This window comes from Rhinolophus ferrumequinum, chromosome 22 (assembly GCF_004115265.2).
Source record: "Rhinolophus ferrumequinum isolate MPI-CBG mRhiFer1 chromosome 22, mRhiFer1_v1.p, whole genome shotgun sequence".
Taxonomy (NCBI): Eukaryota; Metazoa; Chordata; class Mammalia; order Chiroptera; family Rhinolophidae; genus Rhinolophus; species Rhinolophus ferrumequinum.
In genome coordinates this window covers 50,563,683-50,685,578 of record NC_046305.1, presented here as the reverse complement: position 1 = coordinate 50,685,578, position 121,896 = coordinate 50,563,683, and the positions used below count along the sequence as shown (strand labels likewise).

The 121,896-nt window shown below is 43.0% G+C and overlaps 8 protein-coding genes across 19 annotated transcripts in view; 2 read left to right on the top strand and 6 right to left on the bottom strand.

The window, feature by feature from the left end:
• Window positions 1-485: 485 nt before the first annotated feature.
• On the bottom strand, window positions 486-18,181 carry PRPF3 (pre-mRNA processing factor 3). 3 transcript variants are annotated; one of them, XM_033093497.1, is made up of 17 exons: window positions 18,049-18,167; window positions 15,119-15,308; window positions 14,315-14,445; window positions 12,987-13,082; window positions 12,216-12,362; window positions 10,767-10,850; window positions 10,323-10,543; window positions 9,347-9,653; window positions 8,518-8,684; window positions 7,714-7,793; window positions 6,429-6,572; window positions 5,631-5,730; window positions 5,345-5,458; window positions 4,189-4,307; window positions 3,846-3,929; window positions 2,720-2,781; window positions 486-871 (listed from the first exon to the last, which is right to left on the bottom strand). In XM_033093497.1, exons 5-17 carry the CDS (start codon window positions 12,231-12,233, stop codon window positions 725-727), a joined length of 1,647 nt encoding a protein of 548 aa, XP_032949388.1. In that variant the 5' UTR covers window positions 12,234-12,362; window positions 12,987-13,082; window positions 14,315-14,445; window positions 15,119-15,308; window positions 18,049-18,167; the 3' UTR covers window positions 486-724. The 3 variants fall into 3 exon arrangements, with proteins under 3 accessions (XP_032949388.1, XP_032949386.1, XP_032949387.1); XM_033093495.1 differs by lacking the exon at window positions 12,987-13,082 and having other exon boundaries at window positions 515-871; window positions 18,049-18,181; XM_033093496.1 differs by lacking the exons at window positions 12,987-13,082; window positions 18,049-18,167 and adding an exon at window positions 17,925-18,004 and having other exon boundaries at window positions 515-871.
• A 1,538-nt stretch (window positions 18,182-19,719) lies between these two features.
• On the bottom strand, window positions 19,720-29,908 carry MRPS21 (mitochondrial ribosomal protein S21). Of its 2 annotated transcripts, none has more exons than XM_033092001.1 (3): window positions 29,776-29,908; window positions 29,187-29,301; window positions 19,720-20,478 (listed from the first exon to the last, which is right to left on the bottom strand). In XM_033092001.1, the coding sequence occupies exons 2-3, from the start codon at window positions 29,267-29,269 to the stop codon at window positions 20,298-20,300; spliced, it is 264 nt and encodes an 87-aa protein (XP_032947892.1). In that variant the 5' UTR covers window positions 29,270-29,301; window positions 29,776-29,908; the 3' UTR covers window positions 19,720-20,297. The 2 variants fall into 2 exon arrangements, with proteins under 2 accessions (XP_032947892.1, XP_032947893.1); XM_033092002.1 differs by lacking the exon at window positions 29,776-29,908 and adding an exon at window positions 29,637-29,775.
• A 4,111-nt stretch (window positions 29,909-34,019) lies between these two features.
• CIART (circadian associated repressor of transcription) lies at window positions 34,020-37,675 on the bottom strand. Of its 4 annotated transcripts, none has more exons than XM_033093370.1 (6): window positions 37,549-37,675; window positions 36,605-37,029; window positions 36,354-36,429; window positions 35,984-36,062; window positions 35,751-35,862; window positions 34,020-34,653 (listed from the first exon to the last, which is right to left on the bottom strand). In XM_033093370.1, exons 2-6 carry the CDS (start codon window positions 36,968-36,970, stop codon window positions 34,129-34,131), a joined length of 1,158 nt encoding a protein of 385 aa, XP_032949261.1. In that variant the 5' UTR covers window positions 36,971-37,029; window positions 37,549-37,675; the 3' UTR covers window positions 34,020-34,128. The 4 variants fall into 4 exon arrangements, with proteins under 4 accessions (XP_032949261.1, XP_032949262.1, XP_032949263.1 ...); XM_033093371.1 differs by having other exon boundaries at window positions 37,529-37,632; XM_033093372.1 differs by having other exon boundaries at window positions 36,605-36,776; window positions 37,549-37,632.
• Window positions 37,676-39,200: 1,525 nt separating this feature from the next.
• Window positions 39,201-45,978, bottom strand: C22H1orf54 (chromosome 22 C1orf54 homolog). 3 transcript variants are annotated; one of them, XM_033093382.1, is made up of 8 exons: window positions 45,878-45,978; window positions 45,598-45,737; window positions 45,401-45,465; window positions 43,375-43,458; window positions 42,812-42,870; window positions 42,287-42,415; window positions 39,969-40,067; window positions 39,201-39,287 (listed from the first exon to the last, which is right to left on the bottom strand). In XM_033093382.1, the coding sequence occupies exons 3-7, from the start codon at window positions 45,444-45,446 to the stop codon at window positions 39,972-39,974; spliced, it is 414 nt and encodes a 137-aa protein (XP_032949273.1). In that variant the 5' UTR covers window positions 45,447-45,465; window positions 45,598-45,737; window positions 45,878-45,978; the 3' UTR covers window positions 39,201-39,287; window positions 39,969-39,971. The 3 variants fall into 3 exon arrangements, with proteins under 3 accessions (XP_032949273.1, XP_032949272.1, XP_032949271.1); XM_033093381.1 differs by having other exon boundaries at window positions 39,969-40,070; window positions 45,594-45,737; window positions 45,878-45,975; XM_033093380.1 differs by having other exon boundaries at window positions 39,969-40,070; window positions 45,878-45,974.
• A 1,767-nt stretch (window positions 45,979-47,745) lies between these two features.
• APH1A (aph-1 homolog A, gamma-secretase subunit) lies at window positions 47,746-51,355 on the top strand. The gene is made up of 7 exons (XM_033093379.1): window positions 47,746-48,084; window positions 48,640-48,810; window positions 48,971-49,044; window positions 49,282-49,404; window positions 49,553-49,680; window positions 50,084-50,207; window positions 50,534-51,355. Exons 1-7 carry the CDS (start codon window positions 47,972-47,974, stop codon window positions 50,596-50,598), a joined length of 798 nt encoding a protein of 265 aa, XP_032949270.1. The 5' UTR covers window positions 47,746-47,971; the 3' UTR covers window positions 50,599-51,355.
• A 324-nt stretch (window positions 51,356-51,679) lies between these two features.
• Window positions 51,680-58,020, bottom strand: CA14 (carbonic anhydrase 14). Its single transcript, XM_033093374.1, has 11 exons — window positions 57,591-58,020; window positions 55,619-55,639; window positions 54,369-54,548; window positions 53,844-53,986; window positions 53,529-53,624; window positions 53,293-53,359; window positions 52,948-53,105; window positions 52,731-52,851; window positions 52,470-52,490; window positions 52,273-52,357; window positions 51,680-52,149 (listed from the first exon to the last, which is right to left on the bottom strand). Exons 1-11 carry the CDS (start codon window positions 57,643-57,645, stop codon window positions 52,086-52,088), a joined length of 1,011 nt encoding a protein of 336 aa, XP_032949265.1. The 5' UTR covers window positions 57,646-58,020; the 3' UTR covers window positions 51,680-52,085.
• Window positions 57,566-85,457, top strand: ANP32E (acidic nuclear phosphoprotein 32 family member E). 4 transcript variants are annotated; one of them, XM_033093377.1, is made up of 8 exons: window positions 57,566-57,666; window positions 76,484-76,633; window positions 77,532-77,654; window positions 78,448-78,613; window positions 79,703-79,881; window positions 83,802-83,859; window positions 84,050-84,052; window positions 84,563-85,457. In XM_033093377.1, the coding sequence occupies exons 2-8, from the start codon at window positions 76,574-76,576 to the stop codon at window positions 84,631-84,633; spliced, it is 660 nt and encodes a 219-aa protein (XP_032949268.1). In that variant the 5' UTR covers window positions 57,566-57,666; window positions 76,484-76,573; the 3' UTR covers window positions 84,634-85,457. The 4 variants fall into 4 exon arrangements, with proteins under 4 accessions (XP_032949268.1, XP_032949266.1, XP_032949267.1 ...); XM_033093375.1 differs by lacking the exon at window positions 57,566-57,666 and adding an exon at window positions 73,306-73,724; XM_033093378.1 differs by lacking the exon at window positions 57,566-57,666 and adding an exon at window positions 75,455-75,598.
• Window positions 85,458-121,195: 35,738 nt separating this feature from the next.
• The window catches only part of PLEKHO1 (pleckstrin homology domain containing O1), an 8,825-nt gene continuing 8,124 nt past the window's right edge, over window positions 121,196-121,896 (bottom strand). The window contains exon 6 of the mRNA XM_033093829.1: window positions 121,196-121,896. This exon is cut by the window's right edge and continues 284 nt beyond it. Coding sequence (XP_032949720.1) covers window positions 121,479-121,896 — 418 coding nt within the window. The 3' untranslated portion in view covers window positions 121,196-121,478.

Sequence of the window (121,896 nt, the reverse complement as noted above, 5' to 3'; positions counted from 1 at the left end):
CTGCCTTTTAGAAAAGGATTGGTTTTTAAATTAGTAGAGGAAATAAACTAAATTCTCGAATTCTAATCCACTTACAAACTGACCCATAGCATCCTGCTTGGCTGTTCCATGTCCATTTCACTCACAACACATTCTCATATACGCACCCGTTTAAGGAATTCACTTCCTGTTAGGACTTCTTAGCCAAGACCAGAGGTAATCTGTCTACCTTGTGCCTCTATCGTTAGAAAGCTGGGAGACGGACGCTCGTGTGTTCCTCCCTACCTTACCCACGAACACCTCTTTTTGTCTCTCTGCTCCAGGAAAACAGTATTATTTATCACTCTCGCTCCAAGATGAGGTCAGAAACTCCCATTAGACCTCAAAAACACATATTCATCCTTCCATCCATTCATATATACATAAATATCAATGCCAAAAGTTTCTTTTTCCACAGCAATTGCTAGAAGTCTGGAGAAAAGATCACCTGAAGACCCAAACTCCACTACCTAGGAGTGAAAAATAGCATACCAGCTTTAAAAATAACTCTTTAATCATATGCACATAAGGGGACTAAAGGGCAGCACCAGGCTGACAGGGGCAGGGAGCAAGGTGATCTCCCTCTGTGCCCATGTCGGCCTGGCACAGTCCCGCGATCACACACACAGGTGGGGCTGGGCTGGGAAGCAGAGTAAGGTGGGGGGCTGAGAGACACAGGCGGGGGAGGCAGGGGCTTGCAGTAGTCTCAGTCGGTGGTCTCCAACACAGATTCACTCAGCGCAAGGTCCCAGTAGTGTTCAGCCCCGTGCTTTTTGAAATGCTCCCGAGCCATGTTCTCTGTAGGGCACTGTTTGAACTTCATATCTCCAAAGCTCCGGTCTTTGGCTGTACCCTGGGAAGGAGACAAAATGTGTAATAAAAACCCTGCAATTTCTAGTTTAAATCCGATATATTCTTTTAAAAAAATCTAATAACATTTGTGTAGCAATGTGCCTAACTGAACGTGATTTTTATGGTAAAAGCAATTCTGACCTCCATCCACCTCCTTGGATATGTGCCCGAGTTTTCATGAATTTATGCATAAGGGTTTCAGTTTTGTTGACTGAATGGAGGATGAGGAGTTCTGTGCTCTGGTGGAAGCGCAAGTCAGGAAGGACCACGGAGGGTGAGATGGAATGCACTTGTCTCCCACCAGGCCTCAAGGACTAGATTTGGGTCTTTCAGGAGAAAGGAGTTAGAAGACTCTTTTCACAAGCCTTCGTGAAACCCTGTGTACAAGGAGGCTTTGGGGCCCAGGGGCAAAGAACATCACCAGGTCAAGAGGGAGAGGGAAATGGGAGCCAGGGCGAGTCCCTGCAGAGAACTACAAGAGAAAAGATACTGCGTAGAGCCTCATTTTCCCCAAAGGCACCAGCAGCAACGACACTCATGAAATGTTACCTCGAGAGGCTTTCAGGGATCAGATTCTAATAAGGAGGCTAGAGCAGAACTTGGCTTGTTTCTAAACCTGAGATATATAGTTCATGAGGACTCTCAGAGATAAATGGAAGAGAATTTGGAAGAGATAAAGAGGCTAGGATATTAAATAGGCAGGTGGGGACTTATAAGACAGAAAGATAGATACTACGGTTATTATGACCTAATTTGTATACACAAATTAGAGAAGTCTGGGATAACACAGAGGATACATGAAAAACAGTTAGTAGCAATTACCTATAAAGAGTGGTCTTAAAGAATCAGGGAATCGTAAGGGGACTATTTCAGTAAGTGCTTTTCTTTATTAGAATTTATTTTACTAAGCATCCACTACTTTTGTATTAACTTACTACTTTTATAATAAAGTAGTAGTTACTAAACACGAGCACATGTTAAAAATAGAAGACACACATGAACTCAATATAGAAGAAAATAAAAACAATAAACACAAAAGTAGAAAATATTTACAATGTATAAAGTCCATTTTGGAGTGGGAATAAAAAGATTACTGCAACACATCAGGATAAGGATATCCTGAGCAACTTTTAATGCTTCCTGGAAAAACGGGGCATTTTATACTTCAAAAAAGATGAATGATCCTTAGTTCACATTTTGGCCTGAACAAGCATATTCATTTCATTTATTCATTATTTATTCTTTCTTTCTTCAGAACTAATACTGGTTCACTAAGATTTCAGGGATGAAAGAACTGCATAATAATAAAAATGTTTCATTTGTAGAGTGATTGATTTAGCCATGATTTACAAAGCACTATTACATAATAATCTAACTAGGTTCTAAAAAACAAAACCCCGACAATAGGGAGGGAAAATTATACCCACATTTTATAGACAAAGCAACAGTATTTGATGTTAAGTGTCTTGCTAGTTGCACAGCTAGCAAGTGGTAATGCCCAGACTCCAAACTTTATATTCTTAAATCTAGTACTTCTCTCACTATACCCAAAGAAAAATCCCACAATTCATTTCCCTCTTTCCAAGTCCCCATATCCATGACTAGGTACGAATAAATAACCAAGTCAAGAATTTGTAATCTTGCCACCAGTTTTCCATACTCTTTTCTAGATGGCATATACTACATAGTCATCAATTTAACTAACATCGAAGGAGGAAGAATTTGCTGCCAAATATTTAACAACGCATTCTGAAAAGAAACACGAATTACTTAAGAGATTAGTCATTGTTTAGTTTTACCATTCCATTAGCTAATGTTCTGCTTCAGTGTTTAACAAAGGATCACCTACCTCCCAGACTAGTACACATTTGTTGGTTTTCTTCACAGCTTCCTCGTCAGATTCCTCATCATCTGGAAAAGACAATATAGCTAAATCTTGCTCTAGACTTAGACTAGGGACCAAAATTTAGGTTCTAAACAGTATTCAAGTCTATCTAAATTCTTTTAAATATTATCACCCGTTACTATGTATTGGGATCAAATGTCGTTATTCTTTGTTTACCCCGAATTAGACTGGAAGATTCAAACAGGCCAGGATCTTAATTCAACGAATATTTATTTATCGAGTACCTACTAAGTCAAGAGCTGTGCCAAGTACTGGGAGTAAGTAGATAAATAAAGACAAGCACTCAACAGTAACAGCTTGTCCTAAACACATTGGGGGCCAGGCTTCAGATGCCAACATGCTAAGAGTTCAGCGTCAAGGAGCTTTTAGTCTACTGGCAGGTATACCAAATGAAAATACCTTTGGAACACTTGCAAAACAAAATATAGGTCAATTATAATAGGAAATATATTTTAAGTAAGGACAAAAAATATAACAGTACCAAAGTTAGGTAAAATTAAGAAAAACAAGGCTCTCTGCACATGTTAATGCTAACCCAGGTCGTCAAAGAAGGGAAGAATGAATATTGAAGGGAGAATGATAGGCAGGAGAATGTCAAATATATACATATATGTATGTATGTATGTGTGTGTGTATAAAAATAAAGCTGGGCAAAAGAATGAAAAGTATATTTTCTTAAAGCAGAGAGATTTTGTTGATCTAAAAAATTTTTTTGCCTTCAACCCTTTAAAAACTTTTATCAAAAAATAATACAGACAATGCACACGAGTGCATAGCGTGCCGAATTTTCACAAAATACACTCATGTGATCAGTATCCAGATGTGGGGCAGACAGGGAAAGCAGCTGGTAGGAAGACCTTAAAGGACAGGCAGCAGAATGACTAACACGCATGCACATGATCATGTAATAAATACTGTATGAACGTCTAGCATGCTCATAGTCCAAATGGGTCTTTCTGAACTTCCTGAACATTATCCACTGTTAGCAAGAGTGTCAGAGGGAGGGAATGGGTGCATAGATAGAGTACCACCCCTACCACCCACTTAATCCCCTCTAACCCCCATTCACCATCTCCCTTTGTGTTAGATGTCTGTTCATCCCACTTTATCCGATGCAGCATAAGACGCTTAAATTTCTTCTGGGACTTGGGGCCTGGAAACAGAAAAGGAGAATTTGCCAGAGTTGTGGAAGATGATGGGGCAGACAGAACCTCTGAGCTCACTCAATGCTCAGACCTGAATGTGATCGTTGAAGCAATCCTAGGCACCACATCTGAGGTCCTTGTACTCCGATGACATGGAAACAGAGGCCCAGGATATGATCCCCCAGTAGAGTTCTAAAACACTGCCTTTCTCCTCTCTCCGCACCGCGCTCACCGCCTGGGGCCAGGCACCCCCGTGTGCTCACTCACCCCCTTCCACTACCACCACGTTGACGTCCTTGTGCAGGACCACCACCCCCGTCAGGTACAGCTGCCCAGCATTGGCCTCGATCTTGAACTTCTTGGCTGGGTTGCTCAAATTTCGAACTCTGGAGAAGGGAAAGTTGAGTTATGGCTTTCATTTGAGCATCAGTAGCTGCCTGAGTGGAATGGCAAATAAAGAGATGGATCCAAAATGGTTTTCTCTCTAAAAAACAAAGACCTTTGGAGTAATGCTGAAAAGGTACAACGGATAAGTCTAGAAGTATTTCCAGTGCCTTATACTTCCTCAAAGTCTAGCATGGTACACCTTCCAACAAACAGCAGGTAATCAAACTTTACTCAAGAATGAAGGAGAAGTATTTACTATCATCCAAAAAAAGTATCAGCTAATTGTTCTCGACAGTATAAAGATCAACAAATTCTGTGCCCTCTAGATGCTTATAATGTAGTCACAATGATATGCACAAAGAATTTCTAGAAAGATACATGAAAAAAATGTTAGTAGCAATTACCCATAGGGAGTGGTCCTAAGGGATCAGAGAATAAGAAAGGGACTTTTTCAGTAAGGGCCCTTCTGTACTGTGAGAATTTTTTTATTTTAATAAGCATTCCCTACTGTTATAAATGCACCACTTTTACAACAAAGAACTAGCTACTAAACATGAGACATTTAAAAAACTGGAAGATACACACTGTACTCAACATAAAAGAATAAAATAAAAACATTCAACCAACACAAAGGTAGAAAATATTTACAATGTGTAAGGTCCATTTTGGAGTGGGAATAAAAGAATTACTGCAATACATCTGGATGAGGATATAGTTACTGAAGAAAGAAACTTTTAATGCCTCCTGCAGAAATAGGATATTTTATGCTTCAAAAAGGATGAATGATCCTTCGTTCACATTTTGGCCTGAACAAGTATATTCATTCATTCATTCTGCAGAACTAGTACTGGTTCACTAAGAAGACCTCAGAGATAGAAAAGTCTTTAACCCTCGCCATTACTGACTCCTGATTCACACTAGGATCATTTAAAGAGAGTAGGGGTGGATGCTTTGAGACCGTAGCGATTCTGCCTCAAGCACTTGGTAAATGTTTTAGTATTTCTAAGGGAAAGATTGGCCCAGTTTGGACACCTACCTATATACAGATATGTGTACCCCCTGTGAAATGTCTTCTTTAAGCTTTTTAATTTTCTTGACCTTTCTCTGTTCTGCTGTAAGTTTTCGGGCAGCGTTGGCCTCTTCATGCGCTCTGTCGTGACAGGAAGGACATCCACAAGTGAGAAAGGCATTGAAGATCAGAAGCAGGGCTGAGGGAAAGAGAGAGCAACGGAGGACTCTCCCCTCCCTCCAAACATGGATCCCCCAGAAGAGTTTGGGAAAGATACTTGTCCTGGGTTTCCACCCAATCCCTTGGCACTTACTTCTGTCTTTTTGCCATCTGAGCTCTGACATGGGCTTCTACCTTCGTGGGGTCTTGAACAGCTTCTGTTCCTAATACTCGCATCAAATTAGAAATTCTCACTGCAGTGGAGAGAGGACAGAAATCAATCTCCTAAATTGCTTCTCCAGGTGGAATAATCTGCCATCTCTTCTTTACCAATTCATATTGTTTACCAATTTCAAATCTCTACTCAAAACTCATTTCTCCCGAAAACTCCCACCTTGAAAAGCCCATACAATTAACTCAGCATTTGCAGAAGTTCACAAAATTAATCTAAATAGTTAGTATGCCATTTATTTACATTGCTTAAAAATGTACGAAAGACATTAAATTTATGAAAGAACTTAATTTCTTTGGTATTTTCACTCTGATAACAGTATTTAGTGAAAGATCCTATAACAGTGCTCACTAAAAATATTAACAATAATGGAAATTATAGGAGTGAGGTTTTTTAAACTGTATTTTCACTTTTGAAATATTAAGAATTATGTACGTAACAACTCTATGCAAACATTGCAAATGCTATCTTCATGAATTTCAAGGCCATTATTCCTCCAGGAAAATCAGAGTGTTATATAATTAAAATCAAGCCCCAATGACCTCAACAATGAATACGATGACCTGTCTTAATTAAGATAGAAAATTTAGGAAAGGAAGAAAAGTACCAAAGAATGACTCTGAGAACCAGAAAGCACCCGAATATAAAAGAATGCTGAAGTTCCTCTCAAATTACAGAGATAAACTTGCCACCCCTCATCCCCAGCTCTAAGATACGTACCTTTGGGTTCTGGAGGAGGCATCAGGCCCAGCCTGACTTTTTCTTGTAGTTCCTTTTGTGCTTCCCTCCTTGTTTGCCTTCGAAGTTTCTTCTGTTCCTTCTTGGTAAGATATACCCCCAGAGTAACTGGTGTGTCATTGTCGACTGTCAATCAGAGAAATTGAATGTACCAAAGCAGTAAGTGTATTACAGGGACATAGGTGACTACCAGTTACATTAATAGGACCTTTAGTTTAATGGTTTTGGTTATTTTTAGGTTGTGATAGTGACAGTGAGGTTGTATTTTTAAATAGCATTTTTATCTTTCATGCGTAGTGTTCTAAATTATTATGTGCTTGAGGATTTTGAGTAGGTGGGGGTTATCTAGAATCCCACTCGGATCTCACCTCCAGAACCTCAATGTTTCTATGGAATACAATTTGAAAATCACCAGTCAAGATGATGAAATTTATCATTTTAGAGTCATAGGGATTGGGAAAAATCATCTGGACCCCCAAAACAGGTTTATGAAATGTTAAACACAAACAACCAACCCCCAATTCTTCTAATGATTCACACCAACCCCCAATTCTTCTAACGATAATAGCTAAATAGACTGATTAAGTAAAGTTCATTATTATGGCTTACGTTAGCTCAAGGTCTCGACCTATTTTTCTGAACTTACTGGACAAGCAGCAAGCAAATTTACTAACTGAGGTATTATCTCCTCTGTTTATCCCAAATCCGACGAAAGCATTAGTCTTTTATGATCCATATAACTCTTGAAAAAGGCCTTACAGTTAGTATTTTCTCTATATATGAGGAACTTCTGTGTTCTATGTGATTTACCCAAGGGATTCAGCTAGTTAAGAACAGCCACACTAAAACATCTCTCTTTCGAATGAGTCAACAGACTTTTGCTACAAAAATGACAGAGAGAGAGAAGGCTGAAGACAAAGCAGATCCAAGGGCAGTTTAGAGCTGGTGTACAAGACTGAAGCTGGGAGTCAACACTACAGCAAAAGCCCAGCTAGTGACATACATCAGGGAGGCCCTCTTCAGATTAGGCTTCACAGCTCTAGAGCTGCACTGTCCAATACTGTCACTAGCTCTATGTACCATTTAAACTTTAATTAAAATCTAATGAAATTAAAAATTCAGTCCCTCGGTTGTATTAATGCTCAGTAGTCACCTGTGGACAGTGGCTACTGTACGGACAGCACAGATAGAGGACATGTCCATTATCACATAACGTTCTGATGGAAACTACTTTTCTAGAGCCTTGACTGAGTAATGTATACGTTACCTGGGGGGTTGAGCTGGGCTGGATGTTCAACAAGATTTGTGATTCCAAAATAATCTTCTCTCTTGGGATTTTGCTCTGTACTAAAATTGGAGGAAGAAAGGAAAACAGGATATGTGGGTAGAGATGATTCCAAGAGAGGGAATCTCAGAAACACAATGAAAAAAAAATCTCTCCGTAAGGCATTCTAGCACTTCTGAGTGTTTGCATATCTGTAATGTGTAATTACATTACATAGAATTTTCAAGATGAGAAAACTGGGACCCACTAAGGCTGGATGCGTTCTCCACACAACTTACTCTCAACCTTTTTTACTCTAATACCTCTGATGGATACTACATTCTCTCATTAGTAACAGTAACTCCTTTGGACAGTGGTTGACAAAGGAGGAGAGGCTGAGACACAGTCTCCTAAAGTCACGTGGAATGAGGAAGCAGGTACGGTTAAAGCTCTCCAAGTGTTTTTTATACGCTTTGTTCACCATTCTCTCCCTCAGCAACTAAGAGTCCTTGCTCTGTTCTAGAAATCGATCTTTACGAAATGTAAACATCTATTATTAGTAGCAAAAGAATGTAATTAAGAACCACAAATAACAATGTCAAACAAAGGCAAACCATTTACAGATCTGCGCTCTTAGGTTACTTGTGCCCATTCCTCCTCCATTAACCCGCACACGTATTCTTCACAAGTGTACGAGCCTGTGTATGCTTACCTATTTCCCTTGGATTTTAACATTTTACTTGATGCATGAGCACCATCTCTCCCAGTAACTCTAGCTTATCAAAAGGAACTAACTAACACACTCACAGGTCAAAGCCATTGGGGATGATGTAAGAGTCCCACCACTCAATTTCAGGGATATCGCCCTCCTTTAACTCCTTCTTAGGAGCAATGAGGGCCAGCCTAGTTGAAGTGTGAATGCCTGTTTTTCGAGCTGCCTGTGAGATCTCTGCCTGCAGCTTCTCCAGTTGAGCCTAAAGACAATATAAACCAAGACAGGAAGATAAGTTGGAGTCACAGAAATCATGGAAGTTGTAGAATCCCAACTTTTAAAATACTCCCTTACTGAACTCCTCACGAGTTCATCATTTCTGAAAGCTTAGGAAAAAGAGCCACTCTGTTTTATTCTATCCTTTAGTTAATTCACATACATCTCAGGCTCATCACTACCCTTTCACCCCACAGTGTACGTGCCTGCAGCAAATATGCAGAAACTGAATTTTATAAAAACCTCATTCTGACATGATGAAAACGAGAAAGTCAGTCATTGAATACACAGTAAATTCAACTCGCCAGGTGTGTGGATTGTCTAGAGCACATTTTAACACCAGGGCAGCTTTCTTCAGTCACCCAGGGGGTTCTGAATTGCTTCCCTCCATTGTCAGCTGGTTGTGGAGAATTTTCAAACTCAATTTTGTTTCCAACTAAGTAGAATGTAATTAAGAAGACAAATCAGCTAAAAATCAAGTATTCCAGGGATACAGTATTTTAAAAATTATCCCCTGCTTTGCCATTTATTTATCTAATTGCCTAAAACACAGAGAATTGAGTTGACAGTAGTTTAGGATTCTATTCAATTTTCTTTGTCACCTTCCTAACTTCTTCGAAGTTCCAGATTATATTCTAAGCCAGATACCTTTGTCCGTAATCGTTGGGCAATCTTTTCAAATTTGCCCTTGTCATGGAATTTAAAAGTGCGTCTCTGGCGCTGCGAAGGGGCAATCGAGACTCGGGGGTCAAAAAAGGTATTGGACTCCATGTCCTCTGATGGCTTTTCTTTAAGCTGTTGCTTGAATTGTTCCCTCTTCACAGCACGAATATTGGCCTTCAGAGTAGGCATGCGGTGTGTCAGCTCAATCTCCTTGCCTGTTGCATCTACAGTGCGACCTTGCTCATCGAGAATCAGTGGTGTAGGCTTAGTTTGATCTTTTAACTCCACCTTCCTGAAAAATAGCCCACAAAGAAAGAAACCCCATATGGAACAATAAGGCAAACAAAAAACCGAAAACAAAACAAATCAAAACTCAACGAAGACAACTAGGTTACACAATTCTAGGGAACACAAACCCATCAGCTCTGGGAGGGCTGAATAGTATTGCCACAAACCCATCTGGATTGAAAACATCAAACTGGATATCTGAGTACAATCAGATGACACAGTTGGTAAATTACATTGAAATGAATTTGCAATCCTATCTTTCTTCACTCCTGAATTCTTGAGTCAGACAAGGGATGCCAAACCAATCATAGATGCTAAAAAAGGAAGTCTATTATCTTTACCCAGTTGTAGAGAACTCAGATCTGACTCACTCAACATGGTTTAATGGATATAGCTCTGAGTTAGGAGCCAGGAGACCTGGTCCTATTCCTAGCTCAAGTATTAGGTGAATATTATTAGCCTTGGTTCTGCCAATTATAAAAAGGTGATAAATTCTACAACAAGGAAGCCAAGAGAATAAATTCAATTGGTATTTATTGAGCACATGTAAGTAATATGTAACTATATGAAATGGCTTAAGTTCCTTGGAAGAAGAGGATCAGTAACATTCCGAGGTATTTATTGCTTCTCAAGCTTCAGAAATAACAAGGGGCTCCATGAAATAGATACTCACGGGGGAGCAATGCCCATGGCATGAAGATTGGCCAAGCCCACCATGTTGGCATTGCCGATGAGCCCTGGCTTCAGTGCCAGTTGGGCTTGGATGCGGGCTTGTAGTTCAGCTGCTTTCCTTGCCTTCTCAATGGCATCATTCATGAAAGTGGCTGCCTGGGAGGGCTGAATAGTATTGCCAATTGGAAGTCGCTCTGGTTGGGAGGAAGAAGGAGTCTTTGGCTGTGAGATAGAGAAAAAGATATCAGATGGATTAGGCAGGCAGGCAGGTGTGAGTGTGCGCGCGCACGCGTGAACACGCGAACACACACACACACACACAGTGGTAGACTGTGGTAGATTGTGGGGTGCGACACACAGTCACCTTCTGGACTCTCATTTGAGTGGATAGCAAGACACTCTGTGCTAAAGATTTCTCCTTTTCAGAATAATCCGGGTGCAATACCTGAGGCGTAGGGGGGCTAATGAAGCTCAGTTGTTTCTTCCTCTCCTCAATTTGTCGTGTTGCTGCCTCCATCATCTGTTTGATCTGCTCTCAGGAGAAAGGGGGGGGGGAGGAGTTGGGAAAAAAGTTAATGTCTTCTTTATTTCTCCCATACAGGTTCCTAAACCCAAAGGGCTTTCAGGTCTAGAGGCCTAACATTTTTTGAATGACCCCATCATATTCTGCCTGGATCACAGGCTACAAAATTTAGTAAACATAAGCTTACACAACTGACCAATAGAATTTTTCAACCCATCTTCCCAGGGCAGGACCGGCATGTTAGGTAGTACGTAACACAGCTTGATGATTAAGACTCTGCAGTCAGAGACACCTGAGTTTGCATCTTAACTCTGCCACTTGATGCCTGTGTGACCTTAGACATTGTATTTAATCTCTAAATCTCCACGTGGTAAAAGAAGTAAAAATAGTAGTACCTACCTTACCAGGGCTGTTGTGAGCATTTAAATAACACATGTAAAACTCTTAACAGAATGCACACAAATTATACTTTTTTTTGTTTTTAACATCATGCTATTGGTTAAATCACGAATTCCTAGTTTGGGTGACCAGAGACGACAAGACAAAGACCTGCTTCCTCGTCTCTGTAAACCCCTTCTTCTGTCCTAAAGAAGTTTAGGATGATAGGCTTTGATGATATGATCAAACAACTCTTCTCGAATTTTCCCAAAAAGAAGGACTGTCAAGGGGTTTCAAGATATTTTAAAAAATTTATTTTTAACATTTTTTGCGTAGGTGATATATTTACATAGTTCAAAATGCAAAAAGTACAAAAGGGTATGTTATATTGTGAACTTTTCCACCCCATTCTCTATTAAAAAAAAAAATCATGTTTCTTTCCTTTTAGAAATATCATATATAAACATTAATAAGCAAATGCATCCACCCAATCACATATGTATATATTCTATTTCCCCCAAGAAATTTTAAATCATACAAGAAATATTTACTGCTTATGAGGTATCAAAATTGGTTAACAGTGACCATTTAAAAAAAAAAACACAAACCTAATTCTTACTAAAAATCACAAAGTCAACTTAAAATTATTTAAGTGGATTATACCTCCTCTGCATTATATTTGGAAACATTCCTCCGCCATCAAGCTGAATTCTGATTATTTCAGTAATTTTCTCAATGACCCAATGAGGTAAATAATTGGGCAAATGATGTATGTAACACACCTTGTCACATAATAGGTGCTCAGTAAATACTATTTCAATAGCCTTCAACTGGAATACTCCTGATTAACCCAAGGAATGATGAAACATAAAGCAGGAAATAAAAGTTCCCCAATGCTAACCAGTAATTCATATCGAGGTCACAGTAACCTCTGGATCCATGCATCTCGTTTCTTCAACTCACAGAATCAGTTTCCAGTTCCTAATTACTAACCTGGAGCTTAGTCAGCATGCCAGGGCTCTCTGAGGGAGGCCCAGGTATCACTTCTGGTTCCTCTTCCACCTCCTCAAATCGGGGTATCCGTCGCTTCTTTACTCCTGATGATTCCTTGGAAATCTCGGAGTCATCACCAAACACTTCCTAAGGGAACCCAAGATGAAAGAAGAGTTGTATCCCTGGCCGTGGGAGAAGAGAAGAATCATCCTAGTTCCTAAAAGCATTATGTGGTTTTTCCCAGAGTCTTCTAGACCCTCCACCAAATGGACCATCTCACCCAACTTCATCATTCTCCTACTCCAGTCAAGCAAATTTCACCCCCATGTCCTTATAAATGTTCCCATCTCAAGGTCATTGCAAATGTTACTCCCACATTTGGAATGATCTCCCTCAACTTTTCCACAACCCATTCCAAATCCTGCCTAAAGTTCACCTCCTCCGGGAAGTTTTCAGTATTAACAATCTCATCCCACTCTGATCAAACTGCTGTTTCGCCGCCTCTTAGCACTTAAGAGCTTGGTTCATACTATGTAAAATTACATTCTGCTTGCCAAGTGTTAAGTCTTTCAATGTTAGTACTTTCTCCCAACTAGAGTCTAAGCTCTTCCAGGACAGGGGCTTTCTCTTTCTTCTTCAGTATTCCCCAATAACACTTTCTTCTCATCAAACAATGGGAACTCAAATATGTTGACTACTTTGCAAGGTGAATTTAACAGGACCAAGAGTGGCCAACTGGAAGGGACAATGGGAAAAAGCAAATGTACACACCGGTGGTAGGCTTTGGGTGACATCCCCTCTTCACTAGGAGGGCTCGTGTTTTGCAAGGACATATCCTCGGCCAGGGGCGAGCGCTTCCTGGAACTCCTACAGTTCAAGAAAAAGGACTCTCCCATAATATATTGTGTGGGGTGGGGACCTGAATGGACCAAAATGGGACCCGTATCCCAGCGCTGTCTAGATACCTCCTTTAAGAAACCGTTTCTGTTAATCCCACCCAATGTAGTCACTTCATTCACAGCATGCCCTCAGCACTCATGCCCTATCATAACATAAGCTTCACTCTACAGATCTGTGTATACTGCGGACCTAGCAAAAGTCTACAGGCAACCCTAAAGCTTACGTGAAATTGCTACTCAGATTTTATAATTTGTGACTATATATTGTTGTGCTCTCACTCCCCCACCCCCACCCCTTGCAAGTTCCTTTAAGGCAAGGACTCTCTCTCATTCCTCTGATCACCCTACAATGCCCTAAACACAAAGAACACATGAATCTGTATTTCTCTTGGTTCCATAGCCTGGCCAGGGACCAAGCAGACAGTGTTTATTCTCCCTTTGTGCCTCAAGAAAAGCAATAGGATAGCCAAGGTGTCAAAAGCACTTTGGAAGGTTTGATGGGACTCACAGAAAAGATTTTTTTTTTTTTTTTTTGAGAGGCAGAGAGAAAAGAGATAGAAAGCAGTTATTTGACGCTGTTGATACTCAGAAAGGCCATGACCAATACAGAATAAAAAGTGAAGTAGGTAAGGGAGTAATGATGGTTCCTTTAAGTACTCCACTCAAGGGGCGAAACGACCAGCAAGATGCTACTTAGCCAACGGCACGCTCTCCAGACATAAAGTTATTATTACTTGTTGTTGGGATCCTATCTACAAGTCCATTGCAGAGAAACCTCGATAAAGGAGTAACAGTGAGGTCCGTGGCTCAGATAGCAGTGGAGTCACTTTCTGAAGCAATCTAGGAGGCCTCGAGTAAATCAAAGCATAAAATCTCAGAGCAATTAATTTATAGGTAGTAGTAAAGGGGGAAAAAAGGAGACAGGGAAACATGAGAACCAAAACTCCTAACTGCATATGAAAAAGGACAAAGCTACCAATTGTTTCCTTAGAATATTTCAACCCAGGAACTTCCATAGTTCATTACCATAAGATGGTGATAATACAAGTTCACCCCCTCTACTTTAATTAAGGTCTAAGGAGCTCCCTTGAATATTAGGTATGCTTATAGTGCATATCAAAGTGTGAGCCAGGTAAGCTCAGCAACTTTGTTACCATTCATAATACTCCCGAGCTTATCAGATAGTTAAGTGTAACCTACCTTTAGCTCTCGTTTTCTGCTCCTGTCACTACTAGACTTGGAATGCCTAGAGCTTCGGCCTTCCTCCACAGCCTCAAACAGTTTGTCCACAAATCGGAGAGTAGAATCATCAAGAAAAGGTTTCAGATGGTCTGACAGGAAAAAAAAGAGATGGTAATGTTGAAAAGGTAAGAGTACTTTAGTCTGATAGTAGGCATATAACACCATATACCACCATACTGGAATTTCATCCCCAGTGGGGAGGGAAATATTTTCTTAAGTTCTCTGTAGGATTCCCATAAATTCTCTTACAGTAAATGACCTTGACCCATGAGGTAAAAGTACAGTTGCAATTTTTTTGGAGTAGAAAAGTAGCATAGCCAGAGCAACCTACTTACGTTAAGCATCAAAGTTAGGACAAATAACCTCCCCAACTTTTCCCGAATAGCAAGTTGTTGAGACTACCATTAAAATCTACCTCCCTCACCTTTTCCATGCATTTTATAAAGACTTCTGCATGTTTAAATATCAACCCAAATCTGAAGTACGAAACTGACTTTAGCATATTTCCTAAGTAAATTTAACTTAGGTAACTCAGTATGGTGGTCAAAGGAAGTCAGTCTGAGATTAAAAATATGTCACAAATAGTATAAGAAATAAGAGAAAAGACAAAATTAGTTTACTTGGGGTATTTCCATTATAATGCAAGAGAAAATAAAATCCTGACCCTTTCTAGACACTCCCAACAGAGAGAATTTGAGGAAAGTTCAAAGCAGCATTTGGGGTCATGCTGTATGTTGTCACAAGATTCAGAAAGGTGCATACCAGCTGCCTTCTTTTTGTCCATGCCCTTCCCCACACAATTCAGGGCTGCTGTGACCACTGTGGGCTCTGAGAAACCCAGCACCCTTTTCACTGTCTTCTCTATCCATGGTTTCAGCTCATCCAGCTCCCTCTTAGATAGTGCCATTCTTCAGGAAAAGGAAGGTAAGTCAAATGGGATTTAGTACTGCACCTAAAAAGAAACCAGGAAAGAATTAAGTTAGAGGACAGGAAAAGACTAAAGTGATTCCAGTCAATGCTTATTACATTACAAATGTCTTCCCCACCTCTATTCTCAATCTTTAGTCGAGCTGCTCCTCTTCATTTCAAGTCAAATACTTTCCCTAAAACCTATACTTCAAAGCAGAAATACATTCCATTTGATTCCCCCCTCTTCTTCTCCCTTGTCCCCGCCACACTCCGATTCAAGCCGTTGTTTCTCAGTCTAGTTGTGTAGGACACAGCTCCCTGGCCCATGCTGCTGTTATGAGCCTTGCGCTCCCCCCGGCTGAGGCAGTCAGTCGCCAGTTGTCAGTTGGCCGCTCACAGCAGCTCACAGCAGCTCTTGCCAGCTGCTGGCCTCTCATGATGTCTTCCAGCCACTCACGCTGACCACCGGCCGCTCATGACAGCACATGGTAGCCCACGGCAGCTCGCGCTGGCTGCCGGTCACTAGCGCTGGCCACTCATGGCAGCACATGGTAGCCCGCGACAGCATACAGCAGCCCACAGTAGCACATGGCAGCTTGTATTGGCTGCCGGCTGCTAATGGCGGCACACAGTAGCCCGTGGCAGCACACAGAAGCCCACGGCAGCTCATGCCAACCTCCAGCAGCTCACAGCAGCCCAGCTCCAGCCCAGCTCCAGGGAAAGCTGTTGTTCACAATCTTAGCTGTAGAGGGTGAAGCTTGCTGGCCCATGTGGGAATCGAACCGGCAAACCCGGCGTTAAGAGCACAGCGCTCCAACCACCTGAGCCACTGGGCCGGCCTCCCCCATTAGATTTCTAAGCCTGACTCACTATCAGTGAGTCAATGAAACTTGTGGAATAAACAGATAAAACCCGGGAATGGCCTAGTCTGAGCAATGAGTTCTGGCTCCTTTTTTGATCCTGTTGTATCAACAGGACTGGCAAACATATGAGTATAATATGGAAACAAGACTGAAAAAGCCCAGCCAGAGGCAGCTTTTCTATTCTTAATTCTAGGCAGGCATTCCTTAACTCAGCCGTAACCTACAGGTTTCCTTACTTTTAAGGGATGCAGATAGAGGAAGGCTTATTCAGGTCAGTCATCCTGTATCAAAGCTCGTATCCTTAAGAATGTTCTATTTCTCTGTAGTCATATGCAAGCTAGTGGGGATTCTGTACCCAGACAATTTTCTCTCATGTTCTACAGGGTCTTTGTCAGTTGACTTGGGTAAGGTAATCCCCCAGCTCAGAAAAGAATACCCCCATTTTGGATGTTCTGCCTTTTCACCTTTATTTTTCTACTTTTTACACTATCATACAAGATTCTATAACAAATCCTTAATTTGTCATTTAACACAAGTTAGTACAATTCTTAAACAATAGTCACATTTACATTTTGATCTCCTACCTAAATTTCAAAACCCATGAGCATAGAGAAAATTGTATTTCCCCTATTTTCACCATAGTGCCTAAAAGTCAATAAACCGCACTGAATTCAATTTCCCAGATAACCTCCTCCCAGCAGGGCCACATATCAGGGTCTGATGTAGGAGTCAAGCTCTCAGGCCGTTTTTAAGGCATCTTTTCTCCTAAAAGACACGGTCTGATTAACTTCTACATTCTTGGCAGGGACGTCCCTTATAAGACCTGTTGCTAAACGGTGTTATTAAATTTGGGTATAACCGTATGAAACTAGTAGATTGAAGTCATGAAATTAGGAGTGATAGATTTCCTGCCTCAGTGACACATTATGTGAATACTTCTAGGTGGTTCTATTCACCCATCATGAGACAGCAGTATAACCTCTCAATCTCCTATATATTAAATGTGCATTGCTTAAAAGCAGCATATTCAGATACCACAGTCAATAAAGAGCTCACACTGAAGAGTTGCAACACGGAGCTTTACCATTTACCAGCGTTTGGGCAAGTAATTCCTCTGAGCCTCAGTTTACTCATCTTGGTACTTAATTCATTCAACGAATATTTATTGAGTAACTACTAAGTGTCAAGCAGCATAGTGGGTGCTGAGAATACGTACACCAGTGAACAAAACAGACAAGAATCTTCGTCTTAACGGGGCTTATGTTCCACTAGAATTGAATCACAGGCTAGAAAGTGTAAGCAATTTGAAAATCCAAAGCGATACACGAGGAACCGGTCTATTAGATTAAATGTGTGCCCAACACTAAACTAACAAATGTATTCAAGTGCAACCCAATCCTTCCTAAGAGAATGTGCAAACTAAACAGCCCGTGGGCCAAAATGAAAGTTTCCAACAGTAACTAGCTTTGTCACTAATCAAATGTTGGACAGTAACTGCGTGGGGCGGGTGTGTGTTATGGCGTGGGGAGGCAGGCAGAAGGATCTCTGAATGGGGAGGGTGCAGACTCCAATCTTCTGAAGGATTTCCGTGCTCTTCTTTGCAACACCCCGACTGACCCACCCCCACCCCACCCCCAAACCTCCATTCTTCTCTCTCTGCTCTCCCCGGCCGGCCCTGAGCCCACCTTGTTCTCCCCAAACTCCTCGTCTCAGAGCTAGTCTCCGCACCCCGTCCCCTTCCCGCCCCCGCCCTTTTCCTCTCAACAATCTCATTCCAACCCCTTCTCCCGCAGAACCTTGTTCTCCTCTCAGCTGCCTTCCCGCTGAACCTTCCAGCCTCGGTCCCCCTCTTGGACTGAGCCCCGGCCCCAGGCGCTCCGACCCGAGGCCACCCTCTTTGGGCCCGGGGCCACTACTCACCTCACAAACTTCAGCCCCTGAGACGGAGCCCGAACGTTACACCGGAACCGGAAACCCTCCGACCGCCCTACGGCCTGCCGTCGTTACCGCCACTGCCGCCGCCACGCCACGGTCCTCCACACGTGACGGGGAGGGCCGGGCCACCGACGCGCGCAGCCGTAGTAGCCACTTTCCTGGCGGCGGGGCGCATGCGTGGCGGAGCCCTAAAGTTGCCCCGTGCAAGCTCCCCACGGCTTCCTTTTCCCCAGCTAAATCTCCTAACTGGATTACTGCAAGGTTAATGTTGCCTGAAACAGAAATCGGGCTGCTTGCAATATTCCTAGTGTGGCGAGTCAGTGCGCTGAAGTTACGCTAGAACTAAAAGCGGGGCTTATGAGTTCAGGCTAAACGTGGCCTTTCGTGTGTTATAAAGTCAATCCTCAGTAAGAGTCGAGATCACATTAGCCACGTCTCCCTAACCTTTCTCCTTCAGTAAATTAACAGTGGTGCCAGAGACCGACGCAGAAAATAGACGTGTATGGGAGGACTCTGAAGATAGCAACTCTCCCCCACCCTCCTCTTGTCTCATTCGTTAATTGAATATTTATTGACTGCCTACTAGTATGCACCAGGCATCCTCTTCTGAGAATCAATACTGCTTCATGGTTAAGAGCAGGGGCTTGAAAGCCGGATTGCTTAGATCTGTATTCCAGTTCTCCCACCCATTATTTATACATTAGGCAAATTGCTTAAGCCCTGTTACCTCACCTATAAAAAAAATCCACCTCAGAGGGCTGCTGTGAGGACCACAAGTGACCGAAGGTAAATGCGTTTAAAACAGCTGCTTCTGAGTTCAATAAAGCTACCTGATAGGTAACAATATATACACCACAAGGGGGCAATGTTTGAACACTAGCAATTTGGAGAGGTAGGGGGCCAGGCTGTCTGCTCAGTTTACTTCCTTTTTAAACATTATGCTGAGGGCTGCAGCCTGGGTGAGGAGAGGTGGGCTAGCTGCTTCCGCCTACCCTCTTCCGTTCTCCTCTGGGGGTTGGCATCAACACTCCTTATATCAGCAGCATGGCTTTCAGGGGACCAAGGCCAGAGGAAGCACACAGCAGGAAAGGAAGCAGAGCAGCTGGTTCCTCCCACAGTCAGATGCCCCCAGCTGTCAAGAATCACAGACCCAGGAGTGCCTGTTGAGAGGTAGGGTTGGCGCTGGGGACCTCAGCCTGGAATCTCTTTTAAGTACTATTATAGGGCAGTGATCCTCAGACTTCAGCAAGCATCAGAATCACTTGCAGGGTTTGTGAAAATAGATTACTGGGCTCCAACCCCAATTTCCAATTCACATAGTCTAAAATAGGGGCCCAGAATTTGCATTTCAAACAATTTCTCAGGTGATCTTCATACTGCAGATCTGAAGAGCACACTTTGACCTAAGAGCACAATCTCAGAACTGCTGCTCTAGGTATTTCAGGCTCTGTGTCCTCCGGTCTCTTAACACTCTATTTCCTCTTTTCTACCATCCATCTACCGCTTTATTTCTTCTCCACCATCCCTCCATTAGCCTCCTTTAGGAAAAACAGAAAACAGGAGTGAATGTTAGATTTGTCTTAAGGATTCCTTTGGACAAGGATTCCAGCACTCTAGTCTGGTTGATGGGAGTTTCTGAAGAATTTATTCCAGATATACACATGCTTCCTCTCCTTTTATTTAACAGTTGAGGGCAGTGCAAGTAAAGAGTAACATGCTTTCCCAATGATAAGATCTTGCTTTGTGTTTCATAGAAATTGGGTAAGAAATGGTAGATATATTCTACAACATTTTAGAAAATGTCCTCAGCTTTCCTAGACTATTTAAAAACAATCATAGTAAAATATACATAAAACTTACCATTTTAATCATTTAAAGTGTACAATTCAGTGGCATTAAGTACATTCACATTGTTATGCAACTATCACCACCACCCATCTCCAGAACTTTTCCATCTTGCCAAACTCATGCTGTACCCATTAAATAGTAATTCCTCATTCCCCTCCACCCCCACTCAGCTCGTGGCAATCACCATTCTACTCCAAGACTATTTTTTGGCACAGTTTCTCTTTCACTTAATAACTGACTAGTGGGACTGCTTCTATATATGCAGGCCTTCTTATATATCCGTGATTGAGCTTATTGCAAGAAAGATAAAATGGGGTTGGAGAAAGAAAAGAGGTGGAGACACCATTGGACAGGGGTTTTCATACTGGGCCCACTACCCACAGGCCTCAGCAGCCCTGCCATGGATCCGCCCGATTCTTTCGCATCAGAAAGTTGATCTTGCGAGTCATTTCCATGTTGTAGATGCGCCGGCAGGTTTCATAGCTTTCCCTCTGTCGCCGGCGGCAAGGCTTCTCGTAGTACCGTCGTCGCTTGATGTCCTCAATGAGCCCATCCATGCTGAGGATTCTGTACAAAGAACGGCAATGAAGTTAGAAGGTGGGGCTCATTATTATTCTTTTCCAATTTCACAGATGGCCAGAAGTCAACTGACCAAACACTTGGGGTCTGTAAAAATTATGGTGTGAAATGGTGGCAATATAGTATTAACTGTCTCCTTATGGAGGCCCCATATAGGAATCTGTGGGGAATAAAAAAGCAATCATCTACATAGTCCTTGCTCTTGGGGAGTTTACACTCAGGATCATGTTCTCAACCTTTGTTCTACCACAGCACACCTGAGGGATATGACAGTCTCATAAGAACAGTGGTTCCCTATGGCAGTGATTCTCAAGCAACGGGTCATTTCAGAATTTTCACATGGGGTGACTCTTAACAGTAGCAAAAAAAAAAAAAAAAAAGTCACTAGGAGTGATTCTGATATGGTCCTTAGTAGAGAATATAGTTCCATCCCTATTGTGTTTAAAAACTGATACAGCTGAAGTCGGCAGATCTGAGAAATCTCTGGGCCTACTTAGTACAGGAAAGAAGAGGCCCTTATCACACCGGTGACACAAATGGGGACGTTAAGATAACAGCCTCACCCACAATTTTTCCATGTGCCACCTGCTCCACCACACTACTTGGCTGACTACTCCCTGAACACACTCTAACACGTCTGCTCACGCTGCTTCCTCAGCCTGGAATGCCACCTTCAACCACTGGCTGCCAACCTTCTGACTGAAATTTTCCTCATCTTTTTGATGCCAAACCCCAATGCCACCTCTCCACAAAGCTTTCTCATCTTCTTTAGAGAAAATATTTTATTAAACACCTATTTAGCAATTATTTCATTCTGCCATTCCATTAGCTAGTTTTACAAACATCTCCCTCATTAGACGGAAAATCCTCGAAGGCAGAGACCATGTTTTATTAACCTTTAAATGTCCATAAAACTGAGTTCAATGTGTTTTTTTCCTGCCCACCCAATTTCTTGCAATGCAGCTTCTCTTGTTGGATTTATAACACACCGAACTCAAACTCCCCTTTTTGTTTTGAGTGAGCCAAGAAGACAAGGGGCTTATTCTCCAATCTACCTAATAACTCATAGGCTCCTGAGAGCTCTGGCTCCAACCTGCAATTTGTCTCTCCCTCTCCACCCACCATCACTTGATCCTGAGGAGGTTTGGAGGCACCTGCCGCTACTGTCCTCCATTCCTGGCATTGTTTACATGGCCCCATTCCTGCTTACCCTGTCCTTTCATTACATGTAAAAAGTAAGTCACAAACACAATTGGAGACAAGGAGATTGAGCCACGGCTATTGTAATTGGAAGAAGGGGGACACAGGAAGAAGGAAATAATAAGAGACATCACCAGCTACTTCTGCCCAGCGGGAAATCTTATTTATTGCTGCTATGTATGTTACATCACAAAGCCCAAGATAACAACAGATTGAACATTAACTTGAAAAGATTTCAGCTTTGGGTAAATTACAAATGTGAATAGACATGGGAACCACTGTACCTATGGGATCCTCTCCCAGCCTCCTGCTGTTTAATATCGAGAATGATTTGTAGGCTACTAGAGAAATCATATGTGTATAGATCAGTTTGTCTAGGTTTTTGTGGCAGGGAGATGGGAGGCAAGGGACTGGCTGCCGACTCCCGGAAGCAGGAGAGGTCGCTCATTCAGGTTCTGTTGAAAACAGTCATGCCCAGAAGTCATGTGGATTCAACACTAGAGTCTTACAATAGAGAAGTAGGGCACCAAAGATGAAAAGACTGAGTCTCTTGGCCCACACAGGGTCTCCTTTGCTGACTTTCTTCCTCGATTTACCCTTCCATGTTGGTATTCCTCCAGATTCTGACTGTAAACCTCCGTTTCTGGTTCGACATGATTTCCTTAACCCTTACCAGTGAGCCTCAACCCTGATGCACAATGGAACCATCTCCTAAATGTGTTTTAAAAGGTCCTAACGCCTCGGCCCCATGCCTCAGAGATTCTGACTTACGTGGTCGAGAGTGGTGTCATGCACTAGAAATACCTTAAAAGACCTCAAAATAATTCTGCTGTAGAGCCACAGTTGAGAACTGACCTACTATTGACTCCTGAATCTTTATCTCTAGCCCCAATCTTACCTTAGAACTACAATGATATTTCCAATTGCCTCAAAACCTACACTAACCAAATTTATTGTCTCCTCTTAAAATCTCTTCTTCTGCCTCTACACTCTATAAATGGCATCACTGGTCACTCAAGCGAAAAATCTGAGCACGTTCCTGGACTAGGCTTTCCCCTTCCTATACGCCACAAATTTTATATCCTGAAATAGTTCTTAGATCTCTTCCTTTTCTCCTTTCCTATGGCCACAGCTCTAATTATGGACCGTATCATCATGTAACTGGAGTGCTGAAATAATAATCTAACTGGTCATTTAGTCAATAAGTATTTATGGAATCCCAACTCTGTACTGGACACTGTGTTAAATGCTAAAAATAGAAAACAAACTTACACATGGTTCCCTACCCTTGAGATCTGGTAGAGAAGACAATTACACAAGAATTACAAGAGTGGGATAGGTGCAAAGATACAGGCAACACTGCTATAGAATCACGCAAGAGAGGCACTGAATCTGGACTCAAAGATGAGAAGGTGGGTATGAAGGCTTCCCAAAGTTACTTGAATTGTGAAGGGTAAGTAGGTTGCCCTATTTCCATTCTCCTTCCCTACGCCAATTATTGTCCTAAAACATAAATTGGATTGTGCCACTCTGATGCTAAAAAAGTCTTTCCCAGTATACAGGATAGGCTAAGCCAGTGGTTCACAGACTTCCCTGAACATTAGAATCACCTCCCCAGATGATCTTTAAAAAAGTTCCACTCTCCTAGGCCACACTCCAGACCAACTGATCAGAAGGGAAAAGGAACGTGGTGATTCCAACGTGCAGATAAGTTTGGGAACCACTAGTCTAAGCTTGAAGCCCTAAGCAATTGAGCTTCACCCTATTTTTCTAGCTTCATCTTTAATAACTTGCGCTATAAAGCCTAGGCTCCCCCGGTCATACCGAACTAGGTGCAATTCTCTAAACATACTAGGTGTCTTTTTATTTTATATTTGCTCATGATATTCTCTTTATCTGGAGTATCACTCCTTTCTTTTTCTGTCTTATGAAATCCTATTTATTCTTCAAAGGCCCAAATCAATGGTTACCACGTCTGTAAACTGGTCCAGGTGAAATTAACCACTCCTTCCCTCTGTTACAAAGTACAGTGATCTTCAACTTTGGCATGTGGGAGTCACCTGGAAAACTCGTTAAAACAGATTACTGCGCCGCCTCCAGTTTCTGACTCCATAGGTCTAGGGCCCAGGAATTTGCATTTCTAACAAATTCCCAGATGATGTTGTTGCTGGTGGTCCAGGGGGAACCAACGCCATAGAACATCGTTAATGTCTCTTTTAAAGTACTGATCAGACAGTATTACATTCCACCATGTTTTATGTTTTTAATCTCCCTTAGGAGGTTGTGTGCTTCCTAAGTTAGAGATTACGTCTTTATTCATTTTTGCATTTAACATAATGCTTGGCAAAAAGCAAATTATCAGTAAATATATGACAACAATAAATCCTGTAGGTGACTGACAAATGTCCACAGCTTAAGGGATTAAGTGACTTTATAACAGACAGTTCTTGGGGATATTGGCTCTGACAGCCTCAATCATATTACCTTTACTAAGATGGGCCATTAGATTTTAGACTGCATTTTCACATCCACGATCCTAATTACAATCCTATGAAACTGATTAAGCAGGTAATGTCATCTTTTTACAGATTAGGACGCTGAAGTTCAGAGAGGCCGACACGCCCAAAACCACAAAATGGCACTAGAAGTAGAATCCAGGTCCTCAGTGCAGCATTCCACAACAGTATTCTGCTTCGTTAACAAAAACCACTGAGGTTCAGAAGACAAATTACTGCAGTGCCCACGGGCCAAGGAAGGAGCTGGGCTAGGCTCCTACAAGAGTAAAGAGATGGAAGCCACATGACATGGCACACTGAGGGAAAAGGAATGATTCAAACAGCTAAGCATTTACTTCTGTCTAGACCTTGCTCACTGCTGTTTAATAAACCACTTTTTATTAAACCACTTTTTATTATTTTTTGGGCTAGACACTAGTATATTAGAGAAAAAAACAGAAAAAGTCCTTGAAAGAAAAAGACTGGATGTATAATATAAAAAGGACAAGGAGATTGGATTTGAGTAGAGACTATAAAAAGAACAGAGACCCTGGATATGACTTCACCTACGAAGACGGTCCTATTGGAATGACAAAGACGGTTTAAAAGGATGAAATAAAACTGCAAAAGGAGGGAGTTTAGACATGTACTTAGGGATCCTACTGGAGTTTCAAAAGGGGTTTTAAATAGAAGTGATCATCTTACCAAGTAAATGCCTATATGGGCAGGCTAAAAAGGAAGACAAGAAAAAAGTAACAGAAGAATAGAAGGTGGGGGGGAGAATGAAAAGATCGGTGGTCCCCAACATAATGATCGCATTGCTAAACGGTGTTCCCGAATGGTTCTAACTACTTCCAGAACACAGATCAAATACGTTCCAAGATGCCAGGTGGGGATTCGCTCCCTTACTCTACACTTTCTACTTATCCGAAAAAAGCACACATTCTCTGCTAATGTGCCCGAGTCCATACAGCAGAGGCATCTCTTCAACACATTTCTAACAAAAAGGATGCAGGAAGAGCTGTGCAGAACTCATGACGTAAATAGAGAGGGTGATACTAATGATGCTTCTGCTTCCAAAGGTAGTTCAAGGACTGGCAGACCAAGAGCTTCAGAGTAAACTGATCAGCCTGAAGTTCAGGCTCCTGGCAACTAACCTTAAAGGAGACATCAGCTGCCAGTTTTAGTGACATTCAATGGATTATGTAAAAGGAGCCAAGCTGCCTGGGCTGGGGGAAGTTGGAGGTGGCCGACTCACATGTCAGTGTAGCCAGCCTACGTCAGGACCAACGTGTACGCAGAAGGACTCAATGGGCCCAGAAGCTCGCCTACCAGGAATAAAAGGGGTCACACTGGGCACGCTTCCAGTGTGCTTGACTTTCCTTGCTTGAGGGCCAGCCAATCATGCGGGGCTTCCTAGCAACCCCCACTCTCTATCGCTTCATCCCTGGGCACCAATGAGGGCCCGTGGTTACATAACAAACATCTTGTGGCGGTCTCACTGGGGAGACACACAGGCTGTTTCCTTTGTAAGACTACCTCTGCACTTCTAATATGCTAAAGCTTTAACCACTTCCCTCTCCTCTCATTCACTCTCTATCTACTGTTGTAATTAGACCACAGAACATGCAACTTATTTTTAAACTACTATCAGAAAGCTGAGCGAGATAAGAAGCTTGTAATGCAAGAGAGCTATACACCATAAGTAGCCAGAGAGAGGACATTAGGGAAAAGCAGAGAAAAAGACATAAAGAAAAGAGCATCAGAAAATAATGTCTGACAGACAGGAAGACTGGAACACTCCAGAACCAGCTTGCTCACATCTGCATGCTTAAAAATTCTGCCTAGAAAATTATTCCAAAAGCAAAATATTTGTTCACTTTATGACCTGAGGCTAAAATACAATTTATGGGATGTATAGCTAACACTCCAAGATAAAAATAGAAATGCAGCTTCCTAAAGAATAAAGCTAGGGCGGCCGGATAGCTTAGTTGATTAGAGCGTGAGCTCTGAACAACAGGGTTGCCGGTTCAATTCCCACATGGGCCAGTGAGCTGCGCCCTCTACAACTAGATTGAAGGACAACGACTTGGAGCTAATGGGCCCTGGAGAAACACACTGTCCCCCAATATTCCCCAATAAAATAAAATAAATAAAAAATATAAAAAGAGTAAAGCTAAATTAACAAAATACCTATTGTCCCCAAAGATTATAAAAATCACTGCCATAATACTTGCCCCAAGCTGGCTCCTTCTACATGTACTTCTTACACTGCTTCCCTAGCTAATCCCAGCCACAAAGTTCAAATTTTCCAGATTCATAAGGAAGCCTAAAAGAGCACCACACCTCAGGGCCTGAGTTTCTGGGCCTTGAATCTCTTCATTTATTTTTCTGTCTAACATCTCCTCTTCTTTTCGATCAAATTCTTTTCTTTTTCATCGGTGTTTCACTCCCTGAAGGTCTGCTTTCTGCAGACTTGGCATCAATGGCGAGATGATCAATTTTTTCAGGCAGGAAATTAGAAACATTTTGTTTTTCGGGTTTCAAATTTTTGTAAGTGGAAATGGGGGATGAGGGAACATACCAAGGGAACAAATGCTGTTATTTCAAAATGAGATTAGCAACAGGCTACATTGGAGGAGGCTTGGTTGAAAAAAGTTATCACCGCCTGTAAAAAAAGTCATCCCAGTATCAGTAGCAAACTCGACCCTCATGACAAAAGAAGCTTAATTATTTTCTTATTTTTTCATCTCCAGGCCACCTTGAACATAGCCTGATGATCAAGGAAGAGGGAAAAAACAGCTAAAGCACACTCTCAATGTCTCAAAATAAATAAATAAATAAACAAATAAATAAATAAATAAATCTCCCACAAAGCAAAACCAAAAAGGTAAAAACTTCCTTACACAACTTGCAAATCATGAGCATAGCTAACACGTAATGCCTCAGATGTGCCAAGCCACTGCTCTAAGCACTTTAATTATGTTAACTTAATCCCCACATCAGCCCTATGAGGTGGGTGCTATTATTAGTTCCATTTTACAGATGAAGAAACTGAGGCAGAGACACATTAAGTAGCTCACCATAGCTCGTGAAGCTGGTAAGTGGCAGAGCTGGGATCTGAACCAGGCAGTCAACTTCAAGAGTCTGTGCTCCTAACCCCTAAGTCATGCCGCCTCATTTATGTGAGAACACTTATTTTCAGGTTGCGGCTTTGGTCAAAAGCATTCAAGTCGTAGCTTACTTGCTGCACCACAAATTGTTTTTGGTTTTTGTCCAAAGTAAGCTAACTTCCTAAATACTGAATTCTGGCTTTTGTTTTATTTGTACTTTACAGGGGAGGGGAAGGGAAATAAAACTGAGCCTTTGGAATTTTGTTTTACCATTAAGTAACAGCTGCCTTTGCCATCCCTCAATAATAATACAAACATCTCAATCACCCTGACTAGAAGACCCATCTAAATCCACCAAAATAAATCATACAGAAAAAGACTTATAGGGAGAAGTCAGAAAAAGGTGATGTAATCTGCAGGACTTCCTTTTTCCAAATTCAGCGTTTCATCTCATTAGCTGACTCATTACACAGTCTGTAAAGACAATGACTGTGCTTCCAGGATAGAAGCAGAGAAAGGTCCTTAGACATCTCAGCTCTCTCACAGACATGCCACTAGGTCTGAAATACGAGGTGGGAAGGAGTAACAGAAAAAAAAGAAATAGGGTATCTTACCACCCGGTACTTAACTGATTACCTTTATTCTCAATGTTAAGTGACAATGCAGAGGGAACGGCCTCTACCCAAAGATATGACTGGCATGCAGACACAGAATGAGGAAACGGGGCTGGCCCAAGACCAGATCCTTTTAAAAGACATACAAACCATCCTGACACGGCTTTGCATTTACACAGCCTCTGACAGCATCTTTGCCCTCATTTACTGTGGTCTTCTGCCATCCAGCCCTCCACACCTAGAACTTTTTGCTTTTCTAAGAACTAGGTTCTCTCTCATTTACCCTCTCAGTCCCCAAGAACCCCACCAATATTTAAACCCAATCAAATAAGGATTCTTAACTGGACAATGACTACCATAGGTCTTTCCATTTCCAGAGAAACTAGTGAATAATCTAGTAACTTAGAGCAAGGAACACTGCACTAGAAAGATGTGCTTTGTCCTCCACCATTCAATAATTGTATGACCCAAGAAATATAATTTAATCTTCCTAGGCTTCCCTTACTTGTGAAATAAAGCTACCTCCTTACTGGCCTTAAGGCAGAGGGCCACCTCACATCACCTCTTAAGATCTCTTTCATACAATTCTTTGATAATTCAACTCAACAAGCATTTTATTTCTCCAAACTCTGCTGCACACTGGGGAGAGAAAATGATGAAGCACGCCAGAAAGTCAAAATCCTTACAACTCGTGATGAGGGAAGTCTAAAGAACTATTTGCTTGAGAAAACTACAGTGGTAAGACATTCTTTCTTAGGGCCATTCTAAATCTCTAAGCCTGGCATTCAGAATCTTTCAATACAGCGCCTCCACTCCAGCCAATTCACTTCCATCTCTAAGCTTTTGCTTGTGCTGTAACCTTCCTCTAAAAGCTTTTGCATCTCTTGCTTGCTTCTCCAAGATCCCAAATCTGATTTCATCTTTTCCAGTAGCCTTGTCCCACACCAATCCCAGTTTTCTGTGTATTATGTTCCTGCTTTCAAGCAACTTTATTATAACTTGATTTTCCCTTTAGGCTGTATATGATGTCTTGGACAAATTACAGGTTCATTATCAAAGGGATGATTGCTGATGAATAAGCTTCACACAGTTAGGTTTGGGGAAGAAGTTCATTTTGAAGACAGTAAACTGAGGGGGCTGAGAAGTTTCAAGCCTGTGAACGCTTGGGCTGACACTGGTTTGAGAACAATGTTATGACAGGGGAAGGGAGAGAATAACCACCGCATTTTTCAAGAGAGTTGGTCTAGGCATGGTTCTGGTCCCTTAACTGTTACCTGTTTAGGGTCCTGTATGCACCTTCAACGTTCCCTTCCTGTACCATCACAGTCCTGGCAATGAACTTCAGATGTTTTGCCATGCCCTTGGAATTAAGTCTTCACTGTTCGGGACCTAAAGGATGATGGAGGGGAGGAAAGTATAGGGACCAGGTAAGAAAGAGAAACACAACAGAATACACACTCTGTCGCGTGGCTTATTCAGTGTCTGGACATGCAACGTGCTCAGGAATACGCGAGACAGGGGCACGTGGACGTCCTCATCTCCTACAAACCACACGCGCGCGAATCGTTATCAAGCCTCCCTCGTTCTCTTTGCCAATACAAACCCTACCAGAGAGAAGCAAAGAAATGTAGCAATAGCAAGGCGTCACCACGGAGTCTTACGTGGCCCGACACGAGGACCGGGACGCGCGGCAGACGCCCCCACCCCCCACCCACACGCATTACCGCTCACGGCCGCAGGAGGCTTTGGGGTGGGAGTTGCGAATGGAGTCTTTCTCGGCTGTAGGAAAGGGGGTAACCGCGCAGACGTGCCCTCCCGCAGTGCCCGCCTTCCTTTCCCCACCCCCAGCACTGGCCTCCTCACCCCGCGCCCTCAGGCCCAGCCGACGCGCTACCCGCCCGCAACCGGAAGCGGAAATACGTAAGGCCCAGCGCCGGGCAAAGAAACCGAGGCTGAAAGGAGAAAAATTACGCGGAAACCATGGTAACGTTCTTTCCGGCCCCAGTTGACAGCCTCTCCAGCCGCCCCGCCCATACCCTGGGGCCGGGACTCTACACCTGACAAAGCGACATACGTATTCGTTGCCTGAAATTCCTCGCGGATTCCTTGCCTTCTCCTGGAGTCGTCGTTCTGAGGCTCCTGAGATCAGCCCTATTCTGTACCCCTGATTCTTATGAAATCTTTAATAGATGTTTAAGCTATTTCTTTTTCTGGAAGGAAAGGGAGAGAAATAGGCGAAGCTTCCTGTTTGTTTTCTCTTCGCAAAGGACACAGATTCTTTGAGATCTCTACTGGATGAAAAACACCGTCACACTCCTTCTGTGTCTAAAAACTAAGGAAGTGAGAGGAACATACCATGAGTTTCCTATAACATCATCTTCCCAGCCATGTCACTAAATAAAGCAGTGGGAAACACCTGCAGGATTTAGAATAGAAGACTTTTTACGTCAGCGTCTATCCCATCTGCCTCCTAGTGAGCTCTAGTAGATATATCGCCTTTTAAATTTCCTCCTCACTGTGTAAACAGCTTTCCTTTTATCCGTATATTACTTCTACATATCCATTTATGGTTATTCACATTAAGTTCAGATCTAGTGGCTACTGGAAAATAGGGAAAGGCTCAGAAGAAAGCAGGCCCCAATCACGTACCTGAGTAATAAGATTCTTTGAGGACCTCCCCTAAACACATTCAGAGATACACACACACACACACACACACACACACACACACACACACACATGCATCCTCATCAATTATGCTAATAAAACTTACAAAAACTGAAGTCTGCTGCAGAGTAAGCCAGGTTCAAAGTATCAAAATAGAGAGAGACTGGAACATGCTTACGCTTATCAACAAACTTCTATTGAATGCCTACTGGGTGTCAGGTACTGTTTGATACCATCCAGTGCCTCTTGGATCACCAAAAAACACTACGTAGGCATCAAAGATAAATAGTAAAACAAGGTAGCATATGATGAATGCAAAATAAATTATATAGGCAACAGCATAATATGGTAGAAAAGCACTTGATTAGAAGTCAGCAGATCTGGATTCTATCCAAATTCTGATGCTTATCAGGCATCTGACCTTGAACAAGTCACTAAAACCAGTAGTCTGCAAACTGCTGCCTACAGGTAAAATTCAACTCCAGCCCTGTTCTTGCAAATACTCGCAAAAGTTTATTGGAACACATCTGTGCTCAATTGTTTATTTAATAGGTCTGGCTGCTTTGGGCTATGACAGAGTTGGGTAGTTGCAACAGAGATGTATGACCCACAATGCCTAAAATATTTACTATTGGGCTCCTGCTGATCCCTGACCTAAACTCCCAGTCTATTTCCTCATCTGTAAAATGGAACGAATATCTGCCTTCAATCACACAAAATTCATCATGGGAATCAAATGGGATAAAATACCAAAATACCTTGAAAGAAAAGAAGGGGAAAAGTAATATTTTGGAGGGCCTACTATATACCAAACCTTATACTGGTCATTTTATGTACATGATCTCATTCAATGAAGTAAAGGGCTAAAGACTGAATCTATATATCATGTTTAACAGAGAGAATAATTGGAAGAAGGATGTGAGTTAGTCATTGAAAAAGGGTAGGGTTTAGTTAACAGAAGCAGGAAAGACTGGACAAGGTGAACAGCATGAACAGAGTTCAGAGGCAAAAAGGCTCAGAGGGTTCAGGGGCAAATAAGAAAACTGGACCAGAGGGATCACTCGGGAGCAGAGGGAGAAATAGAGATCTTGACTAAAGGGTTTGGATTTACATCTCCAAACACTGGAGAGCCATCGGAGGATTTGAATAGAAAATGATATCAAATCACTGTTTTAGGAAAATTTATCTGATTATCAGTGAGAAGGGATTCAAGGTAGGAAAGGCTATTGTTGTAGTCCGGAGAGGTGGCAATGGAATGGATAGGAAGAAATGGATTTTAAGAGATATTCCAAATACAGAATAAATAGGATTTGGTGAGTGAATGACACCAAGTTTTAAGCCTACTTATCTGGGAAAATGATGGCACCATAGATAGCACTAACAGAAGAAAAAGAGACTGTAAAGAGGCAGAAGAGGGCATCTTAAAGGAAAGATATTTTGATTGGTGAGCAATGGAAAAAACACCAGACTGGAAAACAAGAATTCTGTACCACACATTGTGTTATCTTGCACAAGCCACCTAAGGTTCCTCATTTATAAAAATGAAGGGGTTGAATCAAATACAAATGGTACCTCTTGGTTCTAAAATGCCAAAATTTTCAGTGAGTTGAAGTGTTAATAGGGAAATAGAACTACCTGTGCAGCAGAAATTTAGACATTCAGTATGTTATCTCAGGGGAAAAACTGCGACTGGAGATGAAGCTTTTGCAGTTTTCTAAGTTGAGGCAATAATTAAAGCCATGAAAGGAGATGAAATATTTAAGTGAAAGAATGTAGTCAGAGAAGATAAAAGGGCCAAACTGAGCCTAGGGGAACACCCACACTCAGGAGTGGGCAGAAGTGGGGCCATTAAGTGATATGGAAGTTGTTGCCAGATAGGTAAGAGGAGAATTAGGATAGTGTGCTGTCATGGGATCCAAGGGAGGAGAGTTTCAGTAGGCAGCATCGAGTGTCGAATGAGACAGAGAGCATGAAGTACGAAGCCTTTGTAAAGGCCCCAGGATGTAGCTACTGGTTGGGTGCAAGCTACACTATAATGCTGATGCTGTGAGCTCGCTAGTGACTTTGGAAAGTGCAGGGGAGTGATAGCAGATACCCTCTAGGCTGCGAGAGGTTAAGGACTGGGTGGTAGAGAGGAGTCAGAAAGATGATGATTAGACTACGCTGTCAAGCATTAGGAGAAAAGATGAGAGAGGGCAATCGGGCTCAAGAGAGGTTTTCAAGACGGGGGGCACCTGCTCAAACTTGTAGGAGAAATTAATAAATAATACATAATTCAATAACAAATTGAAGTTACAAGATAAAGAGGGGATAAGTGATACAGCCAAAGTTCCAGCAGTGAGAGGTAACCAAAAGCACAAATGGAGAGGTTTGCCTTAGAAAGGAGGTCATGTTCCCCGAAATAAAAGGGGACAGTTATTCACTGAGACCAGAGGACTTGAGACATAGGGAAAGATGTATGACTAGCTGTGAGAAACATGCTCAGTAGCCAATAGGAATAACTAAAATGACAGAGTAGTCTGATACACTGCAAGGCGCAAGGCTTAGGATGGGAGAGGACATGGTGGAAAGTGGGACAAATCAGAAAGAGTACTATATGGAGAAAGGTAGCTACAGATAGCAGACTTCATTTTTGCCACCTGATAACACTGGGTGTCTTTCCTTGGTCTAGCATACATTTAGCAGCTGCAGCTTTTTTTTTTTTTACTGGGAACAGTGTTTCTCCAGGGCCCATCAGCTCCAAGTCGTCCTTCGATCTAGGTGGGGAGGGCGCAGCTCAGCTCCAAGTCCAGTTGCTATTTTCAATCTTTAGCTGCAGGGGGCGCAGCCCACCATCCCATGCTGGAATTGAACCAGCAACCTTGTTGTTGAGAGCTCCCGCTGTAACCAACTGAGCCATCCAGCCGCCCAGCAGCTGCAGCTTTTTTAGTAAAGATGAAGCCCAGTGTCTGAGGGAACTCCTCATTTTAAAAGTTCTAGGGCACCACATTCTCTTCAAAACTGCCAACAACAGTGCCTGTTCTGGCTCGTGCCCCTCCTCTGGCAGATTACATATGCATTTATATAACCACCAGCATCAACAGCTCCCATCAAGGTAAAGACCTATCCCAGAGCAGAAGAACCTGCTAGTCTGGGCCAGCTGGATGATTACAAGAGTGAGAGACACAAAGGGAAAGGTACTAGTCTCTGAGCCTGAATGAAAAAAACACAGGCAACTCTGAGCCCTGTAACTGTTCCCTAGGAAGACAGCAGCAGAGAGTCCCTCTTCCTCTCCCACAGGACTTATATTGTCCCATCCAGACTTCTAACTTGGTGGAGCTCCAGTTCACAAACATTCCCTAGCCCCTTTCTTCTTTTCTGCAGCTCAGAGGATAAATATCAGTATGTGAAGCAGAAGGTTTCAATTTCCCCCAATCAGCAAACTGTATAGGTATAAAATTTCTTTAATCAGAAAGGATTTCTCTTCTTTTAACACAAATGCACACATTAAATGTAAAATATATAGACATGTATTTACACGAATTAGAAAACATAGTCTTAAGTCCTGGATTAGGGGTTGAGAGGATGGACAGCAGAAGCAACTGGAGGATGGCTTCTCGTCTGCTCTAGGTGTCCCATGGTCATCTCTCTGGCTGTGGTGCTTGGATCAAGCGGGGATAGGGTACAGCTCCAGTCTGACGGCAGAGTTACTGGCAAACTGTAGCAACGCGGTCCCTCTCCAAATAGTTTCTTAGGGTCACCAGCGGTGACAGGAGATGCTGTAGTAGGTGGAACTGGACTGGTTGGGGCTGAGTGGGTGAAGGGCTGCTCTCCATGCTGGAGGAGAAGGATGACACCAATGCTGGTTCCAGTGCCTAAAGGACCACGGCTAAAGGAAACGGCACCTTGGGAACTGAGAGGGGGGTTACAAATTGGAGTGGTGTGGATCCAAGTGAGGTTCATAGCTGGCCATTCCATGAGGTGCCAAGGCTGCTTTGGTTTCAATACTACATGTCCTAGCTGTGTCTGTTCCATCTTTTCCGTGGGAGGTGCAGGAGAGGAAGCAGTTCGATAACTGCGGTGGCTTGGAAAATGCTAGGGAGGCAAAGAGAAAAGAAATTATGAGAAAGCTTGCAGATTAACTCTACCTGGTTGATTAAACCTTTGCTTTCCTTGGGAATTCTGTTTGCAATGCAAACATACCTTGTTTTATACAACAGATAATTTCCTACCAGGTCATAAGTAATAGTTTTAGTAACCAAATTATACTTTCAACAAATATTTGAGGGCCCACGATGTACCACATACTATATTAGGCACTGGCTATCCAGACAGACACAAAATAAAACAGTCCCATAGGTTCTCACTACTTAAAAAATAATTCATTTTAGAATTTCTTTTTAAAAAGTCTATTTTTTAATTGGAATCATCATTTCCCAATTTCTGTATTTTAAATTCTAATTTCCTATGTTGAGTGCCTTAAGAAGTGTAAATTAATATTCAGGCAAGAGCTTCCTGCTTATTTTTAAATCGATTATTCTGACAGCAATAATTGTGGCTAATTGAAAACAAGATAACTGTCCATTATCTATAGGAGACTTGCCCCTCCCTATCATTTGAATGCCTCCTAAATACCTTATTATTTGAAGGCCCAGAAAATAGGTCACTTCCACACTGGGTCTAAGAGTCTAGCCAACACTCCCACTATGGGTGCCCCATGGCTGCCCTCCTTCTCCCCAGTGATGTACTTCTTCGGACCAGTCCTTGAAACCCATGCTTCCAGAGGGTGTGGTACAAGCATAGTTGGGCAGGAGTCAAAAGTGGGAGAAGGAAAGTGTTTTAGGGGCAACAGAAGAGAAAGGATTTGCAGAGAGAAGCCGAAGCATCTTCCTCCGTAAATCTTTTGGCCAGGTAAGGAGCCTTCTGGATCTATGCAGAAAGCAGATAAGCTGCTACATAAGGGATAGGATTAAACTTCATGGAATTCTTTGCAGTGATCCAAACAAAAGAGAAGAAAAGAACATTGAGGAATCAAGACAATGAAGAAAGTTTCAGCATTCCCTTCCCCGAAAAGAAACTTGTTGAGAGGGGAAAAGGCCCAGAAGGACATGGAAGAGGGGGCCCGTTTCTGCATGTATGCTTCATTTCCTTGGTCATTTTCCCATCTCTTCCTCAGGTTTTTAAGTTCTTACCTTGGTCAGCTGGGGTCTGCTACTACCCAATGATGACTTCCGGGCAGCTATGTGAGGAAACCAAGTCTTTAACATCCCTTCTACCTGTAGCAGGGTTCCTAGATAACGCTCTCTGTGAAAAAGACATTTAAAAAAAAAAAAAAGGTCATTCAGTGTTAAAAAAAAGAAACAGGACAAGATTGGAGATGTCTACTTTTTTATGAAGTACTGAGAAAAGGATTAGGGGAGCTTACCCCATCTGTGGCTTCTGCAAAACACCTACTATCCGCTGGATCCTGTCCATTGCCACGCTCTGCTGGAAACTGCTTAATCCTGGGATCAGGGAAAGAGAAAGAGATCAAAGATTGAGATTCAAGAATTTAAGTCAGGTAAAGGAAGGACAGGAAGGGGTTAAAATTTATTCACCTAAATAAATTAAATCACAGAGAGAAAAAGGAATAATCCAGGCCCCAAACAAAGACTTAAGAGAAATACACCTTTAAAACATATTTTAAAAGAGAGGGAAGGGGGGGGTCGAGAGAGAGAAAGAGAGAGAGAGAGAGAGAGAGAGAGAGAGAGAGAGATGAATCTAGCTCAGATGAATGTAACTAACCAGATAATTACCTCTCTCAAAGCGACCCATCTTCAGCCCATTCAGTAGGTCTGTGAGAGGGCGTATGAATCCCTGGAGCTCTTTACACTGTAGGAAAACAGGACACAGGCTATGAGAAGACCAAACACGGGCCACAGCAGTACTGATTAATTCTTCCTCCGCCTCCAAATCCGTGAGCCAATATTATCTTCACAGGGTCCTTACAAACCTGCTGGGTGCTAAGGCACGCCAGTAGTATCTCTTTCCCCCAGCTTTCTCTTACCTTCTGAGCAAAGAGCCGGTCTCCTTCTGTGGTGCTACCCTGAATGTTGAGACTGGTCTCCAATTGACGATCTCTTGATCTTTTGATCCCAGATCCTGCCATAGGAGAAGCCAAGCCCCGCTGTTCCGCGTGAGATGCTGTCTGTTGGTTACTGGAAACCTTGGGTCGTTGCCTGTGACGAATTGGACCGGGACTTGGCCGAGAACCTCCCCTCAGCCTAACAGTGTCAGGCATGGGGCCATGGGCCCCCTTGTCCTCCCCCTCACTATCGGAGGGGAAGCCAAAGTCACTGTTCACTGGCGAGGTGGAAAAACAGGAAGACAGAGAGTAGGAAGAATAGGATGAAACGCTAGATGGAGAATCCATAGGTTCAGAAGCAGGGGCTGGAGAGCAGCTCCCGGAGTACGCAAAGATCGGACCTGCAACTGAAGAGCAAAGCGAAGGAGTGTGAAACCAGAATCTGAGAATTAGGAAATAGACTGGGAGACTGGGGTGTACTGTACGGCATAATCATATCTCTTCTCTCCCTCCCCAATATTGCCAGTGTCAGAGACAATAGAAAAAGCCATCTCCCCCGCCTCTCCGCCTCCATTAAGAATCCGGCCTCACTTCAGAATAAATACCTGACTTAACACCTTCCCCAGTTCGGCCGCTGTTCGTCTGTTTGTTCCCAACCTGATCCCGCAGCTACCTGAGGTCACGCCACCCGCGAGCCTTACATCGCTGGCCCCCGAACCCACCAAGTGACTCTGCAGCAACCGCCTCCCACAGAGCTCTCCCACTTCTTCCCAGTCTTTCTGATCAAGATCCCTGCTCCGGACCCTCTCCGCTCGCCCTGCCACGTGATACGATCCCCGCCCCCAATACCAAAAAGTCCCTAAATCCACTGTCTCCAGGGCTAGTCCTCCCGCGCGGACCGCTCACCGGCCTCCGGGTCTCCTCACCTTTGTCGATCGGCTCAGCGCAGTCTGTCTCCAGCTACCGCTCAGACACTCCGGGTCTAGGCTACCTACCTAAGCCTCTCTCCCACTGGGTCCCGCCCCTTCCGCCCTCCCAGACACGTGCAGCTCCGCACGTGCCTTCCCCCTGCGAACACAGACCTCGCACCCTCATTGGTGGGTGGCACGTGACTGTCGTTACAGAAGTTCAGATCCCATTTGCTACAGCATACAGGGGCTCGGCCAATGAGAGGCAGTCAGGGGACGATTGGCTGGAAGGGCAGCATTCCGTGCTCCGCCCCTACATGTGGCTCGCGAGGAGGACCCGGTGATGAGAAAGGAGGAGGATGGAAAAAAAGAGTGGAAAAGAAGGGACGGGAGGAACAGGGCGGAACCCGTGGCCTTAAATAGGATGGTGGTGCGCCGGAGACGCGCGGCGAGAGTGTGCAGACTGGTTGTGTGACCTGAGGCGCGCGTTTCGAGATGTGGGTCTCCTGGCTCTTCCTCGCGAGCCGACCCCTCTGCCCCCTCTTTGAGCGCCTCCTCTCACGAGTGCAACACGTGGAACCATCAGCGACTTGCCTCTGCAACGTGTGTGAGAGAATGGGTGCGTGCCACTGTGTACCGTCTCCCTCTCTCGGCAGCCCAGCCCTCGTGACTCCCCGGTCTGTTTCATCCTCTCCTCCTCCTTCTCCTACAAGTTGGGTGTCTCCTGCCCTGCTGGGTGAGGAGGGTGGGGACTGCCGCCGAGAACACCGCGTCCTCTCTCGGGCTCCTGCTGGGGCGGCTCCTCCAGCCCTTTCCTTACATAACCCGCCACGCACGTTACCAGCTCAGATGCCAGCCTGCCACGACTCTAGAGGTCAAAACCGAACTCCGTTGTTTCTGACTTTTCTATCCTGGGCTCCTCGGGCTCTATGTCCTGAATTCTGATTTTCCGAGCACAGGGATAGGAGTTGGGCGGGGGGCGGGGGGTGTCCCTATCACCTAAGTTATGTCTTTGTCCTGCGTCACTTTCTTCATTTGTCCCTGGAGAATACTCGAAAGGCTTTGAAGGAGGGAAGGTGGCAAGTCCGGAGTTTTACTATTCGCTGCCCTTTGCAGTTTGAAAGGGGATAGGGGCTCAGGAACGGTAGGCTGATTGAAGCTGTGACATCGAAGAGACCGCAAGGGGGCAGCCCAGTTCTGATTAGGGTCCCGAGGACAGAGGAAAAAAAAATTTTAAGTACGTCTCTGCCTACCCTAATTCCTGACTGGAAAAGGCACGTTGTTTGTGGTGGGAGGGGTAAGTGGAGGAGGGTGTGAATTTTTAAAATCTATTCTAAGTGTTTCTTTATATTTTACATATGTTTAACAATGTGCTTATTTTATAACAAGAAAAAAAATGTGCTAAATAAACTTAAACTCCCCAGTTTCAACACCATATATAATAAAATAAAGCAATTGAATTATAGGGAATTATGGACTGTGAAAAAACATGTTGTCTGTGGGTGCTTTTCTCCATTCTTCCCAAAATTTCTGGTTTTTCAGTCCTAATAATTCCCTCTAATACTACTGTCACCTGACTCCCTTTCTAATCCACCCTTCCCACCCCCATATCCTAGTGTTCTCTTTAGTGTTGTGGCTTCATGAACAGACCCTCATGAAGGAGTAGAGAGTAACCAGATTGTTTCATTTATTTATTTTATCTTCCACTTTCCTCTTTCCAAATCCCCAACCAAAGAGTCATTGCAGCCTTCTTTCTCCTAAAAAAGCAAAGAGGAAAAAACAACAACCAGGTTCAGGGGACTCAGGAAACCCCTCCATGCCCCCGACCTCTATGAAAACCCCCCAGATTTCATATTCTGAGCTAGATTTTCCTGTGACATCTCCTGGAAGATGTGTCCCCTTCCCTCTTCATTCCTTTCTGCTAAATCTCTTAAAGCTCCATAGTTATTCTGAATCCCAACTTCAATCCCTTCCCTATAATCCAGGTTTCTATGCCCTTCTCCTTTCCCCCACCACCTCTCCCCTACATTAGGAAATCGCCACCCCTTCTGCCTCTGAACTTTGCCTCTTGACTCTGCCAGGTTGTAGGGCCCCTCCCATTTTGCCCTCTGGCACCTGCCGTCCCTTAAACCATTGCCAGGCTGGAACCAGCTTTGATTCCTCAAGGCAGACTGGAAACCTGGAGTGGTTTCTTCTCCATTCCACCTGCTTCTGCTCTGGAAGGTCCTGAAATCCTCCCAGTTCAGAAAATATAATGACTCTTACTACGAAAGTCTTTGGCTCGACAGCTCCTAAACTTCCTTAAATGTAGATAATAAGATTTTTCTAACTGTGATCCCTCTTCTTTTAAGCAGCTGAGAATTGACCAGGCTGGAAACACTGGCCAGAGACAGTGATAAAAATTCCTTCAAGACTCCAAGGCCAGTGGCTACACTCACCTTCTACATGAAATACATCCACCCCTGAACCAGGGCCCAGGACAGGAGAAGGGGAACAGGACTCTGCAGACTGGATCCAGCATCATTCATATCTGGACTCTGCTAGAATACAGACATCCCCCCACAGTAGGCCAGTGACAGCCTTCCTACCACCCACCTCCCCCTGTGGAAGGACAGCCATCTATTTATACCAACCTTTGTCTTCCTTTCCTTTGAGCTTAAAGATCCACCCCTCCTCCCCATCACCATAAAGTGGTCTTTCTTCTACACCTTTCAGCCATTCCTGACCATGCCACGAGGCCCCACTCAATGCAACATGTATTTTTTATCTCTAATGTGCATGACACTATACTACATGTTATAAAAGGGATAGAAATATGATTAAGACATGGCTTGCACTCAAGAAGTGTACCATCTAATGGAAGCCTACTACATGAGCATACTTTAAAATACTTCTCTCTCCTTGTCAATCACCGGCTTTCCATTCCTGCTGACTCCTCCCATCTGTGTTCAACTATATTCAGGCAGCACTTTGGTCCTGTGGCCCTTTCTAGCTGTTGCTTCTCTTTATTCATCACCAGTTTTCACAATTGGTTGGTCTATACTCTTCCTCACAATGTACTTCCTCTCTGACTCCAAAAAATCTAGATTTTGCTCAAACCACGCAATTAAAACTGCTCTTTTGGAGGGTTAACAATGAACTTCTCCTTGGCCTCTTGGTAGCTTCTATTAAACGTTCTCTTCTAGACTCTATATAATGCAAACTTGGCTGTCTGCTTACCTCTCCAATCAACTCTCCAGATTGCCTTGATTGATTTCTCTTTCTCCTTCTACTAACTATAAGCACAGCCATGGCCTTTTGGTCTTCTGTGTGTACTGGCTCTACTGCACTGATCTGCTTTCATAACGGTGACTTTGCACTTAGAAGTGTAGCCTTGGCCTAGTTCCCCTACCTTTAGGACAGCCACCATAAATTCAGTTTGGCCGTTACCAACTGTGTAACTTTCTTCTTAAGCCACTCTAATCTCCCACAGTTTGCATTTTGGTTAACCATTTTCCCATACACCCAGGTGAAAACTTCGAAGTTATTTTAATTCTCTCCTCATTTGAGGGCTCATATGAAATTATCACTGAAACAGTGTATTTTCTTCAAAATATTTTTTCTGTTTTTTTGTTTGTTTGTTTGTTTTGTTCTTTAGATTCCACGTATAACTGAGATCATATGATATTTGTCTTTTTCTGTCTGATTCATCTCACTAGCATAATACCCTGTAGGTCCATCCATGTTGTTGCAAATGGTAAGATTTCACTTTTTTTTTTTTTTTTTTTTTTTTTTTTTTTGTGGCTGAGAAAATATTTCTTATTTTTCTCCTCTCCATTCAAAATGCCACTGTCCTAGAACAAGCCTTTAATGGATTGTTTTGGGAATGATGTGCATCTCTCTCCATTCCATAGCTTCCTGCGTACCACCTGACAAATAATTTTTCTAAAATACCACTTTCATTGTGTTTTTACCACCCCAAAGAACTTACTAGGTTCCCTATTTCTTAGAAGTCCAAACTTCAGTCTCACACTTCAGACCCTATAATTTCACCCTATCTTCCCATATGTGAAATTGCCAAGCAAACATTAGGAGCCTTGTACATTTTGTTTGTTTCTTAATTTCCCACTGTTCCTTTTCATATGCCCTCTCCTTCAATCATAGCCCATCCACATAACATGCTATCCTCATTCTAGCCCCCTCTTCTATGCAGCTCTTTCACTCTTGGGATAATTATTCTTCCTCCTAACTGCTTTCATCCTTTCATAATATACCACCAATCAAAAACTCACCTATTCTTCTAAGTATATCTCAAGCACAGTGATCTTCTAAGCCTTCCAGAAACTCCTATACTGATTTCTCTCCTTCCACTGCCTGAAGGACTTGTCTATGTCATATGTATGCTCTCAAATTTATATGTAATTTAACATTGTTACATACCTTTTCATTTTCTAAATGTTTCATAACTTGTAAATTTGAGTTTTATAAATACTTTGAGAGCAATAACAGCCTGGGTTACATACACATTAAGTACTACTGAACTGAAATTTAACTGCACGAAAATCTCCCTGGTGTTGTGTGTACAGGATTAGTATTAAATCTCAGTGAAAGAAATGATGGCCAAGCTGAGAGGAACACCCGCAATGCAATACAGGTGTCCTCCATCCACTGAAGCCTGGTATTCCAATTCTCCCTCTGCTTCACGTCACCAGCTCTGAGTTCTATCCAGGGTAAGGGATGTCCCGATTCCCTCCCCACTTGTCCCCAATTAACTCACTGTTTCCACTGTCACTGGTTTCACTGGTTTCACTGGTTTCACTGTTACAGGCTTCTCATGGTCTGCACGTTCTGTTTCATGACTGACGGTAGTCTCTTCTGCTTTTGTTAACTCCTTATCCATCCTGTTCTACCCTCCATAGAATTAGGAAACAGAGTTATCATCGCCTCCATCCAACATCCTCATAGGTTCTCTAGAGTTCTTCTCTCCTTCACCTCTCTTGTCCCCTTTGACCCCCAAGATGTAAGCTCAGGGATCCTCCCCGCCTTATATTTTCATGGATTATGTACCCATCCAATTCACCAATTCCCTTGACTCAAGACAAAAACTATACGAATCAGTGTCTTAGCAAACCTACTGGGTTCTGGCTTCATTCTCCTCCCCAGCTGTGGTGAACAGGCCTATTTTGGGCCCATTACCTTGTTTCACTTCACTTATTTTTACTCCTGCCAATTACTTACATTTCAACATTACCCAGTTTCTTTTTAATTGTTACCTATCCTGATTCTCGTAGATGTCACTCACCAGCCTGTCCTCTGAGTCAAACATGGAGTAATCAAGAGTGAAACTTTCACCAAACTCATCTGGGGAGGAGAAAACAATCAATAGTAACAAATGAAAGGTATTAATAGATCTAGAAATGAGAAGAGAAAGAAATGACTCAGAACACTTCAACTTGCTCAGGCTGTAAGATTTACTGGTATAATCTAATTGTAATGAACTTTAATGTGAAAAATGTTTGTGACTGTGTATGCATTTATATTTCCAATCTAGTGTCTAAAAGATTAGGTTGATCCAAAAGCAATTGTGGTTTAAAAGGTTAAAAAAAAAAATTGCAAATACCGCAATTACTTTTGCACCAACCTAGTAATTTACAAATTTTTTCAAATTGTTTCAACCAATTTCCAAAGAGTTGAAAATATAGCTTGAGCAATAACATCCTGATCCTTGATAGTCTTTGCTCATAGCCAAATTTCTCCCTGACTCAGTTGCTCCATTGCGGAGGGAAAGGCAAACTCTCACAACTAAGTATCCCCCAACCTCTCTCCATTCTGCTAAGCGAGCGTCAGAGCTCTATACATACTCACCATAATTGGGGGTGACTGTATAATAATAGATCACCTGATAATAATCTTCCTCTTCCAGTCCTTCTTCAGCCTCATATTTTTGTCCTATGGGGACAAGGACTAGAGGTCAAGGGGCATCTGGAACTCCTTGGCAACAGAAGGACACCTAAGGTGGACCTCAGTTCTATCAGTTTCCTTTCTCTCTGCCTCCCCTCAGAGGGTCAAACTGTCTCCGTGTCTCTGCACCTCTAAACCCATCTTAGTCTTCTAGGCTTCAAATCTGTGATGAATGAGGTCTGTTACTCTTGCCCTTTCAATCTGGTAACTCCCAAATCAGAAAACAGGTCCCTTCCCATACTGTAAACCCAAAGCAAGCACTAAACCTAAAAAAGGGAGGAAGCAGAAATTAAGAACTCCAAATCTATTACGGCTGGTTGGCTCAGTTGGTTAGAGTGCAGTGCTCATAACACCCAGGTCGCCAGTTTGATTCCCACATGGGCCAGTGAGCTGCACAACTCCACCACTAGAATGAAAACGACTCCACGAATAGATTGAAAACAACGACTTGACTTGGAGCTGATGGGTCCTGGAAAAACACACTGTTCCCCAGTATTCCCCAATAAAAAAATTTAAAAAATTAAACAAAACTCTGGGGTCCGGCCCGGTGGCCCAGGCGGTTGGAGCTCCATGTTCCTAACTCCAAAGGCTGCCAGTTAGATACATGGGCCAGTGGGCTCTCAACAAGAAGGTTGCTGGTTCAAGTCCCACAAGGGATGGTGGGCTCCGCCCCCTGCAACTAAGATTGAACATGGCACCTTGAGCTGAGCTGTCTCCCGGATGGCTCAGTTGGTTGGAGTGCAGGCTCTCAACCACAAGGTTGCCAGTTCTATTCCTTGAGTCCCAAAAGGGATGGTGGGCTGCGCCCCCTGCAACTAGCAATGGCTACTGGACCTGGAGCTGAGCTGCGCCCTCCACAACTAAGACTGAAAGGACAACAACTTGACTTGGAAAAAAGAAGTCATGGAAGTACACACTGTTCCCCAATGAAGTCCTGTTCCCCTTCCCCAATGAAATCTTTAAAAACAAAACAACAACAAAAATCACCAAAACTTCAAATCTACTACTCAGTATGCTGTACACCATACTGTACTTATAAGACCATATGTACTTCTGAGATATCTTCCCCTATCAGTGTCTCTCGAATAACACACACACTCTTGGCTTTTGGCCTTGGTTTTCAGTTCCATTTTACTGCTAATTAGCAGAATAACTCCTCCGATCAAGCCTTTTTACATCTGTTTTCTTAAAATGAGTCAGCTGGACTAAGTGATCCATCTGCATTCATTTTTCTTCCTTCCCAGGACTTAAAATATGTGGCTTTGATATGATTGGATCAAGGACGGTAGGCCTCCTGCTAAACATTTCCCTAAGCTCCGTGAATGCTCGCTCTCCTTTAACCACAAGCAGTGACACAAGAATCTGGAGGAAAAGGAAACAATGAGAACACCTGGCAGACTGGCAACAAAGGAGAAAAGGAGCCACGCTACTTTTTGGACCCTGTCCCTAAAGGCAGCCAGTTCTCCACTACCCTAACGGTCACCCCGACTTCTACGTCTTTACTAATACAGTGTTTTCTTCTCCAAGTCTCTGGGAAAGAAGATATCCTGGCTTCCCTCACTACTCTCAGACTGCCTCATCTTCAAAGAGTCCACCTCTCTCCTTCACTCTCACATTAGTCCCTCTCATCTTGTTCAACTCGATGGTGATGAAGAGCTGAGTTCACTCTTGTCAGGCCCTCTCCATGTCTGGGGCTCCATCCCATCAGCTAGCTGTCCCTTCTTTGACAGGACTCTGCTTTCCTCCCCCTCTCCTGGCTCTGCTTTCCAGATTTCTTTCCGCCCCCAACACTGGACTCGAGCACAGATGAGGGAATATTGTCACTCCCCACTGAATATTGTCACTCTCACCCTCTCTTCATTTTCTTTTCTCCCGCCCCATTTATGGTAGAAGACCTGGCCCACAAGCTCAGGGAGAGACGTGAACTTACCGAAGATAAGTGGTACAGCAAGGACGGCTATGAAGAGGACATCCATTCTGGATACTGCACTATTGCTGTGAAAGTAAAAAAGGAAATTACAGCAGTTTCCCACCAAACTTACCCCGCCTCTGGCCCTCCTCCAAAGCAGGGAGGGATTTGCAGCAACTCTTCTCTCAAGGGATAGAATTCTCCTCCCACTCACTCACTGACTAGATCATCTGTTACTACCGGTCTCGTCCTCAGCCAGAGATGTCCAGATTAAGACAGGCAGAGTGGGTTTCGATGGGAAGTTGTACATTGAGCTCCCCTCTCCCTAGATTAGATCCATTCAGGATGGCCGCTGCCACTGAAGAAAACAACAACAACAAAAGTGCAATACCCCCCCCATGAAGGAACTTCATTTAGTAAGCCCCCTCCCCTCCGCACCTTCCCTCTCTGCCGTTCCTCACAAAAAGCTCACCCTCCCTCTCACTGTCCCTAATTTACCATCACCATCCAGAGTAGCACAATCTCTTCCATCACAGCTGAAATGTTCTGTGGAGGGATGAGCATTTTCTAGACTGAAAATAGTCCCTTTCCCTGCCTGTCTTAGCCTGTCACCTATGGGAGCAATATCAACATCATTGCCTGACTCTCAAAACACCTGCTACATTGCTTCTGATAAAAATCTCTCAGCCGAGGCCAGTTATTTCCTCTCTGGTAACTACTGGCCTCACCTCACCCCTTTCTCAACTTTCTGGAAATGGGATGAAAGAATGGAGAAAGCAGATGTCTCTTTCCCTGTCCTACATGCCACACCTCTTCTCCCACTTTAGTCACTTGGTGTGTTCCTTTCATGCCAGCCTACAAGGGTGGAGTTCAGCTTATCCTTTCCTCTGCTTTCATATGTCCCATTTTCATGGAATTCAATTCAGAAACATTTAGTAACATACGTGCTAGGCATGGAGTGTGCTAGGCCTAGTCTGATAGGCAATTCAGATTCAGAAGCAAGGGAATTAGAAAAGAATATGGTGTTTTGAAGGGAGTTAATAAATCTCTTTCAACATCTGCTATGAGCCAGGCACTATGCAAGTCTCTGTGGAATCCCCCACGAAAAAGATAGGTTTGGCGCCTGCTCTCATCCATCAGAAGATGCTATGGTAACAGCTCAAAGGAGAGATAAGAGTTGTCTTATCTCCATCTCTTCTTACCCTGACTCTGCCTGCTGGGCTTAGAGGCAAGACCCAGCGTCGTGAGCACTGGCCAGGATGCTCCCCACACTCTCAACCTTATTGGGAAAGAATTTGCTTGGTGACTTTCCATGTAAATGTATATATCAATTCCTTCAGCTCCTTTCCAGAATTTCCTGGGAAAAAATGTGAAATACTTTTGTGGATACTCACACGTGCATTAAAACATAAACCACTTCCAGGAAGGAAAGGAAGTGTGGTTCTCCTTGAACAATTTCTAGTTTTTTGGTACTTTGTTACTCCTCAAAAACAATATTCCAGATTCCCTCAGTTTCCCATCCTGGTATCCTCCCTAAGGACTAACTCCACCCCCACTCAAATGAGGGTACAATACCCTCCTCTCCTACTTTGTTTCACTCTAACATGTAACCACTGTCCTTCCCCCCCCACCCAGTCTGAAAAAAAAAAAAAAAAGACAATACCGATATTCATTTTCAGAAAAGAAATAGAGGAAGTATGACATAAAAGGAACTGACTTGGGGAGGAAGGAGGCGCTGGTTTTCCCTTAACCCCATCGCTGTAATTGCTTTTTACAAACAATTTTAACTCCGACTTCCCTCTAACCTCCTTCCTAATATTGCTCTCCAGGCTCCTCTTCCTTCTCTGATTCTCCTGTCATTACAGATGAGGGCTTCATTAGCGATACACTGTATTGCATGTTTCCTATACTAGCCTGTTCAAAGAGCTCCTACCTTCTAGTCTAACTGTCGTCTCTTAGGCAGTAGCTCTAGCCCATTTCCTCTCATTCAAATAAGAACAATACCCGTTCCTATCTCCCTGCAGTCTCTATCCTGTGCTTTCTTCCTATTTGTCCCTTAGGTTCCAAGAGGATCTTCCCTCCTCTGCAACTCTTCAAGTAGAGGTGGAATTGATACCACCCTTCTTCACAAAATAACGAAAACCGCGGCCAAGCCCCAACCGAACCCAGGAACCCGTGCCCCATTCCGGCCCAATTCCCTTTAACCGGCTCCAGCCACTCCCAGGACCAAGGCGGAGGGCTTCAGAAGCTCAGGGGGACTACAACTCCCAGCAGGTCCTGCAGCCACGCCCCCACCTCCGCAGCTCCACCCCGCCGATTCTCCATTGGCCTTCGGGGGTGGGGATTAAATGGGAGGTGGCCAAAGGGCTGCGGCCGGGGTTTGTCCCCTCCTCGGCTTCCGTAGAGGAAGTCGCGCGGACCCGTATTCGGGGTTTCGGTGCCCCCCCTTCCCCTTCCCCGGGGTCCGGGGGTGACATTGCACCGCGCCCCTTACGGGGTCGCGTCGCCACCCCACGCGGACCCCCTAGCTGGCGTGCTCCTCCCATTCGCCTCTCTTGGCCAGGCCTCCTCTCTGCCCCCAGCTGCCAAGCAATGGGGGCCGCAGTGTTTTTCGGATGCACTTTTGTCGCTTTCGGCCCGGCCTTTGCGCTTTTCTTGATCACTGTGGCCGGGGACCCTCTTCGTGTCATCATCCTGGTCGCAGGGTGAGTAGGGGTCGGGGAGACGCAGGAGGGTGCGGAAGAGAGAGATCCGGAAGGGGCTGGAGGAACTGGGGCGAGCTTGGGAGCCTGGCTTGGGGGAGACAGGTGGGAGGTAAAGATTGGAAAGGGTCGAGTCAGGGTTTGGGGTGACTTTCCCTTGCCCGCAGTTGGTTTTCGCCTTCCAGGGATCGCACAGATTCCCTCTATACTTCTTCCGGCGACGTCAGAGGAGGCACAAGGCCACGACTCGGGAGGGGGCTCTGGTGACCTCCGGCGACCCTAAGGGAGGGTCCAGAAATGGATACCTCGTTCTGCTGGGCTCGTACACTCTGAGTCTCCTCGCTCTGAAGACTCTAAGCAGAGTTCGACCCCACCCCCCTGCGCCCAGATCCCTGCAGATTCCCTTGGTCGAGACGCCTATCTTGTCCGCTCCCTGTCTCCCTGACCCTCCGGAAGTCTAACTTCCACTTTTCATGCTGCAGCCTTGGTTGGTTCTCCTCCTGGATTTCTCCAGCCGCCTGTGCCCTTCCCTGTCTGACTGTCCCTTTACTTCCTCAGGGCGTTTTTCTGGCTAGTCTCTCTGCTCTTGGCCTCTGTGGTCTGGTTCATCTTGGTCCATGTGACTGACGCATCCGATGCCCGGCTCCAGTATGGCCTCCTGATTTTTGGTGCTGCCGTCTCGGTCCTTCTACAGGAGGCGTTCCGCTTTGCTTACTACAAGCTGCTTAAGTAAGAGGATGGATGGTCTGGAGTGGGGAGAAGGGCAGCAGATTGCACTATGAGAAGTGGGGCGGCCCCTGGGTGGTGGTTTGGAAGAGGGGGCACTAAGGGAGGACATTAGGGGAAAGGAGCATTCCTGCCTCGTGTTTCCCACCCCACCCCACCCCAGGAAGGCAGATGAGGGGTTAGCATCGCTGAGTGAGGACGGAAGATCGCCCATCTCCATCCGCCAGATGGCCTATGGTGAGCCAAGGGAGAGGGGCTGGAGGAGGGTGTCAGACACCCCCCTCTCCCAGGGAAGTCTCTAAGCATCCACCTGCTCTAAGTGGCTACTTGCTTTCCTTCATACCTGACTTCCAAGGAGAGGTGGTCTGGAGGGAGAGTAGGTTTGGGGGAACTGTGGCTGGGAATGGAGAGGGATCGCTGGGATTCAGGCACCAGTGACCTCTGACATTGATGAGGCCCCTCCTCCCCCCCCAGTTTCTGGTCTTTCCTTCGGTATCATCAGTGGTGTCTTCTCTGTTATCAATATTTTGGCCGATGCACTTGGGCCAGGTGTGGTTGGGATCCATGGAGACTCACCCTATTACTTCCTGACTTCAGGTAAGACATACTTCCTCTCTTGTCTTCGTGCCCCACCCATCTCTGGCTCTGATTGATTTATGGATGGTCCCTGGGAGACGTCTCTGGCTTAACTTCTCAGGAGGTGGGGAGAAAGTGAGGGATGTATCTCCTCCCCCTCTCCCTGCAGCCTTTCTGACGGCAGCCATCATCCTGCTGCATACCTTTTGGGGAGTTGTGTTCTTTGATGCCTGTGAGAGGAAACGGTACTGGACTTTGGGCCTGGTGGTTGGCAGTCACCTACTGACATCAGGACTGGTGAGTTGGGGACAGGGGCCTGAGTTAGAGCGAAAAGAATTTAATGGCGAGTGGGATGGAGGGGAAATATATCCTTACTTCTGAACATTTTGAACTCACCTTGAGAGGATGTAGAAAAGTTGAGTCTTTAGAGGTCTCTCACCTCAGCATCAGTTGTATAACCTGCTCTGGGGAGGAGTTTGGATTAATAAGACTATAATGCAGATGGCCTGAGGTGAGAGGAACTTGAGGGAGCTGTCAATCAAAAGTCCCTTTAACCACAAGATGTTGGGGCTCTGAAAGGAAGGACTGGAGGATTTGAGTGAAGTATCGGGGAGGTTTGGGTCAAAGGCCCAAAGAGGATACAGGGATTAGGCAGAGGGAGAATCTAAGCTCTTTTCTTCTCTTACCTCCCCATCCCCAGACATTCCTGAACCCGTGGTACGAGGCCAGCCTGCTGCCCATCTATGCAGTCACTGTTTCCATGGGGCTCTGGGCCTTCATCACAGCTGGAGGGTCCCTCCGAGGTATCCAGCGCAGCCTCTCGTGTAAGGACTGACTACCTGGACTGATCACCTGACAGATCCCACCTGTCTGCCCACTGCCCATGACTGAGTCCAGCCCCAGCCCGGTCCATTGTTCACCATTCTCTGTCTCCTCGTCGGTCTTTCCCACCACCTTCAGGGTTTTGCTTTGTCCACTGGTGACCTTTAGGCTTTACCAGGAGCAGCCTGGGTTGAGCCAGTCTGTGACTGGTGGGTTTGAATCTGCACTTGTCCCCACCATCTGGGGACCCCCTTGTTATCCAGGACTTCCCATGTGTCAGTGGTCTGCTCTCACCCTGCGCAAGACTCACCACCCTTCCCCTCTGCAGGCCGACGGCAGGAGGACAGTCAGGTGATGGTGTATTCTGCCCTGCGCATCCCACCCGAGGATTGAGGGAACCTGGGGGGGGGAACCCCTGTGCCTGGGGTGCTCCTCTGATCTCCTCGTCCTGTATTTCTCCATCTCCTGTTGTGGACAGTGCAGGTTGCCAAGAAAAGGGGCCTAGCTTAGGCATTGCCATGAAGACGAACTTAATAATGGAGCCTCAAGGGTAGACGAGCTCTGAGTTTCCCAGGACCCCCTCCCCAGACTGGACATCTTGGTCTTTTTCTCAGGTCTGAGGGGAACCATTTTTGGTGTGATGGAGACCCCAAACTGCCTTTTTTTTTTTTTTTTTTTTTTTTTTTTTGGAGTGCAGGGAGGGAGGATTTGTTGGACTTCTTCTCCTAACCTCCTTGGACTCTTTTCCCTCCTCAAATCGCTCCTCATGGCTGGGCTCATCTGTCCACCTTTCCCCATGGTCCCGGGCCTTGCGGGAAAGGAAGGAAGTGCATGTTTGGGAACTGGTATTACTGGAACTAATGTTTTCACCTCCTTGACCACCAGCATCCCTCCTCTCCCCAAGGTGAAATGGAGGGTGCTGCGGTGAGCTAGCCCACTCTAGAGCTATCGTGCCACTGGAGGAGTCAGCCTACCGTGACAGCGCAGGGAAGGAGGGCAGATTTTTTTCTAGTTTTTAATTGGGGTGTGTTGGGGGCGGGGCGGGAAGGTTTTCTATAAACTGTATCATTTTCTGCTGAGGATGGCGTGTCCCATCCTTTTAATCAAGGTGATTGTGATTTTGACTAATAAAAAGGACTTTATAATTGTGGGGGAACTTGGCTTTTAAGGAAGGGGACAACATGTTAGTTGAAATTTCGGCCCTCTCATGTCTCGTCTATCCTCTTTCCTAACCTGGCATCTCTGATCCCCTCCAAACCTAGCTTCGGTGCAAGGGCAGAGATCTGGGCTGGTGGTTTAACACGTCAGAAACTTTGGGTTAAGCATTTTCCAGAAATGGATCTCCCCTTCCAGGATTGGGATAAAAGGAGTTATTCACCCATGCTTCTTTTCCCCCAATCTTTTGCCCACCTCTACCAGCTGAGGGATTAAGAAACGCTGCCACTCTCAAGAATCCCGAAGGTAAGGCCAGAGGTGAGGTCAGAAACTTTAATTCCCAAATACATTGAGCAAAAGTATAACCCCCCAAACAGCAACGTTTTTTCCCTAAGAGGATATCTTGCCCATACCTAGGGAAAGGGACATAAAGAAAGGGGGTAGGGGACTTTGGGGCACATTCCCAACTTCCCCTACAACTAAAGAAGGTTCGTCCTCTGCATTGTCAGGGTAGGGTTCTCCTGATCTATATGTTTTGAGAGATTGAAGGCTCAGCTGTTCTTCCTTGAACAAGCGCTTGTCCATGCCTCTATAGGGGCTATCTGGAGGAAGGAGGGGTGTCTGCCTGCTACTCCTACAGTATTTTCTGGCCAGTTCCTGCTCCCCATTCTAGAAGCTCCCTGATAGGCGTGAGGGGAAGGCATCCGTGATGTCCGAGCAGGAGCCTATGCCTCCGTGGTCTGTGTTGAGGTGAAGACCACAGTCTTCCGATTTTGCAGCATCTTCTTCCTGGATGGGGGAAGTGGTTCATGGACGTGACTAGTGTCCTAGGTGAGACGGATGAGAGGTGGCATAGGGGGATGCTTTTCAGTACAAAAGCAAGGACTAGAGGAATGGAAAGTAGGACCTCACCGAATCTTCCTAGCGATGAAATAAACAGCCAGCAGGAGGCAGAGACAGCCAGCCAAGATTCCCACCCCGAGGCTCAGCATTTCACCTGGGAGAGAGAAAGATGGACGGTGTCAGCCTAGGACTAACAGACACTGAGCTTTTCCCTGGCTCATGGAGGAGCCCCCAGCCCCTGCCCCACACCTGAGGAGGCGTCTTACCTGTGGTATACAAGGATTCCGCTGTAGGGAAGAAAACTTGGGTCAGTGGAACTTCAGATCCCGTCCTGGGAGCTGGGAGTAGCCCACTGTGCCTCTATGCTGGGGAAGTCACCTGGCCACTCGGGTGGGGACTGGTTCCCAGTCCAAGCAAGTCCTGGAAACCCTTCCCCTCTTAGCCTTCTTTTCCTTCCCAGGGGCTCCCTAGTTCCTGTCGTTGAGTCCCCCAGCTTCCCATCTGCTTTCCAAGCCCTGTTCAGTCACCTTGGATGAAAGAAGCCAAGACTGTTCGCTGATTGAGAGCCTGGGGGAGTCGGTAGTTCTGTACCAGGAGCGTAGAGGGTTCCTTCTCTGTGGACAACAGTGTCTCCTGAAGCTTTTCCAGCTGGGGGTACAGGAGTGGGATTAGGGGAGAAGTGTCACTCAGGAGTGGGAAAGCGTTGGTACAGTTGTGCTTCCGCCTCCGCTCTCCACCACTCACCTGTCCCATTGAAATCTGGGCCCTTCGATTGAAGACGGTCCAGAGCACACTCTGGTAGCAGGGAGGTGTGGTGAGCGAGCCATTGTAACGGAAGAACTGTGCCAGCAGTGGGGGGAGCAGCGCTCGCATGTTGAAGGGAAGCACTGAGGTATTCTGACCTGCGGAGCACATACTGGGGTCACCTTCTCACTGCACCCTAGCTGACGTGGACACGCCTCCATGAGTGGAACTCCCTGACACCTAACTTCCTCATCCCAGGTCTCTGAGGCCTTTTGGGGTGGAGGAGGGGGGAGTTTCCCTGAAGTCCAATCTCACTTTGTCCTAAAATAGATTTTTAGGGCTCACCTTTATACCTAATTTTATGCAAGTGACTCAGAATGTGTTCATAAGCTGGGTTCTCAGTCTCACCCACCTGGAACGAGAGGAAAGGGGGAGAGTTTGGCAGGAGTCCATGTAGAGAATAAAGGGTCAGAGTGGTTGTTGACTTGCCTTGGGAGGGAGACCAGCAACAGACACGGGCAGAATAGGACTGAGGGATGCAGGGAGTGGAGGGAGACCTGGGAGGGAGTGGGGCCACTGACCTCCAGGAGAACGCCCAAGACAGCCAGGCCCTGAGGCCTCGCAGCGGCCTCACTCAAGCTGTGATAGGAGTCAGAGTCGTAATGTACGATGTGGAGCTGAGGGGAGAGGCATCGACTCATTGCATGTTTCTCCGCCACCCCCTCCCAAAGGCTTCCACCCTAGCTCCCCCCCCCCACCTCCAGCACATCCTAAATCTGTCCCACGCAGGTTGGCGTTATCCCCCAAGTACGGCTTTGCCCAGTTTCCAGCTCCTTCCTTTCCCCTGCAGCGCCCGTGCCTATCAGGGTCCTAGTCCAGGCTTCGCCCCCTGGTACCTCTGCAGCTGAGGCTTGGCCGTTGATCTGGTGCTCTGACCCCTCTGGGGATCCTTTCTGACCCCAGTGCAGGTGGAGCTGGGCAGCTACGTACTTCCGGGGAAGTCCCTCCAGATACAGGGTAGGGGGCAGAGAAAGTTGCACTGTGAGAAAGAGCAAGCTGGGGTTGGTGGAGGAATGTGGGTACATCCCCACCTCGGGGTTGCCACCCTTCTTGGGAGACTTGGCCAGCCTCTGCTGTCTTCCTCCCCTAATAGCACCCGGCTCTTCCCATAGGCCACTGCTTTCCTAGCTCATCTTTCTCAGTGAAGATCAAGTCCAGGCTGTGACACTAATCCACCCACTGAACTTAGTCATAGACATTCAGTTCCTACCTTGGGCTACAGGAGCCTCACCCCCATTCTCACGTCTCCAAATTTATAGAGGAAGCCTTCTCAGAATCTAGAAGTTCGGAGAATGCTTACTTCCCCTGACTTGTAAGATTGGAACTGGAACCTTCGCTTCCTTGGAGCCTGGGCTTTTTACCTGTGTGGCCATTATTGTGCAGGTCCAAAGGCTCGGTGCCAGGCTGGTCGTATCCGTGGGGCTGCACAGCGGGCAACTCGGGGTCAAAAGTCACACTGTCTGTCTGGATGTTGATGGGGGACTGGGCGTTGCTTCCACACTCCGGGTATGAGGCTGGCCAGTGCTGTTGGCCATGTGGGCCTGGTGGGGGTTACCGGAACATTTGTCCTGCCCTCCAGCCCCAGCCACCCTTCAGCAACCCCCAACCAAGCTATACATCTGTGGGGAGATAGAAATGCCCTTCCCTCCACCCCAGGCGCAGACCCCCGGTGTGCGGGGCTGGGTGAGGTACCCTGTTTCCCCGAAAATAAGACCTAACTGGAAAATCAGCCCTAGCATGATTTTTCAGGATGACATCCCCTGAACATAAGCCCTAATGCGTCTTTTGGAGCACAAATGAATATAAGATCTGGTCTTATTTTCGGGGAAACAAGGTAGGAGGCCCTGCGGGACCTGATGCTACACTTCCCTCCACCCACTCATGTGTGCAATGACTCCCCAGCTTTCCTGGTAAATGGGTGTAGCGGTTTTTACATGCATGTAGTTTGAGGACAAGAAACTTCCCTGAATGAGGGAAGACGGGATAGGTAAGATGCCTGCATATCCAGAGAGGTGCGATCAGAGTAGGAGCAGGAAAACGGGGGAAATAAAATGATCCTAGAGAGGCAGGGGCTCTGTGGGGCCCCTTATTAAGTGTCCTTGGGATTCAGAGCTGCTGGCTTTCCCTCATCTGCTTTTTACTCTCACCCCGGACCTAGCATTGACTCTGGAGTTCAGTTATTAAAATTAGAAGTTCAAAGGAATTGAGTTCCACCTCCACCAGGGTCACAAACTATCCTGCCAGTCTCTTCCTCACCCCTGACCTCAAGCTCTGTCCCGGTGCCAGATGTAGGGGGTGGGGGAGGATTGATTAGGATGCAGAACCAGATGGTGAAGTGGCAGCTGAGCTCACAGTTCTTTCCCCACCGGGTTTCTTTTCCACCCCAGCTCCCTCATCTCACAGACTGAGGACATAATTGGCTTTTCTGCTGAATCAGGAGAGGAGGGGTTGGGTGGTTAGAACCGGGTCTAGGAGTCACACGTGCAAAACCTAGGCACAGCAAGATGAGAAAGTGAGGAGGTCTAGGAAACCCCAGGACATAAATCTTCCTGTCACGTGAAGAGGTCCCAGTGTGAAAGGGGTGCGGGTAGGCCTTAGGTTCCGCTCTCACCCTCATACGTCCAGTGGTGACCTGCAAGGCAGAAGAATTAGGGTTATAGCTGCGCAGCCGGGGTCAGGGCCCTCCCTGGGGCGGGCACTGCGCACCGCCCCACCTCCCTCTGCTCTTTCTCCTCCCTCAGTTCCAGCACTTCCCAAAGGAAACCCTGAAACGAGACACCTCAGTGTAAAGGTCGGGGGGCCTATTTAAAATCACCAGCCAGGCTGTGCTTGTGCTTGCTGAGTAAAGGGGGAGGAGAAATGAAAAGAGATAAAGCCTGGAGACTAAAATTAACCTGGACCCAAACACGCCATCCGCCCAGTCCTTAGTTTCCTCCAGCCTGCACGGAGCCAGTCTAACTCTTAGAGGATTGGGGTGAGGTGAGGGTGTGGGCAGAGGGACTGGTACAAGGAAGGAGAGGGGATAGGGGTTCAGAGCGGGGGGTGGTGCCACTGAGGGGAGAAGGGCAATTATTCCTTTGCTTTGAAGCATTGCGGGAATCAAGGCACTGAGCTGGAAATGAACATTTCAGTGTTTGTCCTTCATGTCCCAATACCTCTACAGGAGGAAAGGAACACTTCAGTTCCTCCTCCTGGTTCCTGTAACTGGAGAGGAAACTTCCCCATCGCCAGGAGCCTCTGCTCCCTAGATTTCCAGATGGCTAAGGAAGGCGGGAGTCCCGGCAGGGTCCACTCTAGGGTGAGGGTGGTGGGTGGGCACAGGCAACCAGCCTGGCAGGGACAGGATGAAAGTGAAGCATTGTGTGTGGGAAAGAGAGCTGCCAGCTGGGTCACATGCCAGGCTCTGGTGCAGTCCGGGCGGGCTGAGAGGCAGGGGGTCTGCTGGTCCAGCCCTCCCCCAGGACCAAACCGCTTCAAGGGGAAAGGTTGCCCTTGCAGGTTTTCTTTGCATTATTCCAATTACTAGAAGCTTTGGAGAGAAATCCTGAATTCCTTCCTCTTTCTCTCTCATTCCCTCAAATTCCTCATACTTCTAAGATATCCTTGATCTCAACCTTGGGCTCTTCTGCTGGCTCATCCCTCAGTTCAGACAACTCTGAAAAGTAGCCCAAAGGAGGGCACGAGGCAGCTTCTCACCCGCTGAGTGGGACACCCCAACAACTGGAATTCACGGCTTCTGTGCAGGGGACAGTCGTGTCCTTCCCTCCCCACTAATTCTACATCTACATCTACTCTAACACACTAATTCTACATCTCTTCCTGGAGACTCCCTACTTTTTTCTTTTTCCTCAGATGCAATTTGTAACTCTTCATTTCGCTTTGCACCCCCATCATTCTCTCTGCATTCCCCTTCTGTCTCTATACACCTCCCTCTCCCTGTTCTTCCAGCAAATCTTAATCCACACACCTACTGTGTGCTAAGTACAGGAAACTCAAAAATGAGAGGTCCTGGGGATGCCCCTGGAGCACTTCGGCCTGTTTCCCCGAGTCCCTCATCGCCTGGAAGCGCCTGAAAGTCCTTTGTAAACTGTAAAGGGCCCAAGAATGTTGACTGTTATTGCTACGGCTTCCAGGGAAAAACTGGGAAAGTTTCATGGACTCAAGAGGGAACCTTGGCCATGAGGTTCAGAGTCAGGGAACAGGGTCTGGCTTAGGCAGGTGGCCCGCTCTTGGTCTCCAGGCCTCTTTGGCTCCCTAATTGGAGGAGTTCGTAAATAAAGAAGGCCAGGAGGGCTGCAGCTGGGGGGAAGAGCCCCGGAGAGAGTCTGTAGCCCGCACAGATTCCCCAGTGTGTGTCCACCCCCCTCCCCCAACCCAGTTCTCCCCCATCTCCACTAGCAGCAAGGCTGGGAAGGCAAAGGGAAAAGAAGGGAAGTTGTCTCCTCCCCACCCCTTTTCTCCCCCATCCCCGAGCCTATTTTTCTAGCCCCTAGGCTTCCTTTTACACTCCTCCTCCCTGCATTAAGCACGCCTAAGGACATGTGGATATCAATACAGACACACAGACACCCAGATGTACCTACCCCCGACTGCAGCCAGGATCCAAATCACCTCTAGCAGGAGCGTGAAGAACCTCATGGTCCTCGGAAGGAGCAGAAGGTACTGGGAGTTTGGAAACTAGAGGACGAGGGCAGGCGGGGTTGGGGGAGAGGGGAGAAAGAGGGGGGAGAAAGAGAGATTTCCTGGAGTGTAGGTATTTCTTTTTCTCTTGCTGTCTGTGTCTCTGCGGGCTTCCAGGGGAGTTGGTTTTCAGTGGGGTGTCGTGGGTTTCTGGGTCCCCAGGAAAAATCTCTTCCTGCCCTCTCTTTTTTTATCTCCCCTTGCAGCCCTCACTCTACTTGCTGGCCAGCGACTTCACAATTGCCTCCTGCTTTTAAGGTGGCTCTGGACGGGTGTACGTGGGGAGGGGGGGCTGGCTTGGTTGCTGGCTAACAGCTCCTTAAATAGCCGATTCGGCATGCAGGATGGCCCGGCTCAGAGCCCGCCCGCCTGCCTGCGGGACTCACAGGAGCCCTGGCCCGGGCTCAGGAGCCCAGCTGGGATGAGCTCTTCCTTCCTCTGCTTTTCACACAGACACACTCAGATGGGTGTCCCCTGGAGCGGGAGGGGACAGGGAAGCAGGGCTTTGGGGTCTGATCCAGCCCCTTCAGGGGGACACTGGTTTCTCAATCTCGGGGTGGCTTCTCCTCTGCGGAGCAACTCCCTGGGGGATAGGGAACAGACGCTCGGAGGACCTGTTCCCAATGCCCTGCAGAATTTGGGCAGGTCTGGAATAGGAAGAGTCCAGAGTTAGGAGACAGGTCACAGGGAGCAGTTGGGAGACTCCGGGTGCAAGAGGAGGAAAATAATGAGAAACGAGGCAAAGAGAGCTTGTCCAGAGCGCCTGTCACCACCCCCTTCCCACGGTGAGGCCTGGGTCCACGTGCCTGTGTGGCCTGGGTGGGGGGGTGGTTTTGTTTGCTGTATAAAGCCCATTTGTGTGCCCAGCGGGGGGAGGGGCTGCAGCAGCACCATGGAGAGACAGCGGCTTCAACTGCCAGACCCAGCCACCTCCCTCCCCAGGGAGTCCAGATCTAGGGCGGCTTTTGTCACTGAAGAGGACACCAACCCCTGGCAGGGAGGCCAGGGCAGGAGGAGAGCTGGGGAGACCTTAGAAACATTCACTACCATCATTAAAAAAAAAAAAAAAAAAAGGCGGACTCCAAAGAAAGGGAGGGGAGGGAGCAGAGAGAGACCATGTGACCCAGTTGGAAGAGGGGCCCAGGGTCTTCCCTCCTGCCCAACAAAGGGCTGAGGAGGATGAGTAGAACCGAGTGAAACCAGCCACCTGGGAGCTGGGCGAGGGGTGCTTCGAGGCTGCTGGGTCAGGAATGTGGGCTGGTGCTTGCTCTCCACGGGACTGGAAATCCCGATCGGAATGTACACCCTAAATCCCTCATCAGGGAATGTGAAACCCACAGATAATTTCCACCCAGACACTGAAACCTCTTTCTCTACTCCCTACGCTTCTCCAGTCACCAGCTAGGAGGGTGCTCCCGTGTGAGCTCCCTCTGCCCTCCTTGCTCCTGCCAAGTAGCACTAAATAGCCAAAACAAAGGATGCAGAAGGTAAACACCGGAGCAGGATAAAAGCCAAATGAACGGAAATGAATAGGGGGTGTGCCGGTAGAGGCAGGAGCCCGCCATGCCTTTCGGTCCCCCGTGATTGATCTGCAAAGCAAAGCCTCTTTGCAGATGTCACTTCCTTTTCGCATCACCCTCCACATTATTTTCCCCCGTACAGGAAAGTTTTATGTTTTGAAGTTCCCCTACAGCCCCTATCTATCTCATCTAAGAGGAATACATGGTAAAGTGTAAATTAGACTTCCTGGGAATGAGGATACTTATCACAGAGGAACAGGAAAAAAGGGGGGAAAAAAAAGGAAGAAAGCAGAGACATCTTTGGCATGATGTGAAAGAAGAGGCCCGGACACAATGACCTCAGAGTTCCTGGGGAGCGTCTGGGCCCCGCAATTCCACCTCCCAAGGCAGGTAGTGTGTCTTGCCAGGCGCCACCTCCTGGTTGGCTGTGAATTTTTAAAATTTTCATTTAAAACGTTTTGTGTTTGATTCCTTCTGGGAAGTGTTTCACTGCTGGTGGGCTTTGGGATTTTTGTCTACACAATTGAACATTGTTTCCCAAAGATGGCTTAGCCCCACTCAGCACTTTCCCACTTCTGAGTGAGCAGCCCATCCAGCCCCGCGCGCCCTCCATATGGACAAAGGCCCCGGTTTCTAGGAGAGCAAGAAGGGAGGCCAGCAGTATTCCCCAGGGATTTGACTTTATTTTGCTTTTTGGATCTACTGTGGATATTTTTGTTGTCACCAGGCTGATTTGGGTAGGTGTCAAAAGGACTCTTTATATGGTTTTTGGTTTTCTTTTTTTTAAAAAAACAGACACCTCCCGCCCCCCTCCTCCACCTTAACTGCTGCTCAAACTCCGGCACCTTTGTTTTAATTCCTGCCTCTCTCCAGTCCGTTCCTTACCTCCAGGGTGGCTAAAACCCTACAAAAACCAAGACATCCCGCTGCCTTCTGGCGCCATCTCCTGTCCTTTCAAAGGCAGTGAAATGTGAATGGGTCAGAATCAAAAGTGTCCAAGTGCGGTGACTTTGGGGTTTGCTTTTTCTTAAAAGGTCCTTTTGAAAAAGGATAAACTCACTAAGTATCCCAATTAGTCTAAATCACCTTACAGGAACCCACGCAGCGCTCTGAGTTTGTATGGTGGGGTATATGAGAGTTCATTGAGGAAGGGAGGCAGATGGAAAGGACAGAATGTTCAGCACAGGAACTTCCTCAGGCAATACAGGTGGTAACTAATTGCTGAGAAGAGAGAATCCATGAGGAGACGGAATTAGATGGAATTTGATTTCCTAAAAGTGCAAGCAACTTTGTGCCATGAAGCAAAGTAGACCCAGAGATATTCTAACTTGATAATCACATTTATGTATTACCACACGATTGTTTTCTAACACGTTGGTACTGAAGTCCCTTAAGCCAATACAAAAGCTTCCAAGAATTAAAGTCAAAGTAATTTGGGGGAGGGAGTGGTCTGAACTCTGGATCGTTTTCTCAGTTTTCTGGTTCACATTTCAGGACAGATGCAGCATGAGAATCTTATAAACATAGGACAGATAAGAGTTTGTGGTGTGAAATGTTGCAAATTTAATGAAAAAGGAGTGATTTTTGTGTCATGCATTGATTCCATGCCCAGAACACTGCCTGGTACATAAATATTTGCTGAATGAATGAATGAATCTAGTCATTGGGACATATATTTACTTTCTTTCTACCTTTGGTATTTCACAGAATTTTAGACCAGAAGGGTCCTCAGGCAGCATTCCAACTCTCTTGTTTACCCTGTAAAGATTGAGTTTTGAGGGATTTAGGGACTCTCCTATGGCTGGTCATATCGCTGCCACGCTGAAGTAGGTCAATGACACAGGTGCCATTGAACTTTCTCCTGCCGCACTGCTTCTCAAACGTCCATGTGCATCAGACTGACCTGGAAAGCTTGTTAAAATACAGATTTCTGAGCCTCCCCCCACCGCAGCTTCTGATTCCATAGGTCTGGACTATATCCAGAGATTTGCATTTCTAACAGGTCACCAGGTGGTGCTGATGGTACCACTCTGAGGGACCACACGAAAATCAATGGCCTGCGCCAACTGGAGAAGCAGAGGTAGTGAGGAGTGTGCCTGTCTTTGTAGGGATTCCAGCTTCTAGAACTGTTCTTTGTAGAGGTTAGCAACGATACCTTTGCTAGTTTATAAACATATATTGAGTATTTCTAGGAGGTATGCACCGTGCCAAGCCCTAGAAATAAAAAATTAATATGACAATCCCTGCTCTTAAGAATTTCATAATCTCTTAGCAGATGCAGCTACCTTAGCCAATTATTGCAACACAATGGTGAGAAGTTCTAAACTGTGGTGTAGCAAAGTGTTATGGGAACCAAGGCAGGTGGGCAATTGGCGGTGAGATTTTCTTTACCTAATGTCAACAGTCTTTCCACAGGATGGGAGCATAACCAGGTTCTATAGTTATATGTAAGACCATAAAAATTGCTTCTCCAAGGCAGGCAGACCCATGCTTCACTGTCTCTGAGAGTGACATCAAAGGATAGGTGATGTCAAAACAGGATTTTATATATATATATATATACACACACACACACACACACACACATATATACATATATATTTTTTTTTAAATTTAAGCACTTTTTTTGGGGGGTGGAATATTGGGGAACAGTGTGTTTTTTCAGGACCCATCAGCTCCAAGTCAAGTCGTTGTTTTCAATCTAGTTGTGGAGGCTCAGCTCAATGGCCTATGTGGGAATAGAACCGGTGACTTTGGTGTTATGAGTACTGTGCTCTAACCACTGAGCAAACCGGCCGCCCCTCCTTAGTGTATTTAATAAACTGCTTCCTTTGTACGGAGGAAGGAAAAAGGATATCATGGTGCCCTAGAATTGTAATTATTTGTTACATCTTCTTTAGGGGCCACCTTATTCTGCCGGTCTTCTCCCCTTTCTTCTCTACCATTCATCTAAATCAAACAAAGGTTGTGGACCAACCCAAGCAAAAGACATTAACACTTCTACCACTTTCCTCTGAGAAGGTGAGAAGATTCTGGTTTAAAGAGAACTTTTTCTTTGTTTTTGAAGGAACTTTTATGTCTGAATCGCTATAGAAATAGAAATCAGAGGATAATATACCAAAATCTTGTGATGATGGGTAGCTTATTACTGATTTAAATCATCCCATGAATGCAAAGTCTGTTCTCAGATCAGATTGTCACAAATGATTGGGATTTCTTGGAAACCTTATAGCGAAAGAGCTTGCTGTGCTTTCATTGACAGTCTGCTCTCAAAATTTCTATACATTTTTCAAAACGATGTGAGTCTTGAAAGGTAAAATGACTTGGCTGACGTCACAGAGAAATATTAATAGGACAAAGAACCAGGCTCTGACCGACCCCTAATTCAGAACGTGTTAAAATACTTACAAAATAAAAATAAAAGCCTTTAAAGAAAACAGAGGGCATTTCTGGATCTGGCTGCTGAGGCCTCAGTTAATTTCCTGTAGTTGTGAGGAAGCATTGCTCTGAGAAGGAAAGCCAAATGCAAAAACCAACAAGCCCATTTTTTAAGATTCAAGTCATTTCTAAGGCAACATCTATGAAAGTGAAATGCAGTTATTAATGAGTCCATAGATCCTGTATTCGCCCCATCGTTCTGCCATCAACGTGCTTATTCATGTGTCACATACGTTTTAGTTAAGTAGCAGGTTGGTTATAAATCCATGCAAGTTAAAAAGAGCTAACCTTTTTGCTCCTATTAAAAACAATTGAAAGGAAATAGCTACTTGGAGTTGGCTCCAGAATGCTAGAGAATACCAGATCTTGGCAATGGCTTATCGCTTTTCCTCTTAATTATTATTTTTTAATTATACAAGTAATACCTGATTAGTTTGGGGAAAATAGAAGATTCAGAAACATACATCACTCAAAATTCTCCCAATTAGAGATAACTGCTGTTAACATTCTGATGTCATAAACTTTTTTCTATAAAGTTATGTCTAAATGCATATATTTTGTATAAATACTGTATTTTTTATAAAAATAGGACCATACAATATACATAATTGGCCTCTAACCTTTTTTTACTAACACTATTTTGTGAACATTCTTCTCTGTCCAAAAATATTGACAGAGATGATGCAACACGATGCACCAATTTAAAGTGCTTCATGTTATATAGAAGTAACCTAATGTATTTAACCAATCTTCTGCCTTTTGACTGTTAGGTTTTTTGTTTTTTTTTTTAATCCAGATTTTACCTATGACAAACAAGAATTCAATTAGAATATTCTTGTTCATATATATTTACACACTAGTCCAATTGTTTCTTAGAAGTAGAATTGCAAGAGGGTATATACTTTGTTAAAAAACTTTTTATTGTGAAAAAGTTCAAATTCATTCCTTTTGTTAAAATCAAGTTTATGGAAGTATAGCTTACACACAGTAAAATTCACTGTTTTTAGTGTATAGTTCTATGAGTTTTGACAAATACATACAGTTGTGTAACCATCATCATGATAAAAATACAGAACAATTCATCACCTCTGGCCTCCTCCTAATTTCCTCCTGCCTCTTTGAGGTCAGCTTTTCTTCCCCAACTCATCCTTTAGTCACTAGTGACATGTTTTCTGACCCGATAATTTTGCCTTTTCCAGAATGTCTTATGTATTATATTATACAGCATGTAGCCTTTTGAGTCTGGCTTCTTCCACGTAGCATTCACTTATGTTGTTGCATATCAAAATGTATTTCATTTTATTGCTGAATTTTCCTATTATATAGATATACCACAGTTTGTTTATCCAACTTACCAGTTGAAGAACATGTGGGTTGTTTCTAGTTGTTGGCAACCATGAATAAAACCTCGATTACAGGTTTGTGAGTGGACATATGTTTTTGTTGTTCTTGAGTAAATACCTAATGCTGGGTTGTATGGTGAGTGTATGTGTAACTTTGTAAGAAACTGCCAAACTGTTATTCATAGTGGTTGTACTGTTTTTCATTCCCACCAGTAATGTATGAGAGCTCAGTTTCTCCACACTTAATATTGAGTTACAAAAACAAAACAAAACAAAAGAGTAACCATTCTAATAGGTGTGTAGTGGTATTTCCTTTTGGTTTTAATTTGGGGTGTGCCCTTTTTTTTAGGGTTTTGCTATATTTTTTTCCATATTGCTCTCCATAAAGGTTATATTCTTCCAATGGCATGTACACGAGTTGTCACTCTTTCTTTGTAGAGATAAACAAAGGACCCTATAATCGGTGTTCCACAGCTTGGCAAAAATTCAGTATTTTTTTCTCCCTTGTGACCTTTTAGCTATCACACAGAAATAAAATTCACTTGTCTCAAGGTTAAATTTTTGTACAGCGAATCCCATCTTCTCAATGATTTTCAGTATAAAGTGAGAGCTGTGTTCATGTGGAAGGAATTTTGGCTTAAAGATGAGTAAAGTCTACATTAGTGAGTGTAGCAAGCTCTTCAAGGACATATATTGAAAGTAAACCCATCATTTTACAAGAAATAATATTATAATAATTTATACTAATACAAAATACTGCTTCTCAAAATAGCTCATATACCAAGCAGGAGAAAACTTGGCTTAAACGGACCACATTGCACCAGTCACCTGGCTTCTATCAAATTGCAGTATATTTCAGTAGGATTGCATTTAACTCTTTGATTACTAAGACTTTGCTTTTGGTATTTTGGGGAAGTCATGGGCTTGATTGAACTGAAGTGAAATAGAAACACAAACACAGCCTTGGCAAAAATCTGAACTGTATTAATAAACATGGGAGCATACTTATTGGAACACATGGCAGAAGAGTATACCAAAATCCTGTCAACATCCATTGAATAAGTCCTCTATTTTGTAACTGTAAGTTTGGATCTAGCACACTAAACTTCTATATAACAAAGTATACCTATTTTCTTGTTTTCTACTGCAGAATAAGAAAAGCAGACATTGGCTTAAGGACAGCTAATCCACTCAGTATGTTTTGTTGTGTTTGTAGAAGGTTCACAAATCAATTCTTAGCAACGTCAGATTATTTTTAAATTTGACTTTTATTTTTATCAAAGTAGTTCAGGTCCACAGTTTAAAAAGTCAAATAGACCAAGAAAAATCATAATGAAACACTCTATGCTCCCCACATCCAATTCCTACTTCCTAGAGACAATTTCTGTAACTTTTTAACTGTTTCTTCTAGTCTATAACTCCAAATTTCCAAAAACCTGTTTACTAGAAACACTATTGTTTCTTGACTTTTTTCATTTTAGATATTATTGTCTATTAACTTTCAACTATGAAAGATGAGGACTTATCTCTTTTATGCAACACTCCCTCCCCAACCCATATTTCTACCCTATCCTCCTGATGTCGTTTATCACAAGTTTAGTTAAATCAGTATTCAGCATTTAAATTATTAATATCATCAATATTTACTCACAGCAAAGCCAAGGAGTATATATTTCCTTTCTTGTGCAACTTTTAATTTCCTTTGAATTAATAATGGCCTTCCCCCCACCCTTTCGCTTTAGTTTTTTAGTTGCTCATTCATTGCTAAACTTATTGTTTAAAATATAACTCCTCTCTCATTATGTTCAAACAGATCAGGTAATCTGTCGTAACTTTTTTTTACAGGAATATTTCTCTTGGAGCCCTCTATCCTCCAGTTCTAAGTTAGACTGGCTTCTTTTCTCTCTGGAAGCTTTTCACGATTTAGTATCTTTCCTTTCTTTTAGGTGTTCTATAATTTTATGATTATGTACCATGGTGTAGGTCTTTTTTATTTCTTGGAAGGGTACTCAGTGGGCTCATTTGTCTAAAAACTTGTGTTCTTCAGCTCTGGGATATTTTCTCATATTATTTTTTTGACAATTTTGTTTTATATGTTCTCTTTCTCTGAAACTCCTGTTAGTTGTATGCTGAATCTTCTGGACTGATCTCTAATAGTTTTAAGTTTTTCCTTCTATTTTCCATCTCTTTGCTTTCTGTTCTATTTTCAGAAAGAGTTCCTCAACTTTATCTGTCACTCCTTCAATTGAATTATTAAGTGCTGCCTTTATATTTTTAATTTTCACAAGTTCTTCCTTCTATGAATATTGTTTTCATAGTTATTTTCTTTTATTTTCATGAATACATTATGTTATGATATTAACTTAGGCTTTCTTTTAAAAATTGTTTTCTTTGCTTCCTGCACCATCTGTTTCCTCTGAGTTCTTTTTGTTTTTTTTCAGGGATTTTTTGTTTTTGTTTTTGGTCTCTGCTGTTATGTGAAAGCCCTTTCTAAAATATTTGGTGGTCTTGCCTATCCGTTCACATTTATGAGTAAGGCATTTAAAAGATGTGTATAATCAGTACATGACTGAAGCCCGTTAAGGCCTCTAGATAAACTTTTAAGATTCTGGTGGGTGTGTGGAGCTCTGTTCATCTTGTGGCGCCTAAGACAAGCCTCCTAAAACATTGTGATGGACGCATGTTGCATGGGAAATCTTTGGGACACACTTGGTTGGAGCATAATTGTAAGTGCGCATAGATAGAGCAACCTGCACAACACTCTGGCCAATGCTGAAGAGCCTTTTTTATTTAAACAAACAAACATGATCAAGAAACAACTGTATAAGCAAGCTGCTGTAGGGGCAGTGTGTACCAGGAGCAGCAGGAGCGGTCCTGCCCAGCTCCTTTCCTGGGACCCACTCTCAGCATCTCAGCAGCAAGCCGCCATAGCTTTGGACTCTTGGCTGGAATGAGCAGGCAAGCTTGCAGATTTGAAGACGAAGCCTCCAGTCACCAAAGCTGCATGGTGCCTGAGCTGCCGAAAATTTCACAGAGTGAAGCTGTCATACCACCTGTAAGCTGGTTAACAGTTCATGTAGCCCCCAGTAACCATGGTTCTACTTTCCTCTCTATGATGTTGAGGGCTCTTGGTACCTCACATCCAATGTGAAAAGATCTTGGAAGTTATCATTTCCATCCTTACAACAGGAAAAAGGTGGGAAAACTGAAAATCAACAAAATTTTCTGGACCATCAGAGAAGTAAAGCAGTAGGGTAAACTACCCCCCCTGAAATCTGGAGAGACGGGTGTATTCAGAGACTTAGGGAAGCATTCTCACCAGGAGCAGAAGTTCTGAAGCCATAAACTGGTGATTTTGATAAATTTCTGGAGGCTGAGTGTGGACTAGCGGAAGAGGGAGAAATTCTCATGTGTCACAGTGTTAGGAGTATCTCCACTTTTTCTTAGGCTTTCCATTGAGAATGCAACTAAGTTCTCATGGTAAAAATTTGAGAAAGATTTTCTTAAGAAATTAAAAATCTTCTCAAATTTCTCTATTCCTCCAGTCCCATCCAGCTTTCTGGTCTCATCTAGGGGGACAAAACAATCAACAGGAGACAGGGCTTCAAGGAAGTAGAATGGGAATGCTTTGGCCAGGGAAAGGAGTAGCAGGAAAGGGAAAAATAAACTATACCACTGGAAGAGAAACTGAACCCTCGAGAAGGCCACAGCCCTGAGACACATCAGAAAACCAAAACTGAGACTTACTCAGAAGATTATAAAATACTTCCCCTCAGCCACACCCTCCTACCACACCAACAAGTCCCCACTATAATGACACAATAAGTGACAGCTGAAAGAGCAGCAAAACACAGACTCTCTCCAAGGAGTAGTAGTACCTTGTGAATCCTCCAAGCCAAGAATGGAGGCAAAGACAAGGGTACTAGATGAACTTGAAGCCTCTAATAACTATAGCCACAACAAACATTAAACACAGCCCAACACCTAGCTAGATTAAAATAAATTATCACAGTAAAGTCCTATTTAGTTTACATTACTCAGTACAGGATATTTGTCAGAAAAAAAAAAAAAGAATATATGCAAAAAGGCCAAGAAAAAACAGTCTAAAAAGACAAAACAAGCATCAGAACCAGACTCAGATACGATACGTATGTTGGATTATCAGAGTATTTAAACTAACTGTGATTAATATGTTAAAGGTGGTAATAGAAAAAGTGGAAGACTTGCAAGAATAGATGGCTGACATAAGCAGAGATGGAAATTCTAAGAATCAAAAGGGAATATCAGGGATAAACCCAAAATACAGTAACAAATAATGCCTTTTATGGGTTCATTAGAAGACTCAAAAAAGGGACCGGCCAGGTGGCTCAAGTGGTGGGAGCGCTGTGCTTCTCCTGCCGAGGTCTTGGGTTCGATTCCCACATGGGCCAGTGAGCTGCACCCTCTGGAGCTAAGCTGCCATGAGCTGGGCTGCCGTGGGCTACCGTGTGAGAAGCTGGTTACAACAACGGCTTTAATAGGAGTGGGGAGTGGGAGGCGGAGGGGGGTGGCGCAAGAAGGGGGGAAAAAGAAGACTCAAGAAAGAATCTGTGAACTTAAGATATATAAATAGGTCAATAGAAATTCTCACCTTGAGAAGGAAAATAAATAAACAAAAAACCAGAACATATAATAACTATAGTGCAGTATTGAAAGGTGTAATGTATATGTAATTTGAATAACAAAGGATAAGAAAGAAAATGTAACAGGAATATTTGAAGGATTAGTAGCTAAGAACTTTCCAAACATTAATTATATAAAGCAAACCAGGAACCTAGAAACACAGAGGACATCCAGCAAAGATAAATTCAACCCAACCAACTAACCAACCAACCAAAAACCACTTTGATACGCCATATTCAGACTATAGAAATCTGAACAACAACAACAAAACTTGAAGGAAGCCAGAAAAATCCTAGAATTCTATATTCAATGACAATTATCCTTCAGAAGTGAAAAGAAAATGGCTTCGTTGAAAATCAAAAATTGAAGGAATTCATTGTTAGTAAACCTGCCTTAACAGAAATAAATTCTTCAGACAGCTGTAAAATGATATAGACCAAAAACGTACAGGAGAAGGAATAAACGAAAGAACAAATAAGATGTGAGTAATCATGTATGGAAGCTTGTTGACTGGTAGACTGATGGTGAGGAGATGGCACAGATATCTGGCTACTTTCTACCATTTTGTGAGTATTTCTGGACTTGTCTCAGGCTGATCAGTTTCTTTAGAGAGGAAGCCTCTAACCTTTTACCTGAAGGCACACCCCACTTTAAGATGCATGGAGGAGACAATGGGGTTGGTTTGGGAGAGTTCTCATTGGTTGAAATACAGATTTTCAACTTTTCTGCCAGTTTTCATTACATCTAGCCTGGTACATGTAGGAATGATTTCTGGTGGTTCCAAATCATTTTGAATTCTGGAGAAAGTGTGTTGGCATTAGTTGCACTGCCATAGATTTGTCTTGAGACTGCAAATTAACTAGTTTGGAAAAGGGAAAGGTTAAAAAGTTAGGAGAAAGAACAGTCTGGAGTTATCCTTCACTCTCACTCCATCACCTGTTCCCCAAAAAGGCATCAACCAACCTCTATATTTCCTAATGGAAGTGTGGAATTAAACTGCCAACTGAGCGTTATTTGGTACATAATCAATTACTAAACATGAGTACCCACTGTGTGCTCAGCACTGTGCCAAGTACTGAGAGAAAACCAAGCTACGGACTTGGTTTCTCTCTAGGAAATTTCAGTGAGTTTGGGCGAACCAGAATTAAATGACATGTAGAAGATGTGGCTAGGCAGCTCAGGGCAAACGCTGGGTGAATAGAACATTTAATAAGTCTTACGAATTTGGAGAAGGTTAAATGGTTTTGGTTAAGGTAGAAGAACAGCATAAGCAACGCTAGAAAGAGCAGAATGCCTATGACTTGTATGGAACAAAATGGCTCTGGTGAGACTTGATCAGAAAAATTGTTCTAGGGACTTGTTCCAGTTACTATTGCTGCATAACAAACAACTCCAAATTTAGAGGCTCAAAACAGTAATGATCATTTTATTACCTCTCATGGTTTCTGTGAACAGAAATTTGGAAAGAGCTCAGCTGGGTGGTTCTGGCTCAGGATTTCTTATGTGGTTGCAATTAGACAGTGGCTGGAGCTGGAAAAGTAGGGGGAGGAGAAGCTGGGGGCTGGGTGGGTACCTCTCATTCTCTTCACAGAGGCTTCTCCCTGTGATCTCTCCTATACGTTAGTTTGGGCTTCCTCAGGGGGTAGATCTTTGGAGAGGGCCATTGTCTCATGTTGGGTTCCTCAGGAAGTAGACTCTGAGATGAAAATAGCATTCAGAACATTTATTGGGGGGATGATATTGGATTCAATATCTGTGGAAGAGAGGAGAAGAAAGCTGGATGAAGCAGTGGGAGAAAGTGAATGGCAATGCAGGCCCCTGGGGGTGCTCTGGAGCGCTGATGAATGACCCCTCAGAGTTAGTCTAAGTTGGGGCAAAGGGCTGGCCGGGCCTGTATATCTCTGTGTTGAAGGAGGTCTAACCCTGGGCAAGGCACTTTTCTTCAGCTGAGGTAACCCCCTACAAGGGCCGACAGCGGAAGGTCATCCCGGCACTGAGGGGAATCAGTTCTTCATTCCTGAAGGAAAATCTGGGTCGTGCATTTCCGTGTCCACCACAGCCCTGACTAGATCGGTGGCTTTCAGTAGAGGCCCTCCTGTAACAACCTGCCACTGAGAAAGTTGGGGGGTGAATACTCCAACCTCACTCCCCTTCAACCCCCCCCCCCCACCCGTCTCCTGCCAGCCCTCTCCCCCGCCCCCAAACCCAGCAAGTCATAGGACTCGGTGGGGTTTTGAGTCACAGAGTGAAGAGTGGATCTGGCGGGCAACAGAAGATATTCTGCAGCAGAAGATGAGTTTAGTTTTTGAAACTTAAAGACACATCGAGTTAAAGAATATCCTGGTGAACGCTTCTTATTGGTGGATCAAAGGCATGTTCTGAACCACCCTCTTACTCATTCCACTCCTTGCTCCTTTGCTTTCATACCACCTCCTGATTACTGAACCTCACTCTTGGTTCTAACATTTAAACCCTGCCTCATTACTTCCTTTTAAAACACGTTCTAGTTCATGAGTTCGGATTTTCTCCTGACTGCATTTCATTCTTTCATCCCTCATTTAGTTCCATATGTCCATGTACTAGCCTGGTAACGTTCTTCATCCAACCTCTTCTCAGTCCTATGGGGAATCTCTCCTCCCCCAGCATCTTGTTTATCCTGTCTTCTTGATTAAGATTGGAAACAGGTAAGTTCCAAGGTCTTGAGGTAATGCAGATGAGAGATGATATAAAGGCGGGGACACTAGGTACGGGGAGAAAGGCCCACTTTGGTAGACCTTTGTCTGTGCTTACTATGGTGTACTTTCGGAAGCTGCTAGCCAACGGTAAAACGAATTCATGGCCTTTCCTCACATTTAGTATTTCCAGCACCCTCTCCATTCTGTCTAATGTATTCCGATACAGAAGCCCTACCATTTAACCCCAATAATCACCTCTTGTTGAAACTCTGTCTTCCATACATTTTTCTCCCCAAATTCACCTCCTTATTTATTACCTGTTTCTTTGACTATTTTGGTAGACAATCCCTGTCTTCTCTTTTTCCCCTCAACCATGTTTTACTCTCTTTTGCCTGATAGTCTTATATACATGCTTTGTGGGCGTCTTATTTTTTTTCTCATGGCCTCAACTATCACTCGTATCTGGATGACTCCTAAGTCTGTATGTACTCCTTCCCAGAACTCTCTTTGGGATGCCATTCCAGAGTTCCAGACTCTGCAGTGGCGGTGGGATCAGAACACAGGACTTCTTCTCAAGCTGGTACTAAAATGGGCTTTCAGGTTTCTTTTTAGCCCTTTTTTTCCTTCCCTTGTTTTTCAACTCTTCCTTGAAATGTTCCTTAATCCATTTTGCTTTAGTTTTTATATCATCCTCACTTCCTTTAGCTTGATTAAAACTAACAAACTTAACTAACTCCAAATCGCCCCCTAGAGATGTTATTTCATTCCAAAAGCTTTCCCTCTCCCTGTTTTCCTCTTCACAAAATTTCCTTTCCAGGGAATTCAAAGGAAACAGCAAGGAGAAGGCAATGATTATTTTGTTTTCCTTTAAAGTAGTTAACATGCTAAATACTAAATATTTATATTTTAAGCATAATCCTATTTGAGGAGCTGTGTGTCTCTGTAGGGGGGCAGGAGGCGTGGTGGTGGAGTGGTTAGGAGTCTGTTGGTAAAACCTAAGGTCTCCAACCTGAGAAACTGGAAAAATAGCAAATACTCAGCTCTGAGAGGGGTTAGACTAATTCACCCACTTCCTTCCCCACATTATATGGACTGTCTTTGGGTATTTATCCTGATAATGGTGTAAGAGAATAAAAAGGACAGAATTTAATCAAGAGCTAAGAAAAGTTAGGCTCTCAAGACAAAAATTTTAAAAATGATTCTTACCCTGCTCTTTTCTATCCCACATTGACAGACTTTTAAAAGCACATTTTATCTGTAGACTTTCATGGAAACCAACCAAAGGGAAATTGGAGAGGTACTGCAGTACTATTTATATGCGAATCGATGTCTCATTTTCATTAGACCGGTACTGTTTTTCCTCCAAGGTCTTATTGTTCATTACAGCAACAACTACCTCAGTAACAATTTGTTTAAAGGTGCCTAACTTATACTTCACACAACTGCTTTCAGTCCTTCGTGGGTGGAAGTTAAAATACCGTCTTTATTTCGGCTTTGGTTTTGGACCAGAAGCCTGTCCCCAGCAGGGCAGTGTCACGAAGGCATGCTTTTTATATGACGTGCACGTTGCTGTGCACCTTGGCGGCAAAGCAGGAGCTGTGCGTGCTGAGTTACCAGTATCGCAACTTGGGCACGTAAGAAGTATGCTTTCTGCCTGTAACACTAAAAACAGAAAAACAAAACCAAACCCAAAAACAAATCAAACAGGCATCAAAACCGCCCTCGTGCCTAGGGAAAGCGCGCCAACCACACAAAGAAAAGGAGGGGGGCTACTGGGATTCAAAATCATTTCTTCCGGACGAACACCCTCCTGGACCTATCGGAGTTAACTGCGCGCTTGGTCGTAGCCAATAGACACAGCGTTTCTGGTTCAGGTCCGCCCTCAAGACTGATAGACATTTGTGTAGTCCAATGGAATAGTGTGATGCTGAAGAAGTAACCAATACATTCGGGAGGTGGGTGGAGTGTAGGCCAGGGGGTTGGCGGTGCCGTGTCATGGAGGCTCAGTCTCGGAGCAGCCATTGAAGGGGAAGGAACTGCGGGTGTGTGTGTGTGAGTGTGTGTGAGAGTGAGTGTGTGTGTGTGTGTGTGAGTGCGCGCGCGCGTGTGAGTGCGCGCACGAGTGTGTGGACAAGGAGGTGGGGGCAGCCGAGTTAGAGTCCCAACTCCTTGGACTCCATTTGCTATTCTCTTTCTCCCCCACACCTATCTGGTGGTGGTGGGCGTTTATATTTGCGTTTCTTTTCATTCATTTCCAAACCTTTTACAATTTGAGGGTTGGGGGTAGCAGGAAAGGCAGGGCAGGGTAAGGGAGGAGAGTAATAGCAGAAGAGCAGGAGGAGGACATGGAGATGAAGAAGAGGATTAACCTGGAGTTAAGGAACAGAGCCCCGGAGGAGGTGAGATGACTCAGCCCCCTCCCCTTCCCCTCCAGCTCTGTATTCGGGGAATCGGGTTTCGGGGGGTCCGGGTGGGTGTGTAGGGAGGGGTAATTTATCAACCCCAACGTGGGGTTAGGGTCGGGGGGAAATATTTAATTTGAAGTTTTAAATCATTAAAATCTTTTACTTAAAATGGCGAAGGGTTCAAGTTTCTAGGGGCGTTTTTGTGTGTGCATGGGGGCTTAGTCCCTTTCACCTCTCTTGGAGTCGGGCGTCTTGGCCTCGTGGGGGCGGGAAGCAGGGTGCTGGGGGGCCCTCCGCTCCCCAAGTTCCTCCTCCTGGGGGCGGGAGGCGTGGGCGCGACCCCCCAGTCCCACTCGCCCCTGCCGCAGCCATCGTTGCCTGAGAAGTTAGTCCAACTTTTCTTCAGTGCTGCTAACAACTTTTTTTTTTGGGGGGGCCGCCCCCGGCCTCAAGGCCCCTGGGCGTCGGGCGCGGGCTGGGGTCGCTCAGGGAGCCGGCGACCACCCGCTGCCGGCGGCGCCCACTCCCCCGGGAAGGGCGCGCGCCGACCGCCGCCAGGCGGAATCTGGGTCAGCGGCCGGCTGTCCGGCCGCGGGTAAGTTTTGGGACCCGTCGCAGTAATCGGAGGTGGGGAGGGGACTCGAGGCGTCATCCCCTTCGTCCCCCCGCGAGGTAACGAAATTCGGCGGGTCGTATCATGTCGTGGTGGCCGCAACTCCGAATTTGATCCCTGGAAACGGTTTCACAGAACTCAACAAATGGGTCGTGGTAGTTGTGTGCTTTAAAGATGGGTTCGGCGAAACTAAATGATGCGCGCTCGCTGCTGTCGCTTTAGTTAAAGAGACGGGGTTGGGAGGGGCCACGTGAGGCGGGGTCGCGGTCGACTTTTCGGGGGTCGGGCGGGAGGCGTTTCCGCCTCCTTTCTGAGGGCGCCTCCTCTGCTTCACCCAGCCCTTCCCGTCCCGGGCGGAGGCGCCTGGGGAACGGCGGCTGGAGGGCGACCCCTATTTTCCTTGGGGAGTCCCCGCCCCGTGTGGGGTTTCCCGTCGGTCAGAGCGGCAGGTCGCCAGAGTGGGGCCGGTGACCAGCGAGGAACCTCACACTTCTAATCGCAGAGGCGAGCGCCTAGAGTCTTGCTAATTGCGGCCTCTGAGTTAAACCCCAGAATTGGCATATCAGGGATATAATTGTTTTCGACTTGGGTGGAGGCGGTGCCTGTGCATAGCAGCATAGAGGATGAGAAGTAGGGTCTGCCCAGTGAGCCGAGTGGGAACCCAAGATCTTTATGTGCTTAAAAAAAAGTTTCCCAGAAATTGGCAGGAGCAGGCAGGAGGAAACAGTCGCTATCATACCAGAGAAAGCTTGAAGTTTTCTAGGCCCTACCCTTTAGGGGCTTCAGAAAGAACAAAACTGAAAAGGCTGTCTCTCAGAAGCACACATTTAGAATGCTTTTTTATGTCTTCGTTTGGAAAAGTGGATTCCCCCTGCCCCATTCTTTTACCCACCCCATCGTGGTATCTTCCTTGCCAGTTTTGGGGAGTGCCACGCGTTGCTTTTTTGCAGCCTCTCCTTCCTCCCCTGTGGTGTAATAACGGTCTCTTGTATTTGCATAGCTCTTTACAGTTTACAAAGAGCACTTTCCGTGTTTGTTATTCACTTTCCTCCTTGAGACAAACATGTAAGGTGGATTGTATTGTTCTAGAATCCAAATTAATGGAGTCTCAGGGCCTGCAGTTATTTACTCAAGTGGAAGAACTGGTTTTCTGACACCAAATCTAGTGGCCCTCTCGCCTTCACTCAGCTAGACCAGGAGTCAGAAGACTTAAAAGAGTGGAGGCCCAGCTCTGCCACATACTGTGTGACACCAGGCAAGTCATTCTCATCCTCTGGGCCTCGGCTTCCTCATCTCCAAACAGATCATGATGCCATCTGTGCTCATTGAAGTCATTATGTCAGTCATTTTCAAACAGAGAAGGTGGCATTCCTTGTTGCTAATTTTTAGCCCTGAAAATACTTCAAACATAGTTTTGCATTGGGAATGGAGAGTCAGGGTCTCCTGCCCCTCTCTCCCTTGCTTAAGTCCATTTAGGCCCACACCAGAAAGTTTTGTTTTACAACTCTGACCTAATAGAGAGGATCCAGCCCCTCCCCACCAAGAATGGGGTGAAGTCCACAAAAATGCTACCAGGATGGCAGGGAGAAACAATAACATTTTGTCAAGGATGTATTGTTCTGGGTGAACTGTTTGGCCTGATACTAGAAGAGTTAACATCTGAAAGCTGGGCTGTCTCAGAAGGAGCTTCTAACATTTCTTCACGAAGGGTAACAAGAAAATTTTGAGTTATGGGGGCATTTATCAACCAAAGATAAGGGGGTTTAAACTAAAACAGTTTCCTTTCTTCTCCCTACTGTTTCAGGAAAGCTCCCTTGCATCCTTTTCCAGGAGCCCAGGTACTAAATAGGCCCTGATGTTGAGAATCCTTCTCATCAGGGGCACATGGGACCTTTTTCAAAGTTGTATTTTTTATGCATCAGTGATTTGAAGCAGGCATTAAGCTTCTTAGTCCAAGTTTAAATTTAAAAGGTTAACATACAACGATGACTTTAGACTATATTTCAATTTGGGGGGAGAACGAAAAGGATATGTGTAAGGCGATTGGCAGTTTTAATATTCACATTTCCAGAGTGTCAGGACCCAGGTCTTTTGCTGAACAGACTGCAAACTAAGGAATCATTTATGTTCTCTCTTACAGGTGACAGAGTTAGTCCTTGATAATTGCTTGTGTGTCAATGGGGAAATTGAGGGCCTGAACGATACTTTTAAAAAACTAGAGTTTCTGAGTATGGCTAATGTGGAACTCAGTTCACTGGCCCGGCTGCCCAGCTTAAATAAACTTCGAAAGGTAAGTTGACAGTAGGGCAGGAATGCATTATGAGTTCGATGCATAGGCTATTTCTAGTTTTTGGCCAAATGGAATGACCGTTCTGCTTTTTAATTAGGAGGTTCTCAGTTTCTAGAGTCAAGTAAAAGGGTTATGTAGGACTTTGGAATCAGCTCTAATAGTGCTTTTAGAAATTTAAATTTAATAATGAAATTGCTGTATGGCATGAATTTGGATTTAACAGCTACTAAATGTTTTTCTCTAAAACATAAAATCCGACTATTACACAACTGGAACCAAATCTGGGTGAAGAACCCATTATACAGACAGTCCCTGACTTGCGATGGTTTGCTTTATGATTTTTCCACTTTGCAATGGTGGGAAGCCCTGTGCATTCAGTAGAAACTGTACTTTGAATTTTGATCTGTTCCCGGGCTAGCGATATGTGGTACGATACTCTCTCATGACGCAGGGCAGTGACATTGAGCCACGGCTCCCAGTTGGCCACGAGATCACGAGGGTAAACAACGGATACTCTGCAGTACATTCATTGTGTCACATGATTTTGCCCAACTAGGCTAATGCAAGTGTTCTGAGCACATTTATGGTGGGCGAGGCTAAGCTATGATGTTTGGTAGCTTAGTTGTATTAAATGCATTTTCAACCTATAGTATCTTCAACTTACGATGAGTTTATTGAGAGGTAACCCCGTTATAAGTCAAGGATTATTTGTATAGGGGTTATAATATATTATTTGGTGGTAGTAGATAGAATTTGGAAATGAATAGCTTAAGACGGTCTCTTAAAGCTAGAGAGAATGACAATTATTTTGCTTCTTCAAATTGATAATACGTACTCTAAAATCTTTGATCTGTCCTAAATCTTCACCATTTTTTGTTTTCTCATGTTGAATATATAGTTGGAACTTAGTGACAATATAATTTCTGGAGGCTTGGAAGTCCTGGCAGAGAAATGTCCAAATCTTACCTACCTCAACTTGAGTGGAAACAAAATCAAAGATCTCAGTACAGTAGAAGCTCTGGTAAGTGGGAAGGTTTGTCTCTGGACTTGCTGTTTTTGATCGACTTTTGTGAGATTTTCTTGTGATTTAGCCTATCGATTTCTATTTCACTTTTTTGAGACTTCTGAACTTTTTACATGTTGTGATCTAGATGGTTATTGCTTACTTTTCCTTGGGGTAAAACATTCAGATAAAATTTTAAACTTGTGCGAAATTTATTTTATCTCAACGTCAGGAATTGAATATCTGGTTTGAAAATTTCTAGTATTTTCTTAAATTCTATTCTTTTCCCTTTTTCATTTCTTTTCTTTCTCTTTCTTTTTTTTGAGTTATTTCATTATTTGCTCCTTTGTTTCCTAGTATGAGGGAAGGAAAAGGAGAGGAAGTGAAATTCTGAAAATTGTTGCTCTGATTTTTAAAAAGCTTGGGAAGAGGTTGAAATGGTTGAAAGTAAGCTTGATTGTGGGTTTAAACTAAATATGGTATTGTTGTTGCCTATTTGTGCACAGATTCCGTCAATAAGATTCCGTCAATAAGATTCCGTCTATTGAGTGCCTGCTATAAGTAAGGCACTCACCCAGGTGCTAGAGACACAGCAGTGAATGAAAGGAAGTCCCTCCTTTCGTTGAGTTCCCATGCCAGCACCTGTTTAGGGGAATGGCTGTGCTTGATAATGACCCTTCATTCTACAATTCTAAAACCCCAAAAATCATCCTCTTGATTTCAAGTATATATATTCTGGTTTGTGAATTAAAAAGAAGTAACATGATATTTTTAAATCTGGAGTGTAAGTTTTAACTTTTGACTTTTCCAGCAAAATCTTAAAAATTTGAAAAGTCTTGACTTGTTTAACTGTGAGATCACAAACCTGGAAGATTACAGAGAGAGTATTTTTGAACTGCTGCAGCAAATCACATACTTAGATGGATTTGATCAGGAGGATAACGAAGCACCAGACTCGGAAGAGGATGATGATGAAGGTAATCGTCCTTAATACTCCTAAATGTGTCAAAATTATAGCCTACACTCTAGCCATGCAAATTAGATTGGGAATGGATACGTAGGTGTAGGGAAAAAAAAGATGCAAGATAAGAAGCACTTAAAAACCCACAGCCCTAGTCCTGTCTTTCTTGTTTCAGACTTTTTATAGCTTTGGAGGAATTTAATAATTATTATATCAAGCTCCATGAAATTTTATATCTGTATAAACTTGTGTAACCACCACTTAGTAAAAGTGGCAACTTTATTTTCTGGGTTTTTTTTTTTTTTTTTTGCAGCTTTTAAAATAGTACTTAAAAAGAAACTTTCATCACAGTATTATCTATAATAGCCACAAAGTAGAAACAACCCAAATGTCCATTAATTGATGAATGGATAAACAAAGTGTTACATATTCATACTATGGAATATTTAGCCGTAAAAATGAATGAAGTACTGGTACATGCTATAACATGAGTGAACCTTGAAAACATTCTACTATGTTAAAAAAAGCCAGTCACAAAAGGCTATATATTGTATGACTCCATTTACATGAAATGTCCAGAGTAGGCAAATTCAGAGACAATGTAGATTAGTGGTTGCCAGGGCTGGGGGAGAGGAGAATGGTGTCTGCTGTTGGATTTGAGGTTTCTTTGGGAGGTGATGGATATGTTCTAGAATTAGATGGTGAATATATAATACATTTTTTGATAAATGGGTGATTAACAGATCAGATGACAAAATAACTGTTATTAGTAATGGGATACTATGTTATTATTTGATGGGTAAACAATGTTATAAAGTGATGGAATGATGGACAACATTGTGTCCACAAAGTAAAACAAACTTTAGTGCATGAATGTTTTGATGAAAATCTGTATGTTGGAAAAATTTCACTGTTTAGAAACCATATTTCTCAAACAGTAAATATGCATGCTACAAAAAGGACATCTTTAAAGATAAAATCATGAGATACTTCCCACCCATTGACTTAAGAGTTTGAAATGACTGGGGCAAAGGTTAAAAAGATCAACATATTATCGAGAAACATTTCCCCAGCCATTAGCTCTTCTTTCAAAATATTTTTAAAGATGGAGATGAAGATGATGAAGATGAAGACGAAGATGAAGCTGGTCCACCTGAAGGATATGAGGAAGAGGAGGACGAGGACGAGGAAGATGAGGACGAGGATGAAGATGAAGCAGGCTCAGAACTGGGAGAGGGAGAAGAGGAAGTGGGTCTCTCTTATTTAATGAAAGAAGAAATTCAGGTGAACAGACCCTTCTTACGTGCACTGAAAATTAATTACTAAGGCATAGGGCTAAGTATCATAAAAAATAAGTTGTGTAGAAATCTGAGTTATTTCTAATGGGGTACATGTGTCACTCTGCCTGTCTTTTCCCTCCTCTGCCCCCCAGTTCATACTATATTTAAACACTCGTAACTATCTACTGATTTTACTTCCCAAATCTCTTTCAAATCCATTCTGCCCTCGGGCATAGTATGGTGGAAACATACTACAAATGTTTTGGAGCCTCCTTTTCTGCATTTGTAAAACTGAGATTATACCAACCTCATAGAATTGTTTTAAGGATTTAACAAAATAATATATGTAAGTAGTTGCTGGCACATTGTCGGCACTCAGGAAAACGTTCCTTTCCCCTGATTCTTTCTTGCTTGGGCTTCTGTAGTAGCTTTCTAAGTGTTCTCTCTGAATACAGCATCACCACTGAGGTGTACCCTTTGAAGGTGCAGGCGTAGTCTGAATGCAAATGTGATCATATCCCTGGCCTGCTTAACCCTTGAATGCTTCCCTGTTGTCACCAAGACTCTTTATTATCTAGCCTCCTCCCTTCTCTGGCTTTATCTCCCTCAATTCCTGGATTAAATCATCCCACGAAGTTATTTCTTCTTGCCTCCTCTCTGTATATAATATGAGTATTCTGTTAATATAGAGTAAATAATATATAATACATTGTTTATCTGAAATGACTTTGTACCCATGTCCTGTGATAACTTTCTCATTTCTGAGGTAAACATAAATATAGTAAAGCATGTAAAGTGCACTGATTTTATGTACAAGTCCATGAAATTTTATATATGTGTATACTTGTATAACCACCACCCAAATCGTGCCTCATGAACTTTTCTGTTTAAAAAGTCAACTCTGGAGTTGCCTCATTTGAAGCTTCCTGTAATTTTCATAGACACTCACTCCTTTCTCTATTACCTTTGACCTTTGATTAGGCGTCTGTTACGCGTAGCCACTTTTATAAAAACTTGTTTATTTGGCCACTTTCTACTAGATGGTGAGCTCCTTAAGGGGAGGGCCGTTCATCTTTGTACCTTGGCCTCTAGCACATTGATGGGACAGATTCATGGGAAATGGCAGTGGATGTGAACACATGATTTTTAGTTTCTGGGAGTTTAGATAAGTTATTTTGTCCTAATGTTCAACTATTGAGTTTTGTTTTCATAATTCATAATTTAAAATAATTTTTATTATTAAAAATAACATCTTATTTAGACTAGAAATTATTAGTATTCTCATTTGTTTTCCTAATGCCTTTTACATTGGCTAGATAAATGATATCATTGATTTAATGATACATTTGCTCTGATACCATTTTAAATATAAAACTAGTGTGGGAAAAAGTAGAACTCAAACTTGTTTGGGGCCATAGTGAGTTAGGAGCTGTACCATAGAAGAATAGAACTTTAAGGATTTTAAGTATTCATGGACTCATGTTATTTTGCCTTTGACTTTTTATTTTCTCCGCCAATAGTAATTCGTCTTAAGTCTAAGTATTAAGTAATTTAAAAATGACCTTCATCTAACGGCAAATGTTTATGTTTATCACTCCATTGAATATTGGGAATTATTAACTGAAAACGACATGGTCCAGTCTGAGCAGAAACTTTTAAGATATACATACAACATTAAGTCAGTGTGCAACCCCAGTGGCGGGGACCAGAAGTTGTTTTCAATCACAATGAGATAATTTGGATGTTTAAAATGAAGTCTTGTTTTTAGAAACTTAGAGCCAGCAGAAGCTTCAGAGACTATTGAGATTTAAAAAGAAATTAGAAGGAAATAGAAATGGCATTTGATTAGCTATTTTTTGTTTGAGGGTTATTTGTGTTTCAGCGGCTCTTCAGAGGTAAGGCATTAATAAGTATAAAGAAGGACTTTATGTTGGTGTAGTATATATTTCATGAAAAATAGGGAAGGGGACTTTAGAAGATTTGGGAATTATTGTGCTCTTGTACTATTCATAGTACAAATGAGAAAACATTTTGGTTCTCACTAATTAGGGAAAGACCGAAGTCTTTACAGAGCAAGTCTCTGGTGGTCTAATAGATGATAGTAAAAAAACAAAACAAAACAAAAAAAGGCTTAAAAACATGAGCCAATTAATCTAATCATATTTTGTTTAAAACAAATCCAGAGAAGTAATTAGCTTTTTAGACTTGAGCTTTTCTAAATTATCAAGGAATAAATGTGATTAGTATCTCAAGTGTTTTTAAAAAGATTATAAATATTTAAATATCTTCATTTATCATTCTTTGCAGATTTAAGATGTTTAAAAGGACTTTCTCTCTCTCTCTTTCTTTCTCTCTCTCCCTCTCTCCCTCTCCCTCCCTCCCTCCCTCTCTCTCTCTTCCTTTCTGCTCTCTCCTCTACTCCTCTTTCTTCCTCTCTTTTCTTTAGGTTAAGCCTGCGGGTTCTCCTGATTTTTATTGTGGTTCCTTTCTGTACCATTTATACCCCATCTATTCCTGTTCCCTGTAGCTTGGTGGTATTCTGGTAATGAAATACTTTACAGTGTTTGCTGTTAGCTAAATACTGGAAAATTAGGTTCAGTTTAGTATTTCTAGACACAAATGGGGCCTGTGGATACTGTGAAAAGGGTGGGTTGTCCAAGTTTCCCCTAACTACCTAGAAATTCTTGACATTTGCCAATTAAAGTATTTTTAAGGAGCAATAAACTCTGAGGGGTTAAAGGGGAGACCCTAGATTGGTTCCATGTTTTCCAACATATAGTAGAACTCAACCGTTTGGAACATATCTAAGAAAAAGGCAATAAGTGTGAAAGGCCTCTGAGTAACCAAAATATAAGTAACAAAAGATGTTTTCTTTGTAGGAGAGTGTTCAAGCTGTTATTCTAAACCTATGTTCTCTTATATTCAATCCTCTGATAAGCTCGTTGATCTATTTTCTGAATCCACAGCAGATTAAAATTGAAATAGTAACTGACTGCAAAAGACAAGGCATAAAAACTAGGAAAAGATACAATTCAAAGTAGAGTCCAGGGTCCTTTTAAAAAGGGGAAAAACCCATCCTACATATATTAATAGGCTTTGAGGGAACTGACAGATACTAATTAGTATGATGTTCATGATCAAAATGGTGACTATGATAATTCAAGAAGAAGGTTTGTTAGGTTTAGTGGAAAATGGTAAAAGAGTGGGCAGTGTACTTTAGCAAGAAATTTGTATCCCAATTGGCTAAAGTTAAAAAAAATGGTGTTGATATGTCAAGGCAATGTTTAAACCTTAGCTATCCAGAACAACTCATTCCACGAGAGATCAAGTTTGTGATTTTAATTGACATTTGCTATTTCGATAGGAATTTATAGATCTTTCTAGATGAATACTTTCTTTTATTGACTGGAATACTGAGGTCCAGAGAGATTAGGTGACTTATTCAACACATAACTGTGTTGGGTCCAGGATTCAGGTAATTCCTACCATAATGTATAAAATCGAAGATGCTGTCTTTGAAATATTCAAAAGTTATTCTGTCCATTATAGTAGCCACTAGGCACTTTTGTCTGTTTAAAGTAATTAAATAAAATTAAAAGTTGCTCATAAAGTTTCTCATTTGCACTGGTCACATTTCAAGTGCTCAGTAGCCACACATGACTAGTGGTTACTGGCTTGGACCACAACACAGATATTAAACATTTCTATTGAGTGTTTTTCAACATTGCTGGTCTAAAACATTATTTTCATAAAGATACTAGATTTAGTTGGGTTTTTTAAAAGGATATATATAAGTCAGGCAGAGTTTATCAGAATACAGAATAACCATAGTTTTTTTTCCCTCTTGTTGGGCTGTATTATTATCAAACTGAAAAATCTGTGCCTTGGCTTATTTATTCTCAAACTGAATATTTGAATTTCAAGGATGAAGAAGATGATGATGACTATGTTGAAGAAGGGGAAGAAGAAGAAGAAGAAGAGGGTGAGTTATATTAGCCATAAAAATAAAGAGTAATATTCTCAGGGTATTCATTAATTCATTAATTCCATTAAGAAAAAAACACTTAAAAAAAAGAAGAAAAAAACATAACATTTATTTTCAAAACAGGAATGAAGAGATAATGGATCTTTGAGCTCAATTTATTATTTTTTGAGTGTCTTTCATTTTAAAGAGGGTGAAGTCTTCTCTATAAGAGAATAGTTGAACTCCAGATAAGCCCTTCTTAAATTTGCTCTCTAATATTCTTTGCTTAGGTCTTTCAACATAAATTAAAAAATTCAGGGGTGGCCGGTTAGCTCAGTTGGTTAGAGCGCGATGCTCGTAACACCAGGGTTGCAGGTTGGATCCCCACATAGGCCAGTGTGATCTGCGCCCTCCACAACTAGATTGAAACAACTATTTGACTTGGAGCTGGCGTGTCCTGGAAAAACACACTTAAATAAAAGTTAAAAAAAAAAAATTCATTAATTCCGTTAATGTCAAGCCCTTAGTTTCTGGATCTGTACTTCATGATTTGGCCACAAGGGTGCGTAGCAAGCTGTGCTGAAATTGAAAGAAATTCAGAAAGGAAACTAACAATTTTCTTATGTCATTAACTTTTCACTAAGATAGTTACAAAACTTTGTAACTTCACAAATACTCATTTAAAATTAAGTATTGTACACTTTTTCTCTCACTCATTCAGAAGAAGAAGGTCTTCGAGGGGAAAAGAGGAAACGAGATGCTGAAGATGATGGAGAGGAAGAAGATGACTAGATCATTCTAAGACCATATTCCCTATTTCTTGGGTGTGCAATAGAGTGATCACATCTTCTTTGTTTCTTCATGTATGATAGCTGTCCCTACAGAAGATAACGTAACTTTTTATAGGAAAAGTGTGGTTTTACTATTTTTGCCTTATCATTCCAAATAAGATTTACTAGTCTGTTAATGATCATATTGTATGTAGAGAAAAATTTTCATTGACCCCCCCCATTGTGAAATTCCCTAGCAGTTTATTTAGAATCTTAATTTTTCTAATACGAGCTCAGTGTATTAGTCATTTTAGCTCATAATTAAAACATGATTGCTTTTACACAGGCATAGTATAGTGCATTTCATTCATAAGGTTTTAAAGTTATTTATGAATTAACTGAAATCACAGTCAGCTGGAATATGAAATGAAAGTAGTCTCTTGAATAATAAGTTTGTTATGTTTTTTAGCAGTGATCCAGAGATCTTTAATTTGAAGGCAATGACTTCTTTTTGGCTAAGGGTTTATATGACAAATATGAGTAACTTGGAAAGTAGGAGCAGAAAAGTAAGGGTTCTATTCAAAAACATAATTCAAGGCTTTCGGGGAAGCTTCTGAAAACCTAAGCCGGGTGACTAAGATTTTATTTTTGAAGGAAAAATTGGTTATAATAAGTTTAGAGACATGCAGGTGAGCCCTTTGTTCTTCAAGCTGAAGATGTCGATATGCTAACGGTTGTTGTGTATTTTTTGTGTGCAGTTTTTGTTTTCCTCTCAGCAATCCCTTTACGATCACCTTCCTTTCCCATTTCACTCTCCTCCCTTTATCTCAAAAAAAAGTTAGGAAACCTTTAGTCTTATACCTCAACCACTTTTTCAGACCTGTCTCAGTTTTAAACAAGCTAAGTGAAAGAAACTGAGTATTTTTTGAGATACAAATAATGTTATCAATACAGTTTTATGCAACACTCTTTTTACTGTAAATCTTTCTTGGTTGACAAGATGTACAGACTGTATTAGTAGGGTGAAGAAAGAAAAGAAGCAGAGGGTCTTTTGGAAGCAACAATAGTGTTCCTCAAAAGTTAGAACAATTGCCTGTTGATAATTAATGAGACATTCAAAGTCAAAATTTTAAGTTAGCTTCTCAAATGATTCAGATACCACTCTGTAAAATATTTCTAATTTTTCTGAATAGAACCTTTAACTCTTCTTCCTGTAGTCTTAAAGCATTACCGGATATAGCATTTGATTGGAATATTTATATTGGGCAGTTGGAAAAATATTTGAAACTAAATACATATTAAAATTAAGATTTGTTTTCAAGTGGATGTCCATTAAAAATAGAAAAATATTTGGGATAAGTGTGAGTGTGTGTTTCCTTATATGGCTACTAAATATAATATTATGAGTAGACAAGTACATCTCACTTTTTTTTGTGGAGGCTCCATGTTCAACGCAATTGCTTTTTTAATCTTGGCTCTAAATTTTTTTCCCCACTTTGGAATATTTGTAAGTTTCTGAAATTAGTGTCAGCAAATTAATTGAAGTTACATTTCCACATTGGGGCACATTTAAATTACTGAGTATAGTACTTCTTTTTTAGTTTGAAATGTGTGACTTGGGGTTTTCAAGTAAAAATTAGGAAGTTATTTGTGTATAAGCTAAAAAAAATTACACAATTGACTGAAATAAAACTCTTGGGAGAAGTTTAGTGGGGGGATTGGAATCTCCAAATGGCTAACATTTTATTCCTTTTTAACAAATGAAATGTCCTGTTTTAGTCCCGAAGAATTCTCATCGCATAGTATGCCAGATTATAAAATACTTATTTTTAAAATTAAATCTGTATATTGACTTTCTTATCAATCATCTTATTGTGCAATCAAAATTAGAGTTCTTTGGTTTGAAAACAACACTTAGAGCCTCCAAATAACTTTTTAAGACTTATTTAGCTTTGTGGGTGGTATTTTCATGCAAATAAGTAAGGGTGGGTTGGGTTTTATATTTTGTAGAAGTTTTTGGTCCTATTTTAATGCTCTTTGTATGGCAGTATGTATATAGTGTGTTAAATTCCTTAAAACTCTCCTTTAAAAACTTTGAAGTTAATACTTTTGTGCAACTGTGTTTTGAATAAAGCCATGACAGTGTTAAAAACAAACAAAAAAAATGCAGTACTCCTGATTATTCTTTTATTGTTTCTGACTGTTCCCTGTTTTTTCTGTGACTGCTGTAACTTAAAGTTTTTGAAACCGAATTGCTTCAAATAAATTGAAGATTTGTTGTTAATGATTAGTTTCAGTGTTTGACATTCACTTTTGAACACCACTGGGGGCTTTGAAGGTCTTTTTAAAATCAAACAGCTTGAAGTTAACTCACTTAAACACTTGGATGTTACATGAAGCATTACAATTTAAAAGTTTAACTCATCTGCCTATTAACTTTTTCCAACAAGCAGAAAAAGTTCTGGATTCCCTTAATTTTCCTTCTGTTTATCTTCAGAATACTTAGATAATGTAAATACAAACATACATAATTCTTGCATGTTTACCTTGAGTAAATCAAACCTGAACTAAACAATGTTTTTTTCTGCTCTCTTGATTTTGCTGTGATAAGTGATTTTTTAAAATGTTTCATTTGTAGACAACTCTGGAATGTATTTTATCAAGTCAAGGCACAAGTATGTTAAGTAATGTTTTTGAGACTGCTTTACAGTTTAATGAAAAGGTATTTTAATCATGGAACCGCTTCCTGAGAGATGGAAAATATTGAAATATATTTCAACTACAAGAATTGTTTATTGAAATTAGTAGGTTATTTTTTTGTTTTACATCGTTAAAAAATTCAAAGCCTTTCTCCTCTTGGTTAAAGAAAATGGTAGAACTACAGTAAAAGTTTTTGGTGGAGGTGTTAGTTAACGAAGCAATTCTGTGAAAAAGTAATTCAAAACACTTTTAAGTAAGTATTGTTTATTCCTTGTTCTATATTTTTAAGAGAGGCTTTGGAACATATGACATTTCTTGTTCTAGTTGCTGAAAATTTCCCCTGTTGTTCCTGGACTGGATGCAATGATATTCTGCAGCTGTTGCTTAATAATAGCATTCTACTACTGCATTCCTTTTTCATGTATTAAACAGCCTAAGATTTGAGATCCTGGCTTGGGTAACTTGGCCCCAGGCAGCTACTTGTGGTAGTAGTCTATTGGACAACCCTAACTTGAAGGAGAACAGGTTATACCACAAGATGGAATTACAAAATGAGTTGCAATCCAGGAGAATCTTTAAAAAGATTTTATATACTGGTGAAATACTTTTATTTCATACAAATATAGCCACTTTTTGGGCTGGTAAGACCCTGAAGCAGGGTTACTCCAGAATTCAATTTTGATTAAGAAAGGATCAGAAGCAAGTATGACTTTTTCAGTTACATGAATATTTACAAATGATTTAAATTCTTGTTAAGGTATCATTTAGCCCTGGTTACTTACGAAATGGACACATCCACTTGACTGGTCAATACCGACATACGCCATTAAAGAGGCACACAATGCTGGTGAAACAACCTAGCCATTTAAGAAGTTACTTTGACACTGTACATGCTTCCCCATATCTATGATTCTCCTATAAATACCCAGATAGCACCGTCTTGCAGATGAAGGCCATGATCTGTGCCCTCCATTTTAGTTGTGACTTTTCTTGGACAGACTCACTCCACAGCCCCAGAATTAGCTCACAAAGGCTACTGGGTTTCTCCATTTGGAAGCATTTTCTCCCAGAGTCCTCTTGGCACCTAGAAGCCAGCAGCAGCGTGCTCAGTGGAGCTCAATGTCATTTACATAGTCAGCTGTGACTGAGGAATACTGGGATTAGTAGAAGAATCTATAACTGTAATGGAAGGAACTGCAATTGAAGCAACTAAAGTTAACAAATGACAGCAGCACCAGAGGAAACGAATCCCCAAGGAAAGCGGCAATTAACCATCACAGCGCAACTCGGGCAGAGAAGTCAGTGCAAGTCCAGTGATTTTAGCTATGCACACACCTGCCTCTGGTTTTCTGAGAACATTGAGTTTAACAAACTCATTTCTGCAATGTGGAGGATTTAGTTAGAGTTGTAGGAAATAATTGAGCAGGATTTCTGAATAGGATTCCAGGTGAGGGGGCTTATTTTATTTTACTTTTTTACCAAGCGATCTATATTGGGATATGTGGAGGAAATTTTCCTTTTTTTAAAAAAAATTGTTTTGACGTATTTGGCATTTTATCTTTTTGCTCTATTGTTTGATTCCCCACTGCCAAGGTTCCGGGGCTGTAGCTGTCAATACTTGAAGGATTAGAATCCTAGAATTAAGCCTCACCATTTTGCTTTTACCCCATTCCTTTCTCACTTCAGGGACTCCAGCCTTAAGGTTGAGTTTCTCTAAGGCCTTCCCCCGCCCCCGTCACCGCTCCTCTGGGGCGAACCAACCACATCGTGCAGGTAATCTTATCCTAGTATCACTACTTCAGATTCTTGATAGGCCTGAATAAACAGATCGGGAAATTTTACTTAAGTGCTTAAGTTGTGGTAAAGTGCTCTTCTGGGCCACGTATTGTGAGGTAAATTATGTGTCGTAGTCCTACGGGACACTTGCCTCTTTAAATTTTTACTTTAATTTCCCGAAATCCTCAACCCCTAAGATACAAAGTAGGTTTTCTTGCTTTAGGGTACTATTTTTACAACGGCGCGCTCCAGCGATTCTGGAGTCTCAAGCAGTAGGAATAGGATTTGAGAGTTTTAGGAGAGCAACAGGACTTCAAATTGGAGAAATGACACTTTAGCTATGCAAAGCGTCACTTGAGCGTGTGCCCCTAATTTTTTAATTATCTGTGTGACCTTGGCCAAATTGTTCGGCTTCTCTAAGGCTGTTTGCTCACTCCGCCATTTAGACCGGAAGTCCCCTCGTGATTCGGAGGACAGACATATGGCAAAAAGTTCTGCCAAACCAGATTCTTAGATTCTAGAGCGGAATCGAAACGCAAGGCGATTAAAAAGAGGTCAAGCAAGCGGACGAACGCGGGCTACCGAAATCGCTCTGTAGGGGCGCTTGCCGAAGCGCCTCCAATTGAGCTAGAAAAGCTGCAATCCCGGTCACGTGCCCTCGCCCCGCCCTCCCCGAGATAAGCAAGGGCTGGCGCGCGGCCGCCACGCTCAGTCCTCGAGCCGCGCATGCGCGGGCCGAGGAGCGACCGCTCTGCGGAAGGTGCGCTCGGTTCTCTGGCGGCTTCTTCCCTCCTCCTGGGTTCGCCCCGCCAATGCGCACTCTAACTCTCCTGTCAGGGCCCTGGTACCTTCCTTTCCCTCATTCACTTACACATTTTACAGTCCTCGCTTAACGACTTACAGAGCTTCTGTTTTCTTTCTAATTTAATTCCAAATATTGAATTATTCTTAGCCCCACGCTCACGAATACCGTCCAATTTAGCAACTCTGAGCGGTGGTGTATTCTGTACCTTTTCAAGTTCTGTGGAAATGGTATTGGCCTGAGGCCACTTTGCACACTGGCCCACAGGTAAAATGATAAAGAGCTTTAACATCTGTAGGGTCTTTTTCTTCTTTCTCCTGGAAAGAAAGAATGGTTCCATAGGAGAAATCTTGTAAAGGTCAACTTGCAGGCTTAGGACTTTTTTTCTTTTTTCAATTAGGGCAACTGAACTGTAGTTTGTTGGAAGTGTCTCAAACTATTGAAGAAAAACTGTCATCAAATTATACATTTTATACTTTTTAGAGAATATTTGCTTCGGTTTGTCTTGTACACCAGGAAAGGTTTCTTTGGAGTTATTGAAGGTGGAGAAGACAATTGAATTCTTGTGTACACAATTTTTAGAACAATATTAAGGGATGGGTTCATGATTCTGTAGAATTAGCAACTGTAAATATTTAACTTCAGTGAAATCAATGCCAGTAGTTCCTCAGGCGTTTTCAATGGCTTTTACAAGACAGCCATGAAATTGGGTAAAACAAAGGCTTTGTACTTCATTTAAAATAAGAGATAAGAACATACCTGGATTTTAAGAAGGCAAGATTTTCTGTTGGGTAACATCATTTCTCAAAAAAGGATTTTCTTTTTGACCGAGTAAATATTTAGGTTTGTTTTTTTCTCTTCTTATTTTGAGGGATTGTATGTGTCTTTATTTTGATGTTGCCATTATATAAAAAATAATCATTGGCAGGGGAAGTTGATAGTGAATTTGCTTTTTACAACCCATGGGACATTGAGGAGCTACTTGCTGAGAAAGAGGTTATTGTCATCTGGTCTATGTTATGAGGCCAAAGCATTATACTGATCCCATGATAAACCTTTTATTTTTGTGTTATCTATTTTTCCCTTCCACCACTATTCTTTATCAGCTTTGAGGTTGCTGTTGTACTTCCGGAACAAATAAGAGATAATATAACATAGGCCATTGCACAGTGATGAAATTATCAATTCTGTGATCTGTTTCTATGGCTCTGTCCTTCATAATAAAATACAGTGTGCTGTGATGGTTATGAGTTTTCACTTCATATTAGATATTTTTCATTATTTTTAGTTCACATGACTTCAAATTACTTTCTTACAGGTTTTTTTGTGTTCAGTCTTTACAAGTCATTTGCAATTAACAGATGAAGAAACCAATGAAGAGGTTATGTACAAATGCTTTTCAAGGTAAGGAGGCCTATAGCCATGAACATAATAGACTTTTAAATACCTTTGTTTAAGGCACGTAAGTGCTAGGAAAACAAAGCTGGATAATACTCAACCCTATTTCTTGAAGAATACAATCAAAACATGGGATTATGAACCAAGAGAGAAATAATGGAAGGTAGAGAAATGGCTGAGCTTACAGTTTGTGCCCAGGAAGCTTGAAGGGTGCCAGAACCTTGATTTGTACACTTCAGTGAAGGTCTGATCTTCTGTTTAGCAGAACTTGACTTTGTCAGTGCAAGGTTGATCAGTTTCTGAGGGACAGACTTGTGCCTGTCTAAACCAGCTGTATCACTTTATTCGTTTATAGGGTGATTGTATATTTACATTGGCTGCAGTATTCTTGTTCAATATTCTAGATGAGTATTCTCTGATAAAAATATAATACTATCCAGCAATGTGAGCCACAGAAATAATTAAAAATTTTCTAGTAGGCAAATTGAAGAAAGTAAAAAGAAATAATTCAATAATATATTGTATTTAACCTAATATATCCAAAATGTTATTACTGAGATATTTTACTTTTTTTTTTCATACAAAGTTTTCAAAATCTGGGGTGGATTTTCTACTTACAACACATCTCAATTCGGATTAGCCACATTTCAACTACTCATGTGGCTCCGTAGAGGTCTAAGATAAGTCCTTCCTAGAAAAAGATAACTGGGAGTCCAAGTTACTAATCAAAAGCTTCTTTGGTGATCATGAAATCAGAACAGAGGGTTCTAGATGGTCTTGAGGGATATTTTATTGGCCTGGCATGCATAATGATCCTACCTTGATCCACAGTAGGGTGTATACCTTTTTAGTGGTTTTAGTATTTGATGTGTTTGTAAAATAAATACATTTTTATTATAAATATATTTCAAGAATATAAATTATAGCCATATTACCAAAAATTTGGAAAATAGAGCAAATAAAAATTACCACAATACGTTAATTGCTTATTACAGTGCATATTTTTATTTAGTTGGAATCATGGCTATAAATTCATATTGTTTATTTTTTTTCTTTCATGTAATAGTATATAAAAAAACATTCTCCCACATTGTTTGAATTTCAAATGAAATGGGATTTCAAAACAAATGGAATTTCAAAGGCAATAGAATTTTAATCTGTGGATATGGCATAATTTATCCAATGTTTTCTGTATATTTATTTCTCCTCTTTCTTTTTGGTATAAATAACACTGCAGTGAACAGCTTGACACTGTGAAATATACTTTCCCCTATTTTAGGCTAGTTCCTTAGAACTAGATAAATTCCCAGAAGTGGAGTTTCTGGGTTAAAGGATATTAATATTTTTATAATTCTTAATTGCCAAGTGGTTTTCCAAAAGGACTTTTAATAAGTTGTCATTGATGATGAGAGTAACAGTTTTTGTTTTTTTTCCCTTCTTGCACCTTTCCCCCACTCTGGTTCAAGCCGTTGTTTCTCAGTCTAGTTCTGTAGGACACAGCTCCCTGTCCCATGCTGCTGTTATGAGCCTTGCGCTCCCCCTGAATGAGGCAGTCAGTTGTTGGTTGGCCGGTCACAGCAGCTCATGGCAGCTCATGGCAGCTCTCGCTGGCTGCCGGCCACTCATGCTGGCTGCCGGCCACTCACGCTGGCTGCTGGCCTGTACAGCACACAGCAGCCCGCGGCAGCCCAGCTCCAGGGTAAGCCATTGTTCACAATCTTCGCTGTTGAGGGCACAGCTCACTGGCCCATGTGGGAATTGAACAGGCGACCTCCATGTTAGGAGCCCGGCTCCAACCACCTGAGCCACCGGGCAGGCTGAGAGTAACAGTTTTACTTCAACTGTCTTTGTAATGGTTATTATCTTTCTTAAAACATTTGCTTATTTAATTGAATTAGGCATTCATTTATTCATTAAATATTTATTGAGCACTTATGTTTCAGGCAGTGTTCTAAGCTGAGGAACACAGCAGTGAATAAAACAAACATTCCTGCCCTCATAAATACTCCTGGATGAAACAAGAAAAAACTAGATAAATAAATAAAATATATGTGCCAAAGGAAAAAAAGAAAGCAGGAAGGGGAATATGAAGTATTATTGGGATGAACATTTTAGAGTAGCAGTAAAGGTCTCATTGAATAGGTGACAAAATTTTAAAAATAATTTAAATTTAAATCACAAACCTACAGAAAACTTGCAAGTATAGTAGCAAAAACTTTTTTCTCCTGAGCCATTTGAGAATTAGTTACCCCTGTAATATCTCACCTCCTCAAATATTTTAGTGTGTCTTTCCTACAAAGACATTCTTCTACATAACCAAAATGTAACCATCAAAATAAGGGTATTCACATTGATACATTAATACTGTCTTACCCTCATACCCCAATCAAATTTTGTCAATTTGTCTCAACAATGCCCTTTATAGCAAAAGGATCCAGTTCTGCATCATGAGTTGTTGTGTTTAGTTATCATGTCTCTTTAGTTTCCTTCAGTCTGAAATAGTTTCTCAGTGTTTTCTCAACTTTTATGACCTTGACACTTTGAAAATTCCAGGCCACTTATTTTGTAGAATGTCCCTTAATTTAGGTTTGTCTGCTGTTTCCTCATGATTAGACTTAGGGTTATGCATTTTTGACAGGAATATCACAGAAGTGATGCCATGTTCTTTAAAAAAAATTTTTTTTTCAATTACAGTTGACATTCTATATTATATTAATGATGTTGTATTCTTATTGCATCTTATCAGGTGACACATTATTTCTATTTGTCCCATTACTGATAATGTTTACTTGTATCTCTTGATTTAAATGGTATCTTCAAAGCTTCTCCACTATAAAGTTAGTCTTCTCTTTGTAATTAAGTATTTGCTTGATCACATTCCTCATAAAACTTGCAGTTTGTTTGTTTATATCTATATGAGCTCATAGTTTCCTATTTTAGTCAATGAGTTCGTATCCTTATTTAGGTGTTCAAAGTGTTCTCAGATTTTCCCATTGGAACCCCTTCAAGCTAAGCTCCTGTGTCCTGTTGACATGCCTCCATTATTCTTTGAGCACTTCCTTGCTTTCTGGCACACCAAGACATTCCAGGCTCATCTTGTACTTTCCTGCGCTAGCCCAGGATCAGCCATTTCTCCAAGGAGCTCTGGAGAATGGGTGCTAAGTAGCAACTGGACTATTTATTGTTCCTCCCAGACCCTCTCAGTGAACAGAAAATATGTGTGTATACACAGTTACACATACATATATACAAACAATATACACGTTTGTTTATATCTACATATCTATATTGAAAACCATTTTTCATAATTAATCAAGCTTAGCTCTCTCCTAATTTGTTGTTTTTAACAACTGCTAAAAAGGTCACATCAAAGTAGCCTTATTAACTCTGCCATTTTTGCCTTCTGAGGTCAGATTCTATCTTCTGAATCAAATTTCAACTTGTTTAACAGCCAGTATGGTTGGGCTACTGGAGTTATTTTATTTCTTGCGATTTGATAGATAGCTATTGCCACGTACTTAAATTTAAGTCCACGTCTACTAAATTTGTCTGGCAATGCTAGAGTGGATATTCCTCATTGTAGAGTATTAGCCCCCAGGTTTTAATCTTGGAATATGTTATCTACTCCAACTTAAATAGAAAGTAAATTTTAGTGAAAACATGATAGTTATTAGCAACCAGAGAAAGAGAGCGCATGTTTTAAAAACACAAACATGATAATAATATGAGATATAATTATTCAAATACTGAAATTCTGATTTAACAGGATATTGAAAATACTAAGAGATTAATGAAATGTTCCTGTATTAGTTTCCAATTGCTGCTATAACAAATGACCACAAACTTAGTTAGTCACTTAGAACAACAGAAATTAATTTTCTTACAGTTCTGGAGGTCGGAGGTCTGAAATGGATCTGATGTGGCTGCAATCAGGTGTCAGCAGAGCTGTGTTCCTTCTAGAAGCTCTTATGGAGAATCCATTCCTTGCTTCTTCCTGCTTCTAGACAATGCACACATTCCTGAGCTTCGAGCCGCTTCATTTCCAAAGCCAGCCATTGCATCACCCTGACCTCTGCTTCTATCATCCCATCTCCTCTGACTTTTCCTATCTCCCTCTTTCACTTATAAGGTCTCTTGTGATTGTATCGGGCCCAGCCAGCTAATCCAGTATAACCTTCCCGGCTCAAAATCCTTAATTTAACCACATCTGCAAAATCCCTTTTGCCATGTAAATATTCACATATTCACAGCTTCTGGGGATTAGGATTTCTGAGGAGGAGTAGGGCGATTATTCTGTTTACCACAGTTCTTTTAAATCAAAACCTAAGGAAATATTTTCCTTCACTGAGGAATTTAAAGTGCTATGAATTTAGCAATGAATACATAAACTAATTTCTAGAATAATTTGCTTTTTTGAAAGTTTCTGGATGTTTTACAATAATTGCATATTACAGATTAGCCTGGACATTTTGTATAACTGGAAAAAGTTATACAAAATAACTCAAACAATATCACTGGTTCATATATATCTCTCCTCTTTGATCAGATTGATATCTTTTCAAATTTTATGTTTCACCTTTTGCCTTTGATCTGAGTCATGGAACTTTTCTATGGTATAGTTTTAAATATACATTTTAAATCATTCGGATGTCCCTTAAAAGATCAAAGTCTAAAACCTGTTTGTGCCTTGCTTTTTTATATGATTAGAAGGCTTTCTAATTGAATTTAATTAGAGAGGATAGGATGAAACCAATATAGTTAGTAAAGCAGCAGACTGGAGGTCCGGGAGTGATCCCAGACTGCTCTCTGCAGCTCAAACAGATTTCCATTCCAGGGTTCTGCCAATAGAGCTTGACAGTTGTAGAGTTATAACTTTCAGTTTCACTAAGTAAAATATTACTTCTGAATGTGTTAGTAAAAAGGGATACATTTTAAATCATGTAAGTGAATGAAAATTAGTTATTGATTCTTATTTCTTGTTTATTTCTTTATGAAACCAATTAAATCGGTGAGAAATTTGAAGAGGGGAGGAAGTTATATTCACTGCCAGTCCAAACTACTTTTTTATTTTTTAACTATCTACTGTGTTTCCTCGAAAATAAGACCTAGCCGGACCATCAGCAATAATGTGTCTTTTGGAGCAAAAATGAATATAAGATCCTGTGTTATTTTAATATAATATAAGACTGGGTATAATATAATATAATATAATATAATACTGGGTCTTATATAATATAAGACGGGGTCTTATATTAATTTTTGCTCCAAAAGACGCATTAAAGCTGATAGGTCTTATTTTTTGGGAAACACAATAGTCCTGAGTCATTTGTAGGTTTTTGAAGTTTGTAGAATCAGGATTTATAAGCATAATGCATTTACATGAGGAATAATCATTCATAGCAGATCTGAATAAACCCTCCTAATGTAACTTTCTGAAATCCAGATTTGAAATTTCTTTTGATATTTTATAAGAATTTCCATATTGTGTTTACGATCAATATAGATTCTCAGTTGCCTCTATTGTTCATGCTGACACTCTAAGTTTTGCTAGAACACAGTACAAACACTTGTACTTACCCCCACCCTTTTTCCACCATATTACTTACATTCTGCTAGTTGTGCAAGCTTTGTTTTCTAAACCCTTGGAAAGGAAATGAACAGATCTAAGAAGTAAAGCTAGAACAGACAGTTAAAGGTGTAATGAGTTTCCCACTAGCCAGGACGCTGGGGAGGGCAGGGAGCTGAAAGTCTTAATTCTTTTTTTTTATTTTTTATTTTTCACGCAGAAATGAAATTCTCCTTTATCTCTCTCAAAGGAATTAATCTAGAGAAGAAAAGGTGTTTTTATTTGTTTGTTTGCTTTTTGCTTATAATTACAGGACTAATGTGAATGTTCTGGACAACCTTTAGCCCAGGGGTGTCCAAACTGCGGCCTGTGGACCAACTGCGGCCCGCAATCCATTGTTAATTGGCCCGCAGCAAATTCCAAAAATATATTTAGTTTACTTAAATAAACCAGGTGAGGCAATACGTACTTCACCTCGAGTGAGTGGCCCGGCTGTTTGCGTATTTTACCACATATGGCCCTTGGTGAAAACAGTTGAAAAAAGTTTGGGGACCCCTGCTTTAGCCCAATATAGTTGTTCTCAACCAGGGGCGATTTTGCTTCCCAGGAGACGTTTAGCAATGACTGGAGACATTTTTGTTTGTTGCAACTGAGATTGGGTGTGCTATTGCATCTAGTGGGTAGAGAGCAGGGATGCTGCTAAATATCCATCGATGCACAGGACACTCCCACAGCAAAGACTTATTGGCCCAAAATGTCGATAGTGTGAAGTTGAGAAATCTTGGGTTATTAGGATGTTCTTTAATTTTTGACAGGCTTTTTGTGGCATGATGTCAGATAGTGTTTAAACATTTTATTGAAAAAGGATAAGCACTAGAGGGCAGTACCTGCCCAACAGTTGAAACTGATGTGACTACTTTGGGGGTCATATCAGTTAAAAAGGAGCTTGTGATTTAGGTAACTGGGAGGTAAGTGACTGTAGCAGACCCTTTAAGAACTATTTAAGTGATTCTGGATCAAAAGACATTTTTAATGATAACTGTTTCTGAAGTCAGTAAAAGCAGAGCAAGTAGGGTTTTTTTCCTTCTTTTTATAACGATGCCTTGTGAACTTTTGCCAAAGAAAGGGGAGAATTCACGCTAGGTTTTCACACAGAGAAACACTAACGTCATTGCCACTTACACTTCTGTTTGCTCTGTGAAGCGGGTGATGGAAAGTCGCTCTTCCTAGGGCCTGGGGATCATTGTAATGGTGGGGGGGCTGTGTTGGAATGGGGGAGCTTAGAGCAGACAGGCAAAGCTGACTGAACCATTAGGCAAGTCAGGGTCTGACCCAGCCCTTTGATTATCTGAAGCAGATGAACAACCAGTTTGTTGCATGAAGTTATTTACATTAGCCAGCTATACAAAGATGCAATACAATTTTTTGTTTTCTCCTAAGGCTCAGTCCAGTTTTTAAAAATGAAACAATTATTTTTTCTTTTTAATATGAGACATCCACGCTCAAGTATAAGTTTTTGGGAATTTTAATAATAAGTGAACCCCATTTCCCCAAACAGGATAAATCGTTTGCTAAACTCACCTTAAATCTACATATTCCTTTTTGTTTATTATTAAATATTTAAGGTATACAACATGGAGTAAAGAATGGACATCCATGAACCTGCCATTCAGCTTAAAAAAAAAAAAATCCAATTGAAACCTCTATGCACCCTTCTCCAATTGCATCCTTCTCTCCCTGCCTGCTGCCCTGCCACCATGCCCAGGTAAATGAGTTTGATGTTTAATATTCCCGAATATTTCTTCATACTTTTATTACATATGTTGAATACATACAGTAATATATAATTTTTGCATATTTTAAAACTTTACATAAATGGTTCTGTAATTTGTGTTTTCCCTTCAACATTACGTTCGTAAGATTTATCCTTGTTGATATACCAACCTTTATTTATTATCCTTCTCTTATAGATATTTAGGTTATTTCCAATTATTTGATAATACAAATAATGATGTTGTATATATTCTCATATTTAGCTGCTTTTGTGCACATGTAGAGTTCTCAAAAAAAAAAAAAGTTCTCTGGGACAGGATCTCTGGGGCAAGAGTCAGCAGACTATGGCCTGGCCCATAGGCTTTCCACCTGTTTCTGTATGACCCAGGAGCTAAGTAAAAGTGGTTCTTCCATTATTGAATGGTGTTTTTTTTCCAGATTTTTTTTTTTTTTATTGGGGAAGGGGAACAGGACTTTATTGGGGAACAGTGTGTACTTCCAACCGGCAACCTTGTGGTTGAGAGGATGCCCTCCAACCATCTGAGCCATCCGGGAGCTCAGCGGCAGCTCAGCTCAAGGTGCCGTGTTCAATTTTAGTTGCAGTTGCAGGGGGTGTTGAACTGAACTGGCAACCTTGTGGTTGAGAGCCCACTGGCCCATGTGGGAATAAAACCGGCAGCCTTCGGAGTTAGGAGCATGGAGCTCTAACCACCTGAGCCATCAGGCTGGCCCCTATTGAATGGTTTTAAAAAATCAAAAGAAGACTAGTATTTTGTGATTTGAAAATTCAAATTTGAGTGTCCATAAATAAATTGAAACAGGCATGCTCATTTGTATATATATTGTCTATGGCTGTTTTCAGGCTTGGTGAGTATTTGCAACAGAAATTGGATGGCCTGCAAAGAGTAAAATATTTTCTACCAAAAATATTTTTTGATTCCTGCTCTAGTGTATACATGTAAGAATGGAATTGCTAGGTTGTACATCCTCATTTTTTGCTACCTTATCGAATAAATCTAAGTTTAAAAAAATGCTATACTCATTGCATCATATTGTAAGTTTTCTCAAACTTTTAAACAAATATGAAAAGAATTCTCTGAATCTTACCCTTTCATTTGGTTTACATAATGAGCTTAAACACTCTTTGTTGTCGTTTCTTTGTCGCCACTCTGGGTGGGTCTTAATTGGTGTCGTGGTGCAGAATACCGATTAGGTTTATCTGTCTTTTGAGAGGGTGCTGGGAATGAGAAAAGTCTAGGAAGATAATGGGCTGGTATAATTTTTTTCCTTCACTTTACTTATTTATTTATTTATTTTGACATTCAATATTATTTTATATTAATTTCAGGTGTACAACATAGTGGTTAGACATTTATATAACTTAAGAAGTGATCCCCCGACTAGTCTAGTGCCCACCTGGCACTATGCAGAGTTATTACCATATTATTGACTATATTCCCTATGCTTTACTTTCCATCTCCATGGTACAATTTATAAACGTACTCTAAGGTCTCTTTTAAATATCCAAGAATAAATGATCTAAGAAAACCCAAGCAGTTGAGACTGACTGTGTGAGTCATTGGCTTTACTGCCCTGTACTAGAATATAAACTCCATAAGACAGCAGTTTTTGTCTGTTTTTGTTTATAGTTGCAAAAATGCCTAGCATACACACGATGTTCAAGGGATAGTTAGTCGCTGAATGGATGAATATATAGAACACAATCCATCTGAATGAAAGCTTGAAATTCATTGAACTATGGGACTTGGCTGTTTATAATATATCATGTAATAATAAGCAATACTCTATTCGGAATTATTCAATATGTTTCCTGTTTTCATCTAAGTATTTTACACACTAAAGACATAGTTTGTGATATTGGTCTCCATGGTGAATAATAATAATAATGAAAATAGGTTAATACTAGTGAGTAAGGGTTAGGCACAGTTCGAAGTGCATTGCATGTATACAATCATTTAATTAATATAATAACCCTAGGACATAGGTACTGTTATTATCAGCAATCTCCATTTTACCAATGAGAAAGCACAGAGAATTTAAGTAACTTGCTTAAGGTCAGACAGCTAGTAAGAGGCAGAGCAGATTTTTGAACCTGAACAGTTGGGAAGAATTTTATTGTTTAAGCCTGGAAGGAGGGATCTTTGAAGTCCTCTAGTTTCCAATCCTTTTAAGTCAAGGTGTATAATAGAATGATAACGTGAGCTGCTTTTTAAAGTTTAAAAATTTCGAGTAGCCACATTTTTAAAAAGTTTTTAAAAATTGGTGAAATTAATTTTAATAATTTATTTTACTAATACATACAAACATTAGGATTTAAAATGTAATCAATCTAAAATTATTAACAAGACAGTTTACGTTATTTTATCATACCAAGTCTTTAAATGAGGTGTGTGCTTTCACAGCCTATCTGAATTTGCAAGCGTCACATCTCAAGTGCTCAGTAGCCACATGTGGCCACATGTGCCACTGAAGCTATTTAGAGTAAGCTACTTAGCTCTAAGTTATGGAAGAGGGAATCTAAACCTTGAAAGTACATCAGTTGCCTAAAGTCATGCAATTAGGTGATTCACCGTACAGGTAAAAATCTTACGATTTTGGAGGTAGTGAGAATGGTGCTAGGGTTGATGATAAATGAGAGTTTCTAAAATTCAGATACAGTGGGACCAGGGCAGACCCTTAAAAATACAGGGGTAATATGAAATCCCCCTAGAACTGCTAAGTAGGTCTCAAATGATTGATTTTAATGGCCAAGAAGTTATTTGTTCACATTCTGAATTGAGGTTCATTTAGTCACCAGCGTTTATTTGTCTGCCTAATATGGCAAGCGTAGAAACAATCTGTATATAGTAATTACATACAGTATACCCTTTTCACACCCCAGGGCAATGAAAGGTCCTGGTGTCAATTATGTTTGATTATTTCACTAGCTGCACTAGTTAACTAGCTCTTTACCAATTAGAGAAACAAATAGTCGTGAAGAAGTTCTGATTATATGCAGAAGGGATAGGGAGTGGGGAGGTAGGTTTACTATAAAAAAAATCATATGATCTTGGCTCTCAATAAGCTTGAAATCTAGTGAGAAAGTTATATTAGTATAGAGACTTTGTATAAACTTTAAACTATAATCCTAAAGTGCTGCACTCTCAAAGTGCTAAATTCATGGTTCCAGAAAGGCAGAAAGAGGGAGAGAGAGTTCATGTTGGATCCTGAGTTAAAATGAAATAATCTAGTTCTTTCAAAAACAACTTCATATTAATTCTAGCAGTCATACTGGCATTATTTGCACACTATAAAAACAGTAGGTTTTAAATTTAAGTTTAATCTATTTTTGCCATTATTAAAAGGACTTATTATAAATGTGGAAAATATGAAAAAAATTAATCCATAAATCAAAAGACAACTTTTTCTATATATTTCTTCAAAGTCTTTAAATGCATTTTAAAAATATTTGTGATCATGGAATATAATTGTTTATTTTGTTTTTTTTCTAAAAATTATATCGTAAGCATTTAAAAAAATGTTCATAAATATCATTTAAAATGCCTACATGACAATAGTGTGATGTGTCACAATTTGTTTAGTCATCCTCCATGGTTAGACATTTATTTCTTTTTTCCATATTTGATGCTTCAGTAACCATCTTTGTGAATGAACTCTTTTTCATATTCAGGATTGTATTCCTTAGGTACAATTCCTGGAAATGGAACTACTAAGCTGAAGCGTATAAACATTTTTTAAAGTTCCGGATGTATTTTGACAAATTGCTTACTGAAAGGGATGTCCCCACTCGCATCAGTGCCCATGTCATGGCGTTTCACTGCGGTCACCAGCATGGAAGTAGTCTCATTTATTTTTTTTATTTGTTAAATTGGGAGACAAAAAATGTTATTTTATTGTTTTAATATCAATTATTACTGTTACTAAGTATGTACAGTTCCTCATATATAAGGTTATTTCCTATTTATTCATGTTGTTTGCTTGTAATTTTCCCTGGTTTTTAATGAACAGTGTTGCTAGTTCTTTTAAAATAATATTCCTTTAAATACAAGTTTTCAATATGTAGGTTTTTTTAAAAAAATATTATTTGAGGAAAACATTTTTTTTTTTAATTTATTGGGGTGACAATTGTTAGTAAAATTACATCGATTTCAGGTGTACAATTCTGTATTACATCATCTATAAATCCCATTGTCAGTTCTCCACCCAGAGTCAGTTCTCCTTCCATCACCATATATTTGATGAGGAAAACATTTCGTTTCAGTCTCTTTTAGGCACTCTTTTGAACTGCTTATGCTGGCAATGGGGGTGGGCTCAGTGGTATAAATTACTTATACTAAGCAATTATTTTAATAAAAATAAAATTACAAAGATAAATTTTCTGTAAATGTAATAGGGTATACCAATGTGTAGTAAAAAATGCTTTGGGAAGTAGTTACTGCTTTGCATTATCTGCTCCGATTGTTTTCCTATAGTATTGCCGATAGAGTTGATTATATGTGAAAAGACTTTTAAACATTAACTTTTTGAGGTGAAATTCACATATGAAAAGATTTTTACATTCACATTTTGGAAAGCTATAGAGTTTGATTTGGAAAGGACGGATGACCTGTGCACCCTCACTTTTGTACCCCCAAACCGGAAGAGTGCCTTACTGTTGATTTCCAGTGCTCAGGACTGACTTTTTAGAAAAAAATTAGTGCTGGTTTCTATGGGCCGTAAACTTTTCTCCAGTAGCTAAACGCAAAGACTTCTGGGCCCTTTTTAATTTCTTCTTTCTTTAGCTTTAAAAGAGCCCCTTGCCTCCTCTGTTTGTCATTGTGTGTATTGAAGTACAGAATAGAAAATGCAAAACAAGACAGCTGTACAGGAGGTTTTTCTTTTTGAAGAAGTTGATAGACAAATGGCACAGGGTTCACTGTTCTCGCCAGCTGAGAGTTTAGCTTCCAGAAAGCGCTACTTTATGAGAACAAGCGAAGTAGTGTGGAGGGTCTGAAAGACTTCATTGACACGACAGCCGGGAGGCTCTTGTACCACATTGTCTGGAATGCAGTGCCCTTCGGAAACCAGCTCTCAAGATTTTACCCCCAACCCCCCCCACCCTGCATCCCCAAAAGCTTGAAAAATTGCGTTTGTTTTTTTTTTTGCTATTATACTTGGTTTTCTAAGTGAAATTCCTGTAAAGGTGTCTGTTTTTGTTTATCTTTTGCCTCTGGGTGTCAGTGATTCCCATAATCCCTTGGTTTTCTTAGTGCAAACACTGGGAGTCTGGGCAGTAGGTCTGGGGCAGGGTCCCCGACAGAGTAATGGTCCAGCGTTAGTGTTTGTTTTCTAAACTGGAATCTAAGTGCTGCAGCAAAAAGGAGTAAGTGGGGTGGGGGAAATGAGGCAAATTTAAAGCTGATGATTTAAATCATTACTAATAGTTTCTCAGTTTCTTGAAAGTTGAGCTGGAGTGATTGACGTTTATGCTGAGGAATAGATTTCCAGTAGAACAAGATATTGAAAGTTACTCGATTAATATCAGTGAAGTGGTAGACTTTGAGAGAGCTTTTCCGGGAAGACAACATCTGTGGCATGTTGGTTTGGTAAAGGAGGCTGGGGCCCAGGCGACCTCTTCATCAGTGCTTTTCATTCAACTATTACTAGAGCTCCCATTACATGTCCAGCATGTGGCTTGTGCTCCTGAACGTGGAGGGCCTCAGAGTCATAGACCCAAAGATGGTGGAAGATCCTTAGAGATCAGCAGGGAGCACTGAGGCCCAGAAAGCTGACTTGCTCACGATTCCACAGAGTGTTCCTGGCAGAGTCTTGACTGGAAGCTAGAACTTTACTCCCAGTTTGCTATTTTCTCTTTCGACTATTGTGGACAGTGCTTTGTAGTTGGTAGAGAACAATTCAAGACAATATGTAATTAAGTGTAAATTGAATAATCAGTCGCCATTGTCTGTGGGGAGAGTTCGGTGTTGACTGGCGTTATCTGGAAGTGTGACAGATTTTGAAGAATGGGTAAGGCGCGGACATTATAAAGAAAAACAGAAAAATCTGGTCTCTGTTGTGTGATGTTGGGGGACATACATGAGCAAATTCATATCCTTCAGTCCAAGTGTGAAGCCTTTACACTTGTTGGAGCATGTGCCCTCAGGAAGTTCCCCTGTGAACATCAAAATGAGAGCTGGGGGTGGGGGGTGTCGGGAGGTTGGATGGGAGGAGAAGAGGAGTCCAGCGATTCAGATTTCTGAGCAGGCTTTGAAAGGCCATCCCACATGAGAGGATGAATCTAGGTTGCTAGAGCTTTGTCCATGGCAGGAAGGGCCCTTGTGGAGGTCTCGATGTAAATAACTTGAGTCTCCCCCACCCTCCATGGCTGCTGGGAGTTAGTTCTCGGCCTTCATGTTGCTCTCTTCTCACTGTCTATGCTGTATAGGTTTCCTTTCCCTTTTTAGAGGATGTTGAAAGCAAAAGTAACAATCTTAACTATCTGCCACTTAAACAAGATGAGATTTATTACTTTCAATTGAAAGGATGCTTGTTCCAGCAGGAGAAGGGTGTGCAGCAGAGAGAGCCTATGGCAACCCATATAGTTTGGTCACTGCTCTGCAGTCAAGTTCAGGAGTGGGGATCCCCAACGAGCAACCAACAGACATGAAAGTTAGGGGTCTGAGAGCACTGGGAAGAGAAAATTCAGTGCCTAGGCAGTATGGCTGGAGTTTAGAGCAGGGGGCTGGACCCTGAGGCATCTCTTTGGTTGGTGCAAAAGTAATTGCGGTTTAAAAGGTTAAAAAAAAATTGCAAAAACTGCAATTGCTTTTGCACCAACCTAATAGTTAGGGGAGTGGGGAGAGGCAGGGTGAGGCTAAAGAATCCAGAGGGCGCTGTACACCGTGTTAAAGGGAGCAGATGTTAACTCAAGGGTGACGGGGAGTGTGCCTATCAGATTGGAATTCAAGATCTCTCTCATGGCGGTGTGGGGATGGATCCTGGGAGAGGGAGGAGGAGAAACAGCAGGCAGTGAGACTTCTTAGAAGACTGTTGGAATAGTTGAAGGGAGGAGGGTTCATGGCCTGAACCTGTAGGGGCAGAACCATATTCTCAATTTTGGCACTCAGGGCAAACAGCTCAAAATTGACATTCAAACAACTCTGCAATTCAAGATGTGGCTTGCAAACAGGTGTGACTAATAATGTGCCTTCCGATAGTTTTCATTTTAACTAAATATTCCAGATAACCAGGTGTTAATTCTTTTAAAATAATCAGGTAAAAAACAATCTTACCCCCTGTGGATTTTTATCTCTAGGGGCAAAGCACAGTCAGCCCCTGACAGCCTGGGGCAGAGGCAGGGGGAGGGAGGGAGGGCATCGGATTTAGGAGATATTTTAGAAGTAGGATGGATAAGGAAAGCTTTTGAGTGAAAAAGATTTTGAGTTTGTTTTTAAAGTTGTTGATTTTTAATTGAAAGAGTAATACATGCCATGGTAAAATTCAAACAGTACAGTGAAAAGTATGTCTCCTTAACCAGAATCAGCTACTGTTAATAGTTCTTGTGTATTCTTCTAGAATTTTTTTTTGTGCCGTTGTAAGCTTACATTTGTAATATTTTTACAAAAATAATTAATATTTATGTTATTAAAATAAACATTAAAATATTTAGTTTTACCTTTTCATAAAAATGGGAACATACTATACACATCCTGCTCTTCCCTTTACTAATTCACTTAACATTGTATTTTGGCAGTCTTTTTACATCTCCTTTGTTCTTCTTAATGATTGCTTGATAGTCCTTTGAATGACTGTTATCATAATTTATTTAAATTTGCCTTCAAACTGATGGACATTGGGGCAGTTTCCAATTTTTGGTATTTGAATTAGATTTTAAATAAGAGAAGAGACATGAATTAATGAAGGAAGAACTCTAGGTGGTGAAAAAAGGTTTATGTATAAACAGGGACCTTGAGCATATTTGTGACTGGGGAACTACCCTTGACTCATCTAAGCCTTAGGGCGAACATATTTATGAGGGTGGAGGTGGAAGAGTAATGTGTGTTTATGCAGACCTTTGAGTCTATGTGTAGAATTGGGATGTGACTTAGGAACCAGTCGTTTCTAACAGGGATGGATTGAAGCAGCCATGGCCACTTTTTCACCAATTAAAGACCTTTGGGGGTGGAGGTGGGGGAAGCTGTCATAGCTGTGAATACTGACACTCCCCTCCAGTAGGTGTGCCTTCTTGCCCATCCATGGCTGTCACCCTATTGCAGCCTAAATCTACCTCCTGTCTTGGTTGTTTCTCTGGGACCCTAGCCATAGCGAGAAACATGAAGTATTTGGACAAGACAGAAAATAGGTTTGATGACTTGAATAGAAAGTTGTGTCAGGGCAGAATGAGAAATGGGCCATTTGTGTAAGGCCATCTCCCGCTAGTTCCTCCTTTTCCTTTAAGCACACTTCGTCTTCTCCCACTGATGTTGAAAGAGTTGGTTTCAAATACAGCCATTTGCCAGTTGCATAATCTTCAGAAAGCCTCAACATCTCCAAGCCTCAGTTCCCCCGTCAGTAAAATGGGCATAATTATTCCTGATTGGCAAAAATGCTGGGGAGGTTTAATGAGCCAATGGATGTGAAAGGGCCTGTATGTCATTTTACTTTTTTACAAGGCTTTGCCAGAATGGAGTTTGTAAGGCAATATATAATCCAACCTAAGACAGTGAAGCATATTCTGTTCTTTCCTGGATGTATCTGCCAGTGTAAGCCTCACGTATCCTCAGTGTGCCTTATTGAAACTCTTCCTGAAAGGTCATCACCCTTAGGCAAATCCTACCAGATTTGTTTACATTTGTGTAGCACTTGATGGCTGACAAAGAGACCTTGGCAACAATGATCTAATTTGAGCCTCCCAGCAAACCATCTGGGGTAAGGCATATTTTATTCCCATGTAACAGATGGTGTAACTGAGGCTCAGAGAGATTGATGTAAAGAAACTGAGACTCAGAGAAGACATAAATAATACACAGCAGAGGGCAGGAGTAGGTGCCCTCTAGACTACCACAGAACTGCCCAGGCTTGGAATTCTTGAGTCTGTTTCCCCAATCATATTTTACATTTCAGTTAAATGCATGTCACTTTAAAAGTAAGTTTTCAGTGAAAAAAATAAGTACCACTAGCAAGAAATTTTGCAGTTTGCAAAACACCTTAAAATCCATGGACTCATTTGATTCTTTCAATACCCCTATGAGGTAAGTAGAGCAAATATGAGTAATTCCATTTTGCAGATGAGGAAATAGATTTAGGAATTGAGATTTGCTCAAGGTCAAACAACCAATAAGGAGCAGAGCCAGAATGGGAACCCAGCCTTCCAGCCAGCAACTTCATATTTTCATATTGTTATTATGCTTTTAGTGTGCGGCGTTTTTTTTGAAATTCAAATTAGATAACCTTGTGTAGACATTAAAAACGTTTATTGAGTACCTTTATAAACTGCTCACCATCTAGTTGGGAGAAAAGGAAGTAAACAAATGGTTATAATCAAAGACAAAACGTACTTTGCCAATTTGGATACTTAATACATGGTTTTTAATGGCAGCATGATGACAACTTTTACTCAAAAGTTAGTAAATCACAATCAACTTTTGTAAAAAGTGAGACAAAGAAGCCACACATATACATACCCATGTGTGTAACCCTCTCACACACACATCAGTGAAAAATCATCCAAATCATCCAAAACTGACATTTTCTTGGCATGTTAATCTGTAGGAAATTGCAGGCTGCAGGGTTGTTGTATATCATCAGAGAATGTCAAGTAGATCACAGTGTTATGTTACTGTGATGTCATTGCGTGGCGTTGTTATGTCTCTTCCTTACTAACAGATACCTTTACTAGATCTTATTTCAAAACCATCATGTGGAAAAGAGAATTTATAATAATTTCCTTTGTAAAGAGCATATTTCTTGTTTGACAATAAGGACTTTGCTCACTTCTGTCCTCTTGCTTTTTGGGGGTTCATAGCTGGTTGTTGGTCTGCTCACCCTTCTCGGTTCTCCAGGGCAACATGTGACCTGAAGTAGACTCTTAAATGGAGGGATGGGTCAGAGGCTTAGAGATGAAAGATTAGACAGAGCAATGTGCTTAGAGCACTAGATTTGGAATTTACAATAAAGGAGAGAAAAATCCCCTGTGTAGTGAGGAATTGACTTTACCCAAAGAGAGATCTGGCCTTTGCCTTCAGCTGCTGGGAGGTGGTCTCTAGGCCCCGAGAATGTCCTGCCTGATAGGTGTGTCTTTGTTTGCCTGGTGTGTTTGGCCACCGGACAGTCTGATAGTGTGATTGATAATGGGAGCTTTGGAACATACCAGGGGAACTAGAGACCACAGGTCAGCGATGTGAGCAGTATGTGATTGAGTCCCAGTGAAAACCCTGGGCACCGAAGACTCGGGTAAGTGTCCCTGGTTGGCAGCACCCTTGAGTATTGTCACACATTGCAGCCGGGAGGAGGGAAAGCCATCCAGAACCCCACAGGAGGAGATGACTGGAAGCTTCACGTTTGGGGCCCTCCCAGATTTCCCCCCACCTGTCTCTTGTTTTGGCTGGCTCTGATTGTTGTTCTTTTGTTATAGTAAAACTTGAATTGTTAGCACAGTGCTTTCCTGAGTTCTGTGAGTAGTTCTCGCAGATGATCAAACTTGAGGGGGCAGTGGGACTGGGACAGGTGTCTGAACTTGGGACTGGTGTCTGAAGTGAGGACAGCCTGGGTGGGGGAGGACTGTTCCCTGAACCTGGGAAGTTTGGCCTAACTCTGGTAGTTGGTGTCAGACGTTGCATTTCCCAAAACCCGAGTTTAGATTTCGATCTTGGCACTTTCTACCTTGATCACTTCCCTGAGCTTCAATTTTTTAATTCTTAATTTGGGGGTCATCCGTGCTCTATTTTCCTCACAGGATTAATTCTTAAGATTAAAAAAACAAGCAAATGTGTGTAAAAACTATTACTAGCAAGCAAGAATATGCTATTTAAAAACTGTAATGGGCCATCAAAATATATTAATATTATTACAGCGGAACTCTATAGCGGGGATGAATGTGGCGTAGGTGTGGGTGGGTTAGGTAAGACTTTATACCATCATTCGTTACACAGAAAAAGTACTGAGTTTGTGTTGTGTGTAGAGTGCTGCGGAGACACCAGTGCACAAGTCAAGGCCCTGCCGCTGCCGCTGAAGGGCTTATCTTCTACTCAGGAAGAGAGGTACTGAAAAGGCACATGAGACAAATAGACTGATAATTGTGAGGGAAGCAAATAGAGGGATATGATTGGGAGGAATTCCATTGCAAGGACAGAGTGGTCAGTAAAGAGCTCTCAGAGGAGCTGCCATTTGAATAAGGGTTTTTAACGAAGAGAACTAGAGTGTATTTTAGGCAGCCGGAGTAGCAAGGGCAGAGGTCCCTAGGTGGGAGAGGTTGGTGTGTTTGAAGAACAGAAAGGAGGCTTGTGTGGCTGGAGTGGGACAACGTTGGGTGGTGGGTGTGCATGGGTGAGATGATGAAGGCAAGGGCCTTGTTTGCCAAGGAAAGGAGTTTGGATTTTAGTTTTAAGAGGGACATGAAGCTAGGATGGTTTTTGGCAGACACGTGACGGGAATTGCTTTAAGAAGACATTCCAGATGCTGAACGGGGCAGAGGAGAAGCAGGGAGAGAGGTCAGCAGGGGACGATGCAGACTATTCTGACGAGGGTTAGGCAGAGCAGAGACAGAAAGATGCACAGACACGCTTTTAAGGTAGAACCGAAAAGACTCTCTGACGTATTAGATGTTGGCGTTGGGGAGGGCCTGAGGAAGAAACGCGTGTCAGCTGGGTCCTCTGGGAAGCCCGTGCTGAGGAGTCAGGAACGTGAGTGATGGCAGAGGGAGATAATGCCTGTGAAAGGAAAGGGGAGAGGGAGCCGGGCTGGGCAGAGGGAGCCTAAGGCTGACACGCAGGTAACATTTGGGGCAATCCTTGGGGAACTCCTGAGCAAAGAGGTCTCATGAAAGGAGTTCCCATTCGGCAGAAATGTCCTGTCCCTAGTGACCCCTCACTCTGCTCTCAGTCATTGGCTCAAATACTGAGACAGACCCTGCAGGTGCCATCAGCTGCACTCCTGACAGCTGATGAGGAAGCTTTTTCTCGAAGACAGACCCAAGTGGGGCAGCTGCTACAGTCCACCCTTTGTAACATGTGGATCCGCTTCTCCATACATAGGTGACCGGAAGTTCTTCCAGGGTTCTGGTGAGCTCTCTTCCTGCAGGAATTTAGAACAGGGAGGCCCGTGGAGAACCACAGGCTGTTGCTGCAGTTCGTTTTGGGGCTGCAGCTGGTAACTTACTGTTTTTTTGCTCCATTACCCACTCTAAATTCCATTCTCCCTCTCCGCTGGTCTTGATGGCTCATTGGGTGGTATAACCCAAGCCCTTATTCTGGAGTTCTGAGCCCCTGATTGCCTCTCCCCTCACAGACTGGGCTGCGCTTGCCATTCACGTCACAGTTAGGCACCAGAGTGCCAAGAGGTGGCTAAGTGGATTTCCTGAGTTCCACACATATTCCTGCCCCTGTGTAGTAGCAGTTCTACCCCTTTTGCTCGTCAGGTTCAATATCCCTGCCTCAGGCCCCACTCAAAGCCGTAGCCTTGCATGTCACCCAGTATATGGGCTGGGGCAGTGTTCCTAGGTGTGGGACATACTGTGTCTGGCACATAGGGGTCCACCAGGCATTGTGTTTCCTTCTTTGTGGATGCAAGGTGCAGCAATTTGTCTTTTCTTAGAGGGGATGTTGTAGCACAGCCCTGGCCCCCATACATTTTACTGAAGGGCAGCTCCCTGAACCTTCATAGAGTTTGTATCCCACCCTCCTGAGCACGTGTGTCTTACCAAGGCTTCCAGGCGCTAGTTACCTCTTGCTCATTCCCCTCAATCAGTGTAATTTCATCGATGCCGTGGGCCAATGTGATGTTCTATGGGATGTCCAAATGGTCTCGATCTTTTCTGAATATATCATGGCATAGATCGGAAGAGTTACCAGAGCCTGGGAGGACTACCAAATGAATGCTCTTTCTGGTCCTCTTTCCTGAATCGGATAAAGAAGAGTGCATTTGCTAAATCAATGGCCACATGTCACATACTTGAAGCCATATTTATATGCTTGAGCAATGAGGTCACATCTCAGTGGGCTGACAGTAATCAGTCTGCAGTCATCGTCCAGGATCCCTCCGTTTTCTGCAGGGGCCACACTGGTGAATTAAACAGGTATGACAGAGGCCAGTATCCCTGCATCCCTGAGATATGGGGGTGGCGCTTAAGGGTGGTGCTGATTTCTTTCGTCTCTCCAAAAATGGGATATTGTTTTTTATTTGCCATCTTTTCTGGGGGATGAGGGAGTTGGGAGAGAGGTACAGTTTCAGAGGCTTCCATTCGACCTTCCCACTGTGATAGCTCTTAACGCATAAACCAATGACCCAATGTGAGTGCTTCTCTAACTGCCAAATAGATCAGTCCTAGTTACACATTCAGGGACTGGGGCAGTGACCACCAGGTGGGGCTATGGACCCAGCGGAACCACTTTAACATGGCCCAGTCAGGACTCCATTTTGACCTGTCCCTTTTCCCATCACTCTAACGGGGGTCCACAGTGACATCTCAGGCCTCTGAATATCAATATCATTTCGAACCCTGGGTTCTACTGGATATTCCCCTCTCCGAGTTTACAGTCACCCAAGTAACTGTCTCTTTGGGAGACAGCAAAATCTCTTTGGGAGGACTGGTGGATTTATTACAGTATATACTTGTAATATTGTAGGGTCCTTCCTTCTGGAGACTTGGCCACTTTTTCATACAATAGATCTCAGATCTAAAAACATTTTCAGGTCTAGGAACTGGGCAAGGGATCATGACTTTATATATATATATCTATATATATAGATATATATATACACACACACATTTTATTGGGGAATATTGGGCAACGGTGTGTTTCTCCAGGGCCCATCAGCTCCAAGTCGTTGTCCTTCAATCTAGTTGTGGAGGGTACAGCTCAGCTCTAAGTCCAGTTGCCGTTTTCAATCTTAGTTGCAGGGAGCACAGCCCACCATCCCATGTGGGAATTGAACCAGCAACCTTGTTGTTGAGAGCTCATGCTCTAACCAGCTGAGCCATCCGGCTCCTCGGGATAATGACTTTTTTAAAAGTGTTTTCTAAAAAATATTTTTAGCTGTGGTAAATTAACACATGACAAATTTATCATCTTAACCATTTTTAAGTGCGCAATTCAGTAGCGTTAAGCATATTCACAGTGTTTTGCAACTCAGCTCCAGGACTTTTTCATTTTACGATACTGAAACTCTGTACTCTTTAAAAAAAACTTCCCATTTTACCCTTCCCTCCAGTCCTGACACCCACCATTTTACTTTCTGTTTCTATGAATTTGCCTACTTTAAATACCTCAGATAAGTGGAAATGTACAGCATTTGTCTTTTGTGACTGGCTTACTTCACTTAGCAGGATGTCCTCAAGGTTCTTTCATGTTGCAGCTTATGACAGGATTTTCATCCTATTTAAGACTGAATAATATTCCATCGTATGTTCATACCACATTTTGTTTATCCATTCATCCTTTAATGGTCACTTGAGTTGCTTCCACCTCTGGTCCATTTTGAATAATGCTGCTATGAACATGGGTGCGGAAATTTCTCTTCAAGATCCTGCTTTCAGTTCTTTTGGAAATATATCAAGAGTGGGATTGCTGGGTCATATGGTAGTTCTATTTTTATTTTTTTGAGGAACCGCCATTCTGTTTTCCATCGTGGCCGCACTAGTTTACATTCCCACCAACAGTGCACAAGGGTTCCAATTTCTCCATGGGATCATGCTATTTTATTGAGGCAACAGTGCTTAGCCTGCTCATCCAATTTTGCATTCTTTTGATCATACGTGTATATTAAACAATGCCCTCCTGTGCTGCCCATGTTTTTTGTCTCTGGGGACATGTTCTATTAAGCGACTCCAATTTCTGTGGGTCAAGCCTCCTAGGCTGGCCCTTCAAGTTGCTGGTCGTTAAGATAATTATGACCCTCGGGCTTCCCTTATTGCCGCCTGGCCTCTATTGACAGCGCTGGGACGGGGGGGGGGGTGGGGGGGGGTGGGGGGGGGTGGTTGACTGTCTCCATTACTCCCAGCGGTCCCAGTTCTGTGATGTCCTCTCCTCCCTTCCTCCCTGGGCTGCACAGGAGAGCCACCCCTGAAGTTAGTGATGCTGGTGCCCCTCTCACCAGCACACACCCAGTGGCTGTTGTGAATGGTGTGTCTTCTAGACCTTCCTTGGAACATAACCCTATGGCGGGTCTTCAGGCTTAAATACTAGATCCGTTCCAGCATGTCTGCTCCCTAAGCTTTTTCATCCTGTCTGCTATTGTCTGATGTGGCAGTTCAGGCATTTCACACGTGCTCAGTGTAGGCCCTTGCTTTTTCCAGGCTTCTAGGAGCACTCTAATAACACATTTGAACCATTCCTGGGGTCCTTGCTGGAGGATAAACCCCGTATCCCAGGAGAGTGCCCCCAAGTTAATAAACTCTTGTCCAGTTTATATTCTGGTATCTTTGATCAAGCATATTCAAAATCGAATCCATGGCAACCTCTCCTGCTCCTGCTGGTATGTGCTGGCCATTAGTTTCTTTCCTCCCGTATGAGATCCAGCATGTTCCTGGCTGAATTGTGCTGTACCTTAGCCGTAGTTTTCATCCTGGCAGCCAGCAGAGGAGATGGGGACAGATTCTGGCCCCTGTCACCTTTTAGGAAGGAGTCTTTGCTTTGTCTTTCCTGGGGGCAGGTAGTGCTACCTCTTAATGGGGAAGGGTGGGCCACCTTAGTATGGAAAACCAAAAATTTCAAGGACATCCACCATCCAAAGTTGCCAGATGTCCCCATTCCATGTGTCAGGGTTCTAGTCCAGGTTTTCTCAACCAGTGCCCTGACGTTGACATGACAGGTCTACCTTGGCTGAAGTTTCTAGCGACCTGGCTCTGTGGAATGTAAGTTTTTGAAGTTCTGCATCTCTATTAATTTGTGAGTTGGGTCTTCATCCTTTACTGCTCTCCTGCTGCAGGAGATAAGGACCTGTTCATAAGCTACCAAAGAAGCTGCTGGCTTTCACACTCAGTTTCAATTGTTTGGTAACTGCTGTTCCTTCCTTATCTCTCTGTAAAATGCCAATGCAGTTTAGTAACAATTAGCCCATTCCATTGTCCTTGTATGAATTGTTCCCAGGACTTTTCAAATGCCAGAATTGTTTCACTGGCAGGGTGGTCCCTCCATCAGATCATTCTCCTGTTACCACTGGTAAAAATTTTCCTGGCTGGAGACTATTCCTGTCGCTATTATTTTTCCTTCAAATTTTGCTTGCCAACTGAATGCTTCCTTGTTTAGTTCCTTTCTCTTGTGATACCTTGTCATCTACAACTAAGAAAGGCTTATTTGGTACTTTCAGCATTCTGCCTAGAAATCTCCTTCGCTACCTCCAACAAGTTCAGTAGTTACATTTTCTATCTTCCAAGTACCACAGGTGATAGCTTCATAAGTTATTCCCCCACTGTATAACACAATGACCCTTTCTCCAGTGTCCAGTAGCAAGTCCCTCCTTGCTTATCCAGCCTCTACTAATAGTCTCCTGCTGCCCTTCTAACCTCTGTCTGCTGCCTGGTCCCAATGCCAATGCCATGTGTTTTAGAGTTTAATTGTGACAGTGTCCCATTTCCATGTACCGTGTTCCGTTTCAGTATCTACTGCTGAATAACAAATCACCCTAAAGCTTAGTGGCTTCAGACTACGAGGATTTATTGACTTCTCACAATTCCATGGGTTAACTGGATGGTTGGTCTTCAGGTTTTGCCTGTTGTGCTGTATTCAGCTTGTGTTTGCCTTGAGGCTGGAATGGTAGTGAGGACAGAAAAAGGGCCACATATTAAACCAGACAAGCTCAGGAAACTGAAAATAACCACATAAGATGGTGTGAGCATAAAAAATTTCATAACTCAGTGGGCCATGGCGGGAAGTCACATCTTTGGCTTTCTTCATAAAGTTAATCTGTGCCTTTAAGTGGGCCTGTCCATTGTCTTTTTGCACTAAAATGACATCCTTGGAATGTCAGTAATCCCTTCCGTACCCCCTACCCCTACCAGAGCAGGAAAGTACAGAATCTCTCATTATTATCTTTGTCCCTTAAAATCTCTATGTGAACTATTAACTATCCTGTACCCACCTATGTAAAATTCCTGTCTCTCCAATTTAATTTTCTCCAATTCCAGAGATTCTCCTCCTCACCCCCGCTTTGCTTTCTCCCACCCCCATAATCTATCACCAGTGGATTTCATGTAACCCTCCTCCTTTGATTCTATGTATAAAATAAGCTGCAAACCACCATTTTGTGGAGCAAAATCTCAACCCATTGCGATTTTGCTTCCCGGCCTTTGTTGTCAGTTTGGCTCAAATAAACTCTTACAAAGTTTCTCTCAGGCTGGATGCTTTTCGTCGACTGTAGGATAGTTCCGTGCAGTTTTAGGGCCTCTAGCCCCATGTGAACTCACCCTCAAGGATGCTAGGCCAGGCTTCTAACATGCAGCTGAATTTTAAGAAGGCCAGTGAGGAAACTGTAAGACCTCTTAGGGCCTGAGTTCTGGAATTTACACACTGGCATGTTCTACTGGTCAAAGCAAGTCACAAAGCAAACCCAGATTCAAATGGCAGTTGGAGAAATAGCAATGCCTTTCAAGTGGGAAGAGCAATAAACGCACATTGCAAAAGAGCATGGAGGGAGGTTGACTCACTGAGACCCGTTACTTAAGGATCTACCGTGCTTTTGTTAAGTTTCAGACGCCAGTTAGATACACAGGAAGAAAGGTCACGGAGGCACTTGGCTGTAAGTGCCTTGACCCCAGAGGGGGCTTCAGGCCAGGGAAGTAAATCTGGGAGTCCTCCACATACAGACAGACGTGACGCTTATGTGAATCGTCCTGCCCTCCAGGTTTCTGCTTTCTCCGTAAGTCTGGACTGTGGGCGGGGCAAGGTGCTTGCAGAGTGCAGCCCTCTGCAGCCCGAGCTGGGTGGGGGCTGGAGAAAGAGGAACATTCTATTTTTGTGGTGGCTCCAGATCCACTTCCCCACATGGGCATAGAACATTCCACAAGCCCTCTCCTTCTCCTCCCACCTGATAGAGCCACAAGAGTTAGGGATGAGGGTAGGACAACTGGCCTGCATGCGGAGAACATAGGACAGGAAACCATTTCCACTGCCTTTTTTGTCACCTAAAGAAAGGAACCCAGAAAAATGGGGACCGAGGCACCACCTTCTTTTTGTTGTGTTGCATTTTGCTGCCGGCTGGGAAAGCTTGGCAACAGCAACCAGATTCCCATCGCTGCCACTTCCGACAATTTCCTCTGATTCTTCATGTAAAAGACAGTCATTTGGGCATCACCCCAAAGTGTCTGACCCAAACCTGATCACCCCTGTTTTAAATTTTCTGTGTTTCTTGGGAGGAAGGGGCTGTTTGCTGTCCTGGTTTTAGTATCTGGAAGAAGGAAAAGCAAGAATGAGGTCGAGTCTGGTATTTCTCAAAGAAGGTGATTTTAGAGCGATTTGAAACCAGTGGGGAAGACAGGGGAGAGGACCCCACCTTGTCCAAAGCAGGAAGCAAAGAGGAGGCGGGATTCAGAGCTGAGACTGCTGCAGATCAGGAGTGCTGGGGCCGCCTGCCTGCTCTCTGATTTACTCTGCTCACCGTCTTCACGAAACTGCAAACTGCCCGTGCCCCTTTTTTGTGTAGCCGCACCAACCTTCACGCTCCTGATAACTTAGGAGGACTTGGGGATCAGTATTCCCCAACTGCTCCCCAACCTTAACACAGTTCTCCCCACACGTGTTAATTCTCCAAAATCCTATTTTTAAACCTGTGCTCCTGATGTTTGCGTTCTCCCCATGCCTGCCTCCGCCCAGGTTGGGTTGGGTTGGGGTGGGTGAGGGATGCGGAGGGTCTGGCTCCATCTCTCCCTGCCGGAGCGGAGCTGGGTCGCTCTAATTGACCTCGAGGGTCTCAACTGTGCTAAGTTGGGTGTTTGTTAGATCTCGGTAGGCTTGTAATTAGTGCAGAGAATCTAGGTCAGAGGCAACTGGTTGGAGTGATGGTCTCAAGAGGCAAGAATACAGGCGGGGAATAGCAGACAGGTTCCTCGTTCTGTGGGTGGGGCGAGCCAGGGACAGGGAGCTGTGGGGCTGGTGTCAGGCACCAGACAAATAGACACAGGGTCACGTGCTGAAAGGCTCTGTAACTCGTGTGTGTGTGTGTGTGTGTGTGTGTGTGTGTGTGTGTGTCTCCTCCCGCATTTACTCGGGTTTCTTTCCAACCTCTCCATATATGGTGTGGCTCTAGAGCGGGCTGGGGATTGGCTGCTGTTGTTGGGAGACTGGGAGGTAGGAAGAAAGCAGAAAAAGACAGGAACCAGGCGAGGGAAGGGGGTGAGAAGGGGGAGGGGGCTGTCGCCGAGTTCTGAGGGTATAAAATGGGGCTGGTCTGCCTGCCTGTGAAGTTAAGAAAGGGGAGAGATTCTTTGGGAATGGTTTTTGGGGAAAATGAGGCAGAATTTACTGTCGGCAGAGGGGTTGGGGAGAGGGCAAGAGCTATTTCCCTAGGGTTAGCGCTCTAGGCTTAGCAGGGCATGGCTTGTGGAGGCTGGAGCAGGAGTTAGAGGAACTTGTGAGGTTTCCCCCCTTTTCTTTTCACTCTAAACAAGCTACAGCCATGCTGTGGAAATAGGGAAGTAGCAGGTTGACTCATCAGCTTTCCAGGTCAACACCTTAGACATTCTTCCCAATGGAGCAAGACCAGGATTGTTCCCCAAACCTCCACTTAACGATTGAATGAGGAAGAACGGGAGAAGTTGAGGAAAACGTCAATGAAATATGAAATGGCATTTCGTTTTTTCCCTGTCTCGACCCCTCACCCCATTTCAAGTCTGCGTCTTGGATGTCCTCCTTTCCCCATTGTAGAGCTTCCCTTTTCCAGTTCATTTGTGTGAGAAGAGAGTACAGCAGAGTTGTTGGGAGAGAGGAGGGGAGAAAAAATAAATACACATCCTGAAAAATGTCGGTTGGCAACTGTGTGGCCAGCAAGTTGCCCTCCATGCCCCCCACTCAACCTACCCATTTATTCCAGAGCACAGTGAGTGGGAAGAAGTAAGGGAAATAGTGCAGGCAAAGAAATGGGAATGATGGAGTGAGGAAGGAAAGGTGCTGGGAGGAGGGTGAAACCTAGAGTGACAGCATTGTCCTCCAGTCACAATGCCGGGGCTCACTCTTTGTTAACAGAAATCAGGCCAGCAGCCCACCGTCAGGGTACAATTTAAGCTATTTTTTCTAGTGGGAAGCCTGGCTTTGTGCTGAGCTCTGAAATACTTGAAGACAGGAGATCACGCTTCCCCCGTTTCTATCTCTAGCCTCGAGCACAGCACCTGGCCCTTTCTCCTTGAAGAAGGAGCGGTTATGGGCACAGCCTGTGGGCCGGACAGCTCCCGGACTAGAGCAAAGTGAGTGATTAACCCCATGCCATAGGCCTCATTCAGGCCGTCCTCCTGCCACCTGAGCTAGCTGTTCATCGCCCACTGAGTGAAACTAATAATAGCAGCCACCGCTGCCCTTCACTGAGTGCCAACAGCCATTTATCAGCTGTCAGGCATTTTCCATAGGTTGTCTTTACCCATCCGACAGTAACTCTCCCTGTTGCAGGTGAGACAACTGACACCCAGAAAGCGTGTGCCCTGCCCAGAGCCTCATAGCGAGGCAGAATTTGAACCCAGATCTGTCTGGTTCCAAAGCTGGGCTCATTTTGCCACCTTGTGGCTGGTTCTGGTGCCCGAAGACCCTGGGAACCCAGTGCCCAGCCTCTTGGCCTCCTGGGATCCCGTCTTTTTCTTCTGCTTCCCGTCATCGCCTGTCACCTCCTCCCCGGTGTCTGTCTCCATCCTCTAGCTCCCCTGGGAGCCACAGTTGGCATGTTGGGGTATACATGCCATTCCTGCTTATGTCGTTCATCATGTGGGAGCGACAAGGAAGGAAAAGAGAGAAAAGGGAAAATGCTGGTAAAATAAAAGTAATAAAGATGGAGACTATAAAAAAGAAAGTATTGTTTTAACCTAGACTTTTCACTATTATTTCAGTAACCTAGAAAATGGGTGGGTCTGCTGACCATGCTTAGCATTTGGGAGAGTGAAGCATGCTGGGAGGACAGAAGTCTGGAGACCGATTTCCTCACCTGCTACCCCAGGACACCCTGGGGGTGACAGTCTTCCCTCAGGAGGATATGTGTTCCTTAGGGAAGAGGCTAGTTTGGATGACTGACAGGCTAGATCTAGAGAAATCTTCATGACCGAGGTGGGGACTAAGAGCAGCAGTCTCTCTTCCCCAGAGACCGTTTAGCTTGGAGAGATTCTGCCCTCTTGCTTACGTGGGTTGCGGGAGTAATGTCAGAGCAGAATAGGAGTTGGAGGATTTTCCTTCTCTCCCTCCTCCCTCATCTTTCTGAATGTCACGTTAGGGCTGCCTCATGGCCAGGCTCTACAGGCAGTTTGTCCATATTTCCTCCCCTCATCCCTAGAGAAGCTCTATATCTTTGCTCTTGGAGGTGAGACCTGTGGAAGCAGATCAGGAAGCCAGCAAGGGGCAGTGTTTTAACCCCTCATTGACTTGGTTCCTGAGGCCGTCCCCTTTCCCCAATCTTCCCTATCTCACCTTCACAACTTTTCTTTGGGCCCCATCGCTGTTACTAAACCTGAGCTTCGAAACTTCGGAGGAAAGAAACAAGCAAAATGAGTCGTGTAGGATCTACCACACACAAGAATGCAGGGGAGCCTGGCAGCTCCAAAGGGGCCCCGGGGGGTGGTGGGGCAAGCATACAGAAGTTTCTCTAAAATCGGGGCTTGATTAGTGTTGGAAGAGGTTTGAGGAAGGAGAGGGAGAGGCTACAGGAAACCTAGCTTGGCCGAAAGAGGAACCGGAGCACGTGTTCGGTTTTCCCCTTCATCTGACCCAGCTTGCATCACAAATCAGTTTCATTCTTAGTTTGGTTCCCCTGTGCTCGGACCCCTAGCCAAGTGACCAAGCCAATCGCATCCGTCCAACGCTGTATCTTTGAATCAGTGTTGGGAAGGGTCTGGGAGATGAAGGGAAGAAACCCATCAAACACGAAAGCCGGGCAGCTGAATCTCAGTCAGAGGCTGCTAGTGTCTGGCAGGGAAGACTCCAATTGCCCAAATCCTCAGGCCTGGGATAAATTTCACTTCTGTGAGCAGGGACAGGTGGCACTGGCTTCCATAACCCTGGAGCTAGAGCTGGGCAGCTGAAATTCCACCCTCAGATTGAAAACCTGGATCGGGACATAAGAGAAAACACGCCACATGACCCCCCTCCTCCCCCCCCCAAGCCTATACATGTCCCTGGGTGCGGCAGTACCCCCCCCCAGTACATCTCAGAGGGGTGGGGTGTGGGGGATGGTCACACTGTGCCTTTATTAGCCTCTCTCTCCAGCCAGGGGAAAGCTTCTTAATACTGCTGTAGGGGTCACCTCCTCCTCAAATCGGAGGCACCTTCGGTCTCAGAGTGATGGAGGGGGTAAGGAGGGGTGCAGGAGGGTCATACATCAGCAAGAGCAATGAGTTTGATTGTGGTTTTTTTTCTTTTTTTGTGTGAGGTAAATAAAAAAGGTTTATCCTGCGACAGCTGGAGATCAGAGTCTGTGCACGCCCCCAAGTTCCAGACCCTGTCCCCTTCCTTCACATTAGGCTCTTCCGGTACTGACTGTGCTGGGTGGTCTGTCTGAGGTGGGAGTCGGGGGTCTGCAGGTCCATCTGTCTGTACAGGTCCCTCAGCTCCCTGACTTCCTGCAGCACCCTCTTCGCCTGGCTCCAATTCGACGACGCCTCTCCCAGCAGTCGCTCTGTCTCCAGCAGCAGCTGCTCTGACTCAGAATCGGGAGGAGACCGAGGGGGGTCCTTGGCCTTTCGCTTCCCATCTCCCAGTCCCTGAACCTCTGCCAGCAGCTCCTGAGTCTTCTCCAGTTTCCTTGCTACCAGGTCCTGGATCCGGGACAGCTGCCCCGGGTGGGGTGGGATGAGGGTTTGGGGGTCCTCGGCCCGCACTTGGAGGGTGCAGGCTGGAGCAGTGTCCCGCTGAGACAGGATCTCCTCCAAT

What these genes read in the sequence shown, in the direction of transcription:
- PRPF3 (XM_033093495.1), bottom strand. Translation starts at nt 15,263, where the DNA reads ATGGCACTATCTAAGAGGGAGCTGGATGAGCTGAAACCATGGATAGAG. An exon ending in GGACAAAAAGAAGGCAGCTG is followed by an intron (nt 14,446 to 15,118) that starts GTATGCACCTTT and finishes TTTTCCTGTCAG; the next exon opens with ACCATCTGAAACCTTTTCTT. An exon ending in CCCAACGATTACGGACAAAG is followed by an intron (nt 8,685 to 9,346) that starts GTATCTGGCTTA and finishes TATTGTCTTTAG; the next exon opens with GCTCAACTGGAGAAGCTGCA.
- MRPS21 (XM_033092001.1), bottom strand. Translation starts at nt 29,269, where the DNA reads ATGGCAAAACATCTGAAGTTCATTGCCAGGACTGTGATGGTACAGGAA. An exon ending in GCATACAGGACCCTAAACAG is followed by an intron (nt 20,479 to 29,186) that starts GTAACAGTTAAG and finishes TTCTTTGTACAG; the next exon opens with AATCCTCAGCATGGATGGGC.
- CIART (XM_033093370.1), bottom strand. Translation starts at nt 36,970, where the DNA reads ATGGATTCTCCATCTAGCGTTTCATCCTATTCTTCCTACTCTCTGTCT. An exon ending in ACCGGCTCTTTGCTCAGAAG is followed by an intron (nt 36,430 to 36,604) that starts GTAAGAGAAAGC and finishes GTTTTCCTACAG; the next exon opens with TGTAAAGAGCTCCAGGGATT. An exon ending in GATGGGTCGCTTTGAGAGAG is followed by an intron (nt 36,063 to 36,353) that starts GTAATTATCTGG and finishes CCCTGATCCCAG; the next exon opens with GATTAAGCAGTTTCCAGCAG.
- C22H1orf54 (XM_033093381.1), bottom strand. Translation starts at nt 45,446, where the DNA reads ATGGATGTCCTCTTCATAGCCGTCCTTGCTGTACCACTTATCTTCG. An exon ending in TACAGTCACCCCCAATTATG is followed by an intron (nt 42,871 to 43,374) that starts GTGAGTATGTAT and finishes TCTCCTCCCCAG; the next exon opens with ATGAGTTTGGTGAAAGTTTC. An exon ending in TTGACTCAGAGGACAGGCTG is followed by an intron (nt 42,416 to 42,811) that starts GTGAGTGACATC and finishes TATGGAGGGTAG; the next exon opens with AACAGGATGGATAAGGAGTT.
- APH1A (XM_033093379.1), top strand. Translation starts at nt 47,972, where the DNA reads ATGGGGGCCGCAGTGTTTTTCGGATGCACTTTTGTCGCTTTCGGCCCG. An exon ending in GCTTACTACAAGCTGCTTAA is followed by an intron (nt 48,811 to 48,970) that starts GTAAGAGGATGG and finishes ACCCCACCCCAG; the next exon opens with GAAGGCAGATGAGGGGTTAG. An exon ending in CTATTACTTCCTGACTTCAG is followed by an intron (nt 49,405 to 49,552) that starts GTAAGACATACT and finishes CTCTCCCTGCAG; the next exon opens with CCTTTCTGACGGCAGCCATC.
- CA14 (XM_033093374.1), bottom strand. Translation starts at nt 57,645, where the DNA reads ATGAGGTTCTTCACGCTCCTGCTAGAGGTGATTTGGATCCTGGCTGCA. An exon ending in TCTTGGGCGTTCTCCTGGAG is followed by an intron (nt 53,360 to 53,528) that starts GTCAGTGGCCCC and finishes CTCTCGTTCCAG; the next exon opens with GTGGGTGAGACTGAGAACCC. An exon ending in CTTGGCTTCTTTCATCCAAG is followed by an intron (nt 52,491 to 52,730) that starts GTGACTGAACAG and finishes TCTTCCCTACAG; the next exon opens with CGGAATCCTTGTATACCACA.
- ANP32E (XM_033093375.1), top strand. Translation starts at nt 73,671, where the DNA reads ATGGAGATGAAGAAGAGGATTAACCTGGAGTTAAGGAACAGAGCCCCG. An exon ending in TCAGTACAGTAGAAGCTCTG is followed by an intron (nt 77,655 to 78,447) that starts GTAAGTGGGAAG and finishes TGACTTTTCCAG; the next exon opens with CAAAATCTTAAAAATTTGAA. An exon ending in GGAAGAGGATGATGATGAAG is followed by an intron (nt 78,614 to 79,702) that starts GTAATCGTCCTT and finishes ATATTTTTAAAG; the next exon opens with ATGGAGATGAAGATGATGAA.